Raw genomic sequence first — 122,981 nt, 5'->3', positions numbered from 1 at the left:
CGGACGGAGGCAGGTGAAAGAAAACAGAGCTTTGACGCTAAAAATACAAGAGTGGACGCAGAGGAGAGACACAGACAGACACACAGACAGACAGTAGTCCCTGGACGTGATATATGGAGGAATAGAAAGGCTTTTTTTAGCCAGGACAGCAGCAGAGTTCACATGTCACTGTGGAAACCACAGCAGTCGCTGGACACTTTAACTCACAGAGTTTCCCAAACTTTCTTTACACCAGCCGTCCCACAACCTTCTCCACCTGTAGAATATAAACCTGTAGAGTTTAATACATGATATAATTGTTAGGCAATGTTCGTGGCAAGAGCAAATGTGTGCATCATGTAATGTTCAGTTCAGTTCAGTTGACTTTATTTATACTGTGGGTACATTTTTGTTTGCAGTGAACATGGGCACCGACACTGCACAAGACATGGGGATGGAAAAGTGCTCACAAACGATTTAAAACAGAATAAAAGAAGACCATAAAGAAACCAGCAGAGTGCCTGTTTAGGACTTGGTCTTAAAAGGATTATTGCTGCGGGGATGAAGCTGTCCCTGTCACACTTTGTCTTTGACCTCAGGACTTTAAATCTCCGACCAGAGGGAAGGTGCTGAAATTCTCTAAATAAAGGGTGGGAGTCGACCGACTGCTGTAACTGTCTGGTAAACAGCGACTCTGGACACAGCTGTGTTCAGTGCGTTCTTGTCTCTTAAATGCAGGATATTTTTATCTTGAAATATTGTGATAATGTCGGTGCCATAAATGTCTTTATATGTTTGTTGTTATGTCTAAAATCATTAGAGTGAGTAAGTTACAGTCCCCACTTATGTTACTCACAAAACGTAACATAAAATAATCTCTTATTTGTCCCACAGTGGGGACATTTACTGGATTACAGGAGCAAAGACAGCAGTCAAAGTAAAGGTAATAAATAATAAACTTGAGTTTTTACATTAACAATTAATTGTGCAAAAAAGTAGAAATGCAGTAGGATATAACTACCTTATTTCAATTCTAACTTTATTGTATTTTTATACGTTTTTGTTCATTACAGTCACGTGAAAGAGTGTCAAATTAAATAAGATGATTCTTCATGTTCTTGTATTTGCTTTGTTTGAGGAATATAATAAAGATAAAATGCTCTGGATTACATGCACACAAACACACCCAGACTTAAAAACAAACCTCTCTCTACATTGAAACACTCAGTTACTGAACATAAAGCTGCAGTACCTGTTCCTGCTCATTCAAATCTGTATAATTGAGTCTTCTTAGTTTCATTGGATTGTGTGGTGATGTTGGTTTTTTAAAAAAAAAGCAGCCTATAGACATTTCCCAGGGAGCACTGCATTGTTTTGCAGGGATTAAAATTCACTGCAGATTATATCTGCCTCAGCACTGCAGAACAATGCTGCTGTGTGTGTGTATGTGAGTGTGTGTGTCTCCCTGTCAGTGTAAGACGGACGCCCACCCATTCTGATCACAGTCATGAGTCCAATTAGAGGCTGATCCATAAGAAAAACTCACAGAGGTTCATTTGTGAAAACATGTGAAAACATGAAACTGTGTTCACTCCGATATTCTTTAATCAGCTTCTTCTTCTTTAATCTGGATATTCTCAAGTTTTCTTGCTCCCTATGTCGCTAATTAAAGAAAATGGCTGACAAATTTAAGAATATTACTTAAATGACTTGGTAACCTAAATTAATTAAGTTCATTCTTTTCACTTCCGGTTGCTCTTTGTCTACCTCTTTATCTTCATTGAGCTAAGGCCATAGTCCGACTAAGACAGGCAATCAGATTTACAGAAAATCCATTTATTGGCCGTGTGCGTGTGACTCCGCCTCTGTAGGTGGCACTGTATCGCTCTATAAGCTAGTGCGTATTGAGTCAGTTTCCTGTTGACCTTTTCGTCACAGAAGTACAAACAGCACAGATCGCCCAGAAGTCCCATTTGAGTCTGACTAAGCGCATACAAAAAGTAATCGGACTATGAATCGCATTATCCAGGTATGTTAGTCCAACTAAGACAAGCTCGATTTTAGTCGGACTAACGTGTTTACGTGACATTAAGAAAACCAAACAACGGTATTGTCTCTTGACCATGTGTGTTTCAACAAAGCCAGGCGAACACAAGCCGTGGAGCCATCTCCATGCCGGTCAGCATTCACTTAGCATGATTCTGTGTTTTTCCAATCTCACCATTTGAAAAAAGCCGCTCTGATGTTTACTTGTGTGTGGCCCCTGCCATGATGAACGTCTAAAATAACTAGAGCTGGGCATAGATTAATTTTTTTAATCTAGATTAATCTCACTGCAATCTTGGAGTTAATCTAGATTAATCTAGATTAAAATGGCTCATTTGAATTCTTCTTCTGCTAAGTGGCGCTCCTCTGTTTTCATCACACCTAACATTAGGAGTAGGACAGAAAAAGTATATCAGAGTAAGATTGCTAGTAGTAGTAGGCAACTATCAGCAACTAATCAGCAAAACGTTGATAACGTTAGCTAAAGCTATACCACGTGAAGTTAGTTTCAGGTTGGATATTCATTCAGACAGTTGTCGGACGCGACGGTTGGATATCCAACCTGAAACCATTTTCACAGTGGTAAATTACATAGACCGTTATAAAACAAAAAATGACAATAAATTACATAACGTAACGTTACCTACATCCGCGCTCAGCCAGGTCAGAGCCTTCTGGGCCAGGTATACATCCGCGCTAACATATCAAAGTGAAATTCATAGCTTGCTCACTATGTGGACCCAGGTCCCAGACCCAACTTTGAGAATAGATTAACGGCGATAATTTTCTTATCGCGCGATAAGAGTCTCGCGTTAACGCAGCACGTTAACGCCGTTAACGGCCCAGCACTAAAAATAACAATATCACTGGCTCAATCTTATCACCGGTAAAGCAATTTGTGTTTCTTTCGAGACCTCCTGATCCTGAGGTCGGTGGCCCAGATCTTGCAAGGCTGGTTTTCCGCTAACAGACAGTAGGGAGCAGTGGAGATGGAGACAGCCCCCAATCTCCCCGCAACAAGACATTTAACCATCACAATGACTCTGAAGCTGTTAGATGAGGGTCAAAATCTTGCATAGTTCTGCTTTAAGGCTGAATAATTTCGGTTTGTTTGGACGAAACAAGACGTTGTTTTTCGCGGTTTGGGAAACACAATCAGTTTGAGATTCTGGGCATTTTAATCAAGAAAAAGATCAACAGATGAATAAAATATAAAAAAAAATGTGAACGGTGTATGTTACGGCAGAGATGGTGAGTGAGTCTGCCAGGAGGAGGAATGATCCTATCATGGGTGTTTTCTTACCATCCACTCTACCCAGTCTGTATGTTTATACCTTATTTATTAGGCCCCAGAGGAAACCACTCTATCATCCCAGTTTAATTTAATGTTGTGCAATAAGATATGCTGCTCTCAGTACTTTTCTTTAAACTGTCTCTGGAAAAAAAAAAAACTTTCTGAGTCAGCAGAGAGAGAAACGCAGCCTCGCAGCGCAGTGAGTGTTTCCATCGCAGACCTGGGAGCAGCACACAGGAGAGTCTGCTCTGAATGGACCTCAGTCACATCCACGCTAACAATGAGGCTCATTGATGAAATCCGTCATTGTCTGTCTGCGCTCACAGTCTCTTCGGGAATCGGCGCACAAAAGAGGGGTTTGTCACGGTGCCCGGCCTCAGTCTTTTGTCAGAAGTCAGTTTTTAAATCAGATTTACTGCTTTGAAGGTGAAACATGTTTCTAAATATGTGATGTTTCAATAAAAAAACTCCACTTTCTGAGATAAACACACAAGTACAAAGCACAAAGAGACTGTTTATATTAGCCCTGTCATGTCGGTAATTTATTGAATCATCCCCTTAATGTTCCACTCTACATCAAAATAATAAAAAAAAGTATAGTTTTAACTTGTAAACCATGAAGAGCAGAGTGAAACAGTAGAAAACTACAAAGAGGCTTTTTCAGCTTTAGGCAGCTTTTTTCAATATTTTATTTTATTTGGCTTTACTTTACTTTTTTGCACAGTCTGGCTGGTTTGTCCAAGAGAAACATGTTGGCACAATACGACGGCCTCCATAAAAGTACATGTAGAAGTTATTTAAAAACATCAAAACATTTTAGTGCAGGGGTGTCAAACTTAAATGAGTGTCTAATCTGGCCAAGAGGAGGCTGGTCCAGAGAAAAAAACAACTGTTGAGCAATATAATCTTAAAATTATAACACAATATTCCATCATGATACTGTAATTAACAAATGCATGATGATATCTTACAGACTTTCAAAGTAAAAGTGCTTGTTTTGATATGGCATGACAATAATAACATATTTATGATGCAAAAATCAATCCATCAATATCCAAAACAGAGAGATAAATCAAAAATACTGTAATTCAAACACCAAATAACATTATATATGTAATTTAATGTTGAGTGTAATACACTGAATTGTGTGTTTACAAGGTAAAACTAGTCAAATATTTTCATGATAACATGACCTCTGTTGCTTTTAACTGTGTATAAGTTGGTTGAAATGTCTCTTTCACAACAATAATATCAACAGAGTTGTTTTTCTTTGGGCTCAAAATCTTTTTGATGACTCATTTTGGACATGGGGGGGAGTTTATCAACTTCTATCCAATCAAGTGTTGTATAATTTGATTTGATGCTCCGCCCCCCAACCATGTGTCACACCATTACACTGATGTAATCAGAATCAGAAATACTTTATCGATCTCCAGAAAATAGCTGAGATTCACAGACTACACTAAGATTATGTACAATAAAATATTTACCTCTGTGTCAAATATACAAGAATAAATATGCACCAATATATAGTGTATAAACAGTATGTTTGCTAAATTTAAATTGCTACCAATTTCATAATCTGGATCCAATCCAGATGAAATTTAGTTTTATGGTAGAGTGTCTGATCCTGCATGAATTCACTAAATTACGTTCAAAACCGATGATTTTTGACAGAGATTTGTTTACATTTATTTACAGTTTTGCGCATTATAAGAGATGGGTATTCTTGAAACTGTGATATTTTTTTGTGGCGCCATCAGGAGGTCGATTCTTTCCATAATTTAGTTGTAATATACTTGGATGATGCCCATCACAAAAAACTGCAGACAGGAAGTTGTTCACAGATTAACCCACACTGATGAAAACATATTAAGCGTAATCACTATTTATCCACAACAAAATTGAATTTCTTTTGGCCTTTTTTTTCTCACACACTTCACACCAAAGACAGGAGCAGCGAGATGGCGCTTTTGTTCTAACACTCTCCTCCAAACTCTCCAAACTCCCTCAGACTCTGCAGCATTTCATTATTTCCAAACCCATGAACTCAAACAATTTGTGTGTTCAGCTTCAGCTCAGTCGGCTGAGCTCTTTGATGTCGGGCTCCCTGGTGCTGTGGTCGTCTTCATTAACGAAACAATCAGTGTTTCTGCAGAGGAGCGGAGGAGGAGAGTGGGAGCACTGAAGGGACAGGGACACCTCTGTTTCTCTCTTGTAAGCATATATATGATCAGAATCTGATCGTTCCTGACCGACTGACCAATGGATTTCTATAGTTAGTCTTGTTTGTCGCTGAAAAACAAGAAGTTTAAACAATATCGACGACAGAATTTTAATTTAAACGGTTACGTAGAGCTGCAGCGCGAAATTTCTTCTAAATTTTAAACTATCGCCTTCTACTGTATCGATCATTTACCACACCTACAATTAACCTCCGTCTCACTGGATCTACGTCATTGTTGTTGTTGTCGTCTGAGTGACCGAGAATCGCATTCTAAACCACCTCTGTATGTGGTTTGAATCATCTTTGGAAAAATCGAATCTTGTGTGTTTTTTAGCTGTTCAAACTGCCAAAAATTAAGCTTGATACTATCTGTGTATATATATATGCTTAAAAATGTGATTTGGGCTGCAGTCTAAATAAAGGCCTAGTTTGGATTAGCAGGATAAACAACAAAATAAAACTGCCATTATTATGTTTTCATGTATAATAAAGTCAAGCTACGGTTGTATCTGCTAGCTACTAGCTACACGCTAGCTCGAATTGGACGACTGTCTTTGTCCCAGTTTACAAACTATAGTTGGGAACTAATTTATTGATAAAAGTGCGTTAAACCTGCTACACTAGGTGGCGATATATACCCCTGTTTCAACTTCTTAGTACTAGGTGTTAAACAAGCCCAAATCAAGCTTTAGCTGGTACCTAGCATGTCAAGCGCTAAAACCGTACCTTTCTACCATCCATTAGCTTAAAAAATATTTAGTTCTCAAAGCTGAAAATGTACACGTCTGTTTTTCTTGCTGATTATTTTGTGGTCAAAGCCTGGAGGCAGAAAGTGTTTATGCCAGTTGACCGTATAGGCAACGGAAATAGTCTAAAGGTGGATTAACCATGAGGCAACTGGTCAGTTGTCTCTAAGGGTAAACCTGGAAATTTTTAAGGTAAGGTAAGTGATTAAGGGTGCAATATGAATCAAAAATATCAGTAGTTGTTTTAGTAGTTAGCCCTGAGGTATTTAAAGTGACTTTCAATGACAACTGTACAAAGTACAAAAAGTACAGAGACAAGGAGAAAAGTTTTGCAGATTTTCAGCACTTTGAAGTTTAAGTTTAAGGAGGAACCTGGATGACTCGGTCCCTTCTTTATACAATAACACAATAATTCACTTATTTCAAACATCTTGTAAACCTACAGAGAAAAATAAACAGGTATTTTTTTACGAGAATACTTTCCAAAGGTTAACGTCTGATCTGAATGTCAGCATCTTTGGGTGGGGCCTTTAAAGAATGCTGAAAAGAGCTACTGCTGTTTTTTTTACGAGGCAACAAAACTGAAACGCGTTTGCTGACAGATTCATTAAGTGTGAAAAAAAAAATGTACCCCTTGCAGCCATCTGCCCAAAACTTAACTTAAGAGAGGAGGAAGGAGAGGTAACCCAAGCCCACCAACACGGCGTTATTTACCCACAGCGCCTGCACAAACACGCAGATGGCAGCCGTGATGGATTAGGCCAAGGTGAGCCCTGGTCAGGCAGCAGCAGCACCAGCAGCGTGATAATAGAGTGAGTGCTTTTGGGCAGGGAGGACACGGATGCTGGAGTGATGAAAGTGACGTCCAGGACGGGAGATTTCTGTCCAACATACCTGAGAGGATTAAGTATCTGGTTTCTGCTCTTGCTCTTAATCTGGACCAGAGGGGACGACTGTCCCGGTGCAGAACAACAAATATTGATGGTGTTGGTGCCACCTCCAAAGCCAGGTTAACGCCGGGGGAATTAAAGAGCAGCACTTAAGAGTGGGAGGGTCTGGATTAACGGCGATCACCGCAAATATTTCTAGTGAATGTTCTTAGTTTGAGGAGAGAACAGGAGACACGTCTTACTCTCAGATTACAGACAGGTGACAGGATTGTGGGTGGTCAGTCAGACCGTCCATCTGACACAGGTGTGACACAGAAAAAAGAAAAAAAGTCTTCAGCTGTGTGAAGCGGTGATGAAGATGAAGAGGGTGCTGAGTTAGGACGGGACGCAGAGTCGTGTCACATGGGTCATTTAGTGACAATCACAGGTGTGGACAGTGGACGACACAGAAGGTGACGCAGATTAATGGTCACTGTCTGAAATCACCACAGTCACCACTTCACATCATCAGAGGAAAAATGTTTTGTTTTGTTTTGTTTCTATTTCCTTTCCCCCTTTCCTTTCGTTTCCTTTCCTTTCCCTACCTTTCCTTTTTTCCTTTCCTTCCAATGCATTTCCTATCTATCTACCTACCTACCTACCTATCCTGAAAACATCCTCACATTTTAGAGACATTTTAGTACATTTTCTCATAATTATTCAGTGCTAAACCTCATAACTTAGTGTGCAATGATTTTGTCATACCGACAGACAGGCAATTGTTTTCCCCACTTCACACACTGACGTTCTTTATAGATAAATAGATAAAAATAGATTATTCATCATCCATTAGATCAGAATATCCATTTTTGTTGCTTTATATCAATCATAATATTGTGAAACTGTCTTTTTTTTTGCTTGAATAAAAAGCAGTTTGTGATGTTTTTATCAGTGTCGGTGGAAGTTCACAGAATAAGTGATTTGATTTCTCAATAATCTTAAATTCCCCGTTGACTTTTTGGTGTGTGGCAAATCAATCTCAAATCTTTAAAGTAATCACAACATACATCATCTGGAGGGACGGAGAGATTGACATCTTGCAAAGATAATCTGTCGTCTTTCAAAAATGAGCGGTTACTTGATGACAGTGGAGAGAAAACGTCCACAGAAACAGATTTAAAGTCCATTTGTCTTTTGGTCATTTGGGGTACGAGGAGAAAAATGACCAGCTGTGTCGTTGTGTGACCGTTTCACTTAAGCAATATCACATTACTTATACATGTAGTAACAGTTTTAATGAACAACAGGCGCAGCTTTAATATTAAGTCTCCTTTCCACTGGTCAAAAACACATTAACATCCATTAACATCTCAACATAACCTAAGCAGTCAGCAACTGGTGGCCTGTGGACCAAAACTGGGCAGCCAGCATTAATATTTGACCCAAAGAGCAGTTTTAAGACATGAGTAACATGTGGCACATTCAATTTACTTTTCTTTTATTTTTCTTTAAACCAGCAACATACACAATACACAAGATTGAGTAGTTCAGATTAGAAGAAAAAACTGTTTTTTTCTGATAAAGATGTGATGTTTTGGTCGAAGACTAAATTGCTCTTAGGCTTTCTTCCCACCCCCCGGTCTACTAAATTAGATTTTTTTTTTTAAAAGATATTAAGTGTTTGAGATACGGATCAACACCTACTTCTGACGTCTTATAATGGATTCAAAGTGAATCTAAGCCTTAGCTGCGCCCTCTGCTGGACCACATGGTAATGACTTCAGATGATATCATGAGCTTCTAGGCTGTAGAACTTTTACGGTTCGGGTTTGATATTTTGCCCTCAAGTTGGAACATGTATCTTCATTTTTAATAAAAGGTTACAGCTCCGCTTGGTATAAGCACTTACGTAAAAAAAAGTTGTTAATTAGTTTAAGTTGAGATATTAGATCTAGATCCTGCAGCTCTGGGGTCACGTCACAGCTGCAGAATGAGGACAAAAAGAGAGGAAAAGCAGGAACTACGAGAGTGACAAGAGAGAAGAATGTTAATACAGTAATGTGATATGAAGAGAGAGAGGAGGAGAGAAAACGCTGAGACAGACAGACAGACAGAGAGAGATGCTCAAACACCCTCGTCTCTGAAAGCACAATCCCAGGACACACTTGAGTGCAATAATGATGCTCTTTTTATTGCAAACAAAGGAACAAAAATACAAGCTTCTGCACCGTCATCTCCGATTCCTGTGAGACATCAATCATTCAATGGAGAACAAAACCAAAACACAATCGGCCAGAAACTCTTCAGAACAAAATAGAAAACTGCAGAGAAAACAGCGTCGCTGCTCAAACTAATACTCTGTGAAAATGACAGACCTCATACAAAAAAATAATTATTCTCAATAATAATAATAATTATAATAACAATTAAAAAAAACAAAAAACAGCCAGCTTATTTACAGGACAATAATATTTTCTTTGAATCTGGCTTTCCTCAAATCCCAGTGAAACTATACTTTTGTTTTTCCTTTTTCTCGGTAACTAACTCGTGTTACACTCGTGTCCGTTCAAAGTGTTTAAGGCGCGACAATCAACCTCTTGTCTACTGCGACGTGTCGTTCGCGGCCACTCGTAAAATCCCGCGGTTGAAGACAATGTAATGATATTAAATTATGTGGAAACCTTTCAGTAATTGTCGTTTTTTTTTTTTGTTTTTTTTTTTAAAGTTTCTGTGCATTGCTCAGCCATTTCTAAGGCACCGACGCTTCAGTAGGGGAGACCAGAAAAACAAAACTGTACATGAACATAACATAAACTAAACCATGAGAGAAACAGCTAATCCTAAACTATCAGCATTATGTACATGTATACATGGGAAATTATGAGCGTGGTCGGCAACGAAATAACTTCCATGCAACCAAGACAAAAAGTAACAGATCCAAAAAAAGTTAAACATTCATCGCTTCAGTTCATTTTTAGGGCTGTAACGATTTTTACAGAAGTTTTCTGATTTTCCAGCTTCTTAAATGTGAATATTTTCTGGTTTCTTTGCTCCAGATCACAAAGAAATCATTAAAACTGGTTTTGGAAACATTTTCTGACATTTTTTAGAGAAAATGATTGACAAATTCATCAATTATGAAAGTAAAGACATTGCATACAAAAATGTGCAATTTCACTGAATCGACAGAATTTTGCCGTCACCAAATGCGATGAGAAACAAGAGTTAATTAAAAAGCTGAGAGGGTTTGAGGTGAGGCCCGCTCTTCTTTGAGTGTGGGCAGCAGCGGCAGATGTGCAGTGGCCGTGTGTGTGTGTGCGTGTGTGTGTGTGTGTGTGTGCGATGATGGGAGTGAGAGCGAGCTGAAAAAGATTAAAGCAGTTTATTCTCAGACATCTGAACCTTCAACCAAAGCCCTGACATGAAAAAACAAGGGTGGAGAAGGGATAAAAAAAGAGAAAGTGTGCACCCACACTATATAAAACCCCAATAAGTCAGAAAAAAAAAGGGAGACCTCAAAATATACCAATCCCCTCAGTTTTGATCTCACTCTGACACTCAAATATAGCTCCTCCTTCGAGAAACAAACACTCTGATTGATTAAACTGGGAAGTTTCCTAAAAAAAGACAAGGCTTTCGCTTTCATGTGAGGATTTAGAGCGGCCGCTTTGATCCTGAAACAGGGAAAAAAGAAGCACTAAGTGGAAAAGTGCGAGGTTCAAATCAAACGGTGAGAGATGAGATCAGTGATGAGGTCTTTTGTTTCGACTAAACGTCGCCGGGTTTGTTGTTTGTAGGAAAGAGAAAATAATATACACTGTATTTGTATAAATCCCTGGAGGGAGCCGTTACAGAGACAGCTCTAAACTGGATGGTTCTGCAACAAATTTCTTTTCTTTTCTTTTTTTTTTCTCTCCACTGGTGGATTAAGTTTCTAGTTTCCATGAACAGCGCTGCGTCTGCTCAAAGCCAAACCTCAACATTTGAGCCACTTGTGTGATCACTAATGATGTCAGACCCTCACAGTGTTTCCAAGGTATTTGAATAAAACTTCAAACACAAACAAAGTAAAGAAAAAAATCGTATTTTTATATATATATATATTTATATATAAAATAAGATTCAGTTTTTGCTTAGTTGCCATCATGAATCACGGCGGCTGTGGCGGCGGCGGCGGCTGCGTCGAGCAGAGAAACTGTTGGTGGTTTACGGAGCCACATAATGTCGGATGACGACAGCTGTTGTAGTCACATCTGGTAGTTATAACACGCCGCTTTGATCCTGCGCTTAAATAAAAAACTGTAATGACCAATTGGTGTTAGCTCTGCAGACAGAACGTGGAGGACGAGAGGGACGGAGGACGGAGGAGAAGACGGGCCTGTTGTCATGGACGAAGCCCAGGGAACGCTGACACACAAACACAGTCGTGCGTCTTCGCGGCCAGAGCTGCATTTAATACTGATATTTGTGTTCTAATCTATACGATTCTCATGCTGCAGCCCGACGTGTTTACATTGAGTGATTACGGGTTTTTGTGGTGACGGCAGGACGCCAATCCTGGGATTCACAGAAAACTGGACTCCTGAAATCAATGAAATCTGACGCAAATTCATCAGCTCCCGAGGCTGAAGTTACTGATCCCTCTGCTACTGCTGCTTCACAGTAAAGTGAATATGTGTCAGTTTAAGGCCGTTCACATGCAGCTTCTAACAAAACAAAACGCTTGAAAAACACGGGGAAATAAGTTAAACCAACTTGAGCCACAGCACCTGTGAGGCTGCACTTCTGGTTTGTTGATCGGCAACTCATTCGCTAATCGATTAAATGGTTGAAACTGAATCATTCTGGTTTGTGGACAAAACCGAGACATTTCGAGATTCATCGATTATAAAAAATAACTTTTTTTGTGAATAACTGTGTGGACAACACATCATGAGAACATCATGATTTTGAGGTTTGGGTAACGTTGATCAACATTTTCTGAAATCAAGAGAGAAAAAAACAACAAATGAAAACAAAGGAAATGCTTCCAGAGCTTCATCTGGATGATGGAGGTTTCTGAGCTTATTTTGGAGTTGACAAAGACCAGTTTGACCTTTGACATCTTTGGTCAAAGTATCAAAACACACACTCTTGAAAATAATGTGTTTGTGCCTAAAAGACAGTGCGTGTGAACGGCCTGACACGGGAGGCCACAGGTCGCGTCCGTCACATGATGTCTGCATTGTCGATCACATTATGACCAAAAAAAACGCACAACATTTGAGCTTCGACACATAAATATGATCTGACTGCCTGGTGCTCACGCTGCTGCTCAGACAGAAACATTTAAACATTAAACATTTCTCAGCTTTTCCCACACGCAGCAGCGCTCGCAAAGTGGAGCGACAGACCCACAGTGCAAAGTTCAGGCAAGACTTAATGCGGCTCCATTTAAAGTGAATGAGAAGTGTTTCAGTTTAATGCCTCCACCTGTGCTGAGGCTCTTATTTTGAAACAGCCATAGGAAACAATTGATTTAACTTTAACTACAGTACGACTGACTGCTTGAGCTCAGAAAAGAGGACCTACAAAATGATTCTTAACATTTTTTCTTTTCATAACCACATAGAGTTTGATTTTTGTAAAAGGGAAACGGAGCAACACCAATTAATTATTTGACTAAAAGTGCTCCAGCATCTAAACTTTTCTGTCCTGACTTTGTGTAACGAAATGCTCCCATGGTTTTGTTTTCAGAGTTCATCAAAGCAAAACCACATGATGACTTTGTTTGGTAAAGGCGAACTGAAGATTCATGAATAATTAACACAAGATACTTTTGCTCACAACCTCACAAACGTCCTTCTTTCCCCTCAGTGAAATGCCTTTGTATGTCTCCCTTTTAGTCATGTTACTTTCCCTTTACCTCGATGATATTTTCTTTTGCCGTGTAAAAAGAAAACCATGCAGTATAATTTGCTGTAAGTACTGTAAGTCTGCAGCCATGATAAAGGTATCACCTGTAAGAAAAAGCTGTCATCACTCAGTGGAGCAACTGTCAAAATTCCACAGCAGTCGTGAGGTTTTTATGGGAGTCGAGCTCAGTCAGACGTGGATATAAATACTTCAGCAACGAGGGCCTGAACACCTGACCAGTGGCCTGTTAAAGACAGGTGCAAATGCAAAACGAGCAGAAAACAAAACTCATTCACGTCACTTGAGACTTCTCTTTAAGCCGCGGCCTCGACGAGGCCGACACCGGCGCATCTGTGACTCGTCGAAAAGCTACGCGAGTGAAGTACAATCCAGAAAACGTGTCCTTAAGGTTAAGTGGTTACAATCAAGGTGGAGCAGTACTGTTCAAAGAGCTCACTGCGAAATGACACAACCTATAACGATATTTATATCTGCCACTCGTTAAATTATTCTCAGTCTTTTGTCCGTTTGATTTTCTCTTCCTCTCAAACATACCACTCTCTGCGTGAGATCACAGATCCGTCCATGTGCGAGACATAGTCGCTGTCCGTACCATTGTCATAGCAGTCCTCCGGTAGGTAGGGGGAGCCGTTGTTCCCTATGGGGCTGTGCACGGGAGGCCCACATGGATGCATATTTTGGGTGTAGTGATCAGGGTAGTAGTTTCCCTCCTTGAGACTCCTGTGGATGTCGCCCTTGTCGGCCCAGTCGTCTCTGTCCTTGCGTTCGGGGGTGTAGTCGGGATAAATTATGTCTCCGCCCAGTTTTGGTTTCAGCTCCTGGCTGCCTTTGCTCGTCTTGTCGCCGTAGACCTCCTGCAGCTCGTGCGGCTGCAGCACGTCCAGCTGGGACTCCTTCTGCATGTCGGAGGGTCCCAGGTACTGTTTGGTGTAGTAGTCGCCCCTGAAGGTCCTGCGCTGACGCATGAAACAAACCCCGCCCAGGATGAGCAGCAGGATCAGGAACAGAACTCCACCCACGGCCCCGCCGATGATGGTGCCCAGGCTGCTGTCGGTTAAAGAGGCCAGGGTCGGGGACGTGAACAGGGCTCTCTGCTGGTCCACGGCAGTGCCAGTTCTAGAAGTGTCGTGACGGAGGGGTGCAGTGGTGCTGGGGCCTGCGGTGGTGGGGGGAGGATCTACAGGGTGAACATGTGAAAAAGAGATTAAAACCAGAGAGGAAGGAAGGATGGAGTGACAAATTAAAGGGCTGTGGAGGAGAGAGACTGCACTTAATGCTCTGTAACAACCGACGAGGCAGGTACGAGTGTTTTTTAGATTAATTTAACCACACTGAGCCGCGTCGGAGTAGAGAGTGAGACATTGTCCTCCTGAGACCAAGGAATCTGTTGAAAGCTGTGCCGTAGAGCAAAAAAAGGGGGGAAATAAAGGGGAGCAGAAAGAGGCTAAAGTGCTAAATGTCATTGTGTGCGAGAATGAGAGAGACAGAGAGGGATATGAGGACATGCACTCATGAGCATTTGAGTGGAAGCAATTAGCCTCCCCTCCACCCTTGCTTTCTCTCTAAACCCTGCAATGGGGAAGTCATGTGAGAAGATCAAACACTGTGATCGATGTGAAGTTCCTGCATCTGATTTGTCCTCCTGTGACCTGCGTTTGTGACAGCAGCCAGAGACAGAGACAGAGGAGCTGTGAGGAGCTCAAGGTCAGGATAATCGTCTCCATTCTGCCCTCCAGCCTCTGAGGCTAAGAGCAGCCTGATACCAGTTGATCTCTACACTGGAACATCAAAAGCAAAACAAAGCTAACACAGGTCTGCTTCTGCAGGAGGTCCAGACGTTCATTTTCAAAACCAGAACCTGTGCTGATACTGAAATGTGTCTTAAATCGCAATATTTAACAGAGTAGTCTGGTGTATTTAGCGACAGCACTGCTCAAAGCCTGCGATCATGAGCTGAATCACAACCCCTGCCGCCTATTTTGGTCAGTTGGAGTCTGTACGACTGAACGATTCGGTGAACAAATCTGATTCTAATGATTCAGTACACTGAAAACAACTGCTTTGCCCGTAACTAGTTTGTGTGGTTGTGCGGTTGTGACATCACGGCAGTTTTGCGCAGCCGTTGAGGAGTTACTATGAATTACGAGTGTTTAATGGAAACTGTTTATCTTTGGTCAGTGCCGAAGTATCAATACGTGTCTAGAAAAACTTTGCCGCTTTCATTATGTACGTTACATTTATTACAACTTAGCTTTCAGATGCTTGGGAAGCTGAAAATGCTAGCAAACTGTGCTAACATTTTTTCCAGATATCATGGTTGACAATAGTTTGAACTGACTTTGCAAAATTGTATCATAAGTAGAAAAGTAATCGGGAGTAAAACCACTAACAAATACAACAGTGTATCAATGTGCTTTCGCAAAGCTAACAATTCTGCTGATGCTAACAGAACTGCAACCTTCCAGCTCTGACACAGATAGAAACACGACTGAAGCTAACACAACACTTATGGTGAAATGTGTAGCTACTTACTCAAGACTCTGTTGGCATCACTTTTAAGAACTTGTAATTTATGCACTAAATAATCCCAGAGATGTGAGTCAAACAGCAGCCACAGAAGTCAGTCCAAACGGGGGAACATGACTCGAGGGGGGGAGAAAAACGGCTGATGTCACATGGCTCTCGCTCAGTTTATTGTGAAAGACTTAGAACTCTTTTCTACACTGAAGTCCATTAATTTAAACCTGAAGTGCCTGGTCTCTCATGGTGATGTGAGAGGTACTCCCTCAGCATTAAATTACAGAGTAGTATCTATAGGAGTATTGATAACCAGTATCGGTATCGGATAAAATCCAAACAATTCTTATCCCTGACTGCGTGTGAGCTTGCAGGGTCAGGGCCTGAGAGCGAGGATGACAAAAAACAGATAAAGGTCAGTGAAGTGATGCACTGGCAATCATCTGCTTTTGTCAGTCACTATCACTCTTTTCCCTGCAGCAGGACATTTTAGACTTTATGAGCATCTGCAACCATGTAGCTGATCATCTGAGAGAAACGCAGCCAAAAACCACAAGACTGCAGAGACAACTGGGAATGTGAAACAGCTACACTACACCAGGCAGCCATGGAGGGGGGCAGGGAGGGAGGGAATAAAACTGAGCTCAACCTGGCTATCTCCACAGGGGGAGAGAGGCGGGAGGCAGCAGGCCGCATGGCCAAGTCTTAATATTTGACAAGAGAAGCAAGATAATTGCTCAGTGCAAGTCCGTCCTGGACAGGATGTCAGCTGTGCTTTCGTTTGGAGCAGGACTCCAAACCAGGCCTGAGCACAGATGGAGCCTGACAGTGTTTTTTTTGCTGGGGCTTTTCCAGCTCTTTCCTTCTTGACAGTGAGAAAGAAAAAAGGACCTCAAGTGTTAGCGGAGTACATGTCTCCAAAAGCAGCAGTTGCTTTGTTTGGAATAGGATTTAAAAAAAACCAAAAAAAAACCACACACAGCAGTGGAGAAGTGAAAATATAAAGAAAAAAGAGAGATGCAGGGTTCTCAGCATCCACACCCCAACTTTATAACAATGAACTCAAGTAGCAAACTATGACCAGACAGAGGAAACACTTTTAAGAGTCTCCTGACGATGATTTATATCAACAGAAATCCCAGCTGCTCACATCGTGATGCAGGGAAAGCCCTTTTGATGTTTTACAATTTCCCCCGTGTTACTATTTGTTTAGTGCAATTGTCAAAAGTTAAATTATTGTAAACTGAAACATTTTCAGGAGTAAAATGTATGGTTAAATGACATATTTTAAAAGCCCAATGTGTAAAATTAAGATAAATTTACTTGAATTTTTATAACATACATTATACATACTATTTTATAACTGTACGATCACGTCATTGTATGAAATTATCCCAGAATGAGTCATTTATATTTATATCAGGAGCCTTGTCAGACCACCATGTTTTTACAGTGGCCCACAAAGGACAAACTAAACACCTACCACCTGTCGTTTGGACTCAGAGAGTCTCTGTCCTGAATGTTTCCATCTGGAAAGAGACTCTAGGTTTTGATGCTAGCTGATCAAAAAGTGTGTTCTCCAACAGGGGGTGAAAATCACAGGTTACCTCACGATACGATACGCGATACATGGTCCACGATACCAATAATATCACAATACAACAAATCACAATATCTGTCTGAAGAAAACAAAATGTGAAAAGTGCAGGATTTCTCCATTTAGCATTGAACGTGGGTTTGGGGTAGCTTCCCCCACCATTATCCCGCCGTAAACTCCCTCTTCTTCAGCAAGGTAACATCTACTTAAGTTCCCCTCATCCATTTGAGCAGTGCTGCAGCTAGTGGATATGAAGTAGCGATGCCCGGTGAGTTAAACTGGCACTACATTAGAGCTTAATTTGTTAATTAAAACATCAATATTTGTATCGATCACCATATTGCATGCGGAAGGACGACAATATATCACCAAATCGATATTTTGACTCACACCTACTTGAAAGGTGAGGGTGAGGCGAGGGATATTCAGCTGCAACACGTATCTTAACCAATAAATGTTGCTAAGTTTTACACACTGTACCTTTAACGAGGTACAGAACCACACAGTATATCCGTGTATTACGAATCTGTGATCACACTCCAGCACCATTTCCCGCTGTGAAACCTGACCTTAAAACACAACAAAGCGCAAGGCTACATGGGCGCAAACTTTGCCAAAGCAGCGGGGGTAAACATCGTATCTTCAAAATCTAATGTTGTCGAAACCACAGCAAAACACGTTTGGAAGTGATACTCCTAATCTGCACTCTGTGCACTGCTGCTGCCAGGAATGTGTGAAAGTGGATCTGGGCACAGGCATCTATATGGACTGGCTTCGCTCTGCTTTAAGTGTTTAACTGAAGCTGTTTGTACCGGGAGGGTAATCTTACATCAAACAGGGCAAGACGAGTGTCAAAAGACACACTTATCTTAATTATTAATGGCAGTTTATCAAGTGAATGGATGGTTAGAGGTCAGGACTCACCGTGCACCCAGAGGTTAACATTCTGACTGCGGAGTCCGATGTCATTCATCACCTCACAGCGATAAACTCCGGAGTCATTCCGCTCCAGCGGGCGGGTGAAAGCAAAGGTGTTGTTTGAGACGTCGACACCTTCGGGCATTAATCCATCCAACCTGTGCAAAAGTGAAAACTTCATGAGTCAAGAGTCAAGTTTATTGCATCTATTAAAATGGAAATTGGAGGGGAGAAGATTTTTATTTGACTTAAGTTGGACTTGCAGCCAGCGAGAAAGCAATTACCAGGAAATGACTTCATGAAGACTCATCAAATAAAGACCAATGGCTTGATATTGTCAAGGAGATTTTTCTTTTTTTTTTAAATCATGGAAAAGTTTACTAGTTAAAGCCAAGAACTGGGAAAAGTTGGATATTTCTATGGCACCAACATAAAATTCCTGATCACAATGTAATGGTAAGCTAAAATACTGCCAGACAACTGTTCATATTGTTTAGTTTTTCCATTTGTTGCTGCTGCTTATTGTGACTTGTGTGGACATTTATATGCTGTATTTTTACATTTCTGTGGAAATTCATTTAAAGACATGCAGTGGTAATTTCCTCCTAACTGTGCAGTATATTACCATTTGGAAAATTGTCATAGCTGGGGCTGCAGCGATCAATTATTCTTTCGATTAATCAATTGATCAAAAACACAAAATGAGTGATTTCTTTGTTGAATGAAGAAAAGAAACTAGAAAATATTCACATTTAAGAGCAGAAAAATGTGAGAACTTGCTTTAACTTATAAATAAAAGGCAATCAAAAAATGAGGCATGCACGACATTATCAAGATCCCCTGATACAACTTATGACTGAAACAGTAGGCTGAATAGGCTCCTCCCTCCCTGACGTCTATGCGTGTGCACTCATCAACTGGTATATTTTTTATGTTTTCCTTCTTTTGCACATAGAGAACATGTATATCTATATCTGCTGTGACATGAGCATGAAAAATATTCTGTTCATTTCATTGTTAAGTGTATTGCACCAAACACCATATAAGATATTGGTAAAAAGTCCAATATCACACATTCCTTATTCGAAATAGTTAATTAATAATAATCAATGAATCATTGGAGCGATAGTCATATCCATCAACACTTAAATATGTTGCAATAACTTGAGGAGTGTGACTGAATGTCCCACAGATCACTGCTGTGTTGGTTCAGTTTGGCCTGTTGCAACTATTATACGATCACGTGACCGCGGTAACATGAGCCGGGTGCTCTTCCATCAGTGGAGGGGAAGAGATTTCTACATGAACAGAAGGCCGAGAGAAAAGAAAAGAAAATAAAGAGCTTGGCTGTCTAGACTTCACTTGTACTGTCAGCCCAAATGAGACCCATGTTTCTTGTTTTCAAAGCAAGATGATGACAAAGAGCTGCCAATAGACCAGTGTTGCTGTGATGCATGAACTGTTTGGAATCTTTTATTTATAGCACGCAGTCTTCCCGATGGGTGCAGCAGTGCATCCGACAGCTCCAGTGTCCACGCTCCAAAGTTAAGCTGGAGGTAATTTACAGACTGGAGCGTCTTCACTGCCTGATATAGGGTTTATCTGAACACAGTTTAAATCCATCTGTTGTTCTGACGGCTGCGACCAAAACGTTGCAGTGCACGTTGCAGCTTTTACTTGAACTTATTCATAGCTGTCGTCCTGACTGAGCCTTTCTCTCTTTCTCAGAGAGCTGCAGCCTACGTGTGTGTGTGTGTGTGAGAAAAACACTAACAGCACAGTCAGAGCAGAAGCCTGATTTTCTAATTTCCCCCCGATTCACTGCTCCGCTTTATGCATTCAGTGAAGTCACAGTCTCAGTTACAAATGTCAAAACAACCAAGTTCAATGGTGCCTCTGTGTTTCTGTGAAGACACGAGGAGGACTTTTTTGTCGTGAGGCTGAGGGAAGATTGAGATGAGCGTGTCCTACAGCTCTTCGTGTGTCTACGGAGAGAAGAGAGGAGCAGCTGATCGCAACACATGCCGGCGATTTCCCACTTTTTGGGTTCTGAGCCGTGATTTTTGACGGCAAATGTGAAATGTGGCTGTCTGCTCACGTCTGCACCCTCATTAGCAGGAACAAGGAAGTCAGTTTAGTGTTGTCACCTCCATGTTTTAACATCAGGGAGCTGCTAATTTTGGCCAATCTTTGGGCAAAAAAAGATGCAAAGTTGAGCAAATGTTGCAAGGACTGGTTGATTTTGTCTTAATTGTTGCGATCGCAAAATCCTGTAGGGATTGATCTGTGCAGTTTGTTGCAATTGTTGCCTTTTTGTTACCAAGAAAATGTGCACACAAGAAAATAAAAACTCATCACTCTACTTTCTACTTGTGTAATCGTGTGCTGTTGTGGCTACTAAGTGGTGAATACCTTCAGTAAATGATTACATTATTAAACACATGAGTCACTGACTGCTGCACAAGCAGAGGAGTCTGGCGTCCATTATTTACATTCTGTTCATATTATGTACAGCACAAGACTGTAAACCCTGCAACTGGTAAACCCCCGTGTATGTGGGACATAGATATGTTTCTGGCATATTTGCAATAAACAGTTTTGACATAATATATGACGGGTGCAGCTAAACTGTGTAACGAGCACATTTTCTCATGCACAATGCAGTTTTCTTTGCTTAATAAAAGCAAGGAAAAGGTCTTGAAAAAGGACTTGAGCTTGACAGCATTTTAAGTTTGTTTTCCAAGACAAATATCCCACAAGCCTTTCTACTGTATCTCAGAGTGAACTGCAGTTAGAGGTTTTCTGCTTCACTTCCACACAGTGACGTCTTTACTCACGCAGCACTGAGCCACCATGAGAGACTGAATTCCCAGGAACCTCTGCATTAGTTTCAGAGTTACACTCGGTTCACTCTCATCACACTACAAACGAGTGTCTCTCTAAATTTCGTTTGTGGTTTCGTACAAAGCACGTGCGGCGGCGATATGAGAGATAACGGAACATTTATGAAGTAGGACAGTTCCTTTTTCAGCTAACAATACACACACATGCACATCATAGGAGTTCTTCTAGAAAACAAAGAGTATGAGGGCAACACTGATAGCGAGAGAGCAGAGCAACTAAGTGGGATGACGGGGAGCTTTTGAAACTTTAAGTTGAAAGGGGGCATTCTAAAGCTCCCTCAGGGAGACTGTTCGATCTCACTTTTGGAACAGATTTTCTCATCTTTAAGACAGTAAAAACTTTTTATCTCCTTCTACTCCAGGCTCTTCTTCAGTTTCTTCCGCTGTGTGCCGTGGGACTACATTTTAAATGCCTTAACCACTCCATAAACAAGCATCAAAGTGCACCAAAGCTGTGTAACATAATGTTAAGTAGCATAATGAATAGCATCCAACCCTTAATTGTCCATTTTGGTGAGAGGTTTTCATTTCATTGTGATAAATATCAATATTGACTGATTTTAGTCAATAACTCATATTGTCTAGCCCTAGAAATATTATGGCTGCAGAATGTTTCGCCTCAGATTTGTAAAAAGTGTTTGTTTTCTGTCCATAAAGAATTCAAGACCATAACTAACTGATTTAATTCAGGAGCATGATTCAATCTTCAATAATCTTACTTTTTATAGCAACATTTATCATTATTGACTGTTTTTCTTTAAATTATGACAATGTTTTTGACAATAAAACCCCAACCTGACTGCCACAACTATGATGGCCTTTAAACTGACAATCTGAAGTGGACATTGTGGAGATACTGACCTGATCCATGTGAAGTGTCGGGCCGGTGGGTTGGCTTTGGCTCCACAGGTGAACTTCACATTCTCCTGACCCACATACCAGTTTTTGTCCAGTCCAGTTATTGATACCATCGGTGCAACTGAGAGACAAAACAAGAAAAGTGTCATGACGTTAAAGAGTAACACAAGACACGATGAAGGATAAATTACCTATCATTAAGGCCGTGTTATATTTTAACAAACAACAGGCTGCGGTCTGCCTTGATAACTTAAAATAGTGAGAACCACGCAGACAGAAGTGCTTTTTATTTCAGTGTAATAATCAGTCACTGTGACAACGAGCTTTTAGCGAAAGGAACAAAGTGTGCATTCAAAGCACAGAAACCCAGCCATGACAGAAACAAAGGACTGTAGCAGCCACGATACGAGACCTGCTGCTGAACCTCAGCCAAGAAAACAAACAAATGGCCCCAGGTTGGTGGAAAGTTAGAAAATGACAGACTCACTCAGACAGTGAATCTACTGCACCTCATAATAAACTCTGCTGCCAACTACCGACTATGACACAGGGAAAAAAACACAACAAAGCAGGGCCTAAGTGAAGCCTCGCACGTGTCACTGTAATAAAACATGGCAAACATGGACTTAGATATCCAATTGTTCATTTTGATTTCCCTGGAGGACAAATGAGGAACTCATTACAGCACACAGGAAGATGTCTCGGCTCATTGTGTCCACTGACCCTTTTCATGCAGTTCAACATTAAAATTGTGCTTCTTTTGCACTTAAAATCCCTTGCCTCTGCATTTGACATGATTTATTGAGCTGGGAAGCCTCTTTCTTCCTGTATTAACCTCGGTTTTTCTGCGTCTCCATCCGCAGTCTCCTGCTACTTGTGTTCCTGCTGAGGTCTGATCAATATTTCATAAAATACCTTCATTAGGCTGCACTCACACACACCAAACACAGTAACCCTTATTACTGCTTGCCAAGGAAGTATGCATCAATGATTATAACATTAAGATGACTCCTAAATGGCCTCTTTATGGGCAGAGAATAAAAGGTAGTAAGTAGAGTATTCATAAATCAAGCTATCGGCATTTGTTTATATCAATAAGATATACTGTCCCTTCAAAGGCCTCCACAGTTAGAGCTATAGTTACAGTCATTATTTTGTTATATAAAGTGATCAGTATTATTAACTTTTGTTATTTCAGGGAAATTTAACAGCAGCAGGTACTGTTTTTGAAATGAATTTGTCATAGCTGACTGCATGGAATTTACCTCATATCATATCTATGTCCAATCTTTGGAGGTGAAAGTAAAACCAAAACGCTTTAATTTGTTGTTTTTACAGGTGCTGCTGCCATTTTCAAGAAACCTCATAAAAAAAAAAAAAAACACACTAAAACTCCCTTTGTCTAATTCTCAGGACTTTCCAACTTCATGTACATTTTTGTGGCTGACCCGAGCCCCAGACCATAAAAAACAGCCCATCATGAATATACAGTCTACGATAAACTTTTTGATTGTGCATTAAATGTGATGGTGAATATTTACAGCAGCAGGATGTTGGATGTGAGACCGGCTCTAAATAAACTGCAAAATCCATTTTCATCACAGTGAAAGCATACTCTGTATTTCCCAGAGCAACAATGTGGCTCATTTTTTCTTTTAATTGCTTTTAAAAACACCAGCTTTTCTTGTCCAGTGAGAAAAACAAACTCTAATTCCAAAGTTAAAGACGCAGTGTGTAACTTTAATGCATTAATGAATGCCTGTAGCCTGGGTGAACCCACCTGCCAGTGCCAGTGATGCAGTGATATTTTCCGTCGCTCTACATACAATTGCATACAGAGGTATTTTCATCTACGTCCGTTGGTCACGCCTCTTGAAAGTGGGAGGTGACTACTACAAACTTTCCAGACTAGAACGTCTTTTACATTCAAGCCACTTCCAAATCAGCTCATACAATCCCAGTGAAGCCTATGAGCTCCACACAACGCTCCAGTGACATTCCCACACTGCACACAGGAAGTGATTCATTTCATATCGCATAGGCCGAAAGTGAGTAATGCAAGATGGCTGCAAAAGGATAGACGAGAGTATAGAAAAAGTACCTACAACAGGTGTAAAATCCACCTCTAAAGCCTGTGCAGCGGTCTGTTGGGATACAAGCTGATAGCATATGGGTAGTGCAGGGGTGTGTGTGGTTGTGTGCATCACCTACACATATATATGTCATGTTCTCATTTCAACTTCTTCACACGGGAATAAAGGATGTGTTTTAGTTTGACACTTACACTGAATGTTCAGCGTGTAGGGGATGCGGAAGTCTGTTTGCAAGGCCGGGTGGCGCACCACGCAGGTGAGCACCTTCCCCTGGGCGTAGCTCTGCGGCTTCCACAGGTACTGCACATGAACAGTGGTGGTGCTGTTGGGCTCCTCCTGATTCTGCCTCTCGCTTCGCCCGTACAGCTCTGTCTCCCAGAAGACCTCGGCGGCGGGACGTCCGCGCTCGGCTATGCAGGTGGCCACCAGCGACTCGTTCGTGCCGTCCAGCAGAGCTGTGGGGCCGGCGGACACGTAGACCTTAGGCTCCACTGAGAAGGAAAGGAGGAAAGGGGGAAGGAGGAGATGACAGAACGGAGAAATTATCACTATATGAATGTGGATCATTTGTATGAATAAATCATGTACATCCCTTCATATATGAAAGTAGCCTTGGTATACTTAACTGCTAAAGAGCACAGATTGACTTCTTCCATTTCACATATGCATTAAAAATTGATGGACCATGCTATTCAATCATATGGAGGCACTTCAATGGAAACATAGTGTGGTTGTTTTTATTGCCGTCTGTCAAGCACATAATGTGTTTGAGAGAGGAAATAACACAGCTTTTAGCATCTGATAGGAAATTGTACGGTTCCGAAACACACATCAGTGCTTGGTGTTTCCATTTGACTTTAAGGGAAAGAAAAACCCTAAATATTACACAATCTAGGGCTACTATGACTCAACACTGTAGTACAGGGATTCCCACAGATGGGTCCCAAGAGATATTTGGGGGTCTCCAGACTAATTTTCAGAATTTTCCCCAACCTTAAGTTAAATTTGCTCTTCTCACGACTGATATTGTGATTTGGGTCATGATCTTTAAAAAGTGGGTCCCGATATAGAACGTTTGGGAAACACTACTGTTGTGTTGTGTTTATATTTGACTCTGTTGTACTGGAAGATGAGGAGCAACAGTAATGCACACTTCTCAGTGCTTTTGAGCTGAGGTAACATTACACCGACTTCCTGGGAATGACTGGGGGGTATTAGATGCAACAAGGATTTTCTCAACAGTGAGTTAAATCTGATCCATACAAGAGGGACGTGACCAGAATAACACAACCTTTTACCTGCTTTCCAAAGCCACACTGGCCGAGAACAAACACACATGTTTATTACTCACAAAGTGTCAGAAAATGACACTCAGGGAAAGTTCAGCAAGACAAAGGACAGACCAAATACTCAAGTGTGCTAAAGGAGGCAGGAGGACGAAACCGAGAGGTAGTGAAGTAGCCACACAGGTTAAACGAGGTTAAACATGTTCCAAGATCGATAAAGAACTTCCCTCTTAGGTTAATTTCGTCTTCTTTGTCTGGCCGTGCACAGCCTCATCCGTCTCTGTCCCTCTTAAGACAGCAGTAACAGCTGTCCCACTAACTGCAATAGTGACAGTTTTAAAGGCGGCACGTGGGGGCACACAGCAGCCTAATCCACAAGACAAGGCCATAACCTTTATGACACCTGCCGCCGCCTCCACCTCCACTCCTCTACCCGGGCCGGACGGAAAGTCCAACAACGAATTCAATAACGTCTGACACCCCCCTTTTTCCAAAAATAACCCAGCGTGTCCTCCTGTGTCCAAGAGCAGGGGTGGGGACGCTGCTCTCAGTTATCCACCTCACATTTCTTCCCTCGCTTCTCTCGGCCCCACCTCGCAGGCCTCAGACTATAAACAGTAGTTGTTCTATGTTAGGAGGTGAGCGGGAGCTGGCTCAAGCTTCAGAATAACTAAATCAGAGAGACGTGTTAATATGGAGTGGCTGTCAGGAAGGGAGGGGACGCCGCAGTGGAGTGCAAATGCTTTAGGGGAAAACAGGGGAAAGACTTCCTTTCATTGGCTGCACTTTCTGTTGAACATATACACACTCGCAGCACTGACGTCAGAGATGGAAACTGAAGAGAATTAGCTGGATGTGCATTGGTCATGCATCAAGTCTGGCCATTTTTACAGTAGGATTTATCAGAATCACAATCTTTATTACTCTGTAGGGAGAAACTGGCAGCATACAAGTTTCTCCATCAAGCATTAAAGGTATAATAGGGAGCATTTCTGTATTAAACTATTTACAAATTTAAAAACATTTCCAACACTCTCTAAATTCACAGAAATGTGTTTTTCTATGGATTGGTTTAAACATCCAGGGAAAACCAGTTTGGGAAGAAATATTCAGTACTACTAGCTAAATAATTAGTTATTTTTATGTTTGTTTGTTTTTTACATTTTATTGTGTTTATTTCTCTTTATGTCATTGATCCTGACTGCTCATTGCCTTTTGCTGCTGAAGTGCAAATGCACAGAGGAACTGTCACTATCCAAACCTAAACCAGAAACCCAATTTGTTCCCTGAATGCGGCTACTTCCTGTCAAAACAGGCTACTTCCTGTCAGCACAATTCACGGCAGTTGAAGCGATTTTGAATAAAGCAGTGTAATATTTCGTTTTAGTGGTTATTCTTATTACATAAACACATGTTGGGGTTTGGTTTTTTGTGTCATATTGGCTTTTTGTCCACATGAAACCAGTGATTTGGGAAAAACTGGTGAATTTCCGTGGCAGCACATATAGGCGAATATACTTCATCTTGCTCTGGGGGGTTCCTGTAGAAAACGTTTTAAGAATAAAAAAGAAAAAGATCGTTCTGATAAAGTTCTGTTTCTGTGTGGATACAGCCTTTGTTTTGTATAAATAATATTATATATATATATATATATATATACATATATATATGTAGAGAGAGAGAGAGAGAGCAAATGAGAGAGAGAATGTATAGCAACATGCCAAAAAATAACAGCTTAATGACTCATACGAAACAGACACAGGGAAAAAACCCAACATTACTTGAATCGTGTGAAAGGAGAATTGAAAGTTTTTCATATAAAAGGAAACTATGACACCACAGCTGAAACCATCTCTGTGGGGTTATTTTCTTTTTTTTTGTTAAAAAGTCAAAAAAATGGAGAAGAAAAATAAGAGGCGGCATTACTGGTCACACGAAGGAACGGCCAAGTTTAAATCAAAAGAGACTGCAGTTTATAGTTTGCGGATGGAGCTTAAAATGCTTGTAGCTTACGTAGTTGAAGAATTGTGTGCAGTAGTTACTGCTTATCAATAACATCTTGCCATCTTAATGTGTGTGCATGTGTTGTTTTCATAAAAGTCAATTGTTGTTGGGTAGATTTCCCATTGACCTGTCAGCAGTTAAAAAACAAAGGGTCGCTCTAATTCATTCAATACGTGTTGTATTTGCTTCCTTTGCTTCCTTCCCACTGCTTGTGAGTGGGCCTTCAGTGCTTGATGAATTGTAGCGGAAACAAAGCTGAAAAACAAAAGCAAGTGACAGTTTTGAGCCAATACACACACTGTGTGTTTTATGATGCTGATCAAACGCGAAACATTGTTTCTGTAATGAGTGCAACTCCTGAAATTAAGTCAGTGTCCAAATATCTGCACCTGTTATACATCAGAACGCGTGGCGTGACTTCAGTCTATTATTCATGGATTTGAGCCTTATTCTTTTCTTTGCTTCACTTTTAGTTCATTTGAAAGGAATGGAAATGAAGTCACATTCTTCCTCGTGAACCTCAAAGTGTAAACATGAATGAAAAATATCCAAGTTGAGTCTGAACTGAAAAAGTGAAAACACGCAACCAACAAAACAAAAATCTGTATATTAGAACAATATGTTAAGCAGCTCTATTGTTCATGTGCTGACGTGAAAACCAGAAATGTGCAGTTATTGAGCTACAACCATCTGAAAACAGTCGACCATTCAACTGTTAACAAGGCAGAGATGAAGAGGCATCGGGGGAAACTGCTGACATTAGCGCTTGTAATTGTGATGCGCTTTCTCACAGAAACACCCCGTGGGATAAACTGATTCCCACGTAACATGAGTCAAATTGCAAAGAACATATATTTCCACCATAATCACACCCTAATTACATCTGAATTGTGAAGTGGGCCAGAGTGTGTGTTTATGTATGCATGTATGTGTTTGTGAGCAAAAACACGCCAGAGAAACTGCTCAGATGGGAGAGCAAAGTGTAAGTGGACTCTGTGAGGTCGCACACACTGGAGCTGTCACAGCATCACTTAATGTACCGCTCATTAGTCATCAGTCGCTCTCTCTCTCTAGAGGGAGAGAAGAAGAAGCTGCTGCTGCTGCTGCTGCCTACAGTGCAGTCTCCTACTGCCAGCTCTGCCTGACACCATTCCAACATCCCATTTAAGGTATGAAACATATGCTGACCACAGACAAACTTCAACATCAAGGCTCCAGAGGAAGGAGGCTCATGACTGAGTGGATCATGGCATGAAACATGGGCATGATACAGTATGGACAGTACATACATGATATGGACAAAAAGTATTTGGCCACACCTGTTAAGTATTGAACTAGGCCCCTTATCTCCAATGAAGGCTTCAGCATAGCACGGTATGACAAGTTTGGTGTGGAAGAACTTGACTGGTCCTCACAGAGACCTGACCTGACCTCAACCTCATCGAGCATCTTTTGGATGAACTGGAACAGAAGGTTGTGAGCCAGGCCTTCTCGTCCAACATCAGAGTGAATGGACACAAATTCACATACAAACATTTTAAAATCTTTGTCTAAAAAAGTGTGGAAACTGTTAGAGCTGCAAAAGGGGGGACCAACTCCATATTAAAGTACTGTTTATGTATTTAAATACGTCATTACAGTACCTGTTGGTGTAATGGTCAGGTGTCTGAATACTTATGTTCATATAGTGTAGTTTTGGTAAATTGTTGTATTATAGCCTTGAGTTTTTTGCTTCACTTCTACCTTTATGAGGTTGTAAAGGAAAATATGATTAACCTAACGCCAGGACTGTCATATTTCAAAACTACAGTGGTGCCATCTCATCATGTTCACAATAGAGTCAAATTCACATTCACGCGACCACAAAAACACATCAGACGGGCCTGTCCGATTTGGACTATTCTCTGTTACCACTATAATTTTATGGTGGCCACCCACCATAAAACAAAAGAAAGAAACAATTACCCCAACTCTAATCCCAAACATGTATTTATTTCATAAGATTTCTACCAAAAAAACAAAACATCACATTACTCCACTGGAAATCCCTGAAACAGCCATAAGTTGTTTTGACAGCAAGTGCCCGAATGCTGACAGCACTGTTGTTGCTCTATGCCTGTGCAAAGGTCAGTCCCCTGCAAAATGGTTCACCATGTGATTAATCACTGTAACTTCCTGCTTTTTTATTGATAAATGTGCGCTAATTTATTTTTTCCACATTATTTTCACAAACAGTGAGGTCATTTTCTCTGCACTGACTGCAATTTTTTAGCTTTACGGTTTGATTCTGCTCAGTTTCAACTGTTTAGTTTGTGCTTTATCACTTTAAAAAGCACATGAGGAACGTGTGGTCTGTGATTTTCTTTTTTGCATGAATCATATGTGTGTTGATCAGATTATGACACATTGGCTGCGCTGTTGATTTTGTACCTTTGTGTGTATTAACTGCCTGTAATTAGGGACAACAAGCAATGGTCATGCAACTAGAAATAAAAGAGATATGTGCAGTGAAAATAGATATATACCACAACAGCTTTCTATCAATTGCAACGCTGACTGCTGCGTCTCGGCCTGTGAAAGTTTCATACAAACTACTCTGACGTATGATTTTATTATTACGGTTAAAGAGGGCAGAACGGACAAAAATCCTCTCTGGGAAATGGCTGCATATTGTCGTTTTATGACCTGTTCTGTGTATAAAACTTTTTTTTCACGCAGCTTGTTTTCATGCAGAGAAATGTCACGAGAGTCACTCACATTCACACCCTGCAATTAACTTGTTGTCGCAGGCAACTAAGTTACAACAAGTGGAGGATTTTGAACTTTCTACATTCTGTTGATATGTTTGCTACATAAAATCTGACTCCTTGCATTCCAAGTGTGTCTTCTATATAATATGAAAGTGGCCTTGACAGCCTGGGAAGTGTATGAAATAAGTTGGATCAGGAGATTCCCGTTGGCTGTGACCTTAGTAAGAAGTTTAAACGGACACCCAAACTTTGCTCATTAAGAATCAACAACATTTATGCTTTGAAATGCCACTAAACACAATGAAAATACCAGTGAGGCAGCTTTACTTTACCTAATATGTTGACAACGGTTGACGCTTGAGTGTTGCCCAGAGGAAACGTCACCACTTTGCAGATATAGGAGCCGATATCTGCAAAGCCAACCTCTTTGAGGGTAATGGTAGCATCTTGTATTGAGGGGGACACAAATGAGATGCGCTGGGCGTAGTCATCAGAGTACGACGTTCCATACTTGGGGTTGAACACTGCCAGTGTAATGGTGCCTGAAGAAACGGGACGTTCCCAGGAGATCTGAGTGAGGCTGAGGTTGGAGCCCACCACGATTCTGCAGCCTAGCGTGATGTTCTTCCCCAGCACGGCATTCACTTTCTCAGGAACGATCACATGGTTACTGCTCACACCTGCGGAGAGAAAAACACATTAAAGATAAGACTTTGACAAACAGGAACACATCAGTGTGGCAGTTTTAATAAAATCGGGAGGATGGATTTAGATTAAATTAGGAGATTACAGTGATCGTTCTGTGGTGTCCAAAAGTGGAGGCAAATTATCTTAGAATTAAAACTATGTGGATTCAATTCGTCACACTGCAAGTTTCCTTTCACCCACTTCGACATCCCAGAGGATGTTCCAACTCCAGACAACATGAGCATTTCAAGGACAGTAGCTGAGATTTGCTAATGCAGGGAGTTGATGGGGAGCCATTTGCTGCTTTTTCTGGAGCACTGAAATGACATGATGCCTCTGCCTTCACTGACACACAACTCATACCACTAACGTGACTCACATGAGATTACGCACACACAAAAAAAGACTGCGGGACGTGTGTTCCATCAACACCCGAGTGTTCTGGTGTAACATTAAGTGGAGTTTATGGCAAAAATGTATTATACGACCAATATGTATGTTTATATGTAAGCTTTATAGTCACTTAAAGTAAAATATCTATTTTTGCAGGTTTAAATCATGTACGTTAGACAAAGGTCCTTGCTTTACAAAGGCTGCCATCTTGTACTGCCATGTTTCTACTGGAGCCTGAAAGGACAAACCAGCCAGAGTGTGCATTTTAAAGCAGAAGCTCACTATGAAGAACAGCTTCTAGCCATGCAAACCTATTGTGTAGACAAAACAAAAAAGGAGGAGGAAACAGCAGACAGATTCTGAGAACGGATGAGTTTCACAAGAGTGTTCACTTGGGAAGAGGAGGGATTTATACATTTGTGTACTTTTGATCAACTTTATTACCAGTTATGTCAAACTCATTGCACATTAACTCGTCTCTCACCTCAACAACACAACTTGTCGGACGACGGTCACATTAAGAGCCATCATTTGTCTCAGACGTAATTTTTTTCTGGGGTTGAAAAAGAACCCAGTGCTTTGTTTTCCCTCTTAATAAGCAACACACTTTCACCACAGGACACTCAGACTGTCACTCTTGCTAATTATCACTGCACCTTTTAGGCTGGAAAGAATGAAAACCCTCTGGAACGAGATGAAACAACACTAGCAATTTAACAGTTTTCTTCCCCTCTCTTTATAAGGCTGTTAATTTCACTTAAAGACCACCACAGGTTTAGTTTTTAATGAGTTATCTTAAACAAAATGAAGGTTCCAGCTTTGTTTTAAACATAAGACGCCATTTTGACTGCTATAATTCATTAATGTTTTGTAAATAAGTCAAGAGAAAAAGGACAAATAAAATAAAACACTGACGACTCAGTGTTGATTCAGTGTGGGCTGTACCTGCAATTGGGCTGTAAAGAAGAAAACAAAACAAAAACAACCAACTGAGGGATTGAATGTAGTATCTTGGAAAAGTAACCTGAAATAAATCCTAAATTAGAGGTCATGAAGACTGCTCTGAATGGGGGAAAAAAACAAAACAAAAAAAAAACAAATGCACCCTAGTCTCAGTTGTTTTCGGCATAATCACACAAATGAGTCATTGATAGAAACATGTACGCTTTGAGATTTTTAAAAGCCTTAACACAAAAATTTACAGCAGTGGTGGAAAGTGAATTGCAGGGTACGTCCACATAAAACCTTGTGAAAATGTTTTTTTTTCTTTTACAGATAAAATGTAAGAAGGTGATTTCATTCAAAATATTCAAAACAGAGTGCCCTAGTGTTTTAGACACAGTTGCAGGCAGAGTAAAGCTATATTTGTCAGCCATAAATTTCCACTTTGTACATAGGCTCGGATGTGTATGGAGTAAAGCTTATGAAAGTGGTCCACTGGCTGGTATTTTGAGTCTTTGGCATGAATGTGAGTGGTAAGCCGCAGCAATGCTATCTTGGTTTGGGAGGAATATAGCCAAGGAGGCTGAGGCTCCCTGTGCTCCATTACATCCCCTGTAATTTTAGTGATTACACACACACACACACACACAGAGAGAGGGAGAGAGTTTCTCCCTTCCAAAATAAGGAGTAAGTGTGTGACCATATGTGTAAGAGTCAGGCCTTTTTGTTTGAATGGCTGCTGAGTTTTAAATGCATGTTGCACTGTGTTGTGAAGTTTCATGCTGTGCTATAATACTCGGGCTATCCTGTTTGTTTGTTTTCACCCCCTGCTGACCCACATTTACAAAAATATTTTCCCTGTGATTCTTGCCTTGCATAGCTCTACACTGCATTTAAGCTTTTAACCTATTAACCTCAGGTATTTCACGCAGTCTGCCTGACTTGTCATCCATTTGGAAAATACACTGAGGAAAGTCTGTTTGGGTCATTATTACTCAGTATCTCCACAATAATTTAGAGATCTGTTTCCCACCTCTGAATCATAACTTGATCGAGACAAAAAAGAGGCTGAATTGCTTTACATTTGTTAGCCTGTGTTTGCATTGTGTCTGCCACAGTGAACGGGTGCGGGGGAGAATCAGGGTCAAAGCCATGTGGTTTTTTTTTACCCCCCTGTGTATGTCGTGTCATCTGAGCTGACACAACAGCTGTTTATGGTCACCTTACTACTACTTGCAGCTCAGAGGTTTCAATCTTCCTGCAGAGACTTGACAGCACAACGAATACTGATATTACTAAAGGGATTAAATGGTATCAGGGCCGTCAATTTTTCCAAAAATCAAGTTTAAACAAATTTTTTTGGTAATGCGCTATGTCTTTTGCGATATTCGGATATCACCGACCCATGCATGTGCTCACAAATGGAATGACATTATTTATTATTACACTTATTAGTCACATAAGGCTGTGGTGCCTTCACGTCACTTGGTGGGTGGAGCTATTAGCTAAGCCAGTGGTCAGCAACTGGTGGCCCATGGGCCAAAACTGACCGGCCAGCATTAATATCCGGCCCAGTAGATTGAATGAAGAAAGTCATGCAAAATATATAGTTTTTACTCTGGAAAAGAAAATGAACCGAGTCAAAGACACTAGTAACATTCTTTGGAAAAAAAAAAGTTACTTTTTTAAACCAACACCATCTTGTAAATGTTCAATTTTTCTACAATACTGAATACTTAAGATTAAAAGAAAAAAGGTTAGGTTTTGCTTGATGAAGATATGATGTTTTGGCCCAGTATTCAACTGCTTGTAAAAATATGTCAGCAGAAAGACACAAGACCATCGCCCCATGCATACCCATCATGCTTTGCACCCCCAGCTTGATCTGGTAAAGCTAATACAGTAGATTCGGGTATGAACAGTCGCTGTATGTGCTCACACTGAGCAAAGAAACACAGGCTTAGTGGAGAGTGCGTGAGGAAGCTGGACTACCTGCTAAGGTTTAAAAATATGTGTGTCACTTGATTCTGCCTGTTGGTCACACAGTTGTTGGTCGGTTGTAGTTATCTTTGGCATTAGCCCCTGGCGAGTAGTTGCCGGTTGCGTTGACTACTTGACTTACAGCACGTTACTTGAGTAAAACAAACGACCCAGGAACTCTAATCATCACTGCAGTTTGGACGATTCTCTGTAATCTACCAGATAAAACATAACAGTTTTATAATAAATAACTACACACAAAATTGCCTACATTAAATTAACATTTATTGAATAACATCAGCTTTATAATTTGCATTTTATGTCTTTCAAAAAGAAGTGGTGATTTTTGTTTTGTTTTTTTTGTTTTTGGCTGCTCCCTCTCTAGTGGTCGCCACAGTGGATGATCCGCTTGATTTGGCAAAGATTCTTACACCAGATGCCATTCCTGACGCAACCCACCCATTTATCCGGGCTTGCGACCGGCACGAGTTCACTAAATTTAGAGTGTCCAATTAACAATGAGCAATGGGGATTGGGTACCTTGTTCAGACCTATTATTTTTTTAAACTTAAAAGCATTGCGCTTCCTGAACAAAAATGTTTTTACTTGAATGAAAATGAATAATAAACAGCTGATTAATTAAATCATAATTAGTTATTAGTTGCCTGATTAATCGGCTGGGCAGCATGTTACATCTCTAATTCATACTACTGTATCTATAATGCGAGAGCATAGATGGCAGACTGATGCAAATCCTCCTGCAGCACTCGTTGTTTGAGTAGTAAACCAACATGCTCGGCATCCGTGACATTGTGTTGATGCATGGAGACACGTGTCTCGGAGCAGGCTTCTCCCCTGACGTGCTCCACATTCTGCAGCTATGTGACACGACACTCCAACTGCTGCTGCTGCAGCGTAGTTTATCTGTCTCGGTGTGTCAGTTTTCAGGCCTGTCAAAGCCCACAGAGAAACTAGACTCCATCCATGCTATGTTCTGTTTGTTTTACAGTAAGCATTTGGAAGTAAGCGGGAAAGGAGGGGCGGTTGAGTTTTAAGAGGACTCCACCCTTGCCATTAGGGGAGGAGAGACAGATGGCCTCTGCATGGGATACCTACAGCCAGGAGGAGAGAGGGGAAACTTGGCACTGGGAACTGTGACCATGAACAACGCAGCCAGGAGTCACAAACTAGTGCACCGTGAAATATCATCTATAACACTGCAGGCCAATGAAATGTAAGCATTGGTTTAAACAAAGTTGTCATGCTGTTTCATCTAGGAAACAGACACAGCACTGCGGAATGGAGGCACAGTTCAGGACTGTCACTCGCTTCATTACTGGTTATCCATCTTCTCTGGTAAACAAATGTGTTTCCGATTTTTAACACAGACCATAAGACTTTTTTGATGCACTCATTACCCAGCATCACAGTTTTTATGCTTTACAAACCACCGAGTTAACTCTAAATGTGACACCCTGCCCCAGAGAGCAGGAGGAACCCCGACCTACAAAACCTAATGTGACTGCAGAGAAGCATACTGCACTTTTAACCTCCCTTTTCCTTGAGAAACCCAAGGAAAGAATGAACTCATGGGAAGGAAATGCTTGTCCTTTGAAGAAATGCTTCATATTTGTTTCTTTCCCCTCCTGACATCACTAATTGCGACAAGCTGCACGAAAGACGCAAAAGCAAATCAAAACCTTCCTCTTTGCTTGGCAACCGGCTCAAACATTCCACATCAGCCACTTGAGGATCCAAAATCTCCACCTACCCAGACCTGACCGAACATCAGCTCTGACCTCCCCAAAGAAGGCTGTCTCATCGGCCAGAGGGCTCCTCGCAATGAAGCCTGCAGTGTCAGAGCAGCGTGAGACAACGATAATTCAGGCCACAAAACATTCTTAAACTGCAACAAACGAGACAATGTGTCATGTTCACGAAGTAGACAAACTCTCCACGCATATATTATCATGTCAAATGGCCCTCATGAGAAACTGATCTCAAGACCTCACAGGGGAAGAATGCAGACATGAGATTTGTGCAGAAGGGAGTGTGGTTTAGGACTAAAGCAGGAGGAAACTCTCAGTTGAGTTGAGCAGATGAACGGGGGATATAAAACAAGAAATATGGCAGTTATTGAGAAGAAGTGCAGGGATGAGTTCAATGAGAGTGCAAAGTGCATAAGCTTATAATAATGTAAGTGGATTTTTACTAACTCATATTCACACATCACAGTCTGACAGTGGTTCATACTGATGAGCTTCCTGTGGAACAAGGTCAACGATAAATGTGCTGATTTAAAAACAATCCATTCAGACTTTTTTATGATGGCCCATACACATGAGAATCTGCAGAAGTTTGGTATTGTCTAATCTTCTTATCCACATGCTATTTTTGGTCCCAGAATGAAAAAATCCAAGAGCACCACCCTTGTCTTTTTTGTAGGGCTGGAAATCTCCGGAGACACCATGATATTCACGATATGATATATCATGATATTATAGTCACAATACGATATTATCACGATAATTAAGTCACGATACGAAATTATCACAATAATTAGGTCACAATATGATATTATAACAAAATACTGAGTATTTGCGAAATCAGATATATTGACACAATGACTGTAGTGAGAGTGGGCACTTGGCACCTAGTGGACTGAAATGTCAATAGATATTTTTAGTTTTTTGTGGATACAACCAAATACGCAACTTTGAAAAAATAATCATGTCATTCTCTTGTACTCTTTTTTTTTTTTTTGGTGTATTTAATATATAGACTCCAACATTGACATTCATTTTGGGGTGTTTCATGGATTCATGGTTTCAAGGATGACAACATTGACCTGTTTCAGGATATATGACTCGTTTAAGGATAAACTTCGAAAAAGAAAAACATTTTATAGGGAAAGTTCTGTTTTTGTGTGGATAAGGCCCAACTTCGACTTCATTGTTCTTCAGATTTATATGTTGTAATGATGTGTTCCTTTTAAGAGTAATTCAATTTCTCTTTGAACATGACTCCTTTATTCCTTACGTTTGACCATTATGTATTTACAACTGTTTACATTACATGTCATTTAGCAGACGCTTTTATCCAAAGCGACTTACAATGGAATTGAGTACAATCAGCCAGGGGTGGAGTCGAACTTGCGACCACATGGTGTCTTTCACACACAGGGTACCCGTCTTAACCACTGAGACACTCTACCCACTTGAACATGACTCCCTTTGACCATTATGTATTTTGTTCCTCAGAACAGTATAAACTGTTTATATTCCGATCAAAGCAACTTCAGAGACCTGTGAACACAGCAAAATAACATTTAGTAATCCTCAACCTCTATCCTGCTTTGAAATATTTAAAGGCTGACGGGAAGCGTTTTGTGCAGTTTACAGAGCATAGGAGTAATTCATACTCATAACTGTACAACACTGACGTCGAGTAGAAGCTAATGATAAAATTAGCCGACTATTAAACTTCCATCTGATCATCAAGGTCACATTTAGAAAAAAAAAAAAGTTAATTAAAATGCATCAGAAACTATGTTGGCAAACTGTTTGCATAATATAAAACATGATGTGAATTAATATGTGGCTATGAGATACAGTCATAAAGATTTTCATAGCTAGCAATTAGGGCAGCAACTAAATTTGGAAGTCGACTATGTATTCGTTTTTGATTAGTCAATTACTCACGACAAACTCATGGCGATGCCCTTGATTAGTCGTAAAACGATAAAAACAAAACACTGGCTCTACTGCCGTGTTTCCATTGTGGTACAGTGCGGTGTGGAATGGTAAAGCCCTGGGTCAGGCTTGTGTTTTCCATTGAAAACAGTACCTTTAATTGGTAGGCAGGGTGTGGGCTGTGCCTGATAGCTGCGTAGAGTGTCGCCATACTGGTATAACGACAACAAACTTTGTCAAGGCAAGAAGTCAAGCTTACGATGAGGATGGATAGACGTTCAGTGTTGAGGAAACACCAGTTGCAAGGGAGTGACCTTTTTCTGTCGTCCAATCAGTTGACTGTCGTGGGTGGAGCCCTGACTGTACCGTACCATTTTACAAACAAAGGGTGTCAAAGAATGGAATGGAAGCACAAAAATATATAAAATACTGTACCAAACCAAACTAAACCGTCCCATTCGGTAGAAACACGGCTAATGTTAGCTTAGCTTTCTTACTACAGTTCGGAACCAGGGGTTGGAGATGTAATGGAAGATTTAATATTCAGAGTGAATGCTAGCATTCATGCGAGCATTTAACCGGTTTCATTGGTTTATTGCTGAAATGCCTTATTTTTTGGCCTAATATTCAGTTTCGCTTTTTCCTCTGAGCCGGCCTGTGAGTCATTAATCATACGAAAATTACAAAGAAAAGTACAAATTAACATTTATGTGATTTTATTTATTTGACTGTGGGGCACATGGCTAGAACTGTTGCCTCACAGCAAGAACATCACCCATTCACATCAAGGTTAATTGGACAGTCTAAATCGACTGCAGGTGAGAGTGAATGGTTGTTTTGGCGCCATGTCAACTGGTATTGGTTCTAGCAACCCCCCCCCAGCGGTGGATAGGATAAAGCGGTGGACTACAAATGAATAGTTCTTTTTTTTAATAATACAAAACTATTTTTGCGGCCTCCACTATCAATGCAACCATCCTCAGCCTAATCCAAACCCTTGGAGCAGACAAACTGAATACTGAGAAATAAATAGTTGAAACCTTGAGAAAAGCTATTTAAAGACTCATCCCTTGAATCCATTTGTGGCTGGGGGGACAAATCTGTCTTCCACTTGGGGATTTTGCCAATAAATCTTCCGCCTGGGATTGGTCCGTTCCTGAGAGTTGGCTGTGTCTTTTAACTACATACTCAATGAAGTCAATGGGCAGCAAAACAGCCATTTGTTTGGTATTGTTAATTTTAAGAGGAGACCAGTGAGGGGAAAACTAATCAAACAATGCCCCTGTGCCCAGCACAAGACCCCAGACCTTTCCTTTATTTTTGTAAAGCCTATAACTCTTAGGCAGGATAGGCCAAGCGGTGGATTGCCCGTTTAATAGCGTGTCTTTATCGTAAGACATATTTGTGCAGTGTGAAGAAAACATTAGTTCCTACACCAGCGCTAATCTACCCCCCTTCCTTCCTAGCATTGTATCCTGTGAGGGTGTGAGGCTTTTTTAGAGGGCTAATTCATGGTGGAGACAAACACAGGCTGACGGGTCTTTAAAAATGGGCAGGCTGGCCTCTTTTCACATGTCACTGTCCTCCTCGAAACCTTTTTCTTTTTGGCTCCCCCCATAGTGATGTGGATGTCTGTGCCCTTCTCATCCGAGTCACATTTGATTAAAGATCAGCGCTTAATAGAAAAGAAGAGATCAATACCGTTGACATACAGAGTGTCAGGATAGGTTGCAACCTCTAATCAGAGTCAACTATAGCTATGCTGCAGGACTTGTGAAGGACAATGTCTGCCGCTGTGTACCAAAGCAACTCAAACACTGCTACAGCATCCTGCCTTATTGTGTGGGATGTGTTTGTCATAGTGGGGGTTTTGTGGTGTTGTAGTATGTGTAAACAAGGTGATGGACACAGATGGGATAGATGGCAATTTCATATTCGCACGCAACAGTTTAAAATGACTATTTGTAAAGTTATAGGCAGTCTTAAAGGAAAACAATGAAAGATATTTTTCAGTGCAGTGTGAGTTGTTTTAGTTCATTTTGAAGGCATTCCTTAGAAGGGAGGACACAGAGGGAATGAGGCCCTCAATTAGAGCTGAAGTGTTGTGACATCCCTGACATGTAGACGCTAATAGAGACTCTACAATGCTCACCATCTTTCTTAATTAGAGATGGCTCAATAGCACTTTTTCATGTCCTAGACAAAACCAATATAACGACCTTGAGTATCAGCCAGATAGGGACGAGCTGATACGATACCTAGCATCGGTATCAGTGCAATACAGGTCAAAATCAGTGGGTCAGAAGCCAAATCAATCCAAAACCCTAAATATCATAACCAAGCACATACTATAGAACAGTGAATAAAAAGCATCAATGTCTTGTTAAGTCTGACTAAGCAGAAAACTTGTTAAACAAATGGGTGGTTATTGCTAGGTGGTAAATGCATTAGCATAAATGCTTGGTAGTAAAGACTTTATCGGACTGATCAGTATTGGTAGATACTTAAATTTGTCATGTCGATATCAAACACAAAAAACTGTATAAATAATAGTACTACCAATATTGACATCACTCTGATACTGTTGCTTTACATCTTTAAAACATTTAAATTGTTACCAGCACATTTGTGCTGATGCATTCACCACCATAACCAGCCAATTCAAAACCATAGTGCTCTAAATGTGTTACAAATATTCCGCTCCCTTTATGAAGAAATAAACAGCCCACAACATGACTCAGTTAAATTGCTATTGAAGCTTTTTCATTTATTTTTTTTACAGACAGTGCTTAGTGAAGTAGTTATGTGATTTTAGTGGTTTTGGATCTTACTGGATTTCACTTTTTTTTTTTTTTGATTTCTATGAAGTATCATATCGGCTCATCCCTACACCTAATAGTGTTGCACAGGAGTAGAAACATTGTTCATGTCAGGGTTTGTGGGCTCATCAAGTGCATCATTACTGCTGCAGTGCTTTTGTAGAAAGCTGAGTGAGCTTGAAAATCCTTTATCTTGTCTCAGTAGTTGAGAGCAATGTATTGTTCATCAGGCAAAGAGAATTGACATGTCCGTACTTTCAGAACAAGTGGTGTTTTATGGTAAGCCTGGTATCCGTTTAATTGATTTCAGTAAATTATTCACAGTATCCTCTAAAGCCAAACAAAGACAGCATAGACGGACTATACCTAGAGTTTACTGGAAGTCCAACCCTCCACATCAGCCAGTGCGATAATAAAAGATTAATTGCGCGTTGGACTCGTACATTCAAAACTGGCATTTGTCTCACTGCTGCTGCATCTGTGGGCTCAATTAAATAAAACAACAAAAAGCCAACATGTCCAACACAGCTGTGCTCCCCAACAGTTGAATGGAAAAAAAAAGAAAGATGATTATATCATTTTCTTGTCTCTCTAACAACGCTCTGGTGTACAACAAGCAACAGAACATTGTTTCATGCATTGTTTTGGACACATGCCTTTTCCACGGCCACGTTTACATGTCATTGTGCTTTGAAAAATACCCTAATTTCCTGATTTTGTGGTTTTGTCCTAAAAACCAGGCTCATTTTTCAGTCATTAAAGACAGAAATAGATCCGGCTCTTGTTGGGAAGTGGTGGAGGTTTGGTCGAGAATGGTTTCTACACTAATCACGGACTCCACTGCCCTTGCCTGGGACTAAATGGGCTACTGTACTTTCATTAGGCCAATCCAACATAATGGAAACATAGTTTCCCACATGCCACAAAGAGCCCAGAGGGAATTAGATTGTTTTTCTTTGAAATGATTCCCATAATTGTCCAGATTTCTTGTCTGCCAACAACAGGCAATGACATGGTTATTTAAGGCACCTACATGTTGTTAGTGAGTGTCACGTGTAGTATACAGATGCTAGGCTTCCTATTCTGTGTCAGTGTAGCAGAGAGAGGAAAAACTTCCACTGCTACTTTTTATATAAAAACAACACTCTCTTCCTGTTAGATGAATGAAACATCGACTACAGCACCATTAAGAAATATATCACTGGAACTAGAAAAGTAAGGATGTTGATGGGAGAAGCTGCTTTGGACATTTTTGAGCATTGGCATCACCGAACATGGTCAAACAAAAACCAGCCTGTGTACTTTACAGTGTGTATCCATGGGTCAATAAAAAGAGTGAGTAGTTTGGTCACTGTGGCATTTCCCCAGCTTTATCATGGTCAGAGAGAGGTCATTTTTTTCCCAACACACCCACTTTTCCCGGCACATACTCTCAACCCTTTTCTGCAGCAGATTTAAGTAGTACTGATTTAGTCGTGCCACCCACTTTTAATGTCAAGAACCAAGACGTTTTGGAGCCAAGGTCTGTTCGGAGACACAGTAAAAAGAAAATCACAGCTGAGCTGACTAAGCAGATCAACAGTGACCTCACAGAGTAAATACATATACATTTGACGACATGAACCACCTATGATGCCATTGTACTGACCTACTTCCCATACACTGGTCTCAAAACAAAATGTCCGTAAGATTAAGAGGTCCACCTACATACCACAAATGTTACATATATCATATTACATTTTCTAAAAGACTAAAAACGTTAGTGAGACAAATTAAAGCTGATTTTTTTTCTGGGACTTCCACATCTGTCCCCATACTGTACAGCTCACCAGGACGTATAGGACAAATATTTCAGCAATCATACCATAAATCGGTCATATCTTGGTTGGTGTGTAACTGTGCCTTTCAAATGTCATGCAACCTGTGCATTTATATTGTTTTTAAACCCTAAATAGAACTGCCGGCCTGTATTGTGTTGTGATCCCTTTCGCAACGCAAGTAGAGGCAAAAATAGCAACCACATTGAACAATAATGTTTGTCAGACTCTTCCATTGTGAGACAAAGCAGCTCAGCTCAGTGGGGGATAAAAGACAGCAAATGCAATCCTCCTTTCTTCATCAATACCTAACAGTAAAAAAAAACAACAGTATTGTAAAAAGTCTATCTATGAAGTATGGTAAGTTATGTATAAGGCAAAGGTTGGATGTAAGCAGTATGGGAGGGATGGCAGGAGAATACAGAATCATTTGGCTGCTTACCAGCAGCTATTCAGTTATGCAAAAACCCATTCAAGCCATTACTGCAACATCACTGCATCAGAGACCAGGGCTGATGGGCGAGATGTTATCTGAGATATGACTGAGTGCAGGGGATGGGTCCGGAAATCAAGGAAACATCAACCCAAGTTCTGATACAATAGTATGAACGTGTTATTTCTGGATGAATCTCTCCTTAAAACAATGCGAGTATTGTTGGATGAAATCTCAAGAATTTTGGACTGTCACACATGACAAGTCCATTATTGTAAATAATGCATGCTGTGAATATTTCCTACTTTTTCCTACTCATGTATGGATTTACTTTGTGTTTTGATTGTTTGATTAGCTTGTATGTCAGCTGATTGCAATCTATTAGCCATGCTCCAATCACAGCCACTCTCACTCCAAGGTGTTCAATTTAAATGAGATTCCTCTCCAACTCATTTCTTGCTACGTCAATGCAGCCTCACACTGCTACCACTGGCAAAGCTGTGCCACCACCACCCCAGCCTCAAAAGTTTAAAATGTTCAGTGTCTTGCTTCCACTCACTTTTGTACGAGGGTTTCCTCCTGTTTGGCTTAGCATGCTACTTGGCCAATCCTTGGAGCATTTCAAGAGCGAAACCATCGGTATCAAGTCCAACTGCCTTTCCATTTGCTGCATAAATGGTTTAATTATGACGCAAGTGTTCCTGACTAAACTGTCCTAAACATGAACCAGAACTGTGGATGAGTGACCTCACTGAAATTCTCTCGATATCTTGAGCCAAATGTCTATTTCCACTCTCGGGGATATGTATCGGGATGGTGTGTGGATTTCACTGCTTGGAAACTCCAATTGAACTACAAAGGAAGAACACATTACTACCAGGTGCTAGTACAACATGTGGTGCTGTGAGATTAGATCCTGTACAAACAAGAGAAACATGCAATGTCCACGACTACGACAGCTGTCAAAAGTCGTGTGGAAAAGCCTCAAAAACAATACAAAAGGATTACAGTGGAGCGCAACACCATTTTGACTTAAATACACATGAATTCTGCTCCAGATACACATTCGGCCCCACACTAATCTGGTGTTTTGGGCCCAAAAAAAAAAGGAAATGTCAAACTGCTGGCTCCATTTTCATTAGAATACCCGGGGCAGCAAGGTGTGAGCAAAAAGCTCCATTAACACTTCTCCTTTTTGGTCTCATAACAAAAAATCCCTGCTCTTACTTTTCACCATTGTTGTTAAGGAAAGTTGTTCTTTCTGAAACTAAGCAAACTGATGCAGGGGAGATAGCCAGCTTCCTGTCTACACCAGGAAACCCCAGTGTACCTGACTGGTCATGGGATATATCCTTTGATGTGCAAGTATGAAGTATGCAGATGACTTCTATGCAGAATGCTGTTTCCAAATGAGAACAGGGCAGCATGAATGTAGCCCAAGTCTGAATGGGTCAGTCTCTTTCTCTCTCTTTTGTGTGTGCAGAGGTGGGTGGTATTTGAATAATGGTTGAGTAGTATTATTGTTTGAAATGCCCTTCCCTTCATATCAGAGGTTTGGACACTAAATAAACATTGTGATAGAGTGCTTACAACCGGGATGTATGTGGGTGGTAACACAGACTTTACAGAGGGAAGACAACGGATCTAAGAAATGCTGCTAGAAAAACAAGAAATCCTTTTCATCTGCTACAGTATATTTGTACGTCACGAATCTTTGCGCACTACCAAATGACAACACTACAGATAGTTTACTCTACAGATAGTTTACAGTCAGCACGGCCAGTATTTGACTCGTGGGTGTTAATAATCTCCCACCTGGGTGGTAGGGGGGTGTGACAGTGCATACATCTGACTGTGTGCTCATCCCAAACACCATAACCACCCAACAGCTGAATGACCACAACAAATAGGAGTGAGCGGTGAAAAAGCAGCCACACCTGTTTCCCATAACCCCAGCACTCCTCTCCTGGGGGATTCAAGTGCTGACTGTGCAACATCCTGCATGTATACACGTCTTTAATATGGACTGTGAAGCCGCAGTGTATCCAAGTCTGACCCCAATCTCAGTCACACACAGAGATCTGCTCTTTTAGGGGGAAAAACCCCCCAACTCTAAAAACAGCAGGCAAAAAACGGTTAAAAATGTTTCTCTCTGTTCATTCACAGTAGGTAATTAACCATGGAAATATCTGGAAGCCATTTATACAGAGCAGTTTCCTATGACTCAGTGATTGAAGCAGGCAATTTGTGTCTGTGCGAGATTCATTCAGTAGACAAGGCATTTTAGTTAATACAAGGTGAAAATAGCACCGCTAATATTAACATTTTCTATGTATTTTTCTGCATTTTCCCCTTATCCTCAGGATTTCGAAAAGCTAATTACCCGTGTACTGCTTTCCTAATGATAGGTAACTCCCTGTGTTAGTCTGAAGAGGAAGTGGACATACAATCTCAGGCTACCAAAAGCACTGTAATTGGCTGAAGAAACCAGACGGTTGGGTTAAAGGTTGAGACTGGCACGATTCTATATTTGTGCCCATGGAAACTTCAACAAAATAATAGTACGTCTCTTTATGCTCTCCGACTTTCCGACCCTCTCAGTGGCACTTTGCCCCAGACCCACTCAACCCAACAGCAGTTATAGTCACTAATACCATTTAATTGTTTTAAAAGGTTGCATCTCTCAGTTGGGCTCTATAGTTTTTAGCTTTTTGTTACTGAAAGAGAAGGAAATGAATCCAACTAAAAGGTACGTAAAGCAGAGGGAACATGGTAGTTCCAAACATGAGAAGGACTCTGACCTGCAATGAAAAAATAAGGAGCTTATGCAGTACCTAAATAAGGAATTACATTGGTCACGTGGATGTAGATTTGGTGTGAAAAGTCTTGCATGGACCAAATAACTGTAATTTGCAAATTATGCAGCAGACCTGGTGACCATCGCTTCAGACTGAAGAAGCACTCAACACTTTTACCATCTATGTATGTCAAATTATATTAAACAATTTGAACATCTACAGTGTTTTTGGTAGCAGGGATGAGGCGATACAGGTAAAAAATCACTGGATCAGACATCGGAAAAATAATAACCTAAAATCCATACAATCCTTTGGAAGCAGAGCAATTGTTGCACTGATAATGGCAGCAATGGCTAGGTGGTAGCTCAATTAGCTTTAGTAATTCCATTTGGTAAGCATCAGTAATCTTATAAGATGAATAAATAATGTATTGCACTGATATCAGTTTCGGAATATTCTCCAGATTAAGATATTGATACCATTTCAGCCACATGGTATAAATGCCTAATTTGAAATTGTGACTTAAAGACCAAGTAAACAACTGGCACATTATGGCAATGGAATTTATGTTCATGTTACATATTAATGCTAAGTACTTCTCATGAATTCACACAGTCCTGATGTTTTCCTCTGCTGCTATTTTTGTCTCTTCAAAAGTGTCAAATAGTTTGGTGTCACTTTAGTTTTTATACACATTATTTTAAAACAGGTGGATGGAAACCACCAACAGTATCTTTAGTCAGGGTATTTCAGGGTAATGCTGAATGCTTTTAAAGCAGTTGGCTTAACGTAATCATCACTCCCTGCAGTAGCAAACACACTGTTGTCTTTTTGTTTACCCTGGTAGCAGACAAGTGCAGGGTTAAACTAAAACTGAAGGTCACCACTCTGAATTTGCTAATGGACCACCAGGGAGCAACTTGCCATTCAGAGCCTCTGACAGTCAGTCACATCTGTCGGGGGAAGAGGAAGCAAAGGGTGGAGTCAACAGAAGCTGGTGACCACAGCCTGCTCCCTGAACCCCACACACACAGCCTCCATGTGCCACAATAAAGCTGCACACTCATCTCCTGATGGCCTTCCTTCATAAAAAAAGCTAACACTGCATGCATTTAATGTGATCAGGATTTTTCGGTCTGCTGCTTCACGGCTGAGATTAAGCATAAACTGAGCTGTTCAGATGGATGCAGCAGCTGTGACCCACAGATGTTCATCCAAACGCTGAAATCTTACTTCTCACAACAGCACACGACTGGTGTGAATCATTAACAGCTGCCAACATTGAAAGTGGCATCTGTGAATATCTCTTTAGTTAGTATATCACAAGTCTGTCTTCTTAACTTAGTCACATTAAAGCAAAACCAATCATTTGGAAAAAAAAGGGACAGAGGAAATGGTAAAAACATTAAGCTAATCAAGTAAATTTTTACTACAACTGCAGATTTCGTAGCTGATAAAACATAATGGGTTGGCTTGTAACTTTGTCGATATAATTATAACCTGAATTTCCATTTAGCATCAACTTATCCAATCACCATCCCCAGACAGAAGGTCCCAAAAACGATGACGCGACCTGACCTGACCCTTTGCCATATGGTGACAGAGGCGTCGCCGTTTTAACGACATTTTCAGCGACAGACAAACTTTCTTGGCCGCATGTAACTGTCATTTATTAACCAATGAAGCACATTAACAGGCAAAAGAAAAAAATCTGCTCAGTCAGTGAACTGCTTTTTTTTCAACTCTATTTCTGTTTTGAGTCTGTAATTTCGGTGGCTCCATTACTACATTATTTATTTAGATTGTGAATCATGCGGCTCCAAGAGAAGAAACCACAAAACTACGGTCTTCAATTACAGACCTCACAGTCTGTGGCCACGCCTCGAACGAATCCCCTCCTCACAACACCGTCAACACTACAGGGATACTGATAATGACACAGTCAAGGAAACTACTGACATCAACACGCTTTGTGTCACGTGAAGTGCTCCTGCACACACTACGATATGCCTCAGCCACATGGGCTCCAGCCATATGATATGCAGCCACATTAACCTGCACGTCTCTGTTCCAAACACGACAACAACAACAACACAAACACTGAGATAATTTCAGTGTCAAGGTGTCGATTTGGACTGAAAACCTGCACACATTTAGCAGTGAGCGGCACATGTTTGGAAGGATAACCAGCTTAGTTTGCAGCAGTGTTGAGTGTTGTTTATCAGTTGCCTGTGTTGATTTATGAACCAGTGTTTTGTGGGTGCAGACAGAAAAAGTATGGTATGAAGAAGACGACTCTGTAAGAGAATGAGGTCCAAGTGTGTGTGTGTGTGTCTGTGTGTGAGAGAGAGAAGGAGATGACACTAGTGGCAGCTGTGGAGATACAACACACAAGAGCTTGACTGGTGCATATTCCAAGCCAAAAAATACATTTATTTCTGCCTATACTAGATTGTCACAAATGTATCGGGACTGCAAATTTGTCATTAAAATACATAAATAGCTAGGAAAACTTTATGGTCACTTGTAAAAAGTGTCATGCGTGAACTCTGGTCCTTAAAATGCTTTTACTGGGGTTTATCAAACATTATTTAATGTTCTATCAAGTTAAAAAGGTGAATATTTGAATATAAAGTCAGATTTCAGAAATTAAACATAGGGCTGTATCGATTAAGTAATCAATAATCGAAGATAATCTGGTTTATTTGCTCCATATAACAAAGGAATCAATAAAACTTTTTTTTCACAAAAGTCAGTGTATGGACAGACAGACACACATCACCATCATCGTTTCAAGGTTTGGGAGACAATGATCAACATTTTATGGACTTAACAACAACTTAATTAATAGAGAAACTAATCGACAGACGAATCAATTAAGAAAATAATAATTAGTTGCAGCCCTAATCAACAGTACAATAATCTGCAAATCACATCATCCTTTGGAACCATTTTCCTTTACTGACTTTGCTTCCCAATAACATGTGCATGTCTATGTTATTTGGCCTGCTGGCTGAATACTTTGCTCAGGAAGAAAGGAGGAGTAAATATTTTGATAGATTTTGATAGATTTGGGGGGATTCTTAGAAAAGGCATTAAGTGATAAATTCAGAGAATCTGCATAAAAATAATCCTTTTTTTGGAGCCCTTCACAAAGGATAATGTGCGATGACAGCTGTATTGGGAGCCTGTCACATATTACAATTAGCCATGCAGGATTACATTAAATATGCTTTTCTTGCAGAGCTTTTATTGCCCCTGCATTCAGGGGGAGAAAAAAAACAAATGGTGCATTCCTGGGCAGTATTTACTTAGGCATCCATCTGTGTTTGTCCCCCTCTTTGTCTTTGCAGGACATGTGTTGTAATCCCAGCTCAGGACTGGGATAAAGACGAGCCCTCCTCCAGCCTCACGACTCGGGACAGTGTGAGACTGGAGGGTGCTCTGGTTGGCATGCAGCCCAACTGCAGGTCAATACTTCTAGAGACTGTACGACTGCAGTGCCTCCCTTAAAATATGTCTTCATTTCCCCTGCCACCTCTCACGCCCACAGCGGAGGAGTCTGCACTGCCTCTCCTCCTCCTCCTGTATCGCATAACGTTTATCCCACCACATCTGTGTCCAACCACTTGGCAAACTTTTACAAAGGAGCTCCTCTTTGCTCTCAATGAGTGACACCCATAATATTTCATTTCATTTCTATTTTGGGACACCTCTAACAACTGCTGCCTCTCAATGACTTTCTGGTCATTTGAGTGGAAGAGAAGTCAGATGGTACCCCCCCCTTCACATACACACACACACACAGTAATGTAAGCTAAGTCATGATGTGATACATTGGAATTTTTTTGAGTTTCCTTTTAAAAAGTACCGACTAAGAATTTGACTAAGAAATTGTGGACCTGAAACAGAATGGTTTTCATTCTGTTTCAGGTCCACAATAGGTCTTTACAAGCAAAATTGTGGTTTTGTTTCAGCCACAGTGGAGCTGAATGGAGGGAAATGAGAACTAGAGAGTCCCATCATCATGCGAATACCCATCATCCTTTGCGCTCCGCACACTATATTTAGTATTGCAAAAATGCCAGACACTGGTGTTAGTGGTAAAAGAAGAGAGAACATGGATGGAGGCGCGAAGAGAGACAAAGTGCTACGATTATTTTGGTCATGAAATTTTCATATTGTCCCCTGAATAATTACTGCCACCGAATCACAACTAACATGGGACCATGGAGACTATCACAAGGTGAAAAAGAAAGTGCAACTTGCTTACGTAAGGAAGAGTGCCAGGAACTGTTACATGGTTGTGTTTGATTGCTGCTTCCCATCTATTGTTGCAGTAATGAAGAATGTTGTAGTTTCCTGACCAGTCCTAATCAGCTAAAGCAACATTTCACTTTGCGACTGCCCATCAATTATTTTCATATTTTCATAATCTGCTGATGACCTTCTTGATTAGTCGATAAGTCGTTTGGTCCACAAAAATGTCTGGAATTTGTTTTTGAACATCTCGTTTTGTCCACAAACCGAAATCATTCACTTTGATTGATGTATTTATTAATCATTAAAACAAAATCAAATAATCGATTCTCAAATATACCACACGATTTATTAATAGCATCTTTTATTTCGCTCAATCTGTTTCCACTTCACTCGTTTACCCTTTAGCTCCTTTATTTTTGTGTCTTTTTGTTTCCATTTAAGTTTCAGTTAAGCAAAAATCAAAAGTGCAAATAAAAAATAAAGCGGTTTATCCTTTGAGTGGAAATTAATAAATGTTGGGGCTGCAACGATTATTTCATTAACCAATTATTAAATTAATCATCAACTATTTTGATAATCAATTATTCAGTTTTAGAGTTTTTTTTCTTTCAGCTTTTTCAGCTTCTTAAATGTGAGTATCTTCTGGTTTCATTGCTCCATTGGACTAAGCAATCATTATAACAGAAAATTTGTGGACAAAACAAGACATCGTTATTTCAGGTTTGGGAATCACTGACGCAACATTTTTCAACATTTTATGGAACAAATAAAATCTAATAATAATCGATGTATTCGTTGGTTATTATATTGATTATCAAAATAATCATTAGTTGCAGTAAAAATCAACTGATGACTGACAATTTGGAACAAAAATACTGTTAAGTTCACTGCATTTATTATACTGAACATTAAAGTGAGAGCTTGCAGTTATAAATAAGGTAATAGAACAGGAAATAATGTGATAGACATGCAACTTATATTTTAAATATTACAATAATATCGGATTATCGAGAAAATATCGTATCATGAAACCTATACCGATTCCCAACCTCAGAGCCGGTGTTTCTCCCACACACACACACACACACACTCCTTCAGTCCTGTTAGCCAAGTCATGATGTGACACATTTTAGTTCTATTCAAAAAAATAACACTAGCTACAGAATTTGCGCACAATTACAACCAGAAACACTGCAAAAAGTTGCGTCGTGGTCCCAGTGACGACTCTGAATGTGACTTTGATTAACGCTGGTGTGAGTTCACATGAACTATTGTTCAAACGCAGAAGGGTTAGTTTAGATAGTTGGTAAGTTAGTAAGTTAGCAAACGCCAGGAGCAGCTTCTTTCCAAGCGACGTAATGTTAGGAACAACTCTGCTCCACACACACATACACAGGAACCGTTAGCTAAAATAAAGCTAACAGGCAGATTTTTGTGAGCCTCGGTATCGTTTGAATCGATGACTGTGACGGCGAACACTGCAGCTCCTCTGCTGCTAACTTCTCTCCCTGATGCTCCTGAAATGTCACAGCGAGAAAGCAAAAGAAGCCGTAAAACTCACGTGTAAGTCCGCAAAAGATGAGGAGTGATGTGAAAAGTCTCAGTCCGTGTCGTGGCTGAGTTCTCTCCATGGTTCCCCCTCTCTCTGTCTCTCTAATTCCGTGGATGAATCTGTCTTCTTCTCTTTCTCTTTCTTTCTCTCCGTGGCTGTGGCTTCTTCTCTCAGGATCTGCCTCTGCGGCTGCTTCACTCCATAGCGACGGCTCCGCGTGGACTGAACCACTTCTCTGCTGCGTGACGAATACCATGCGCAGACACGCACGCAGTGCTCTAGTCCACAGTGAGTGTGTGTGTGTGAGAAACACTATGATCTCTCCATCATACATCATCAAAGCTGTCATATTAACATAAAGGTGCAGTACACAGTTACCTTTTATCCTGGGATTCACTACTGACACTTTGTGTCCTTATAATTTTTTTTAATCTCATGTTCCTTCTCCTTTTTCTTCACACCAGGGCCGTTTCTAGCTTTGTGGGGGCCCTAAGCAACATGCTGTTTGGGGGGGGGGCCACGAGTTTGCCAAATTACCAGGAAGCAATTCCTAACGCTTTGGATGTTTCACGATCATCTAAATCTATAATTATAGCAACATTTCCAGGAACGTTTATCACCAGGAACATATTTACCTGTGTAGAAGAATTCCCAGTAATCTGTGTGGTTTGTGTCAGTTGTGTTTTGTGGGTGCAGACAGAAAAAGCCTGACATGAAGAAGAGCTGGGGAAATACAACACACAAGAGGTTGACCGGTGCATATGGCAGGCCAAAAAATAAAATTATTTCTGCCTATATTAGTTTGTCACAAATGTATCTGGACTGCAAATGTGTCATTAAAAGACATAAATGCCAAATAAAACTTTACGGTCACTTGTAAAAAGTGTCACGCATGCACACTCACATTTAATCAGTCAGAACGAGTGTCGTCGATGACGTACACCAAATGTTTTTAACACAACAGCGGATTGAACGGCTTGATTGCGCCCCCTGGTGGCTTGGGGGTCCCTATGCATTCATATAGTCTGCATTTAGCAAGACACAGCTGTGCTTCAAACCAGAAAGGACTATTTAACAGTGAAATAAATATTCTTAAGTTATTGTTGCCAATTTTTGCTCAGTGGGCTTTTTGTTAAGTGGCTAAAATCTTGTTTCCCATTCTTTTCAGTGAAAAAAATTTAGCTGGGTCATTTTGTGGTTTTCGTGACTCTTTGCAATTGTTTGTTTCATTCTTTTTCTCTCTCTTTATAATACATTTATGTCACTTTGTGGTTGTTTCCCTGTTGTTATTTGGCATCTCATTTTAAGTAATTTGTAACAATTTGTGTTTGTTTTGCAGCTCTTTGTGGTTGTTGTGTCTGGTCACAGTTGTTTTGTGGCAGTTTCTTGTCACTTCGAGAGTTGACGTAGCTGTTTAGTGTCACTAAATGTGGTCATTTGTGTCTTATTGTTGCCATTATTACTTTCTCTATTATCATTTGTTTTATTTCAGTGGCTGTGTCTTTTGTCCTTTTCTGGTAGAAAGTAACAAATTGTTTTCAATTAATCTGTCAATCATTTTCTCGATTAATCAAGTATACGTTTGGTCCATAAAAGGTCAGGTGTCTTGTTTTGTCCACAAACCACAATTTTTCAGTTTTAATGATTTCATTGTCAAATAGAGCAATGCAAGTAGAACATATTCACATTTAAGAAGCAGGAAAATCTAAATACTATACTTCCTCATCCATGAGGTATTTTAAAAGCATTGACTTTTGCCGTAGGAAGAGATCAAGGTTGGATTACCAGCTGGGTAAAACGAGCAGCTGCCCTGAGGCCGCAATAATCTCTGGGGACCATAACGCTCCCGGTTCGCCACGTGGCAATTAGTTTTGTAGAAACCTGATTAATTGAACATTTGTTTGGAAATCCAGTTTCAAAACACCAAAGTGCAAGATAAACTGAAATGATTAGGGCTTTGAACTGACACCTACATTGTTATTTTAATCGTGATTCCAGGTCGTTCTTGTACACGCGTCTTAAATCCTGCTTCATATACTATTGTCATATGGGTTCAAGTTACCACAAAATGATTTGGAGAAATTGGGTGAGTAATGAGGGCCCTGGAGGATTAATCTGACCCTGGATAATGCTGAATATACGTAGATTACAGACTAACTGTTTAACAACACATAAGTGGATAACTGTTTAACTATTACAGTGGGGGTTGTCACAGTGAAGTTTTTGTTTGTGTGGACCTTCCTCCACAGCAATTATTTAGACGTGAAATAAAAACAAATCAAATTAGAGTCAATATATGTAAAATATGCACAAATACGACCAATTTGCTGCCAAATTTTCCATAACACGGAGACACAGATATTCACTGAAACCCAGTGTTACGCTGTTCTGCTCGGTTAAAGCTCAGGACCTATGAAATAGAGCAGAGCCCTATTAACATCACTTTTGTATAATCAAGTCAAAATGGTTGCTGTGCAGAGAAACTGTTTTCATTCCAAGACATGCCCGTAAACAGTAAACTGGCACTATTTAACACCAAGCTGCTACTGCTGAATCTAGTAATGGACTTTCAAACAGTAACAGTACTATTTTTTCAATGATGTGACAGAACAGGTCAATTTTATGTTTTCTTGCTGGAGGGAACATGAGTTAACTCTTCGAATGGTACACCACCATCCGAATCACAATCTTGTTTTCACATTTTCAGAAGAGTTTTTGGATTTTAAAACTCAAATTAAGCTGATAAAAAAGGTAATTTTTTTTGTCCTGTTGTGTTTTGCAAAAATGTGGCAAATTTCTGTTACCACTTTTGAGAGCAGAAACCCTAATACATATTTATTCTATACAAACAACTACTAAAATGAAATTCCCCCAAACTTCCCTACATTATTTTGACAGGAAGTAACCACTTAGCAACACAAGCACACACAGTGATAATGTTACAGTGGCTAATATTTTGCATATTTTACTTTAGTCTCTTTTTAAATAAATAGTTTCGATTATTAGATAGATTAAAAAACTGATATTGAGTGCTGGGCCAAAGTTTTAAAAAGTAAGGAGCACTACAAACATGAAAGCTAACAGCTATGCTAACTGGCTAAGAATTGACTAACATTGTACTAGAAATGGTGCATCTTGGCAAAAATAATGCAGAGAAAGAAGAAATCAGTGTGTTTACCTGGGTCTTAAGTTCCTACTAACACTGAATGTGCCAATTATACACATTACTGTGGTTAAATGGGTTTAAAAAGGTATTTTAACTAGTGGGAACGAAGTATTTCTTTAAACATTCAGTCAAAAAATATGGACAATTCATTCAGTCCACCAGTGTGTGAAGTGGGAAAAATCCATGACATGTGTGTATGAATGTATTACTAAATCATTAAACACTAAATTATTACATGTTTCAGTAAATCAAAGATAACAAAAGACAGTCTGTCAGTGATATTCACAACACCCATTAAGTTAAATATGTAGTCCAACTTACAACTGGGCTTATGTTTCACATTTTGTATAGATTACGCTTAAGATTTCAGTCTGAAAACAATTGCAGCCTGGAAAATGAATTTTGTTTCTGGGCCATAATCATGAATTGGACAGATAACCTAAACAGAATATGCAAATAGATAGATAGATACTCATAATAGTAAAATGGAGAAGCTGTGTACAGGATAGTACTGACCCCCCTCAAGCCCAGCTGTATACTGTACACTTTAAAGGTCACAACTGCATTCACACTGTCTTTCAAAATTTGAACCAACAAGACTCTCACTCTCACTCAACAGTCTGTGTAGAAAAGACTAACTTTGCCATTTTGACATGAAATAAATACAAATTAGATGAGGTAGCGGGTTTTTAAGAGTAGAAACTGGAATATTTAGTGATAAGTTGTCATATTATCTGTGTAGATTCACATTTATCCACTTCAATCAGTGAGTGGACTTGCAGATTTCCTGAAGAAGTTTCACCTCTCTTTCAAGAGGCTTCTCCTTCAGTTCTCACAGACTTTAGTGTATTATTGTTGGAGGCTGCTGAGGCACATGTGCAGTAGAAAATGTGTAACCAAAGTCATGAAGCTCCTCTAAAACTCCAGGGAGGAGAAGAGGAAGTGAATGTGAAAGTTAATATAAAGCCCAGGAGATTGTCTGCTGAAGGACAAAACAGTCACACGCAGCTAAACCACTTGGCTGATTTCTGTCTGAAAAAAAAAGAGAAACTGCATTTCCGTGCAGCTTCGACTGAAACTGCTCTGCCCTGAAACAAAGTGGTAATGAAATACCGCCTCGCATTGTTCTCCTCTTTGGGATAATTACAGCTTTTACACATTCTGTAATCCGACGTCGTGTGCAGCGGCACGGTGTTATTATCGTGCACTGTAGCTTGAAGTGATAAACTTGCTCCCTCAGCACTTTCAGGGGAACATCATATTTATTCACGAGAGATAAGCAGAAATGCTGGTTTCAATGTGGCTCCCTCATGTCGAGCTTCACTCCGCAGTGAGTGGCATCACCGCGGCCTGCTTTAACTCTGCGGGGAACCACCAGCGCTCTCTCCCAGTGCTACACGCTCAGCTTCAGTGTGATTAAGGCATGACCCATGATGTGTCACGACACCATACCCCCTGCTTTTATACCCTCTGGTGGTTTATTTATATCCTCATAGAGCAATAAATCCCCAGGTGAAAGTGCTGCCCTTTTCACCGATCAATCTCCCCCGCAGGGTCAGTGCTACGAGGAGAGACTCGTGTCTTTATGAGATGATAAATCACGTCTAATTTTCCTCTTTTCCTCCACAAAACAATTAAAAGGCACAGTGTGTAATTTTATCCACTAGGGGTCTCTCAATCAAAACCAAGTGGCAACTGGTATTTTGCGATTTGGCTGACGCCATGTCAACTGTTGTGAATGGGTAGTGTTCAAAATGTGGTAAATCAAAGAACATTGAAATTGCAGCTCTTGCGAGCGTGGTTTTCAAATTGCGATTTCAATATGAACACTTTTCATTGTTCAGCTCAATTTAAAGCTGTACTGTGTAACTTCTATATTAGCAAATGTCCGTTACAGTCAAACCATAATCAAATGACTCCTGTTTTAAAACCTCAAGATTCGAGATTTGCTTCACGCCGCGTTTAAGTTTCACAAATGGATGTTCAGAGGCGTCTATAGAGCTCTGGTCAGCTGACGTCACACAACCAAGGTAACGCCCCCCTCTGGCAGGAAATGGCGCTATTCATCTCTATAGACGTGACGACTCTATAGGCGAGACAACACATGAACAAGGCAAAATGTCAGATTACCTGTCTCTTTAAAGGCTGTTTTCATCATAAACGTGAAGATGGTCGATAGATGTTGTGCTAAAGCAGAATAACGAAAGAACACTTAACCGGATCCCGACAGATCCAGATCCAGAGTGACGGACGGGAACCCTCAAGGATTTCTTGGTAAATCATGGACCCAGACTAGATTTACCTAGTCTGCACAGCAATGTTAACAAACCAGTTATTTACATTATACCGCCCTTTGCCAATGCTAATATTATGCTATGTTCTGCTAATGCGACACTATTTTACCCAGTAGACTCCAGAGGTGAATGTTTGTCACAAAGCCAGATTTGTATCCCTCCAGGCTCTTGTAAGCGTTCAGTGACTCTCTGGAGTAAGATGAAGGGAAGTTATTAATCAGGAAGTTGAAGATGTCAGGACACTGCATGTCTGGAATAATGTCCTCTCCGGCTGTTTCTAAACTCATAACAAGCACACCGGGGGCATTATAAGGATCAGATGTACTCTGTCTGTCAAGTTCTGCAGGTTGAATCCAGCACTCGTTTCCGTTCATTGCTGCAGCATCTTACACTGCCAACATGGCTGTTCGTAAAAACAGAGTCACCCGACGTCTGGAGCTTTTGATTGACAGAGGCCATTTCCATATTAGATCTTAGATTTGAACCAAGACAAACCAGCCCAATCTGAACCCGTGCACAATCTGTCAGAGTCTGGCCCGATTCACTGTAATTATGAGCCTGAGCCTGATTTAATTTGATTTTTTGCAAGTGGGCCGTTATAGGTTAGGTTTCGCGTATGGACGGTGGGGACATGCCAGTGAGCGAGCGGATTTTACGAGCATCAATGAACGCATCACAGCCAAGCAGAAAGGTCGCAGAGGAGACAAGACAGATCGTGCTGGTGATGTGCTGCTGTGACAACACAGCGGTGACTTTTTAGGGCTAGTGATAATAAAAATAAACAGACTAAACAACAACAAAACAAAATCAACAAAGATTACGTACTGCAGCTTTAATTCACTAATAATCTGACGTGTTTGGTTGAAATCGTTTATGTGTTAACTGCTGCTCGAAGCCCCTCAGTAGCACTAAATAGTTTATGAGCATTTATGGCCCCGTGACCTTTGTAATTGTGGCACCTCATTTAGGTTTTTTTAAACACTGACTGCTGTCTGAATAAGCACAACTAATACATTCCCTTTCTTCCTTGCAGGCAGAAAAGTCTGCAGTGACCACCACCACCACCCCCATCTCCTCCTCCTGTGACCAGTGGGTGTGCATCGTCCACTCACACTGTCTGGCACATTTGGTTTTACAGTCTGTGAAAACAGCCTTTGTTCAACACAACATTCCTCACCAGTCACATTGGTGAGCTGGTCCTCACACACCTCAGGACCTCCCTCCCTCCTCCACAGCCACACACTCCTGTTCTGATCCACTGCCAAAGCTTGACCATCTACAGAGGGAAGAGGTCACCTCACTGCTGATGCTCGCAGCTCCACGTACTGTACACTAGGTCTTCCCCCGTAATGAGCTCCCTCTGAAATGACCCTCTGCGGTACACGCCAACCTTTAGTTTGAGGACAATTATTATAAGAGAGTGTGTGTGTGTGTATATACCTGTTACAGAGCATATTTACATGAGACTTGGACACTGACTATTACATCTAGCAGCAAAACACAAAGGTTATATGAATATTTGAACAGTGCAATTACACTAATTTATCCCCAGTGTTTAATATCCCGCTCGTAGAGTAAATGTGATGGAACTAAATTAAGCGTTTGAAGCTCAAAATGATAATGCATAATTACAGTATATACAGTATATGTATTGGTTTAAATGGGGGATGTAGGTGTACAGTTAAAATTACAGTTACAGTTAAAATTTGAATGTGTCAGGGGATGTAGAACATTTTCATCAGGGGGGCCCACATAAACGCCATAGACATAAAAGAAAACAGTTTAAGTTTTATCCTTTGCAATTAAAAAGGTGATCTAACGCAACGCAGTGAAGTGAATGTAAACATGTATGCTATAGTTGTTTTAGAGCGCCATCTGCTGGTAATGAAAGATTGTGTCACTGGATTCCTTTTTAGTCCCCGTTCCAAAAGTTTTAAGTTTGATCCGCTGCATATCAACTTTGTTAGTAATATATAACGCACTTTAGGGTGTGTCTTTCCACAAATGTGTCGCCAAATTGTGTCATTTTCTGTTTAAAAACAAGTTAAAAAACTGAAATTCTTTAAATTTTAATTATCTGACGTTTATTGCAAAAATCACATTTTATGTGCAATACATTTGAAAATGTATTACTGCAATGATACTGATATTTATTCCCAGTACGAACAGTTGGCTTACTAAGTAAAGATATTTAACTAAGTGTTTTAATATTAAATCATGTGTTTTCATGAGTTCTACCATATTTAAGAAAATAATTCTACATCTAGTATGTCGGAAAGAAAACTTTCAAGTTTTTCATTTTAAAAAACAAATTACTTTTTCCCACTGTTGACCAGAAACAGGTTGGCTTGTTGTTTTCTCTGTGACAGTGTAGAAAGAGACAACGCCGTCGATGAAGTGATGACAGTGGAGAAGGTAAGAGACGACCTAAAAGCTCCACAGGTGAAAGTCACGACACGGGTAATTTACTCTGAAGGCAGAGCCGACGAGTGAAACAAATAACAAGTGAAGAAGAAGAAGAAAACACTCCCTTTATAGGAAAAATAAAACGTTCTCAGGAGGAACAGGTGAGTGAGAATTTAAAGAGGGGAATTTAAATGCGCACATTTGTTACTGTGGCTCCAACAACAATGTTGAGATGAACATAAAAGTAAATCCTCTTCAAATACTCGGCAAAAACAATTCACATGTAACAGTAACACAGCAACACAATACTGAAATAAACCCATGAGCCATTTATTCATAACATACTAAAATATTCATAAATAAATACATTTTTTTTCTTTTTCTGCCTCAAGTGGAAATCAATAATAAACAGTTTTGAGTTGTTGTTTTTTTAAAGCTGTGTCTTGTCTTTATTACAATGAATCCTGAGAATATGACAATAACAATCTGACGCAGAAGAGCAAAGAGGAAAAGAACGAGCATCTATGAATGACATAGTTTATAATCATTAAACAAAGAAGTCGTTAATGACCAAATGTGGAAATGCTTGTTCCCATTGTATGTGATTCCCTATTACAATTAAATTTTGTGACGGTAAAGTGACACAAAAAAATTAATTTTAACACCAGTTTCAATGAAGATACAAATATACCCTGGAACAGTATTACATTTAAGTATAACACTTAAACACTTATTATCCTATTAAAGTAATAAAATACAAGTGAAAAAGTTAAATCTATCACTATTCCAGAGTGTATTCAAATAATTCAATGTTGAATACAATTTGCAATTAAATTTAACTTTTACACTATTCCAGAGTGTATTCAACTATTAAAGTGTCTTTTAATACTATTGCAGTATTGCAGAGTATTTTAAGCCCTTTAAAGTGTTAAATACGACTTTAAGAGTTTTCAACTATATAAGTGCTTAAATACAAGGGTGATTAGTTTGTCCATTGTGGGCTACTGTAAAAACACAGTGGCTCAAAATGACCATCTCTTGAGAACTGACCGAGCTCCTAATATAAATATGAAAGGCTCATTCTACACTACTCTTCACCTACAGTTAATGTTACATTTTGGACCTTAAAGTGTCAAAATACAATCAATGTAACTGTATTTCAGGGCATATTTTCAACTATTTAAACATATTAAAACTAATTCTTCTCACTTTAGGGGGCACCACAGCAACTCATCTGCCTCCATCTTGTCCTCTCCCTTGTGTCCTATAGTGACTGTCCTCATGTCCTTCTTCACAACATCACCTTCTTTTCCTCCTGCCTCGGGCAGCTCCATCTTCAACATCCTTTGTCCAATATATTCAGGGTTCCCACACCTTAGTAGACATCAAATTCAAGGACTTTCCAGGACTAATTCCCTCAAATTCAAGGTCCAGATAACAAGGTTCAAATTCAAGGTTGACAGGCTTAATAAGATGGGAGGGCAACTTGTAAGAGCTTGTCTTCGCCCATGATGGTGTCTACTTTTATTGATTTGCAGCACACTCTGCTTCCAGACAAGTGATTGTCCTTGGGATCTTGGTCAAAGTCAGTCTTTGTAAATTTTCTTTGGTGAGACAGAGCTCTTGGAATTTTCATTCTTCATTTTCATTTTCAGGCATCACGTGAAATTTGCTTGTTGTTCTGCACCGAATCCGATGTTGACAGCAGAGAGAGAGAGAGATAGTGTCCCCAACACCGCTAGTAATTATGACCCCACGTTTGTTCTGCGTAGGCCTAAAGCAATGCAACGCATGAAACAGTAGGTGGCGTCGTAAAAAAAGGGAGAAATTTACATAAATATCAACTTCCAGGCACTTTCAATTACACATTTAGGACGAAATTCACAAACTTTCAAGGATTTCAAGGACCTGTGGGAACCCTGAATATAATCTTTATCCTTCCTCTGCATGTGACCAAACCATTTCAAACTATATTAAGGCTACTAAAAGTGTTAAATTTAATTTTATTGCAAAGTGTATTTTGGCCTAATTGAAACTGGTGTTTTATCGACTCTTCTAGTTTGACTTGAACACTCCACATTGTACTGTGACTGAGACACAGTGACTGACAAGAGACAAAAAGGGCCACACAGTGAAAGAAGACAGTGTTTGCTGTTGTCTGATAAGCTCTTAGTCTTCTCTCAGATAAGCTTCAGGCACTTCTTCCTCGTCATCATTACTCTGTAAAGAAGCGGCATGCCGCGCCATCATTTCAACCTCCATCACTTTACTCTCAGCTAACTTCTTATCTGCGTCCGCCGACAGTTTCTGCACGTCCTCCACCTGCGACTGAGCCAAATGAACGTTCGTCCTCACGGTGACGGACGCATGCTCGGCTCCTGGAAACACAGACGCAGAAAAACAAAGTTGAGATGTCGTAACACCGCCGCCGCCTCAGGTTCACAGGTTTTGCCGCGGTCGTTAGGAAAGCGCTGCTGTCCGTCGTCTCCATTTAGCTCCGCACAAAGACGTGTCGAGCGACGGCAAATGACCCAAAGTGTAAAACAGACAAACGCTGAAAAGAAAGCGGGCACGGACCTCGGCGTAAAGAAGATTTAAGAGGATGAGTCACGGCCTCGCACTTGTTGTGGTTTAAAAGAGTCCTGAGAAAACCCGCGACCATAACATCTGCACCAATCAGTTACACATCTCTCTGGCTACACTCGTGTCACCTTCTTACACACCTGATGTGTACGCCGCCTCAGCTGCCGTTTCACACAGCTTCACCGCAGTGACCCACGTCGACTCCAAACGCCGGCATTCATCTTGTCTCTCATTAACCTGTCGGGACAGAGAGAATTATGAAACCTGAGACGGACTCAAAACACAACTCTACACCACTCTGTGTGGTTTTTCAGAGTCCTGATGGTCTCCTTTAATATTTACTACGTGAATGTCTATAGATTAACAGGAATTATTAACAGTGGATTAACTGACCTGTGCTCGCTGGCTAATGATAACCTGCCAGATTGAGTCCTCCTCTGCCGGACTCAGTTTTCCCAGCGCATCCAGATATCGGCTTTGAAGAGCGACGAGCGTGTGCACAGCCTGTTGGCAAACAACAAACTGTTACATCCATACACTGTTTACATTTAAAAAACAGAAGGGTTACCCTAACCCGAAAAAAAAATGAAAAAACTGGCATTAGAGGTCAACCTCTAGACCCGACCAACTAACGTAAACCATATCATAACACTGTTCAAACAAGCTTGTACAGAAGAATCAATATTTTTCACACTGGAGAACAACCACAGGATGTGAAGAGTCTTACTTTAGAATATTCGGTGATGGCGTCTATGAGAGCCAAAGTGGTTTGTGAGAGGAAAGTGCTTGAGCTGTCTGTGACCAGAGAGGCTGCTCGTTTGATCAGAGCATCATGAGAGAGGTTTTCAACCTGCAATAAAGACATGGAGAAGAGTAGAAACGAGAGAGTTAGGAAAGAGCAACACCATGTGATTACTTCAATAAAATCATAAACACACTGTCAAAATAACATCTTATGTACCATAAAGTGTATGTGTCACTGTTTTATAACACAAAACTGGACTTAAAATTATCCTGACTTTTCAGCGTCTTAAATGTGAATATTTTCTGCTTTCTTTGCTCAATATAAAAAAATAAATCATTAGTCATTTTCTGACATTACACGGACCAAACAAGTATTTGATCAATCAAGAAAATAATCAACAGATTCATCGATTATGAAAATAATCATTAATTGCAGCCCTAAATGTTACATTTTGCTGTAAATAACTTTTCATTTGTTGTATGTTTGACATGTATCTGTGTGGTCAGTGTCAGACTCACCTGTTTGAATGGTATAGCACAGAGTGCAGCTCCCAGTGTTAAAGATGTTACACTTGCATAAAGAACATTTGTCCATTTTCCCAGTTTGTGAACAGCAGGATTTTTACAGGTGAACAGGACACGAGCAGAACTCCTGAATAAAACAAATCAACAGCTTCAATTTAAACCATTCATGTCCTGTAGAATCCAGTTATCTTACATTTAACTCCTGAGTAAAATGTAAGTAAAGTTAATAATAAATTGAAATGGTGGGGGGAAAAACATACTTATTGTGATCAAGATGGCTTTAAGAAATATTGCACCTCCTGCGATTATAAAATTGCAGTAGGCAATGTTCAGCCCAAGTAAACACTGGCCATTTTAGTGACAAGCAGAACTTAATTCTCAACATGAGAAAACATTTCTTTACATTTACATTTATATAGCTCTTTTTTCACACAAAATAAGTCACTTCACCCTTCATGTGTTAATGGATGTCATTTTTTTTTATTACATTGTACCAAAAGTAGTGTTTACTTCTACTTTCCCTACATTCCCTAAACAGCCTTTTATTGGCATTTAACTGAGGAAATCACACTGTTAACAACATTAAAGTTGTGTTACAACAATCTTAAATATTTTCTTTGTATATTTATTTAACAGCGATGTAATTTACTCGTTATTGTTGAGTCATTCTTCTGTATATGACTTTATAAACTACAAAAACACAACCGTGTCAGCGACACAGCTACGTCGTTAGCGCTGTTAGCAAACAAAAACACTGTGCTTTTCTCACATTTAAAACAACAACAGAGTTTCATTTCATTAACACTGTTCTTTTAGCGTGTTTAGTGTTTTAAATTACGGTCATTATCTGTTTGAAATGTGACATTTTTACCTGAGGAGACGGAGGTAGGTTACTCCCCTCCCGAACACGGCCATGTTTGGTGCGCCACCATCAAACGTTCGACCCACTGAGCAAAGGTTCCGCGGCTGTGACGCTGAATGTAAACACGGGACTCTGGCGCCCTCTCCTGGTCTAACATTGCGTGTTTTATGTACTCTCCGCATTGACAAATTGACCTGTGCCTTAAAATACATTTAATTGATTAAAAAAGAGAGCAATTGTATGAACTCCTTCTTTATTGTTTTTCCAATCACTTCATGATTTCAGTTTCCTTAAAAAGTGCTGATTCAACAATTGAAGCCACTTTGAGTTGAGCATTATGGTGTAAATTAATTTAATTTAAGTTAATCTTTCATTTTTTAATTAACGAGCATAACATCTGTTGTAATTAATTTATTAAAACATCTCTTGGAAATTATTAATTTACCAACTAAACATGATACAGCTACGCCTGTACATTAATCACTACATTATGCATAAATTGACCTCTGTCATGATGTATATTGTGATTTGGGTCACAATAGTTTTTACACTGAGTTAAAATATCTAAAAGTGGGTCACAGAAAGGCTTATGTCAACATTTACAGTCTCACAAATAATAACAAAACCAATCCAAACATTTTGTGCAACTATTTAATGTTAATATACAGAGTAGTTTTAGAGATTATTTGGTACACAAAAAGGAAAAAAAGCACAACATCCCATTAGTGTTTTCCTTTGTATTTCTTATACTGTGTTGACAAGATGCAAGGAAACAACAGTCAATGCTGTTACATTTCAAGATAAAAAGGCAAAACAAAAACGCTCGCCGGTTGTACAAAGGGATTATTGAAAAAAACAAACAAACAAAAGTATAAAAGCAAAAGTGCCAAAATGTTCTCCAAGTCTGTACAACTAAAGACAACAAAAATGCTACAATAACAAATAATAAGTGTGCAGTATACGGCATTGTGCAATACAGTACATGACAGTTATGGCAAAAAATATATAAGTTAGACGCTACAAATTGGCAAAAACATGCAGGGCAATCAAATTTCACAATAAAAGAGTAAATACAACAAGCCGTACAAAAACTACTTGAACAAACGGTTAAAAAAAAACTAAGCAGAAATATTAACGTAAAAGGGTAAAAGTTTACAGCTGATGGTCAAAACTAATTTTTTTATCAAGTTATTAAACTGTTCAAAGATCCTCTTGCTTCATACTAAATCAGCTGACTAACTGTAATAGTACACAAAAATAATAACAGCTTCAGTGTAGTAGTGATTATAAGCATGTGTGTTTCAGTTAACGTTATTTGACATTAAAAGATATCTTAGCAGCAAGAAAAACAATCTACTGGGAACAAATATTTCACAGTCTGTAAATGCGAGGTGCAAAGAACTACACAAACAAAAATATCAGATTATGAAAAGGTTAATTAACATTTTATGCAATTCTCAGAGCAAAAAAAAACAACAACAACAGAGAAACTTGTTGGAAATGAATGATTAAGCACGGAAGCGTATTGTTGTAACACCAGCACAATAACAACAGAGCATCCGTGACCGTTTATCATTAGAACAACATAGGTTCTGCGTTTTTAACGTGATCGTTTATTGTTAGGACACTATATGGTTCACGTTTTTTTACATGACTGTTTATCGCGCTTTTACGTGACAATTTATAGCTAGAACAATATGCGTGTCACATTATTATGTGATAGTTTCCGACATCAAAGTTGGTCAAAGAGGCCTAATCTTAGGGACTTTGTCTGTAGATTACTCAGAAAGTACACAATAAATATAGTACTTGTGCCAGTAGTCTATCATGTACTTAGTCCAGCAGTATGTTTAATGAACTACATATTGAAGGAAGAGGTTTTTATCCCACATCAAATCTAGGGGAAAATACTTTTACATGTATTTGCGGTAACACCTTATTTTGAAAACCGGATGTAGTCATATGTGTACCCACCTACATATGTGTATATGTGTATGTATATGTATATGTATATACCTTAAGGTATATAATGTGCTCATGTTCAGATTTCATCGTATCTCATCTGGTATGAATTTCATAACTTGTCCTTAGAAGATATAGAAGATAGGTTCTTCTGTATGTTGTTTTACAATAAACTTATCACGTTATAACATGATACTGATCTGTTTTTGTTTAGCTGGTGTGGCAGAAATAAGCTTCTGTAATTAATTGTGCAACTGATCCCACAGAAAAAGCCTGAAAAGCTTTTTGTTTTTTGCAACTCGATCAGACTTACACGCATATGTGTATAAACATTAACCGAAAACCTCCAGTCATGGCAGCTTTGTTGAATCTGTAACAAAACACCTGGTTAAGCTTTTCACTCATATAATAATACTGCTGGTGGTGAAAACACTGATGCTGAATGAATGAAATGAAACTGCAAACAGGAATAAAATTCTGCTATTTCAGCATGAAGTGGACAAAATTGAGAGCCCTACTGAAGATTCCTGGACACGCCAGGCAGACAAACGTAACTTTATATCCTGTTGCACTGAGGATAATGTTCTCCGGAATGGCGGTGTCTTAAAATAGCGCCTGGAAAGCTGAACTAAAGCGGACTAACTCCCTTGTAACAGCTTTTTTAAAAAAGGTAATGGACTCGAAATGAAATAACTGAGAGGCTGGATGCCATCTTAGAGGGACAGAGGCATCGGGGGCTCTCCAGTCACGTGAGTCTCTCTAGTTGAGACTGCAGCAGCTCAAGTAATTGATGGTTTTACCCTCGCCGGGCATCGGGGCAGTGTCATTGTTGTCCAGCTTGTTCTGCTTGGCCTCTCGGATGAGCTCGCAGGCCAGGTCCAGGAACAGTTTCTCCACGTTGTCGGACTCTTTGGCCGAGGTCTCCAGATAGAGCATGCTCTGAGCCTCTGCGAAGTCTTCAGCCCTCTGTCGGAGAACCTCCCGCTTCTCTGCCAGATCTATTTTATTACCTGGAAGACATGGACAGAGACAGACGAGGGCTGAGCCTGGCTTTGGTCAACTGAGCTGAATCAACAAAACTTTAATCTTCAGTCAGAGGGAATAAGTATCAAGATGGTGGTTAAAAACTGAGCATTTATTTACATGTGATATTGCAATAAAGCTGAAAGCATTTGTATATGTTTAATTGTATTGTATTTTATATTTAGGGTATATAGGGCATATTTTTCACTACCTTTTATATTTTTTCACTAAGAAGGAATTCACTCAATGAGAAAAAAACATAACATAAAACTCCCAAAAAATAAATTTCTGCACCTAAATTTTGGATTTCATAAGGATCTTGAAACCCTGTCCAATTAATTCAAATGCTGAATGTTTTTTTTGTGCCGATTTCCCTAAACAGAACCTGGTCTGGACCAGGGTCATTCTGTATTTTAGACTCGCTAAACTGGCCTCTATTCTCGCTCGGTAGCACAGCTCCAAGGTGGCTTTGCAAATAAAGACACAGATGGTCTTTCTGAACAGTGGTGGGTGGAGAAAAAGAAGAAAAAGGAATGTGGTGGGCGTGTGTGATAGATGTGAGCGCGGACACTGCGAGAGATTTTTGATTCCTGATCAGAATTATTTCTGTTAAAAGAAAAATCCACCAAGAACACACTTTAAAATGTACATCATGAAAAAACCTACTCAGAAACTGCTGCTTAGAGACAGAATTAGACTTTATCTACCAAATAACATCATCACTGGATTAAAAATGTAGACTTTGAAGAGCTTTAAGATGTTTGTGGGTCAAATACCTGACAGAATTATTTGACTTCAGTTATTTTCCTGTTTGAAAAAAAACCTTCAGCGGTGAAATATGTGGAATCCGTTTCTCGATCTGACCTTTTGAGAAACGATGTACAGTAAAAGTCTGGACACAGTATGTTTTAACGGTTTCACTTACAACTCTGTCTGTTTTCATTTTGACTTTATTGCACCAAGACGGTGATGTCTTTGGCCTCGTTTGTCTGAGAGCAGCATAACTCAAAACTATCAAACTAAGTGTCAAAATGTATATTAGCACGGACTGGGATGAAATTGTGTTTTAGGGTGATGTAAAATATGACCCAAGGGAAAAAGAAATATTCAGTTTTGGTGGTGATGTGGATACAGATGCAGAGACAGGATTTTCTGAAAACAATTGTTAACCCTGTGAGACAGAATAGTTTTCAACATTTTCCTTAGTAACTCTTGATAAAAATGTATTTATTATTTGAAAAGAATCCTGTAATAAGTGTTTTACGACAAGTTCTCTGATGCTGCCACTTCAACCAAAAAATATACATTTTACTAATTTCCAGAGATAAATGTCAAAGTCACTTCCTTCAAAGAAAATAAAAGCCCTACGCTGCTCTTTACTGTGTTTCTGTCAAGTTTTTTGAGTAAAAGATCTGAAAAAAAATCTAACAAATAAAATAAAAACTGGTCAAATTTATTCTGACTCTTCTTCATTTGACCAAGGGGGAAAAAAATGGTTGAAAAAGCCCTTTAAATGTGAATATTTTCTAGTTGCTTGGCCCAAAACAATAAAAGAAAAGCATTAGAACTCAATCATTTTGGTTTGTGGACTAAACAAGACATTTGAAAACAACATCATTTGTGTTTTTTGGGAAACAGCCATCAGTAACTCTGATAAAAAATGTCTTTATTATTTGAAAAGAATCATGTAATGAGTATTTTACGGAAAGTTCTCTGATTATTCCCCTGTTTGAATGTGCATATTTTCTAGTTTGTTTGCCGCAAAATAATAAAAGGAAAGCATTAAAACACAATAACTTTGGTTTGTGGACCAAACAAGACATTTGAAACCAACATACTGTCATTTCTGTTTTTTTGGGAAACAGCCATTAACAATATTCAACATTTTATGGACCTAACAACTAATCAGATTACAGATGAAAAGAATCTACTGCAGCCATAAGAAGCTCATAGTCTGAAATCTTGATCTGCACTGACACTGTGGGAAACTGAGCGGCCTTGGCAGAGTTTTGCGCTCTTTAAAAGCGTTCCCTAGTTGTAAATTTAACTTTTTTTCCTCCTTGGGTTGAACAGTGATGAATATGTACTTGGATTTAAGTTGAACATTATGAAACTAATAAAAGAAAAGTTCAAAAAAATAGAAACTGTGGCTGATCCCAGTTCAGGAATTTATACCGACTCAAGAAAACCCCCCCAGGTCAAGTTCAAGTAAAATACATCACGTTATTTGGTTTCCAAAGAAGAAGGTTAAGTTCACTTACCGACTAATATAGTCACCACCTGGTTGTTGGCGTACTGCTCAATCTCCCTCAGCCACTCTGGAAGGCACCTGAAGGAATCCTCACAGGTTATGTCATACGTAAGAATGAGGGCGTTGGCACTGCGGTAATAACTCTGAGTAATGGAGCGAAATCTCTCCTGTCCAGCTGTGTCCCATATCTGCAGCTGGGAAACAGACATTTGAAGCAGAGTGAGCATCTGTCCATCCTAACTATGACAAATCATCAACGTATTTGGGGGGAAAAAAGGGAAAAAATCATATACCTGACAAAATCACTTCCAAACAAATTTGAATGGATCGCAAATGTTCCATATTGTATCCAGAGAAGCGTAATTCTAGTTTTTATAGCGATTATTGCAGCATTCCCAAACCACGTATTAAATGTTAGGGCTGAATGACTTTAAATAAATATCTAATTGTGATTATTTTGACAGGAATTGCAGTTGTGATATCAAGAAGGAATGGGAATGTTTTTTTACATCATCACTCTCATTTTTTAAATTATACCCGTGTGATATTTGTGCAGATCTATGAGAAACAAAGGTGTTCTCTTCAGTCTGTAGATAAAGATGTGTATGCATCAAGACAGTAATTAATCTAAAATGATAGTTTGGCTTTAACAAATATTGCGCCTTCCTGTTTTAGGTCCGTTAGGATTATCAAAATTATTCCTATTTACTAAATGCCATAATAATGAGAAGGATCATTTTAGACAATTTTATTATTATTACCTTCTTCAAAGTCAGAAGCTTCTTCAAAGTCAGAAGTTTACATACATTTCATTAGTATTTGGTACCATTGCCTTTAAACTGTATTACTTGGGTCAAACGTTTTGGATATCCTTCCACAACTTCTCACAATAGTTGGCAGGAATTTTGGCCCATTCCTCCTGACAGAACTGGTGTAACTATAGGCCGCCTTGCTCGCACATGTCTTTTCAGCTCTGCCCGTACATTTTCAATAGGATTGAGATCAGGGCTTTGTGATGGCCACTGATGAACGTGGCACCTTCAGGCATCTGGAAATTGCACCCAAGGATGAACCAGACTTGTGCAAGTCCACAATTCTCTTCCTGATATCTTGGCTGCTTTCTTTTGACTTTCCCATGATGTTACACAAAGAAGCAGTGTGTTTCAGGTGTGCCTTAAAATACATCCACAGGTGTGTCTCTAATTAACTCAAATGTTAGAAGCTTCCAAAGACATGACATCTTCATTTGGGCTTTCCCAAATTGTTTAAAGGCATAGTAATCTTAGTGTATGTAAACTTCTGACTTTGAAGAAAGTAATAAAAAATTGTCTTCTCTCATTATTCTGGCATTTAGCAAATAGAAATAATTTTGGTAATCCTAACGGACCTATAACAGGAAAAGTGATTGTCTGATTTCATGTCACAGTGAGAAAATAAGGCATATGTGTCTATTTATATAGTGTATGTAAACTTCTGGTTTCAACTGTATTATGTTAAAGATGTGGAATTGTCAGACGGTCATGAGGGGGAATAACTTTTGTGATTAATGCAGTTTGTCAAGTCAAGTCAAGTATAGCATGGATATTCATTCATCTCCAGGTTATATAGATTATTACAGATATGTGTAAACAGCTATATCTTAGGAAAAGTTTAATTAAAAAAGATCATATACCTTGACCTTCTCCCCTTTGATTTCCACAGTTTTAATCATGAAATCTACTCCGATAGTAGCCCCTTGTCCAGGTGGGAAAAGGCCCTGAAAACGAAAAAATTTTTATTTCACTGAACAATATTTGAAATATATTTTTTTTTAAATCTGCATGACCTCCTGTCAATAATGATGAACACAAACCTGAGTAAAGCGCCGCACGAGACACGTCTTCCCCACTCCAGCATTTCCTATCAGAACTATCTTGAACAGGTAGTCATAATCTTCCATGCTCATCCTAAACTGAGGGGCGAGGACGAGGATAAAACACAAAAAGGGGAGAGATGACTGAACGCACTCTGAATAAATTACAGGCCATTAAAAACTGTTCAGAACAAAGCGTACAGATCAACAGACATCAAAGTTTAAACATCCCCTTCATCTGTGTGTCACAACAACACTGAGAAATGTTTGAATGTGCAAAATAAAACTGTCCTCGTCTCTGATTATCAATTATTTACATTAATCAGACAAATTCTGATTAAATGCCATATTTGATGCTGATGCTGCATCACAAGGAAGATCTTGAAATTTTAAGAAACAACAACACAAGACATGTTTTTACATAACTTACATTTGTCTTACAACACGTGTAATCTTGCAAAAACACTGCTGGACTGAATCATCTACAAAAAAGCACAAAAATAGTGCTTTGTATTCTAATAAAATTATGGCATTTTATTTTGAAATCAACATAATATGTACTTGTGAAAATGAAATAACCAAAATTTTTAAACACACATTGTGTGGAACTGTTCCTCCTCCAGGATTACAAATAAATAAATATAATATATAATAACACTCTAATTTACATGATTCCTGTTTTGAATCATAATTGGTCAATTTAACATTGATTGGGCAAGATTGTCCAAGTCCTGGTCAAACTTAAATAATTTAACTGAATTTAATTTCTATATTGAGACTCTTTGATAAGGAATAAAACAATACACTTAATTGTCTTGGACCCAAGTGCTGCACAAGTAAATACCTCCCCAGTTAAAGTAAAACAAACACAAAACTGCACATAATCCATTTTGCACACAAAACATTCATAGATTGTACACAGTCGGTAAAATCACGCTTCACCAAAAACAGAACCTGAGCACACAACGAGAAAACACTGCTTTATTGTGAATAAATATTCTCTGTGACCTTAATATAAAGTATAAAACTACTGTATTTAATTTGACCATTTATTGAGGAGAAAATGTGATTATTTCATGTTTTTATTTAATAACAGGGTTTAATTGAGCTGCCCGGTGTTGCATTTCCTTCGTCTCTATTTTCTCATTTCGGTTGTTTTACACCGTAACATGTAAACACCGTGCAAATGCTGCCAAATTATAGTAAATCATGAAATTAAGAAGATTTATTTATGAAGTTATTATCTACTTTAAGCATGAAAAGCATGATTTTACTCTGAATGTGTGTCACAAGTATTACTCTCCCCTTTGAAGAAGAAATTAACAGCCCAAAACATGATTCAGCTAAAATGCTGTTACAGATTTTTATTTACATATTTCTATGGGACTTTACATTTTTATCTGTCTGCATCCAATCTAGTAATTTTGGAACAGTATCCACACTGATACCGATTATCATATCAGCTCATCTTTAATTGAAACTGAGTTTGTGGAAAAAACAAGACGTTTGAGAACACAATCATTTCCAGGTTTAGGAAACACTGATCAACATTTTACGGACCAAACAAGTACTTGTTTAACTGGGACAATAATTGACAGATTCATTGATTATAGGCTGCAACAATTATGCAATTAAGTAATTATTAATCAACTACTTTGATAATCAATTCATCGGTTTATGTGGGGTTTTTTGTTCAATAATTAAAACATGTTTTCTAATTTTTATTCTTCTTAAATGTGAAGATGTTCTGGTTTCTATGTTCCATATAACAAAACAATTATAAAAATATAAAACAAAAATAAATTTTGGTTTGAGGACAAAACAAAACATTTGAGAACACCATCAATTCCAGGTTTGGTAAACAACTATCAACATTTTTCAACGTAGCAAACAAGAACTCAATAATGCACATAAATAAACAGTTTCAGTCTTCTCTCTCTGTCTCTGCAGTACATTCTCTGCATCTGCTCCGTTATTTTACATTAAAAAAACTCAAGCCTGTATGTAAAATAAACACAGCATTTCTCTTGTAGAAGAGTAAACAGTAAAGTCAACAGTTGTTTACAGAACAGTATACATGTTTAAAGGTCAGTTAAAAGATACAGCTGCTCATTATTTGTCGCTGTGATTCTGCTGAATGTAAATGACAGTTTTCCCGGTGTCGCATTTCCTTCCTTCCTTCCCGTTTCCACTTGTTGTTTTTATTGTTAATGTAAAATGTAAACAATGCGCACAGTCTGACCAAACATTACGTGTTTCTTTGTTTGGTTTTGTTTAAAAGTAACATTGCCTTATACTGCTGTGGGTTGAGGGCCATTTAAGGCGAGGCTAAGCTAGCAACAACAGTAGCTACAGCAGCTAGCGTGAGACTGTGGAGCCATTTTGGCTCAATCTGCAGCACCTGAGAGGAATAAAAAAACACATAAAACTGTTCCCACTTACCACAAACACGGGGAGATCCCCGCTCTGATAACTACTTGGTTTGCATAGGTTTGTTCATCAAACTGGGGAAACCACAGATGGAAAGAAGAGCATAATTCCTGCGGCTGTGGAAGCAGCAGAGGCAGAAGCAGGAGCAGCCTCTGTGATGATGATGAGGAGGAGGAGGAGGTGGAAGAGGACTGCACTCTATGATGTCATCTGCTCACATTCAGAGTAACTCAGTAAATAATTACTAGAAAACAGAAAACAAAACTTACATTATAATGTGTAAACATCTACAATTATGGAAGAGGATTATGGCCACATGTGATTATTTTTTTTTTTACAACATTTAAAAAAATAAAAAAAATAGAATTCCAAGGAAAAAGTCAGAATTCTGAGGAAAAAAAATATTTTTTTAAGAAAGTGAAACAATATTAAAAAAAAGTAGGGGAAAAAAGTCAGAATTCTGACTAATGTAAGATAACTGAGAGAAAAAAAATCAGAATCTCAGATTTCCGAGATTAAAGTCATTTTGTCCGAACGTTCTGGGAACCAAAAGAGAACGTTCTATAAAGGTTCTATAGAGGATAAACCTACAGGGAACGTTCCCAGATAGTTCTGGGAACCAGACATTATTAGCTGGGGTGTCACTAGCTAGACGTACATAGTACTAAAGGTTGCTTCTCGTGTAAGTATTCCCTTCTAACACGTGGAGTATTTAATCTATAGTATTATTATTGTCATTATTATTTATGTTTCAGTAGGTTGTGACAAACTAATCTTTTATCCTGTTTTTACTTTATTTTTGGTTGCTAGGAAACAGTCTTGGCGGAACTGAGTTGTTTGAAATGTTTTAGCCCGGACGTGTTTTCACGATTGCACGTCGTGCCCTTGACTTCCTCCTCTGTGAGGTGATAGTAGCATCTGAGTCTGAACCGCAGGGACGAGGCAATTCTTAAAGTCTGATAGTGGGAACATTTTTCTCGCCATGGGATTTATTCCAGACGAGGCGAAGTCTCTTCCTCCCCCGGGGATCCTGAACAGGACCTCGCTGTGGTTGGGCGGTATTGGCTGGTGCACCGCGATGCTACACAATGCTATCAACCTCAGGCCGCCGCTAAAGTCAGGTTAGCATGTTTGCTAATTCGCTGTCAGACTCAAAGTTTTTAACACTTAATCCTGAAATTTTAAGTAATTGATATTTAGAATGTATGGAAACGGGAAAATAACCTGACACGACGCATTTAGAAAATAGTCCAACGTAGTTAAAGTGACAGGAAGGGCTGCATTGATTATTAACCGCTTACTAAATCGCTTACATCAGCTATTTTGATAATTGATTAATTTTGAATAATTAAATCAAGTTTTCTTGGTGTTTCATCTTCTTGAATGTGAATGTTTCCTGGCATAATCGCAGGATTACTCGTTAAATTACCAATAACAGATTAGTATTTGTCAAAGCATCGTCATGATGTGTGCTATTAATGTATTTTTTTCTGTTTAGGTGTCCATCGACAAGTCCTGCTGGCAACTATCGGCTGGTTCATCGGTTACCACGTAACAAAGCTGGAAAACTACAAATACGCCAATCATGACCGGGAGATGATCAAGTACATGAAATTTCACCCTGAGGAGTTTGTACCAAAGGGTAAGGTTTTATACATAAACATCTTAAGTCAAGTGCACTTTTCTTTCTCACAGTAATATGATTTATTTTATTGCACCTGGTGTGAACTTTCACTCTTGGTAGTTCCTGTGTTTGGTTTTTATTGATGTTCTTTTTGATATTGTTGTTATGTTGTTCATTTGAAACATTCCTTCACCTCAAATTCCCTCCATAACATCCATATACACTATGCCACTTTACATTAAGATACTTTACTATTATATTTTACTAGTTTTATAAGACTAGTAAGGCAATTCAGGTTTGCTTTGTAGCATATTCCATACATAGGGATGACTAGATGTGCTTAAAGATACATACAAAGGAAATCATTTAAATGGATATACATGACGATTTTATTTCACGACAGACAAAGTTATTCTGATTTTGGTTTATTAAATGAATTGATTGTTCAGGGAAGCTGGTACAGTTTTTGCTTAATTGTCTGCATATCAAATAATAGCCATTAAACATGTACTGAATTCAGACTGTAATGTATGTTAGGTAGGAGATAATTTCTCTTGTTTTTCATTTAATTTTAATAGTGCTATGCATTTAAAAAAATGCTTTGCTGTGTAGTTTGTGCCATAATTTCTGAAGCTTTATGTGCATTTAAGTAAATGAATTGTTTCTCTTTTGTTTACCCTTTTTTTTTTTACCCTGTTTGCCTCCTGCATCAACAGAAGTGAAGACCTTTGCAGAGATTAATGAGCCTTTCCATCCGATCCGTTAAGCTTTTGGCAGCTGGTGAGAAGGAAGAAAGAAGATTTGCAGGCTGCCATTTGTCTGCTGTGGTCTTTTTGTCATTATTGTGTGAAATATACCTATGTAAATAAAATAAACACCAAAAGATTGATCATTTCCTCACAAAATTTTATTTTTTATTGTTTGGATTGAATTTGAGCAGAGAACATTTCTGATGTGTGTAAAATTTAGCATTTGTCAGGAACAGGATCAGCTCTAGGGTGGAACTATCTAAAGATAGTTTCCAAGGCGTTATTGCTGTTAACAAACAAAGATAAACAAAGTATTAGTTCTGATAGTGCATGTTTATTCCACATTTGTTGGGGGCCACTGGATCCAACCAGTGTAGACATTTGATATATTCTTGTTCCTTCATGTCCACATGTGTTCTCTACTTTGTGACTCCAATGAGGTCCATATATTTCTCAGTCAGGCTCTGAGACTTCTTGGTGAGGCTGTTCATCACAGAAAATAGTCCCCTCAGGTGGAAGCAAAACAGAACTTGAGGGTCTGTGTCCAAAAGTGGCTCCAGGGTTTGGTGGAGCACCACGCTGTCCTCGATCTTGCGGTCGCCCAGATGCAGCAGGCCACTCTCCACTGTGTTTCTTATGTTTTTTAGCATCATGTAGTTTGTGTACAGGTCTTCACACGTCTCCTCTGCCTCTTCGCCGTCCCACACATCGTCAGAGGGCACGTCTCGCAGCAGGCTGGGCAGCAGAATGGTTTGCTCCATGTCACTCACCGCTGAGCTGTATCGCCTCACAGCCAGGAGAAGGCTGCTCTTGCTGAAATTGGCGTCGGCAAACTGCATGGTTTAAGTTGGATGGTTTCAGCTGTTCCTCTGCTGTGGTGGCAGGTGGTAGGAAGCGGATTGCAGTGCAGAGATGTGTAGCAGGTAGTGGTGAACTTATATGATAAGCACAGGTGGGTTGATCAACGTTGTTATGCAACCGCATCGTCCGATGCTTTTAGGAACAGGTTTGGGTGCTATTTGGAGTCAAACCGTTATCTCTATTTGATTTGCACAACCTTCGATTTCTCAGAGTTTCTATTGTTTTTGGCCATAAAAAGATCATTAACCACACGCACGTGGTTGAAGCTACAAGGTGAGCTGAGGCATGTCAAATTTTGATCCAAAGTAGAGGAAAAACTGGCCTTAAGCCAAGGTCAACTGTGTTTACATTTGTTGGTCATCTCATACAGTTAAACCTCAGATTCTTTGAATGTCTAAAGATAAAATGTCAAAGGCAGAACTTGGATGTTTGGTCACAAAAAAGAAAAGATCGAGCCGTTTTGGTTTTTTTTTTCACTCAAATAGAAATGCTGATGTCGATCATTCAATTTCCAGGTTTTCACTTCTAAATACCAAATTCATAGATTGAGTCAAAGAAGAAATCTCTTCATGAAGTACCCAAATGTTTAAATGCACTTTTGTAAGTCGCTTTGGATAAAAGCGTCTGCTAAATGACATGTAATGTAATGTAAAGTGATATTCAGTATTTCTATAGTTATGGTTATGTTTGACAACAGGCAGCGGTTTCTATTTTCTATTCAAGACCAGTTTTCACATGGAAACGTGATAATAACAACAAGCACATGGCAACCTATATCATCAGTCCTGACAAGTTTCTTTTGCATTTCTTAAACTACAATACTTCCAAATCATTTATCCTGTTGACAGTGTTCTAAAGAAACTTGACTTTTCACCATACGTGAATTAAGTGATGAAATATGTGCAATGAAATCTAAGGTGAAAGAACGACAGGCGAGGAAATGTAAGAGTTAAAAAGACAAAAACATGTGTCATTTGTTTGTAGTCAACTCAAATTTGTTACCAGTGTGTCTTTTAAATTCTTGCTCACAAGATGGCGTCATTGAGCTCTTTCACCATCTTATCAGTGACTATATCAGTAAATGAGTATGACATACAAATGGCAAAACTTTCCCATTCCATGTGTGATATTGTTGCACTTCACTCCAGTTTTGAATCAAAGACAGTAAATTGTGTCAGTGTGAGCACTGAAAAATAAACAAAAGGGAAATTTTTAAGGAAAAACATTGTATTGATGTTTTTAAGGCAACAATGTGACCTTAATTGCAGCAAAAATATTTAGAAAAATTACATTTCATGTACACAAAGATGAATATTATTCACTATCCAGTTTTTGAACACAAGCCAACAAACAAAATGAAGAACAAACAATGCCACTACGTGTTTTGCGTGGTAACAACATAGTGTTAACATCTGAACATCCAAATACAGTAAAGTGAGTTTTGCACTTGTCTTCAACAGAATTTTCTCAGAATTAAAATGTGAATTCAATATGTTCTAATATCGTTGCAGACATACAAATGACTTTTTGGACTGACCGCACTTGGCTTTGTGGTATTTAACAAACCAAGAAGAAAATCAAACAGCATTTTCCAGCTCAGTTCGCTACTGAAAATTACATAAATTCAAGTGATTTGCTCTTTGCCATTCATGAGAAGCACGATGGGAACCTGGCAAGGCAGGCGAGTCAGTCCTCACTGAGACTCTCCAAACACAATCTGATTTTAAACCTCAACAAAACCAAAGGGCCACCATCGTGTGTGTGAGAACACAAGCAGGAGGAAGAGGATTAAGTCCTTTCACCACATGTGGAGCGTTCAGGGAAGGTCATATTTGCTGTGGGACTCGTCACTCAACTCTCTTCAACAGAGGTGGATTTATTTCACTCTGTCACTCTTTTCATCAACACTGTAGCTTTCTGTCAGCCCACAGTCCACACACTCAAGCTGGATAAAGCTCATTTCAGAGATTTCTGAGGTTGACCTCTGATAATGATTTCCAGGACGTTGGTGAGATCCATCATCTTGCTGAGCATGTCCATGATGTCAGGATGATTCCTTGCTCCACTGATGAATTCCTCGAGTGTCAGCTCACCTGAAGACACAACACAGCAGGGACTTATTACATATTAGCTTGTAGTTTCTTCAGAATGCTTAATAATAATAATAATAATAATAATTATTATTATTATTATTATTATTATAGTTGTTAGCTTCATGTGCTGATGTTTTCTGACCGGGTCTCTAGTTTCAAGCAGATTGGTCAATGTACAGCAAAGTTACAGACAAAATTTGCCCAAATTCCGAGGGTTGCTGTGGCCACGCCCTTTTGAATCTGCAAGACCTTGGGATAACTTTTCAAATTGACATTTTTGGATGTTGGTATATTTAATGTGTTCAGACGGGTTTGTTAATTTAAGAAATAAGCACATCACGATGGTGACGGCAAATTCAAAAAAGTTAGACTTCCTGTTGTTCTGAGACCATGGTTGCAATAGACTTTTTTATTTGTCTTGGGCTGTGACATGTTTCAGCCAAATGTCTTAAAATTTGGTTCAACTTAGTTTCAGCTTTGTCCTATCAGGTTTCATCTTGGGGGGGCACTATAGAGCCATTTTACAACACTTTTGCGTATTCCCCTAATTTTCTAAACATTTTCGCCCATTTGAACCAAAGTTTAGTAGCTCAAATATAAGATTCTTTTAGGAGAAATTTTTGTTTTCCAGGAATTCCAATAGGCCCTTGTACTACTGTGTGAGTGCTTTGGCCAAAATAAGTCAACACAAAACCAAATGTATGTTTAATAAACACAACCATCTGTGTAGCATCTTATATTATTTTTAATAAATTAACCACAACTTAATTTTATACATGTGTTAGCATTGCTGAGGTCTAGTGTGTAACATTTAGGGTTTATTGGCAGAAATTGAATACACTACACATGTTTCTGTTAATGAACAGTGGCTTAAAATACAAATTATTTGTTTTTGGTTTTTCACAACCTCACATTTAAAGTGCATTCCATTTAGATGAAGTCACAACAACCGCTTCCAGTTGAGAAGTTTGAATATCTTGGGCTAGCAAGCCAGTATTAGCCATTGTTAGCCTACCAGTCGTTAACAACAACATGTTCTACACAGTATTTTACTCACACAAACAGCTTAGCAACATGTCTACTGATAAAAACTGATTAATACTATGTGTTTGACTGACTTAATGTGAAACAAATGAGACAAAAGTGCAATTAAGTGTTTTGTTGTTTTTTTGCAGACTCAGGTGGCAGCCACCTTAGAATCCTCTATCAGTTGAGTGTTTTAGTTGCAACGTTTGACTAGAAACTGAAACTGAATAATTGTCTTCCAACTAAAACTAGAACACACCATAAGCCTTTCATATGTACTTTAGGCAAGGTGACGACTATCTTGTGCCTCCATGTTTCTACAGCTAAAAATATGCTTAAACTGAGGAGGCTAAATAGAACTCAGCCATCATTAGTTTGATTATTTACACCTGTGATGGCTGCTGTGCAAATGGCCCATTAGCAGTTTGTGGAATGGTATTATGAGGGTTATGAGTTTAATTTAAGGCCCCCCCCAGGTCTGTTTTCCCCACACGCCCCCTCAAAATATCTGTTACCTTCTCCGTTGACGTCGATTTTCTCGTAGATTAGCGTCACAATCTCCTCAGGAGGGATGTCGTAACTCCTGGTGATATCCTGAATTGCCTAAAAGACGAGTAAACACAGTTAAATGTTAATTCTAATCCTGTCTATTCACAAGCATTTACTGAATCTTCTACAGCAACTACAACTGTGGTGTGAGGCCGTCTGAGTTGAACTGCAGGTTAAATCATATTTACGAGAATAATTAGGTGACGACATCCTTGAACAGTGAAGTGCGTAATAGACAAGGACATGTTTAGATTTGGGGTCAGATGAGAAACTCCTCAGATTAGATGTCTCTTCTAGCTCACGGCCAGTTAACCCAGTTTCCACTCTTTAGCTTTAGAGCAGCTAAGCTTCACGATTCAAGGAATCATAAGCTGCCAAACTGAATTCCTTTCAAACTGAGCATGAAAAAGAAAAGTTTTTAAAGAGAATATATACTTTAAATACCTTAAATATGGTTTCCAGCTCCTCCTTGTCTATTTTCCCGTTTCCATCTTGATCGAAGAGCTTAAAGTACCACTTTAGTTTCTGGTTTATTTCTCCTTTCAGTAATAAACTTATTGCCGCAATATATTCCACAAAGTCTATGTAGCCGTCCTGCAAAAGATTCATAAAGGAAAAAACAAGTGAAATATTCAGTCAGTGAAAGAAATATTACAATATATTCACAATAAGATATTGTACATTATTCTTTTGCTACAAATTACAAATTATTTGCAGTATCATTATTTATTTTTATTTGCACATGCATTTTTCTTTCATTCCTGCTGACCTCTGGTTTAAGTGATTCATAAACTATGTAAATGTATTTGACTATTGACATTCAAATCATGCTGATGAATAACCAGAAGTGCAAATAACTCAAATAACTATGGTTTTCTGCCAGAAACATGGTGATATATATTTAATACATTCTTGAATAATTACAGATGTAGAATGAATTTAGTTACAATTCTTTGTGAAGGTGCCCCAGACTCAGTGTCAGTAATCTTAAAATAATCTTATAATTTTTTACATTTTCCCCTTATTTTCCACTGGTACTGTCCCCCATCATGTGTGATACTAGGGCAACTGTCTCCTTTTTCTCTCAGAAATAAGTGGTTTTGTGAAAATTGGTAAATAAAATCACATTATTCCACATAAAGTAGGAGTGTTTTCCTCACCCCGTCCATGTCAAAGGTGTAGAAGACCTGGTCGACATAGCTGCTGGCCTCCTCTGTCATCCCCTTCATTTCCAGCATCGTCTTCAGCTCAAAGAGCGTGATGAGACCTGAGGGAGACTCTCTCATGAACTTGGTGTACCAGTGGTGCATGTCCTCCTCCAGGATATCGTCCAGGTTTGAGCAGTTTCCTCCCATTATTCCCAGAGAACTGTGACGGTTATTATTATTATTTTGTTGTCGTTTTTCTGTCCAGAGTGCTGCAGAGCGCTGGAGGAGAGGACAGTGTTCATACAGAGCACTGACCGCACTGACATCCACCTGAACCTTCGTGCAACTGCGAGTGACGGAAGCTTAAAGTCTAAAGCAGATATTGTCTTTAATGAGATAAGTGCAGACTCTTCCAAGAACCTGAGGACATTGCATGATCTCTGGCTGAGGTGAGGCTGGATGCCAGTTTCCGCAGATTTGAGACTCAGATATGCAACATAGGGCTGTAAATAACTTGATTTTTCCTAATCGATTAATCTATTGTTTATTTTCTCAATTCATTATTTTGTTGTTTGGTCAATAATGTTGAAAAAAAAAATATGTTAATCTGCATTTCCTAAACCTCAAAATAATGATGTCCACAAGCCAATATGATTCAGTTTTAATGATTGCTTTATCCCCCAAGACCCTCATTTGAAGTATAAAGTGGTAGAAGATGAATGAATATATGCTTTCTTAATTGAAATGAGCAAGTTAAGCATTTAAGAACATTTGAATAATTTGTTTTAAATACAAAAAAAAAAACAATTAATCTTTTTTCAAAATAGTTTGAGATTTTTTGTAATTAAGATTACTACTTTGTTGTAATTTATTAAGTTATTCTACATGTATATATAAATGGTAGGATTGTTGTAAAAATCAATAGCTGGCGATTAAATGAATGACAGATTATTTGATCCATGGTTACAGATGTTTCCATCAGGTTGAAACTCTTATGTGTTAGATGGTAAATGGTCTGTCAATCAATTAATCAATCAAACTTTATTTATAAGACACGTGTCATACAGATAACATGTGACACACATTTCACACATGTGGGTGTCTTCCCTCTCACAAATGTCACAGGGGGATTCTCCAGGAAATTAAATGACTGAGGGAATTCCTCTGTACAGACTTGATCCTCTTAACAGGATATTTAGGAACGACTGCACGCACACTGAGACGCTTATGAAATATCACACAACTTTAAATAACTACATGCACAAAATTCAATTCATTCGCTGTCTATTGTTTTTCTGAGCCTTTTGGAACACATATATTTATTAAAAATAGGGCTATATTCAATTTAACAGGATTTATTTTATCTGGATAAAATATACATATACATACAATACAGTGTTATCTGGATTTGATTGTATTTGTCAGACGCAAGGGATCAAGTCACACATGTACAAGTCTCAAGCAAGTCCCAAGTGATTTTGTCTTGGGCAAGTCAAGTCACCTTATTATCGCAGTCTTACCTGCAGTATCCTGTTTATAATACCTATAAAATAACGGCATAGTTGTATTAAATAATGTACGGTTTAATATATTTACTTCTTTTACCGTTTTACTTACTTAAATTTACTCCATTTAAAAATTATATTTAATTTGCTCCATCTTAAAACCATTTACTCAATTGCTAACTGATATTTACTTCATTTACTGTTTGTAATTACTCAATTTCAAGCCACATTTACTAAATGTTAAAGCCATATTGACTTAATTGAGACGACGCCGAAGTTAGCCTCCGATTCATGTACTCAAGTTACTTCAATACTGTTTCATGTCTGACAGTTTCCTCTTTTCGCGCCGCCAAGTGAACTTTTTTAGCAATGTCTTTGTTTTTCACTGCATGAGAAAATGGACTTGTCGCTTAAGAGCTTGGGAAAAGTCTCACAGTCAATGCCTGAACTTTAGCAGCTCTGAATTTTGTATCATATCAAGCTAACGTTAGCTAACTGCCGAGTTGGAGAACAGGCTAACGTTAGCTAATTTACAAACACTTACTTATCAGAATGCATCTTCAAATGACGAACAAAGTTCGATGTTGTCGCCTGGCTGTCAGATATCTTCGTGGAGCAGGTCCTGCATTCAGCAACTTGGCATTTTCCATCAAATGTGACATTTCTGAAGCCGAACGTGATCACCCTCGGCACCTGTCCACTCTTGACTGATTGACAGGGTAGTCATCCATTAATGACCGTGCCAGTCCCAGCGTGATCTCGCATAGCGGGTAATATGGATATTTTATATTATAATTTTTTTTTATCTTTAAACTGAAAACATAGAAAGAACAACAATAAAGTCATTCAAGTCATCATGTCTCAAGTCAAGTCAAGTCCCGAGTCTTTAACTTCCAAGTCAAGTCTTTTATTTTTTGTCAGTTCAAGTCATCTTATCTTATTTATATGCACATTGTTGTGCCCAGTGCAGCTTTATGTGGGCTACTGTAAAAACATGGTATGACCCAAAATGGACGCTTCTGTCCATCGAGAGCCTGCTGACCAATGGCATCTCCGTCTGGTCTGGGAGCTTCAAGGCCTCAGACTGGAAGTCTCTGCAGAGTGTGTTGAGGAAAGTGGAGAAAATCACTGGGACTCCACTCAAACCCATCCAGGACATTGCTAACAGGCGCTGCCTAACCAGAGCTCACCAGATCCTCACTGACCATACCCACCCCTACCATGGACTGTTCTCCCTGCTGGAGTCTGGCAGGAGGTTCTGCACTACCTTTATATATATTTATATACATATACACTTATTTATTTTTTCTTGAGCCATAGTTTACAGTAACTACCTCACAATTCAATGCTGTGTTGTTGTTTTTTCCGGTTGCCAAGCAACGAAATTTTGTTGCCAGTTTCACTGCTGTGTTTTCTGTGCAATGACAATAAAAGGAAGTCTAAGTCAAAGTCTTCTGTCGCGCTGACCCAGCTCCTGATATAAATACAGTATAAAAGCCTCATTCTGGTGTCATGAAAACAACAATGTATTCAATTTCATGATGGCACACTTCAATTTTGTATTTTTTGCAAAATTAAAAATAATCTCAGTTACATTTTACACACTGTACCTTTAAATCTCCTCACACTGCTGACTGACCTTTGACCCGAGAGCAGCTCAGCGTGAACGATCTCAGAGGATCACGGGTGAAGCACGGGCTTCAGAGTAGTGTCAGTTATTTATGTCAACCAGGTTATCAAAGCTCAGAGCGCTTGTTTAGCCCGTAAATCTGGATTAAGATGATTATCAGTTCTAAGAATAGATCTGAGATGAAGGATCAGCCACACAGATTCTACACACAAGCATTTGGACACTAGGTGGTCTGATGGACACGCCATCACTGAACCGTGACCACTGATTAGATAAGAGTTTATTTTGAAAAAAGGAAATCAATTTCATGTGGCCCTCCAATTGATATTAAGTTATTTCTGTATCTTTTTTATGAACATATTTATTTTTATTGTGAATTATATATTGATCCACATCAAAAGAAATGCTTTTATTTTGAAATTCTCTGAAATATCATCACATTTTTTCACTTGACCCACCGCTTCCTGACCAGACAAGATGCTCAGTGGCCCCAAGGTCATCTAAGGGCATGACCTCTGCTTTAAAATTTTATGATTTAGTTGAATTAAACACAGTGATAATTATGTATAAATTGAAGAATTAAAAATGTAGCTCATTTACAAAAGTTTGCTGTATTATCTCTGTTTGACTAAATTAACTTCAAGATCTAATACAAACAAATCTTAATTCTTGTTTTTCGGTGATAAATTACAGTTGGAATAAGCTCAGTTTTCAGTCTGCACCTTTTTGGTCAATAAAATTGTGTTTTTTAAAAAAAAAAATGTATTTCACCATCAGAACATCAGAAATATCTCTCAATATTGTGCAAACATAACATAATTAAAACAGAATAGAATATGGAATAAAAGTCACTAGACTTTTACTCAATGACAATGAAATATATGACAATCTTGTACATTAAATCTAAAATTCTGTACATTCTGTGACACTACAGGTATCCGTGTAAACAAACTGTCTGTATTTGTATTTCATGATTAGTGACATGTAAAGTGTGTTAAACATGAATAAGCTTTTTGCAGAGTTTGCAGGTTTTTCAAAGATTTGCAGGTGGAGTGATGTGGTTTTATGTTCAATAATGAGCTGATGAAACCGACTGCACATGCACTTTAAACTTTGAACCAGCACGTGACTCTCATGCTGCACGGACACGGTCAGCAACTGCATGTGAAATAAAAAAAAAGAACAAAAAAGAAGATCAGGAGACACAAAAAGTTTCATCATTTCCTTTTTTGTTGATTTCATGATATTATTTTATGGTGCATTTTGGTTTATTTTGAGTTTATTTCAGTTTCACACCACAAAACCCACATTTAAGTATAATTTTATTGTGAACTTCACACATGTTTATACCATATCCTCATATTATATCATATAGATGAAATAATGATGTAGTTAGTATAGTTGTTTATATTAATGTTAGCTATAAATTGAGCTAATTATTTATATTTATATTGCATTGGGTTGTATATAGTATTAATATTAGTCGGATTAAGGGGTTAGTCCTGGATTTGTGTGACTTTATGTATTGTCTTTGTGTCATTATTTTTGTCCATTATGTGTATACATGTTTTTTTACTTTACAAACATTCTTAATTATGATTATTATGTCAATTAAATTACAGGTGATAATAAACTACAAGGTTACAGTGGAACCAAATGAAATTACATTTTATGAACAGCACAGTTTGAAACATATATAAATAAAAAAAAACTCCAGTATCTGAAAAAATAATATTTATTAAACAGATTTAAATATTTGATCACACATGATTATATTAATAAAGACCATAACCATCAATCTTGATCAGATTCAACACCATGGAAAAATACTGTAGCTTATAAACAAGGATTGTACTTGGCATTCAGTGTGTGCAGTAAGGAATAATGGAGCACCAACTAGTGGAAGGACACTGCTGTGTCACTGTTTGTGAGCAGGTGAATTTGGCACAAACATTAATCCTGAGATTAGAGATCAGACATGTTGACGTGATCGGAGCCAGGTAAACAGACGGCCATCTGACAAACAACAAAAACAACAAGTTCCTCACAGTGTTTCCCTCAAGAGGAAGATATCAACGTGAAAAATGTCAAAATATTAACGAAGCAGCTAATAGAAAAATATAATAAGAGTGAAAAATATGTGGTGACAGCAGCAGGGGGCACATTCACTTCCTCTGCTGTTCAGACACCAAAGAATGAAACATAATCCAGCTCTTTATGTCAAATTAAACTTTGAAAAACTGCATAAAATATGACATGTTTAGGTGAAATATTGCACATATTGATTTTCTTTTACATAAAGATCAGCCCTTAACATTAAAACTGGTAACTGGTTTTACTGTAGAGGAACACATCTTTATTTTTCACACTTTTCAGCCATAGATATACAGAAAATATCTATAGTCTTATTCCCATTTTTTTAACCCTGTAAATTAACATTTAAAGTAATGTCATTTTAACTTTTTTTTTTACTCATTCTATTCACATTCTATTCATTGTTTTCACTATGTTTTAAAAGCTTATTCTGTGTCTTTGTGCATCTTGAAATGCCTTTAAAATCATCATTTAATAAAATGTTCTTTCCAAAGCAAGATATTTACCAACATGACACTGAAATCCCATTATATATATATATATATAACTATATAATATGTTTGAGGCAGTTTTTTTCACAGTGTTCCACAGTTTCAGGACACACAGTAAAAGTCAAAGATATGCAAATATAAACACTTGTATTTCCTTTAAAAAAACACTTTTTGTTTCCTACTGTACACAAACAATTAAACGTGAAATTACAGCCAGAGTCGAGGAGTGACTATAAATAATTACAGTGCGGGTATTTACAGCAATACTCGGATAGAATTTACAGTAAAATACTATTTTTGCTTTCCTTTTCTTCTTCTGCTGTCTCACATAACGTCAAACACTGTGTGACTGTGGCTTTGCATCTGCAGCTTCCTGTGGTGAAGATGCATGACACGTACACAGTGTTTCCACCCACTCTTGGGAGATTAAAAATATCCCACAAAGGTCTGACTTGTCATATGTAAACACAAAAAAAGTAGGACGTGAACGAGCGCGTGACGAGCGAGTTCCTCGTTTCAAACTCAGGACAAAAATCAGGACGCTCCGGTTTTCCAGGAGTCAAACATGTCAAAACATGAACAGGGACCGGGGATAAATGTACATGGGCGAGGTCTGCTCTATTTCCTGGTCGTAGAGGAACTGCCTGAAGACGTTGTAGACCATCTCCCTGCTCAGGGTGAAGTTTCTCAGCTCCTCCTGCTGCTCTTCAGGCAGAAGGAACGTCAGCTGGTAGTCAGCGATGACCGAGCCGTTTCTGCACAGGGGCGAAAACTAACATCAACAAAGAAGATCCTAAAATCCAGTCGTGTAATGGAGTTATGAGTTATGTAATGTGTGTGAGCTTGTATTTGTTGCCTCTTTAGGACATTTTTCAGGGCCAGTCATCTTCATTTCTGAGGAACTGGTTAAGTTAAGGGTTAGAGTTTGGCCTTTAGTTGTGATGGATAAAGTTTGGATAAAGAGTGAGTCTCACTAGAGTCCTCACTAACTTCTCACTGTTCTTGTATTTGTTGCCTTTTTAGGACATTTTTCTGCCATAAACACTGACCTTGTCAGGACCAGTAGTCCTCATGGAGACCAAAACCTGGTTCTAATGAGGCAGAACCTAATTTTTGAGGAAGTTTAGGGCTACGATTTGAATTGTGGTTATTGTTTAAGTTGAGGTTGGGCATTAACTAGTTATGGTTAAGTTTAAGGCCTTATGCTTTGGTTAGGGAGTCCTTACAAGTATAGTTGCATTAACCTGTGTGTGTGATTGTGCTTGTACATATATAGTTATGAGACCCAGAAAATGTATAAACCACAGGAAGTGAGGACATATTGGCTCTTTAAGGGTTAAGAATTGTTTTATGGGTTTTGGTTAGAATTAGGTTAAGGTTAAGTTAAGGGTTTGTCTCTGGGAGTCCTCACTAAGAATGCTGTACAAGTGTGTATGCTTGTATTTGTTATCTCTTTATGACCTCTTTCTGTCATAAACACCATCAGGACCACTAGTCTTCAAGGAGACCAAAACCGGGTCCTCATGAGGCAGAACCTCATTTCTGAGAAAGTGGTTACTGTTAGGGCTAAGGTTGTGTTTGGATTAGACATGAAGTGGTTATGGTTAAAGTTAGGGATAAGGCCTTTTTTCATGCTGTTAAAATAAATGGAAGCCAATGCAGAAGAAGAAGACTTAAGAAGACTAGCGGCATGTATGTCTCTAGTAGGCTGTGAGGACCAATTTTCATGCAAACCTATCTTTGTGAGGACTTTTTCACTGATCCTGAGGGTTAAGGCCTGGTTTTAGGCATTTCGCTGTGATGTTTAAGGTTGAGGGGTCCACACAAAGAATGCAGCACATGTGTGAGTGTTTCATGTATTACTCATGTGGTGGGGACCTAAATCTGTTTACACAGTCACATTATAGGGACTTTTCTTCCTTATAGGGACACAAATCAAGTCTCCATAATATAATAATGACATTTTAAGGTGAAGACATGTTTTAAGGGTTATGAGGTTTATGCCAGTAAGACTCCAGGAAAGTCATTGCAATGTCCTCTGATGTCGTGGAAACAAGACTGTGCATGTGTGTGTGTTCTTATATGTGTATCTTTGTGAGGCCCAAGAAACGTATAAACCATAGCAAGTGAAGACATTTTGGCTGGTTCTCACGTCTTTAAAGGGCAATTCAGGAGTTAAGACCTGGTTTAGGGTTGGGGTTAGAATTGAGTTTAGGGGTAAGGAGCTAAGGAATGTGTGTGTGTGTGTGTATACCGTAGAGCATATATCTCAGCCGTGGAAAAGTATCGTCCCAGAGCAGGAGAGGCTCTGTAAAGGTCAGAGAGCTGGGTGCGGCAGGTTGGAACATGCAAACAGAGAGAGTGGAACAGTTTGGCAGACGCTAAATTACTTTCAGTTCTCACAGTGATCTGTTCAGGCACAAAGAGAATGAAAAACATTCTTGCGAAACAGTGGAACTGGTTTTACTATCGAGTTTTATTTTCACAAGAGATGAAATCACCACTGCTGAGTGGGGAGAAACCCCATAAACAATGCAACTCTCACTGAATAAAACAAAAATCAAAGACTATGATGCCTTTCCACTGTGGATTGTGACTTTACAACAATCCTAAAATCTGATAAACATGCAGAATAACTTAATAAATTTAGAGTAGAGTAGAAATAATGTAGAAATCTTAACTGTTAAATTAGTTTCTAAATATTGAGATCCTAGAAGAATCAGGTTGAGAGGTATTTTAATGATTAAAACAAGTTTAAAACACATTTTTCAGGTTCTTAAGTGTGAAGTTGATTCATATAACAAATAAATCATTAAAACTGAATCATATTGGTTTGTGGACAAAATGACATTTTATGGACCACAATTTGAGATAATAATTGACAGATTCATCAATTATGAATACAATCATTAGTTGCAGCTAACTACTAACTATACTATTTAACTGCCTCACTGTACAGTTTATTTACAGTTTAGTAAGTCACTTTACTGTATTCGGTATCGGTATAATTAGGTACAACATTATTTAAAAATAGAGGTCAAACCTTTTCTTGGAGGTCAGCAGAGAGGGTCTGGCTCTCGTTGGATGAAAAGATGAAAAGTTCCTCGGTGAAGACCTGGTTTGGCAGCTGGAAGCTCCCGTTGAAATTCAGAGGGACGATAAACAGTGACGGGTCAAACATGTCGTCCACGTCCTCGTGGAGCGCTGCACGGAGGGACAACATCAATGCGTCAAAATGTGATTGATAGCTGGCATTGTCCAATACGGACACTTTAAATCGAGACTTTGTCCACTTTTTATTTTCGGTCTATGAACAAAATGTGTTGCTTCTCAATGTACAAATGACTCGTCACAGAACTGTACCTGCACACACCGCCAGTGAAATGAGAACCACGGCAACGATGACGACAGCAATGAGGAATAAGGCAATACATAGTTTGACTCTTTGGAAACCCTCAGAGTTCAGTTCCCTCAGAATCCTGCTGATGGTGCTCGACTGCAGAGACATTCAGATTAGGAACAAAGGATTAGAGAAATGTCTGACGTGACTTCAGAAAAGTGTTTCCCAAACCGTTTGGTAAACAAATAATGTCCAAGAGAAGTTTACTGACTTAATTCTATCTAATCTAAATGATTGACTAAAAGGTTGGGAAAATTCACCAAATTGTTTCTTGTGGGACCTAAAAAACATCTCCTGCGACCACCTGTGGGTCCCGACCCAGTCTTTGGGAATCACTGCTTCAGAACACTTCTTAAAGAAGAAAACTCTTTAAAGCTCCAGTGTGTAATATCTGTTGTCAAAACCCTGCTAGCTTTGCAACCCCCCGCCCCCCTTTGTCTCATTGTGGTTTTGAAAGTGATTCAGATTTTTACAGATTTCAATCTGAACGTCTTGGTCGCTTAGATAAGATTTCAAAGTGTCTTCTGACGTAGATCAGAGGAGACAGAAGTGAATTGGAGACACTTAGTGGAAGGTTTAGAAGCATGGAAGACAACAACAGACCATAGGCGTACAAGGACATTAGTGCCTGGTAGTTGTCTGTGGGGACACAGAATTCTCTCGTCTATTTTGTTTCGACTACTTGTTTTTCCAGGTTGTGGCCTGTAACTATAAAAATCCATGTGGAAGACCAGACTAGACAATGTCAATATGGACACATGCAGCCGGGTCTCATAACTTGCGTGATATAATGTGAACATTCTGATAAGCTACATTTATAAACCCTCAGTGTAAACAAGGTCATAGAGCAATCGCCTCTGTTTGATTGACTTAATTGACTTTGAATTATGTCCAAAACACACCTGTGAATAATAATCCACACAAACTGAACACAAACCTCTTTGTGCCTCCCTGTGTGTCGAGATCGCACGCTGTGTAACAAGCAAATAGGGAGTTTGGGACACACCCTCGTGTACTTGGACCACACACTTTAGACCGAGCACTAGTTATTGTTTAAATAGGGTCGTTTTGCAGATAGTTTCCCTGTGGTTATGAGCCAACGCTCAGAAACAAGCTGCGGCAAGTAAAGACAGACCTGAAGTGAGCGACACAAACCCTGAGTCCCTCACTGAGTCAGCCGTGACATAAAAACACAAAACACTGTTCCTCTGAGGAACACCTCAATGCGCGTGAAAAAAGTGCACAGTTGGAAATACAGGTGCGTCACATTTAAAAGTTTTGCTTGGCTCGTTTTTATGAACAAAAATAGAAGAGAAATTGTCTATTTTGAGACTTCTGCACACAAATAACTACTCCCATTTGTTGTTAACACAGAATTGACCTCAACTTTGACCCAACAACATATAAGAACACCACATTTTGTAAAGCCTGAAGATGTGACCTATGAACACACACACACACACACAGAATGTCCATATAAGGAGTTATGTATTATTCCCACAGCAATTCAGCAAGGGTGCACCTGTGTTACTAAGGGTCTAAAGTGTCTCTCTATTTGTTTCTGGTGGAACCACAGGCTGAGCCACTATGAAGTTGGCTATGGGCCACATGTGGCCCACAGGCCACCATTTGAATAGTGTTTCACGTGTTTGATGACAAGCGTCAACACACCAGAAGACAAATCCTGAAACCTACATCACAACAGGGTCGTCCTGTCTCTCGTCCAGAGGATGTATGTGAGAATAACGGTGTGAGTTTCCACACAATAACAGAGAAGTTACACTTCCTTTTATTATTAAGTGTTGAAGTTTCTTTCTATTTCAAAACGTAAAGTCTTCATACCTCTTTAGTGTTGTATCCCACAGTTGGTTGGGCTTCCATTTCATGGCTGGAGGTAATCGCATCCCCGTTGTGATCAGCAGCCTGATGAAACAGAAACCTTTAACTTGTAGAAACTTAACAAAGGGAATTATTCACTGAGGGGAAAAGGAGCTTTGACTGAAGTCGTCTGTCCAGAACTCCTTGTTTGTCTTTCACATGCAAAATGCTAATTTTGACAACAGCAGCAGCAGCAGCAGAAAAACAGGAGGAACACAAGTGTGTTGAGAGCTCACCTGTCTGGAAAGTAAAACGTCTCTTTCTGTTGCAGGAGAGGATTTGTCCGTGCTGTCTCCATTTACCGCCGTCACCTGAGAGACGGCAAATTAAGAATGTAAGAAAGTTGTACGGATCACAAGCAAAGAAATGATTAATTACTCTGATTTTAAGAATTTATACCATATATTAAAATTATTTATACCCAAAGCGATGTTTTTCTACGACTGATTAGCGACCTTGGATTTCGAGAAAAGGCACTGTCGATACTGAAGTATACTAATTACCTTAGTATTTCTTCATATTTGCACACACACCAATCTTTGATAGTGAATTTTACTGTATTTAACATGCACTGTACGTGTAGCAGTTGGGATTTTCACGCAAAACCATTGTCCTAACTTTTTACTGGTCTTGGTGCCATATCCGAAGACATGGACAATGTCTCTCTGACCATAGCCATCTCAACCAGTTTCATTTTCAGATGTTTTACACCTCCCTCATTTAGACAAGTCGTCCACATCATCTCTGCTCCTTTTCCCTTCAAACTCTCCAGTGAAGGCCAGGTTTTTCATTAAGCCATTCTTTCTTGACACAAATCTTAGCTTCCTGTTTGTTCCAGCTATATCTTCATTGCTCAACAATCTTCAACATTCCCCTTAAGAGCCTTCCCTTTTTTTTATGACTAAAACTCACTTTCGTACATCAACACAGGATAAACATCTGTACACAAACATCCTGGTATTTATAGTCAGTGTCCAATTCCTGAGATTGTCTCCAGTTTCGAATTGGCTCATGCATTCCTTCTCTTGATCTCATTTCCACATCTAGAGTAGACTAAAAGAAGAAACCCGTTGGATGATCCCATCTTTCACATTCGAGTTTAAAGTGAACTGTTATTGAGACAAAGAAAGATATTTCTTCTTAAACTGAGATTATATTTCTTATGCAACACTTGCTTGCCAAAATCTTTGCTTTTAAAAAATAACAACAATTTCCCACAAAAAGGCTCATTTTACTTTCTTTAAAATCAGTGTTTGCAGTGTAAACAGTGCCTGATAGATAAATGATGCTGTCAGCTTGAGATTTGAGCAGTGAACAGGTTCTAAAAATTCACATCATCATCAAAAACACATAACAATGATGGTGTCTGTTACAGACTCCAGATGATTTTAAATTTTAATACCATCTCCTTATTATTTTCTCCGTTTCACCGTTTTTTGCATTAGAATTTAATAATGATAGGATCCACATTTAATGCTATTAATATTATTATTATTATGCAATATCAGTATAATTGTTGTTATTATTATGTACAGGTCTTGCTAGTATTTCTCTTGTTGTGGAGAATCTAATGTTTACACTGTAAATATTAAGCTCATGCTGTATAATATTCCAGTCATTCATACATATATGTATGCATATACGAGTCTATTTTCATCATTTTAATATTTAATATTTTAAAATGCGTATGTATCATTTATTACCTTTACTTTTCACTGTCTTTGCTGCTGTAACACTGAAATGGTCATGCCAAAGGTCACAAAGGTCTCAAACTCAAGATATAATGAGTTATTTCAGTAAGTTATTATTTATTTATTTATTTAATGTTGCATCATTAACACATGAACTATTTATCATTCCATATCATGACAAACACTTTTATTTTACAGTGAAAAATGACCACCCTCAGTGACCCCCAGGTCATCTGAGTTTTGAGACTCTTGCTTTATTGTCTCCTCCCAGCAGAATAAAAATAACCATTTAAAACAATTCACACCTTTTTTAATGTCATTAGATTTTAGTAGTTTTATAGTGTGCTTCCTCTCTTTACGTTTACATTTTTAGATGTGCCTCTATATTTAAATGCATATATTGAGTTTGCATGGTGTTATATTTAAAAGCAGATTTTGGTTTGACTTATTTATTTACTCATTTGATGTCTTTATTTACATTCACCTTGGGCGTATTGTTTCTACCAATCCCTATTTTTGTTTAATGACTTACTTTGAATTCAGCATATTTATCATTGACTTAATTGAGGAATCTTGTTTTTATTTCAATATTTATTTAGTTATTTATTAGCACATTTCTTTGATACTTGATCTATGCTGTCTATGAATGTGTGAATTTAATGTGTTAACTGTATTTTTCTCTGTGTGGGTGTGTGGGAGTGAGGGTGTGTGTGTGAAAAGTGCTATACAAATAAAGTTTGACTGTTCAATAATCAATCAATAAATAAAAAATAAAAACATATTTCATTGACTCACCCGTTCATTTAAATGGGCAGCTCCATCATTCCCGTTCGTATGAAGCGGTTTCATCTCCATGTTGTTCATGTCGCTCTGTTTTCTGACACAAGTCTGAACCAAGTCTGAACCCGGAAGTGTCAAACACTTTAATGTGAACTTATCAGAGTGAAACCAGTCTTTTCCGCGGGACCGTGAACGTCACACTCAGCTGCGGTTTCAAAAATAAAAGACCGAATGAGTCGTAAATTAATTTAAAAACACACACAAACAACAGGTGACTCAGCAACTTCTTCAGTTTCAGTGTAAAAAAGAGACACAGTGGAGTCTTCACCTCCTTCTTCTCTCAGCCAGGTGAGACTCCTTCACGCTGTGACGTCAGCAGGTTGAGAAATCATCACGATGATGACGCAACTCACACATTATTATTATTATTATTTCAGCGTAAAGGCGGGATCCTTAGTCAGCTTTACGGTTAACAAAAAAAAGCGTGGGAAGAACAGAATTTTTTTTACAGTTTGTATTTGAGCAATAATTCATGGTATCCAGCGCCCCCTCTCTTTTCCTCCGGGTCAACGCCTCCAGATATTTTTGAGATTAAATATTTACACAGGACAAGTACGGAAGAGGATTAGGGCCATATGTGATTTTATTTTGGGAAACAATATAAAAAATAGAATTCTGAGAAAAATTTCAGAATGCTCTCTTTAATCTCAGAATTCTAAGTGGAAAATCAGAATACTGACTTTAATCTCTGCTTTAATTTTTTTTTTGTTTTACTTTTGGCCCTTATCCTCTTCCGTAGACAAGGCTATGCAGGAAAAGTCATAAAAAAGGCTTATTTTTTGTGAGGGTTGCTTGATATACTAAAATACTACTATTACTACTACTACAACTACTAATAAGGGGAGTAATAAAAGTGCAGAAACAGAAAAATCATTGTTATAGTAATAATAATAATTAGAACTTTTGCATGTTATGAAACATACTTCCCATAATCAATTCCTGATGCATTCAGTGACTTATATATGTAGTAATAAAAAGTAGCAGATTCTTGTGAATTCACAGCCATTCTCGACAGAAACAGCACGTTTTGAATTGTTAAATTGCATTTACAGGGGACTGAGATGTACCACACATGTGGAGGACAGTAAATATATGTTAATAATGCCCACAGGAATAGATAGATAAGATAGATAAATAGATAAAAAATTGCATATTGTACTCATACTGTAAATGTTTTAATGTAAAGTACTTCTGATTTAAAAGTTGTAAATGAAGCACAAAATTAGAAAATATCTCATGGTAACTTTTATTGGCCTCCAGCACATTCATGATTGTCCTCCGAAAAATAATTTACTTTGAATATGCTGCACAAAGTGACACACGTACACGAAGAAATTTGGATGCACAATGACTCAACAAGCCCCGGACATCATAACGGGCACATGTAGCATGAAGGTTTTCCTTTAAACACAAAGCTGTTTATTATCTGAGTGACTTAAAAATGATAATGCAGATAATGTCCACCAATGTACAGCAAAATAAAATAAAATAAAGCAAAGTATATATCGTTTTCAAACTAAGTGATTTAGTAAGATGTCTGTCATTTATATATCTGCTAATATTTATATATATATGTGTGTGTGTGTGATATCAAAGTTTTGTGAATGTGACATTCAGTGCACTGTTTGAAATAGTCTTTGACTATTTGTCGTAAATGCTGTAAAAAATAGATTTTTCTCCTCTGATTCGTAGATACAGCGTGAAAAAAAGCCCCAGCTGCTTTTCATAATTCTCCAGAACTGTTCCACAAACAGCCTGAAGAGGGCAATATAGAGACTTAGAACAGGTATTGTGACATTGAAAAGGGACAACTCAAGTTTTTTGTTGTTTTTAAGTCTGGCTGCATGAGGTAATGACATATTATCCACACCGACTTTGCAGAGCATGCCACTGCTGAGTGCCGGTGTTTCTGTGAACATGAAAGCCTTCAGACACTTTCAGTCACTTAACTAAAGGTTCACCCAATAAAAACAACACCTTTGTTGCTTTATCTCACCATTAAAGGCCTTCTCTGGCTGAAAACAAGCTTGTAAAACTCTCACACCAAACTCCATTGAGAAAATCAGCAATTTCATATCACAGCACACAGGAGTCGTGAATACACTGCTGCCTCCATGAGTGAGATTAAATATGTTATCTTGTGACGTTGGTGTTTAAACTGCTTTGTTCTCATTTACCCAAGTGACAGAAATTCACCAAATGAGGCAACATGAAACCAGCAGCTGCTGTATTCCCATGAGCTAAAAACAATGATTTTCTCTATGGGGTTCAGTGCTGGTTTACAAACTTTAGTTTTCAGTCAGAAAAGGCCGTCTAACGGTGAAAGGAAATTACCCAAATATATTCAGGGATAGATTTTATCGAGTAAACCCTTTATTAAGTGGCTAATCTCTGTTGTTTGTTATGTCAAAGCTTGATTGTGGATCCATGGGAACAAACCACAATCCGTAACCTGAACTATAAAACAAGAGCGCCTCTGTTTAAGGAGTACTTCTCTGAGTCAAAGCACTGAATAACTTATATATTGTGTTGTTATTTTCATTCACATTCTTTCTTCACATTCCTCCTGACTCATCTCCTCCTCCATGTCTTCTGTCTCTGTGTTGTTGACCTCCGTCTGTTGAGCAGGACAAGGCTCTAAAGGTCGTCGATCCTCCTCCAAAGCCTCTGAGCTCCGGGCTCGTCGTGCCTCCTGCTCCTCCTCTCCTCGTCTTCCTCCTCCTCTGTTTGCTACCTTGTCCTTTGTCTTTTCACAGTCTCTGTCCCTGTCTCCAGCTCCTTCCATTCCGCCCGGCTGCTGCCCACACTCGTCCTCCTCCTCTGCCGGGCTGCTGAAAACCGGTTCCTTATCTCCATTTGCTACGGGGCAGTTCAGTTCACACGGGGACAGACCGCTGCCAAAAGCTCCCGCCTCCTCTCCAGCTGACCTTCTGTGCAGCCTCGTGGGTGGACGTCTCTTGAATGAAAGTCGTGCTCGAGTCTGAGTGGGGAAAGAAATGAGTATGATCAGTTTCAAGGGAGAGTGCATAACATTTTGATGGCAGTAATTGAATACAATACCCATGCGTACGCTTGTATAAGGGTGAAATATCTTTAATATTAATTTTTGTATGTACTTTAGGGCAAGGGTATTGCTTTACGGAGGCAACAGAAGCTTAGAAGACAGAACAAGAAAGAACTGATATTTCAGGGCCACCATATTTTCCCGAGAAGCTTGTGAAAAGGAGGGATGTGTCTGATCTGTACCGGACACATTTGCACATGTTCTATAGACAGGACAGACTCTGGCCATTCTCTGCTACACTGGCTTCCATATTATCATACGTATGTAAGAGAGGATAGTACGCAAAAAATTGAATTAAATAAACGCATACATAATTATTTAATAAAGAAATTAATTCAAAAGTCAAACAAGCAGGCAAACAAATGGACAGTCATTTACTACAGTTGTGGTTTCACCTGCCATAAAACAAAAGAAGAAACCCCATATTTATTTTATAGAGTAAAAACTAAATAGAACATTTTATTTTAAATCCCCCAAACAGGAAGTAGCCGCACTTTGCAGCTGCGTGGAAAATAATCAGGTTTCAGTGGCTTTTTGGGATTAGACTTCTTCCACAGCAAAAACAGATCGAGAAATTCGCTTTTTCTTTACAGTTTTTATCACAAAAACAGTACTTCCTGTGCCTATTCCAAAGTAAAAGCACTTCCCTGATTACATTCCAATCAATTTATTATATGAAATATTTGCAGAACCGACAGATGTGTGTTTTCATACTGAAGTGTCCTGGTAATCAGTTGAGTATAGTAAAGTATTTAAATGTATATTGTATGATTTTTATATCGGCAAAACCTATATAAAACATAGCTGATGCAGCCACTATTAAACATACTGGACCTTTAAAGCTGCAGTGTGTAACTCTTAGTGATTTATTTGTTTACTTTTTTGATTGTGTGAACTCATTTGACTCAATGGTTTTTAATGTAACTTACATTTGTTTACATTCAAAACACTCAAACACTACATTTTTAAATATTAATTTCCATTACTTTCGCAAAGTTTCTCTTTGAAATTCACTTAAATGTAATATAATGACTGTATTTCTGGTCTGAGTGTGATTACCGGTGCCTAAGAGCGCTGCACAAACCAGTGGTAACCAGGGGCTCTTAACTAGGCTAATGGGATTAAATCCTCAATCCTCCCTTTGCAGCAGCGTTCACACGCGACAGCAGCATCTTGCAGCAGCTTATCTAAGGCCTGCTTAAACTGAAGATGCTGAACACCCGCAGAGAAACACGTCACTGGGTTCAAGGACCATGTGTCCTGTGATGTCACGGGCGAAATAGTGCGAGAAAAATCCACATGAACATGTGAAATAAAGTGAAAACCTTGTTGATGCTGGACAGTGTGCTGCCCTCAGCCGGGCTGTCGAAGCAGACGGGATCCTCGTCCTCGCTGGACTGACGCGAGGGTCGCAGGTTGGGGCTCAGCGGGCTGTGGGGTGTTGTTGGCGTTGTTGTCGCCGGGGACAACGGCGACGGCTGCAGCTTCACCTCAGGGCTTTTGGGCGAAGGCAGCAGAGAAGTGGGCGACAGGGCGAGGTTGGCCTGCAGAGAGGAAACAAGGATACACCCTGAAGCTCAGACACTAATCAGTCATATCTCAGTTCAATGTCTGTTTAGAATTGAGTTTTTCAATTTTGAGGGACCTTTCTGTTGGAATTATTTACATTTTCATATCAGACATATCCACTAGTCTAAAGCCTTTTAAGAAGTTAGCAATACAACATGATTTTTGGCTTAATTAAGTATACATTTTAGTATCATTCCCACCTTTACTGTTATAACATATTTTACTTTTCTTTATTTATTATGTGTTATTTTGCTGTCTCAAGACTTTTTATGTACATTTTGCTTTAATTTACTTTTGTCTTTTATGAATTATTGTATTAGGACGAACATAAAACAAGCCCTCATGCTTTTTGGATCAACTGTTTAATTATACATAATATACATAACAGTGGACATACTGTTTACACTGTGTTTTTATCACACACCTTTTATTAGAATCTTACTGTAAGACTAACTTGTACAGTATACATATTCTTCTTAGTCTTCATATGTTAGATTATATCTTGTGTATTTAGATTAGATTTTTAATTACCAATACCTTGTCTCTGCTACTGTGACACTGCAATGTCCCACTTGGTGATGAATAAAGACATCTTTATCTTTCTGCCTTGTATTCCTTACCCTTAAATATTTCTTTTTTTATATCCACTGTATGCACACATGTTCACATTTCTTCAATAACATGGAAGGATTTAATTTATTAGGAGACATCAGAAGGAAAATGTTGTTATATTTGATTAGAGATATTATACAGGAGAGAAATTCCTTTCTGTTTGTCTTCTAAATCACCCAGAGTTTCCAGAGTTTCCTGTTGTCAGACAGACAGATTGTGTCTTACCTGCACAGGAGAGAAGAAGAAGAGGGAGAAGCGACAGCCTTTCTGTCCCATGTCTGCTCACACTCTGTGTGAAACTGCTAACTACAGCAGTGACGCTGAGTTCGAGCCTCAGCAGAGGCTGAGTGGCACATAATCCCATCATCTCATTAATCTGAGCAGATTGTGTGGGCAAGCCCTTCCCTCTCAGCTCACGCACCAGTGCAGACTGAACAGCAGGTGGCAGTATTGTTTTAAATATCTCCTCCTGTGGATTTTATTCCCCTGACTTCACCGTCTCTCTCTCATAAAATCCTCATGTGGTCGTTTTCCTCTCACAGGTTATTATTACTGACCTGCAGTTTCTCGATGATGGACGAGTTCTTCATCTTGAGTCTGAAGGGATTTGGGGAGACTATGGTTTTCTGTCAAAGAGGAGATGACAGTGCATGTGTTACTTAAACAAGTTGTTATATTTCTTGCTAACTATAGTTTGAAGTAACTTCTTTAACCCCAACCCCTCTACTTAACCATTATTTGTGTTAAATTGTATGAAGTTCATAGGACAATAAGAAAATGGTGCAAATATAAAAGTATACTCATTTAAATCAAAATGACTGAGTTGTGTTTCCCAGAAAAACAACAACTGCAGACACAGTTCACAGTCATGTGACGTAAATCCAGGCAAATCCAGGTTTTGTGCGTATCAAGGATGTGTGAGCAGAAGCATCTTGTGACATGACTCACATCTGATTCTTCGTTATCTTCCCTTTGGTTGTGTAACTTCAGGGAACACGGAGGTCTTCCTCGAAACGGAAACTGCAAACAAAGTTGTTAAAATAAAGCCTGTAAACACACACAGTCCACTTACATGTGGTTCCATGTGAGATTTAGAGAAGTATAATAAAGTGCGTTACCTCGTCATTTGTGGCGGGCATCGGCAGAATGTGACCTTTGAGTTTTCCAGCCAGGTCGGCCACAGATGGTTTGGATGGAGAATCCTTGTGGAAAAAGGGAAAAAGATCAATAAATCAACAGAAAATTAACTATATATATTATTCACTCTCTGCTGCGAGTTGAGAATATTTCACTACATGTACACAGAGAGGAAAAGAAAAAAGTCTTTACTTTAATCTCTGCACATCAAAGGGAAAACTTAAAGGCTCACTCTCCTGCACCAAAGCCCAGACAAAATCAGCATTTTTAGCTCTAGATAGTCCTTTATTAGTCCTGCAGTGGAGAGATTTATATCGTCACAGCAACAAAGACAGTAAAGATAAAGATAATAAATATTTCATAATATAATATGTGAAAGTACAATATAGACATTTATTAACAATACGACTATGAAACGTTAAAATAGTACATTATAGACAGTTACCAGAAAATATACAGCTTGGGCTTGATATTTATTTGAACATAACATATTGTTATTATTATTATTATTATTATTGTATGTGTATATTGCACTTATGTAAAGTATATTATATTTACATACGTACACATATACATATATATGTATATATATATATATAAATGTGTCAAATACTGTACGTTATTAAATTGGCTCAAAGTATTAATATCATAGAGGGCATGTTCGTGTCGATGGTGAGAGATGTCAATGTTCACAAACTGTGACCACAGCGCAGAAACACGGCAAAGTGAAACAGGGCAAAAGCAGAAAATGTCATAAATGATTTCCTTTTCACACCTTTTTTTTACAAAACAGGAAAAGACTCAAGTTGTTTTTTGATTGCAGCTCAAATCTCTTTAACTCTGTAGCTCAAAGTTCTTCATCACTGCTCCCAGAATCATTTACTTATCACTGCTGTTTGTTTGTTACTACTTGGAGTTCAGCTTTGATCAATCAACATTAAAGTTACAGCTGTTTGGGGCATTAATGATGGTAAAGAAGTTGATCTGTCATTAAGAACTTCAACCTGTGGGAGGCAGCGTTGCATCTCTCGGTGCACCGTCTGTCAGACGTCTTTAGAAGAAAGAAAGAAGAAAAATAATTCCACAATAACATTCCAGCGAACTGTAAATGAAATGATCAGAGAAAGAACTGGACCTTTGCAACCTTTGTGGAGTCTGCACCTTCACAGGAGACTTTAACCAATCACAGAGCTGTTCTCACAGAGAGCGGACGCTCCTATTGGCTGTTCTACTACACCTAATCTATGGCCATTTCTCAATACTCAAGTAAGCAAGTATTGGGAAGAATATACTTGTGAAGTACGCTGGGAGTATATACTTACACAAGTATGTGGTTGTTTCTCAATACTCAAGTATGCAAGTATGTATGTATTGTTCTGCTGTTTGAATGGTGGCTGGCGCCAAGTGCTGCAGCCTCATTAGCGCCACCTACGGTGTTGATAAATGAACATATGAAATACTTTTAATAAATGCATATATATGTTGTTATTATTTATACATTTTAAATATTTAACTTCATTTATTCGTTCATTTCTATTAAAATATACAATACAAATAATACAATGCGTCAAGCTTTGTATGAGAATAGATTTACGGAGTTACGTTTTCCTGTCACCCAACCGTACCATTCTAATCTGGTAACAGTTGGGGGGGGGGTTTTAACTGTAGTTTTAACTTATTTACAATTCGGCACGACAGCACAAGATGGAGGTGTCTGTAAATCCAGGCCCTTGTGTAAAAAGGACATATTCTAAAGCTATAAAAAACTTCAAAAATAGTCTTATTTTAAAGGGATTATACACTTTTACAATCATACTTGCAGGTAGTATGTTCAATTTCTGTGGATAAACCCTCCTGTGTGTTTCACACTGGAGCTTTAACTGACCGCATTCATCTAATGCTAATGTTGAGGAGAATGACTCTTTTTTAAAGACATGAACAAAAAAAAAACACCAAAAAACAAAGCATGTACGTGTGAATTCAGAAATAAAGGGCACGTTTCACTTCCCTGTTCCCTCAGACGGATTGAGAAACACTGGACCTGCAAACAACAGCAGGGTTCACTTCTTGGAGGAACTCATCTTTTTGGCCTACTTTCACGAGTTAGGACACAGGAAGTGAACCCCTCTCTCGCTCTCTCTCACACACTTTCTCTCCACAGCTGTTCAGCATCAGCACTGCAGCCTGTGACAGGAGGGACCTGTGTCCTTGCAGCCTTGCACTCTTATCACTCCTTGGCTCCTTCACTTTCTGTCTCTCCCACTATTTCCCAGGCTGATTGTTAAGACTTCCCTCCTCTGCTCTGCCCTTTGATGACCACTGACTCACTCCACGTATCTGCGGACCTAAGTGATAAGTTGGCTCGCGGGCTCACGGCTGGAATGTGCACCAGCATCAGCCTCGAAAACAAACAACACTCACTCCAGTGTGCAGAGGATCTGGACTGTGAGACTGTGAGTCGAGCGACTTGTTTCCAGCCTGAAGCAACGTCCAGACAAATACACGTAACAAATGCAAACAAATGTATTCTCTTAACCAGGTGGTTTTCTCTTAACCAGAGGAGGAAAATGCATAATATGCTGCTTTTTTTTACTATCAAGGCCTTGTTTGTTAGGTAAACTACCAGGTTTCTTCTTTAAAACACATTCAAAGGTGTTTTATGGACCGTCATGAAAGAAACATGTTGATCTTGTTGGTATGGCCTGTGCACTTCTGCACAGTTTTATATCTGAAATTGTTTTGTCTCCATAACTATTTGTACTATTCTTGTTGCTATCTTGACCAGGACTCCCTGGAAGAAGAGATCTTGCATCTTCCTGGCTAAATAAAGGATAAATAACAAACGTTTTAAACTGTGCTAACTAATGACTCACTTTGAATGGAGCGTCTTCAAACATTGTCCAACTGCATTGTGGGTCCATTTCTTAGCTTTGATGTGATTCTGTGCATCAGAAGGTGAGAAATATTCAACTTTCCAATCGGCAACACCTTTAGAAACACATCATATTTATACGTTTAGCTCAGACACAACACGACGCAAAAAGGTGAAAAGGTGAACGCCAACAGCAAACACAGAGAATGTGCTGATGTGAATGATTAGCTGCTCTCAAACCACAAACAAGGTTTGTGATGCAGTCAGAGTTATTATATACCTCGGGATAATGTGGCAGGCGTATCCACAGCAGAATATATATGTGCTTTTAAATGAAAGAGGAGTAATGTGGACGTAGCCTGAGCTGTGCAGGCTCCCATACATCATGTCTGCACTCACAGATCTGTGTTGCACAAGTCCCTCTGGCTTTCATGCTACATCTAATTTCCATCCTCCTTTTTTTATTGACCACAAAAGAGCTCGCGCTTCTTCTCACAGCTGCCAATTCTGTCACATTTCCTGGGTGTGTGCGTTCCCAGCTCCCTCCCTCCGCACAGTCCCAGCTTCACATCACAGATATCCACATTTTAATCACTTGCTTTATTTTTCTTCTTCTCCACATGACCTCACCTCCTTCTGCAGCCTCCGCCCAAAGTCATTACAGCATCAGCTGGCTCTGCACTCGTCTTAATCCACATCCCAGTCCCTTTTTTCCTGCGCTCTCTTATCACGTCCTTGATAAATACTACAGAGGGCCACTCACCGTCCACGCCGCTAATTTTGTGTGTGTGTGTGTGTGTGTGACCTCTAATTGTTTAACTCTTTCCTGTCTTTGGAAAACAAAAAGGCCTCCATCAGAGCACGAGCTCCAGTCACAACAGTGCAGGCGAAGGAAGTGCGGCTTTGTTTGGCTAAAATGTGTTTGGTTTTGAAATTTCTTCTATTGTTAAACTTTATTTAAACAATAGCAACACAAACGTACCTTTAATTCATGTACATGCACAACAAAAGAATCAGAGTGGAACAGTAAAAGTGACATTTTCTAAAGTCAGTAACATGTTAATGTGATTTTAATTCAATTAAAAGCTTCATTATCAGGATTAAATATTAAACTAAGTTAATTAATGTCAATATGTCTCCTCTGAGTGAGTCCTTATCTTTAAAGGAAGTTCTTCAAGCAGAATAAAAATAACTCAACAGACAATACTGTACTTCCCTGACTCCTAACCCACCATGGATGGATTAAAATCTGTGCATTATATACTATTGTATTAACAATTTTAATACTGTTATGTTACCGCTTGTTTTATTTTGAATAAAGCGACTTATTTGAAGACATATCCAAGAGCTTTATGTTTGATAAATGAGTCCTAAACTTCATTTTATGAATGTGATTTCAAACATAAACACAGAAATGGTTGTATATAAATCTCCTGAGACCAAACTATGGGTCGTGACCCAGTCTGTGGCAATGAGTTATGGAATAAAATATAATTTTGCTCCTGTTTGGTGAATATAAATGATAGTATTGTATGTAATATAATGTAAAAAAAAAGAAACTTTCTGTTTAGCTTTAAATAAGTATATGTTTCAGCAATCTTAACCAAAATATCCCATATGACGTGAAAAATGTGCTTTAATTTAACAACTTGATTGTCTTTCATTATAAAAGAAAAGGTTTTTTTTTCAAATGATTTCACCACATGTCTCAGTGCGATGATAAAGGAGACACATTTCAGTGAGCCATACAAGGGCTTGCGGTTGGATATCAGTAACTCAGCTGGGACCCCGAGCTGTGTGAAAGAGTGGGAAACTGTGGTTCACTGCAGGGAAGAGCAGCGTAAACGCTATTTCTGTGGCTCTGAAGCCTGGGAAAAAAAAGAAGCTGCAGAGATTTTTAGGCAGGGGAGATCACAGTTCAGCTCGCTCTGTAACCCCCTCTGCTCCTCAGAGAAAGCGTCTCTGGATATACGCTCGACCACATCTGAAAACAAACTGTACTCTAACATATGGACGATTCGAGTGTGTCTAAACAAGGAAACCTTTGGGGGGAGAAAAAGTAAAACCTCACCCTTGTGATTGAGGTTATTTTAGAAGCGGGCCTGGGTCGAAGCTAACTGACTTTCCTCTAATCAGTTCCTTTAAGTTGTAGGTTCTTTTTTACAGCTCTTCATTAACATCCTCATACCCCAAAATATCTTTTTTCACTTTGAAAAATAAGGTAATTCTGTTATTTTTGTTGCAAAACTGGCATAAAAATAAAGTGGGAGGCTATAGAACTAAATAATTGTTAAAAAAAAACAAACACTTAATTAATATTAATAAAGGGCTTTTGACCAGTTAATGATGCTACAGTTTTGCCATGGTCAGCCAAAAAGAAAGCCATGTCAACAAACCTACTATTTATGCAACTAAACATACTGAAATGTAAAGATTTAAAAGATTAAAATACAATACAAATGATGTATAAAGCTAAAGAAAAAGAAGCTTAATTCCCGCAAAAGCTTTTAAAACTTTAATCTTGCATCAATTATTTCTCTTCATTTAAAGGGTTTGTTAGTTTTAATCCCCAGGGCAGTTGAGAAAACATGGTTTCTCAAACTCACCTGAGAAAACTCAAGTAGCACCATTATGACCGATGTTATAAAGAGGTACAGCAGTGTGAAGAGGCCAATAAAATTTCCCAGGAGGCAGATTTATTTCCAATAAGATCATTATATTTTTTAACAGTTTTCAGCCACACAGTGAGCTATAGCACTAGAAGTGGTTCTTTAAATTCTTCCGCACGATCCTCAGACACAGTAAGGTGTTAAGTTGCTGCTCTAACATACACAGGAAGATAAATAACTCAGATACACAGAAGACAAAAGAGCCAAAAATCCAAAATCCAAACACTAGGGAAACACTCTAGGAAACACGAGGAAAACAAACACAATCTGTCAGGGACAGGAAGTGGGCGTGGTTGGGTAAATGGAGGGAAAACTAAACAAAAGACCAGGAACAGGAAGTGGGGAACAGGTGTGTTACTAAGAAAAGCACAAACTGCAAAGAACCACACGTGATGTAAACGGACGAGAATAAAACACTAGAAAACCTTTGTTTTCATTTTCAAGTGCTACGGGTACAACGATAATGCAGAAGCCTCTTACAATGTGTTTGCAAACATAATTAAGTACCACAGAATGAAAAAAAACATGAAATATCTAATATATAAATGAAAAAACAAAGCGTATCCTTACATTTGTATAGTGCAAAACGCTAACTAACTCATGTGTATTTACAAGAAGTAGATAATGTTTTTGAGCAACTGTGACAAGATATGTCTGCTGCTAATGTGTTTGTGTCTGTGCTCTAACATGAAATAAGATTTTAACCATAAGAAAAATGAAACGTGACAATCCATGCACCGGTCAAAATCCTTGAAATGTATATAGCAACTATCTGGTATCCCTAAAACTACATTACCTACTAAGCAAATCTTGATAAATACTTAAAAGTATGAACTTCCAATTGAATCCATTATAACATCATGTCAAGTAAAGTGTCAAGATGCCATCGTCTGTTTGTGACACATCAAGATCAAGACAACGAGAAACACGTAGTTGTAGGGATGATGAGTGGTACACGTAAAATATTATTATTTTTATTAGTCCTGTCTCTGGGATTTTGTACCAGTAGGTGAGTTAGAGGAACCCACCCGTAAAAGTCCTTTGCTTCCTCTTTCATGATTGTCTGGCACTGATTTTCCACTAGAGGACAATCACATTAAGTAATACTTAACTTAATTTACAGAGCAGCACATGAACACAACTGTGTTGGGGGCGTCTAATAACTTTAACAAATCTCATTCAGGGTCGTGTTTCCTCCTCCAGAAGCTCACGCAGGTACCATGTGGTCGACGGTGCACATGAAAAACCTCAGAAACATTTGAATTTCCAGTGTGTGGATTGAAACACGAGGTTCTTCTGAATGACGAGGAGATGGATCACGCACACACGCACACGCACACAAAGCCTGCTCTTGTCTTATTTCCTGTGATTCTCATTTCCAGAGGCAGAGGAGGAAGAAGCACATGATATTATAGACTCAGTAAAACCCTAACATTCAGTATCTGCCTGATATAACGGCGGCAGCACGTGGAATCTACCACGGAGCCGCTAAAGATGACGACGCTTTCGTCTCAATTCTCATGCACTCTTCGCTGGAGAAAAGTGAAGATAAATGGAGCAAACCAAAGCACAGCTGTTCACCGGGTTCTTCAATAAGCTCGCTGCGTGTAATGGCTTCAGTGTGAGCGCAGACTTGTTTTGTTTTCATAAGTCAGCATGTTCTGCCAGGGGGGGAAAACCCACCACGGTGAGCAGCTCCCTTCTGTCTGCACTTGTTAAGTGGTACGAGAGTCGACAGGAACCTTCCCACCTTCCCTTTCCAGGAAAACATGATGCGTCTTTGGACCAAACCTCTTCTGAATAGCTCACTTTTCCACTACCCTCACTGGCACTGGAGGTGGATGCTGTGTTTTCATGTGTGTGCGTGTGTATGTAAGAACCGGCCCCGGGTGGAGAGGGCCTCAATCAGAGGGATGAGGTAAATGGGATGCACTCATGTAAGAGCCATTCGCTGCCGTTGCATCATGGGAAATGGGTGGTGCTGCAGAGACTTAAGACTTAAGCTCGTATTGTAGGGTGGAGGACAATAAAAAGAACATCCACATATAGGCAGGGATGGATTACTGAACAACCGGGCCCTGAAGTCCAAGCCTCTGCACTTCCATACTGCTGTCTCCACTACTACATTATTCGTCCCAATATTTTCATGGGGCCCTGAAGCCAAATAATAGTGAAAATGTGTTGTTTTTATAGGGCTCTTTAAGTTATTATCCATCCCCAATGTCTTAAAGGGGCCCTCAGTCATTATTAGCCAGGTGTTGCCTGACAAAAAGCACATTTAACTAGAGGTAGGTCTTAACTAGGATAATCTGTTCTTGCAATTTTCCACCATACAGTTGTAGCATGGCTTGTCACGGTTTGGTTCGTTTTCCATCACTAGTACCTCCCCATGTGGGCGGAGTCATCATACCACGACAAAGCAGTTGATTAAAAAGATTTGTTCACAGAATCGTTGAGTCACTGAACTGAAATACAACTGAACGGGTTGTGATTCGGCTCACGGTCGCCGGCATTCAGCAGTGCTGTCGCTAAATACACAAGACTCCTCTGTTAAATAGTGAGATTTTAGACATTTCCTTTGCTAAATGTTGGACATTAACACAAGTTTTCAGGATTTTTGAAGTCATTTTTGTAAATCATCTTTGGCATAATTGATCAAGAAATCCATAATGTGTTCATTTGTAAATTGTTGTTAAGTTGAAGAAACACGTTTTTTTGGTCACCCAATCAGCTGACTGTCATGAGTGGAGTTGGTCTAGCTCCACCCAAACCAGACTGTACCATTACTCCAAGGGAAGCGTGCCAAAAATGGAACAGTTGGGTCCTGTTATTTTGGTACTATTCCTAATGGAAATACAAAAAAAATAACAATGTACCAAACTGTGGACCATAAGCCCATTGTACCCATTGTAAGTCGCTTTGGATAAAAGCGTCTGCTAAATGACATGTAATGTAATAAGCAGAGTCCACTTCTGAAACTCAGTCATCGCAGTAATTCTGCCTAATGCAACTTTAAATGTGATCCAAAAGACTCACGATGTGCTGCTGATCACTGACTTACAAACAAGAGAGAATTGTGACTTAACATGTTTGAACCAACACAGCAAAAGAGAAGCATCTGTTGTGGATTCTTCATGGTGTTCTGCTACTCTCATCCCATCTGCTCCAGGAAAAACAAAACACCTGGACATCAGCTCAGATGGTTTTATGTGGAGGCAGAGAGACACAGACATCATGAGCTAATCGTCCTCTGAAACCTTGCACCTTCAATACTGCAAGGCTGTGATGCCACAGGGTTTGGCATTCATCCATTCATCTGAGGGAGACTTTGTTTACTTTACTTTCAACTATTCTGCTGCATTGTGGGAATGTGGAGGAGCACTGGCTGAATCCAAAATCACTCACAATTCACTGAAGACCAAATTCCATCTTGTACTAGTGTCCAAATTGTCCACAGCCAATCCGACTTGGTGGACTGTCTTTATCTCACAATGTAAATTAGTTTGTTTATTGAGATGATGTAATATAATTTGATTTATATTTACCACAAGTACATAATGTCAGCAAAGGTTGTACAAGTCATAATTACTGTATTATACAGTTAAGTGTTGCATTAGGGCCATAAAATATGACAACACTCTAAAACTCTTATCAGTGTTTGTGTAGATTTTAATTCACCCAGGTCATAACTATATAAAAGTCATTAAATTACTTCTTACTTATCTTTTTCTTCTTCAGAGCTGAAGAAGCCGAGAGGTGCAACATCTACACGTCCATGTGCGTGTCATTCAATGACTTTTGCGTAAAACTAATAACTCCCCAATGTCATTTTACCTCAGCTTAGATGTTGTGTATTTTACATCATTGTAATGTTATTCTCAACTGAGTAAAGCGTATGAAAACCTCTTACAAAACAATAGGTTTAAAGAAAAGGTCACGGGTCATAGTCCTGTTTCCTGCCTCCCTGCATCGTAAACATGTTTCTACAATAATCTGATTCTCAGCTGCCTTTGTTTAACGAAGCAGTCAAAGCTAATTAGATTTTTGTCCATTATCAGACCAGGTTCACCCAGAAGATTAATAAAACATGCTCAAACTTGTAGCCAACCTCTAAGTGTAAAAGTACACACACACACACACAAAATGAAAAAGCACACATGATGAAATCAAAAAATACTTATCAACTCAATTAAGGGAGTGACAACTCCTGGCAAAAAAAAAGAAGTAAAACCTGACTGTGAGAAAATGGCACTTGCACAGAACAAGCAGCTTGCAGCACTTATTGTGTTTGCACTTTTTTCTGCCAAAAAAGGAAACAAAGAGCGTGGATCAACGCCAAATTTAGATGAGGGTGGTTTGCAGAGGTTCAAGCTGCATGACTTAACTGTTCTGCAAGGAGATTTGGCTGCACGTTATAAAGTTATGATGCTGTTGTTGTTGTTTTTGTTGTCGTTTCCACTGGTTCACTTGTTCTCAAGCTCCATTTACACGTTTCTCACACAACAATAACATGTTCTGCGTCTCGTCCCATTCTAACATGATTATTGACTTTTGTCTCCTTTGACGTGACACGATGTGGGGAAAAAGAAACTACAAAATTCTACATTACAACATACATCACAACCCAAAGTCCTCTCGTCCATGTCGTTCATAACTCAAGTTATTCAAACTATGAGTAATAGGTTAAATAAGCCAGTTTGAAAACTCAAGCGTTAGTTTTTGTTTCTAATATATTGAAACATATGACATTTTTATGACAGTTGTAACAAATAATACCGTTTAACTGAGAGTAAATCCAACATAGTGTGCTTTAATATTGGACGTGTTCAGCTCATATATTATCTTACATACTTCAAGGAGTCCCTCATTGCTCGTATTAGGGATTCAACTTCCTTGAAAGCAAACAGAAAGCGTGTTTTCTTTTCACAGTGTCCTCCTCACCATCTGCTCTGTGGTTCCCACCCCTGCTATCTCTCTGGGCCACACACACACACACACACACAGTGGACTGCAACTCAGAGGTGGCAAACACAACCTATAGCAGGACTCACAAATACTCTGAGGACGTGTGATGTCACAATGGATTAGTAACAACTATTGCTGCGCATTTAATCGCAAAATAATACAAAATCCCAATACGACGAAGTGTAATGTCAAAATTGCAGCATTATAAGGACGCTTGCACAAAAGTCTTACTGTAGAGATGACAAAAATGTCAAGTGACTATGATTTTTGATATTTTGTTGCATGTAAATGACAGTTAAAAGTCAAAAAATCACAATATATGACTACACTGCACAACTTTAGTAACCATTTCTAAATGAATTACCATGAACAGTACAGTATTCCATTGGTTTAAGGTCAAACACATTTGAAGCTGTCATCATAAACAGTGGCTGCCATTTTTCACCATTTTCTGACATTTTATGGACCACAATAATCAATAAAATAACCGATAAGGAGAATAATTGTTAACTGCAGATGTAAATGGCAGCAACAATCACTACTCTGCAGTAAAAAAAAATGAGGCAAAGCAGTTAAGGAATTAGGAGGCTTTATGAAGCATTTGATTGAGTCGTAAAGGTGCAAATATCCTCCAACCAGCCAAAACGACCTCAGGTAGTGAAATACAGCACAGGTAATAAACCTGTATTAGTTTCTCACATGAGTTTAGTATGAGTTTAGATTAAACCGATGATTTGAACACTGTACGTTGGAAAGCCGTCCAAGTAAAACTGGGCGATAAAAATAAATCCGATTTGATTTCAAATGCTTTAGTCAGCAACTCTTTGCACAGTGTTAACTTTAATGAAAAGTGATCCTTTGTTTGTTGGAGTCTGGTGAAAATGTTCTGGCTGATTAAGTCCAGCCTTTCCGACAGTTTTCTTTACGTCCATCATTTGTCATCACACGTGTTTGTCGTTGTGTGTCTCCTTCACGCCTAAAAAAAACACATGTCAAATGTGTTTCCTGCCTTTTAAAATGTCTGGCAGGAGGTTTTCTACTTTTCATCATTGCAGTGCACTTTAACGCTGCTAACAGCTGACATGTGTCACCTCACTGTTTAACGTGTCTTCATCTTTTATAATGAGTGCAGCCTGGCTAACAGCCTGAGGCTAGTTCCACTTTGACCTCTTCTACTATTATCACCAGGGAAACTAAATATGTTGTGAAATTGGGACAACAGAAATTCTCAAAACCACAGTGAAAATATGAAGCAAGCTCTGCAGAAAGTAACCCCCCAAAACACTTTCCTCCACCTAAAATGATTTCTGCAGCGATAACATGTTTGGCAGCACAAAGGAACGGTACGTTTGAGGACATTAGCGGTCACTGTAGCCAATTCTGTAGCATCAGTCTTTGGCATTAGCTACTGTCATTAGCAACTACTATAGTATGATGCTGTGCCATCTGTGCTTGACGTTAGCAGCTAACAAGATGCACTAGCAGTGTACTGTAGCCAAATGTCATGGCATTGGTGTTTGACTTTAGCAGATATATAACAAAATGCCATGTCATCTGTGCACCATGTTAGCAGCTATTGTTAGCAGCTATTTTCATTAGCAACTACTGTACTGTAGCCAGGTGCCCTGTGATCAGATGTTGTGGCACTGGTGTTTGACTTGAGCATCAACCGCAACAAGATGCATTGGCATCGGTGGTTTGGTGCTAGCAGCTGCTGTAGCTAGACACTGTGGCGTCTGTGTTTGGCGTTAGCAGCTATTGTAGCCACTACTCAAGCCATAGTCTATAACACTGCTGTGTGACATTGGCAGCAACTGTAGCATCTGTTGTTTTGACAATTACACCAAGCATTTAGCATTTGGCATTAGCAGCAAACATCAGGCACCAAGGCTGTAGCTAGGCAAACTAGCATTGGTGTTTGACATTAGCAATTGCTGTAGTCAGGTGTGAGGCACTGTTTTAGATGATAGTAGCAACTGTGACTAGACAGTGTGGCATTGGCGTTAGCAGCTACTATAGCCAGGTGACGTAGCATTAGTGTTTGTTTGACATTAGCAGCCTGCAACCAGATGCCACAGCATCAATGTTTGACTTTAGCAGCTGCATTGATGATTGTGTTAAATGTTGCCTAAGATAAAATATTAAAATAAAACGTTGTGCTTTCTTTGGGCAGACGGTACAACATTGAAAGAGGGAAAGTCAGAGGAAATTACATTACATGTCATTTAGTGGACACTTTTATCCAAAGCGACTTACAATGGAATTGAGTACAATCAGCCAGGGGTGGAGTCGAACTTGCGACCATCGCGATCATGACGTCTTTCACGCACAGGGTACCGGTCTTAACCACTGCGCCACTCCACCCCATGTAGTTTGATGTGGTTTGCAGAAACATGCACAAACAGGAAGCACAAGTGAAATCTTGAGTCACATGAGATTCTGGTGATTTGTCAGTACAACAGAAGCCTTTTAATAACTGGAAAGTATAAGCTGTAAACAACGGTTTTCTGTGCACATTGTAAACAGAGATTGAACCATGGCAACGGAAAAGAGCAACTATAACACTGAACTTCATGGTCAGTTATAAGTGTCATTTACTCTACAGCAAACACCTCAGCAATCACTGATGAAGTGTAACTCTCTGACAAGCTCTGGATGTAAGATGATTTCATCCTGTGTCACAGGATGGTAATAATACTGTTCCAGAGGATTAGATTAATCATAAATGAATTATCTGATATATCTATTTATAAAAATCACATTTAAATGGGTTGCAAATCATCAAATAATATAATGGCTGAGTTCCATTTAGCTTCTTCAGTGTCTCGGTACATGCTGGGTCACTTGTTTCCACTGACACGTGCTTTTCCTGCTAAAAGACTTCATATTGTCTGCTGTGAAAAATGACTTTTTTTCCCCAGCCCTTTAGTCTCACAAGATCTCACTACATGAAGAATAATGAATCTGAAAACAAACCATGGAGCACTTGTGCGTATGCAAGTTTTATAAATGAGGCCCCAGGTCATGTGACGTCTCTTTACAGCATTTTGAAGCATTTACGTGACATAATGGGTTTTTCCCGATATCTGGTTTTTACCACTACGGGACCGATACTGATGCTGAGGATCGGACACATCATTTGTCTGTGTGATGCCGAGAGTTACTACTTCTACAATCATTACTACTAATAATAACAGTGTGATACTTTACATTCATAAAGCAAAAAAACTCTTCAGTAAAAGTCTGGCTGCTACACTCTGGTCTCTTAACTTTACTGTGGATTACATAATAAATGTGCACACCATATGGTTGGCAAGAAAATCCCAAATACTCACTCCGCTTTTCTGTGGTGTTGTTTTTCCATTAAAAAGCCAAAAACCACCACCCAAAAACACATGGAGAGTCCAAGTCCTCAGGTGCACACACACACACACACAAAAACACACACAAATGCAAAGTTTCCAGTTTGTCACCACAACAGCTCATTGCGAGATGCAAAATGTAAAAAACATTTCCACGCGTTAATCTCATTTTAAAAGACTTTACTTGAGGCAGTGAACGTGACCGTCATTTTTCCTGAAGTGAGAAGCACAAAGAGTCGCTGGTGTGTGTGTGCGTGTGTGTGTGTGTGATGTCACCGCAGCTCAAATGACGGCGAGTAACAGTAACTCCACTTTGACACGAATGCAGACACTTAAACATTGTTTAAGTGTTGAATCAGTGGATTCAAGTCAAAATAACCTCCCAGGTAACAACTGAGATATCAAACACCTGAATCTGACTGTCAGCATTTTATATCCACATCAAAGTTTTCAACACGAGGGGAGAAACTGTTCTTTTAAGAAGGGAATATCAGATATTTAAGATGTTTCTACTGTGTCACCAAACTCTAAATCATTTGTCAGACTAATATCTCGCAGTGAAACCTGAACTTGTGAGATCTAGGTTACTTCTTTTTTTTTTCCTTCAACCAGAAAATGTGAAACACAACAACAGCTGAACCTGTTTTCACCCTTTTATAAAGTACCTTAAAGGGATACTTGAGTAAAAGTATCTCTAAGTATTTGTACTTTGTTACATTACAATACTGGAAACACTTTTCCTTCTGATCTAAATCAGTAAATATTCCCCTCTTTCATCTCCACCATCTCACAGGTTTTCGTGTGTCAACAATGGAGAGAAGAGTAATTTAAGAGGACGTGGAGCGAGAGAGAGAGAGACTCGTGCTGTAGGGGGAAACATAAATGTGGGCGTTCTGTTTCCCATTCATAACATGACATTAAATACTGGAGAATGATGCTGAAAAGTCTGGAGGGAACAGGGAGGAGGTCACAGAGGAAAAACACATGTGTGTGGAAGGACCAGAGCAGAACAGGAGGTTTAGATAAAAAAAAAATAAGAATTTTAAAGCACTGTAGTTTTCCATTAGGTCACATGACCAAACCCATTATATGTACGTATTTATGTACACTGTGTATGTTCTTGTGTATATTATATGGTGTCCATATAGTTTATTTTATAGTAGTATATTTGATTTATTTCCCTTTTTCTGCTCTGTTCACCTCTATAATTAGTAGTTAATTGTGATGTAAATAAAAAAAATAAAAGTTTTTTTGCACTTTTGCATACTTGTTCGTCCCTGTATTTCTGCATTTGTATGTTTCATAGTTTGATAACTGATTAATCAGTTTGATTGTTTGAAGTTTTCCATGATTTTTTAGCTTCTTAAATGTGAATATTTTCTGGCGTCTTTGCTCCATGTGACAAATAAATCATTAAAAACTGAGTTATTTTGGATTGTGGACAAAGACACTTTAGGACCAAAGAAGTACTGGATTAATTGAGATAGTTGCAGCCCTTATTATGTGCTCCTGACCCAGATTCAATTTGCCAAATGTAATCTAATCTGAGTAGTAGGTGATTGTAGGTGAGCAGAGTGTAATTTTTGTACATGATGACAATAAAGCGACTGAATCATTGGATATATTTAAATTAAAGAGACAAATCGACACAACACTGACTTCTGATGTTGTTCTCTCAGCTCTGCTTCCTTTCTCTCGCTCTGTGTGTGCGGTTACTCGTTATGAAGCTTTCACCATAAACTGCAAACATCAGTCAGTCTGACATATTCATATCACACGCAGCTTGTCTCAACATAATAAGCTCTAATTATACAACTCAATAATATCACAATGAATTCAGCATCAAAAAGCAGATTATGTGTGACGTTTATATGGAGTAGGAGTCCACATGTTTGTATAATAATCTTAATTTCACTTGTAAAATTCCTATCCAGTTCCTCTATAAATGTGACACCAACATAAACAGTATTAAAAACACTCACTGAGCTCCAGTGATGTCATGTGTTTTCAAACCACACCGCGGCCGCGCCAAAACCACATTAAATGTCAAAAACAGCAGCTCCAGTGGATTAAAAGCAGAGGCTACAACAGCAGGAAGAGTCATAAAGCAGTTACCTCCATCCTGCAGAGCGAGCCACAGATCCTGCTTCTCTCTGTCTGTGTCTGTGTCTGTGTCTGCTGGAGCAAACTGTCTGCTGCTGCTGCTGCAAAGACTGGGGAAAGACTGTTTATATCTGGAGCCAAAGCAGCCTCATGTACTGAGGAGGAGGAGGAGGAGGAGGAGGAGGGGACAACTTTCACATGCAGTCAGCGCCTGCAACACTGTCAAGCCAGTAAAGAATGTACGACTTCTGCTGAAGGTTTTCAAAATAAAACCCAGATTTAAGACAGTTTTTTGCACTGGAAAAACATGAAATCACTTTTATACACAGTTCATACAAAAATATTATGGATCATTCAGTCAACGACAACTTTGTTTATTTGGTTTTGGAAAAGCTTATAATTTTATCAAGACATTTACAAGTTATAAAGTGTGCATTTTCTAATACAGAACGATTTGAAACAAAACAAAGCAAATTGACCTGTTGCATCACATACAGCAAAATGCAGCAAAAACTAATGTAGTTTTAATAAAAGTAGAAGTAATAAAACAGTTAAGCTCTGAACTCCCATTAAACACCTAAGAGATTTTCTCCTAAAGTTTGATTATCTAAATAATCAAAGTTTAGTGAGTTGTGTCTTTTCTCCAGCAGTTCAACAAATGATGTGACAGTAAAATCAAATAAGTTTGATTTTTGTTTATTTTTCGCAGTGAACACTGAAATGTAATTAACGGTGATTTGGACAAACTAACAAACTTAGGCGTAACAGTTTACCGGTCAGATCGCAAAATAACAAAACCACAGCAGTGACATCATCATTGTGTTTAATGTTTTCCAGCTGATGGAAAAAAAAAAAACACCTGCAGTGACTTCAGTGTTTGTTTGTCATGAGGTAACGGAGCAATTTTCTGCCCAATTTGGTTTTTGCACAAACAAAAAACTGCACATGGAAAATACCTGCACTGTGTGAATATCTAACATTTTCAGATCTTTTGACTTTTATTTTGAAGGCTTTGTTCACCAGTGTAATTCACTTCTGTATTAGAAACATGTAGTGGCCGTTTTAGCTACAAAACATAATCATATTGTGTATAATGGTGTGTCTCCTCCCTTTCTGCTGTTGATACACCAGTGTTGCTTCCTTATTGTGGTGGCTGACGTCATGTAATCCCACCATGCAACACTCAAACTCAAAACACCACCATTTGGGCAGGAATCTGCACTGATCTGTAATCTGTATATGCACCAGACAGTATGTCAGGAGACTCTTCAACGACTGTTTTCATACAAAAAAAAATGTAGATGTTGGACAGCTAATGTGTCCCAGGATAACGAGCTTTAATATCTTGTTTCATTCACATGCTTTTATTGTGACATCTAAGCATATCCTGAAGCAGCATGAGGGAAAGTTTATCAGAAAATTGGAGATATATGTTCAGTTTGTCAGGTTCTGCTGTTTATTGCATCAATCTCCATGGATTTAAAGTGTGTGGTGATCTTTTTTGGCGGCTTGGTGAAGTTCATTTTTGTAAAGGTTTTTTCCTGCCAACATGGCCGAGTAAATAAACTGAGTCACATGACATTAGAAGCTCTAGTTGTTCCTTTTTCGAAATGTCCTGCATTTTGCCTGCTGTCACACGGCTTTCCTGTGACGCATGTCCAGCAAGAAAACATGAAAATACCCCGCTGAGCTGCTAAGTATTGTCTCATGGTGAGTCTTTAAATATGTGAGTGACAGGAGGAAAAGAAATCCAGCCACTCACATGGTTTGTGGTGTGGAAATGAAGATGGACCATGTAATGCAGTGGCTTCTTCAGTTTCTCCTTCATGATGGAGAAATAACAACATTATTGGTCTATCTGTTTATTTTAGTGGCTGAATTTCAAAATAAAACGTGATATTTATTCATTTTACGCCACTTTTAAACAGCCATTTTCTTTTATTTCTTATTCTATTCTCATATATTTTTATTTTCTATCACTATATGCTCTAGCTCCTCCACGCTGCTTCTGTAAAGTTGACTCAACACTGAGCACAAATCATTTTCTTTGTACTTCTCACCAGTTTCACAGCTTTGATATTGAGCAGAAATGGAGTTAACGTCTAACACCGAGAGACTGGGCCCTGATTGTTCTGTGTGTAACGTGGTTCATTAAACCACAGGAAGTGTTTACTGCAGGCTGTAAAAGCCTTTTAAATGAAGCCCATTATCATCATCATCATCATCATCATCATTACTGCCATTAAAAATAATTTTTTAAAGAGCCGTGGGAGGGTTTGTTGTCATCTTACTGTCAATAAAAAAAATCCCCAGGCTTTTCATGAAAAGCATTGTCCATCAATATTCAATTATCATAATAGACTGAACCAGACTCCACCATTTAAAACAACATTTTCTAAATCCAATAAGCAAAATTCAGATTAAGACAGAGAAAGTGGACAGTGTGTAAAATGTTGCAACACTTATTATCACCCTTCTCTTCCAAGTGTGTTGAGAACATACTGTATGTGGCCTTCAGTTGGCATCAAAACCGTCCCATTCTCATTCATATGGCTGACGTCCTGCAATCCCATCATGCAACACAAAACGCCATTTTGGCAGGAAGCTGCACTGATCTGTAATCTGCAGATGCACCAGGCGGTGTGTCAGGAAACTCGTCTCACCAGCTGTTATGTCCCGGAATAACTTTAATATCGTACCCATTTTACATGCTTTTATTGTGACATCTAAGCGTTTCCTGAAGCAGGATGAGGGCAAGTTTATCAGAAAGTGATAAACTTGGAGATATATATTCAATTTGTCAGGTTGTGGTGACGTTCATTTTTGTAAAACGGTCTTAGTGGAGTAAATAAACTGAGTCACGTGACATCAGGAGCTATGTTACCAGTTTGTTGTTGCATTGTGCTTATATTCACATGGTTTTCTTGTGATGCATGTGCTCTGTTATTTATCACTTTTGATAATTGGTCATAAAATAAAAGTCTGTCAAGTGTGAGCCAACAGGAAGGGCACCGTCAGGCCTCAGAGCAGTCATATGACACTCTTGGATCTTGATGTTTTAGTTTGTCCATTGTAAAAACTAACTAAAACAACTGATGGAAAACAAAAATTCATACAATCAGGTGATTGTCTGCTTATAAAAAGTATAAGCATCTTCAATTTCTGCCAAATGAAACAAATTCCATCTACAATTTTACAAACTGAACCTTTAAAAGTGTAGTATTTTGATTTTCTACTGTGAAATATTTGTGAAAATGGTTTGAAATAAAGGACACTGATAAAGTTGTATTTCCTTCCTGTTTTACTCTATTGTACATGTACTAACTCTCCTGATAGAGTATACATCTCTGTCTCCCCCCTGTGGAGGAAAGGATCATTACATCAGTGTTGGTCTGAGCTGCTCTGTCAGAAAAAAAACTGCTGAAAGTTTCTCTATCACAAAAACCCAGAAAACAAAAAAGTCAAGAACATTTCAATAACAAGTATTTGTCTAGAGTTAAAGGTACAGTTTGTAATTGTTGTTATTGTTATTCTGGAAATGATGTAACATTCTATCAGACCTGACTGAGGGAGCATTTGTGCATATACAGCAGCAGTGCAGGGGCGGGTGGAGACGAGAAGTATTTATCCAATCAAACTACTACATGACTGGGATTTTTAAGCAGAAGAATTCACTTTTTTGCATGAGCTTCATTCATCTAGCACAATATTGCTTCTGCCTCTGTCTGTCTTGACATGAAACAAACCACTTCCTGTGTGCAGCGAGGATACGTCACCAACCGACACATGATTTATACTGAGAAACACTTGTGGAGCTGATAATAAGTTTAATCAGCATTGTTTTCATTTAAAAAATCACACACTACGGCTTTAAAAGCGTATACATTAACATTGTTAGAGCATTTATGATTTAAAAAGGTTGTTGTATTGGAGCCATGTTGAAAACATTCACTGCCTAAACTCAGTTTAAGTGATTTGAATTCACAGGCAGAGGATGAATGCTTCTTGGAACTTGGAGTTGAGTGTTAACTCGTGTTAACTCGTACGTTAGTTTGTTAAGGTGAGAGCGACATAAACTGTAACGAAGGCCCAGCAGAGAAAAACAACCCCGACAAGTACAGAAAGAAAAGCATAAAAGTAAACATAAGACACACATGCAAAACCCCATGACTGGCCACAGATCACCTCATGGTGAACTGACAAAGCAAAGACTCAGCGCTCGTGCTGGGTTAATATGCTGCGGGGTTTGATTGTGAATGGGTCTCAGGTGTGTGGGCCACGCCCCCACGGCACACCATGTGCTTCTGATTCTGTGGTTTCCGGATATTTTCTTGTCATTAATTAATAAAGAAGTTGAAGCATCATTGAGCAATCTCCACAGATTATAACAATACAACTAGAAAGTTTGTTGTATTTGTTTTTAGATTACTGCTGCCAAAAGAGGTTCAACCAGTTATGAAATCAAAGGGTTTGTTTGAATGTTCAAACAACACCTACTTAACGTGTAAGTCGCTTCATAATGTTGCCGTAGCAGATATGAAATTATAATAAGTGTGGTTGTACATGTTGTTAATATAACACTGCAAACATAGTAAATATGTAATTACTATGTATATAATATCTATATAACAAAACAAGATTGTACCCACCTTTAACATAGATAAAATGGGACTGTTTTGGAGTGTATGAGTGTGTGTGTGTTTTTATATCATTTATATTTCTATTAGGTATTATACATATATATATATATATAGTAAATCAGATGCACTTTATGTCAATGATATCTCATTAACTGTATATAGTTAATAATTCAGATAAACCAAATGTTTTTTTTCCTGTGCTTCAAAAAATAATCAACAGATTAATTTTGAAAATAACCATTATTGTGTGAACAACACAGATGCAGGCAAAATCAGTGTAGTCAGTTTACTTGGATACAGTCGAAGTAGACAAAATTAACACAATTTCAAAGTAAAAGTGTTTGTTATGATATGGAACATTACAGAGTTCACAATAAAAAACACATTTATGATGCAAATTGAAATCAAAAATGAAATAACTGTAAAAAAAAAAACCACTAAACAGGCTCATGTATATATAATTTGACATTAAATAGAGTTTAAAGTGTGACCTTAGGCGTTTTATATCCTGTCTATAATCTAGTTGCAGGTCGTGGTCCAGTCCTTATTATATCTTGATATTAACGGGTTAGTTGGAAACGTCTGCACTGAAAAATCCAGCAGAGAGAGCAGGATTCTGTTCTGCTGTCTAATCAGTGAGAATGAGCCACAGGTGAGTCAGGTCCGTCAGCTGAGGTGATTGCTGTTCAGAGGAGCTGAAAAGCAACGTTAAAACCCAGGAGAACTCGAGAAAAACTCCTTTTACTTCTCCTTCAGCTTTTTAAATCACTGCCTTCAGTTTACAGGCAGAGGGGTTAGAGCAGGGGCTGTTCAGTCATTTTGAAACTGAAATTATATCTTGATAATCCATCACGATGTTGCAAACTAAAAGTATTCAGGATGATATTGGACACCATTTTGAGGTAAAAGTGTTTGTTCTATCACATGATGAC

At 38.9% G+C, this 122,981-nt stretch overlaps 8 protein-coding genes and 1 long non-coding RNA gene across 12 annotated transcripts in view; 2 read left to right on the top strand and 7 right to left on the bottom strand.

Annotated features, from left to right (window-relative positions):
* Positions 1–640, top strand: part of LOC122773666 — a 758-nt gene extending 118 nt beyond the window's left edge. Inside the window, exons 1-2 of the long non-coding RNA XR_006360909.1 lie at positions 1–13; positions 399–640. The exon at positions 1–13 is cut by the window's left edge and continues 118 nt beyond it. This is a non-coding gene — a long non-coding RNA (uncharacterized LOC122773666). The remainder of the gene's footprint in view (positions 14–398) is intronic.
* An 8,691-nt stretch (positions 641–9,331) lies between these two features.
* Positions 9,332–51,704, bottom strand: nectin3a (nectin cell adhesion molecule 3a). Its single transcript, XM_044032493.1, has 6 exons — positions 51,389–51,704; positions 30,336–30,683; positions 24,155–24,454; positions 21,874–21,991; positions 18,116–18,267; positions 9,332–14,254 (listed from the first exon to the last, which is right to left on the bottom strand). The coding sequence occupies exons 1-6, from the start codon at positions 51,633–51,635 to the stop codon at positions 13,602–13,604; spliced, it is 1,818 nt and encodes a 605-aa protein (XP_043888428.1). The 5' UTR covers positions 51,636–51,704; the 3' UTR covers positions 9,332–13,601.
* A 7,850-nt stretch (positions 51,705–59,554) lies between these two features.
* Positions 59,555–64,048, bottom strand: LOC122772939 (diablo homolog, mitochondrial-like). Its single transcript, XM_044031251.1, has 6 exons — positions 63,969–64,048; positions 63,092–63,224; positions 62,556–62,678; positions 62,222–62,332; positions 61,969–62,065; positions 59,555–61,623 (listed from the first exon to the last, which is right to left on the bottom strand). Exons 1-6 carry the CDS (start codon positions 64,010–64,012, stop codon positions 61,415–61,417), a joined length of 717 nt encoding a protein of 238 aa, XP_043887186.1. The 5' UTR covers positions 64,013–64,048; the 3' UTR covers positions 59,555–61,414.
* Positions 64,049–64,596: 548 nt separating this feature from the next.
* On the bottom strand, positions 64,597–73,649 carry rab30 (RAB30, member RAS oncogene family). The gene is made up of 5 exons (XM_044032817.1): positions 73,490–73,649; positions 71,048–71,146; positions 70,868–70,951; positions 69,206–69,389; positions 64,597–66,931 (listed from the first exon to the last, which is right to left on the bottom strand). Exons 2-5 carry the CDS (start codon positions 71,138–71,140, stop codon positions 66,681–66,683), a joined length of 612 nt encoding a protein of 203 aa, XP_043888752.1. The 5' UTR covers positions 71,141–71,146; positions 73,490–73,649; the 3' UTR covers positions 64,597–66,680.
* Positions 73,650–74,336: 687 nt separating this feature from the next.
* Positions 74,337–76,006, top strand: ndufc2 (NADH:ubiquinone oxidoreductase subunit C2). Its single transcript, XM_044032712.1, has 3 exons — positions 74,337–74,598; positions 74,976–75,119; positions 75,818–76,006. The coding sequence occupies exons 1-3, from the start codon at positions 74,460–74,462 to the stop codon at positions 75,865–75,867; spliced, it is 333 nt and encodes a 110-aa protein (XP_043888647.1). The 5' UTR covers positions 74,337–74,459; the 3' UTR covers positions 75,868–76,006.
* Positions 75,987–77,285, bottom strand: LOC122773791 (thyroid hormone responsive). Its single transcript, XM_044032711.1, has one exon. It carries the CDS (start codon positions 76,687–76,689, stop codon positions 76,270–76,272), a length of 420 nt encoding a protein of 139 aa, XP_043888646.1. The 5' UTR covers positions 76,690–77,285; the 3' UTR covers positions 75,987–76,269.
* An 82-nt stretch (positions 77,286–77,367) lies between these two features.
* guca1c (guanylate cyclase activator 1C) lies at positions 77,368–83,795 on the bottom strand. 3 transcript variants are annotated; one of them, XM_044032709.1, is made up of 5 exons: positions 83,577–83,795; positions 81,540–81,806; positions 80,824–80,973; positions 80,346–80,433; positions 77,368–78,804 (listed from the first exon to the last, which is right to left on the bottom strand). In XM_044032709.1, exons 2-5 carry the CDS (start codon positions 81,732–81,734, stop codon positions 78,668–78,670), a joined length of 570 nt encoding a protein of 189 aa, XP_043888644.1. In that variant the 5' UTR covers positions 81,735–81,806; positions 83,577–83,795; the 3' UTR covers positions 77,368–78,667. The 3 variants fall into 3 exon arrangements, with proteins under 3 accessions (XP_043888644.1, XP_043888645.1, XP_043888643.1); XM_044032710.1 differs by lacking the exon at positions 83,577–83,795 and having other exon boundaries at positions 77,368–78,590; positions 78,633–78,804; positions 81,540–82,087; XM_044032708.1 differs by lacking the exon at positions 83,577–83,795 and having other exon boundaries at positions 81,540–82,086.
* Positions 83,796–87,166: 3,371 nt separating this feature from the next.
* Positions 87,167–95,395, bottom strand: LOC122772966 (TPA-induced transmembrane protein-like). Of its 2 annotated transcripts, XM_044031302.1 has the most exons (8): positions 95,325–95,388; positions 95,012–95,201; positions 92,762–92,836; positions 92,490–92,570; positions 90,611–90,743; positions 90,291–90,451; positions 89,502–89,572; positions 87,167–88,002 (listed from the first exon to the last, which is right to left on the bottom strand). In XM_044031302.1, the coding sequence occupies exons 2-8, from the start codon at positions 95,078–95,080 to the stop codon at positions 87,816–87,818; spliced, it is 777 nt and encodes a 258-aa protein (XP_043887237.1). In that variant the 5' UTR covers positions 95,081–95,201; positions 95,325–95,388; the 3' UTR covers positions 87,167–87,815. The 2 variants fall into 2 exon arrangements, with proteins under 2 accessions (XP_043887237.1, XP_043887236.1); XM_044031301.1 differs by having other exon boundaries at positions 95,012–95,395.
* Positions 95,396–96,288: 893 nt separating this feature from the next.
* Positions 96,289–117,503, bottom strand: zgc:153184 (uncharacterized protein LOC751652 homolog). Its single transcript, XM_044032331.1, has 6 exons — positions 117,422–117,503; positions 101,420–101,503; positions 101,250–101,321; positions 100,859–100,927; positions 99,446–99,664; positions 96,289–98,036 (listed from the first exon to the last, which is right to left on the bottom strand). Exons 1-6 carry the CDS (start codon positions 117,425–117,427, stop codon positions 97,599–97,601), a joined length of 888 nt encoding a protein of 295 aa, XP_043888266.1. The 5' UTR covers positions 117,428–117,503; the 3' UTR covers positions 96,289–97,598.
* Positions 117,504–122,981: the final 5,478 nt, after the last annotated feature.

The sequence above is a fragment of the Solea senegalensis genome, linkage group LG8 (assembly GCF_019176455.1).
Source record: "Solea senegalensis isolate Sse05_10M linkage group LG8, IFAPA_SoseM_1, whole genome shotgun sequence".
Taxonomy (NCBI): domain Eukaryota; kingdom Metazoa; phylum Chordata; class Actinopteri; order Pleuronectiformes; family Soleidae; genus Solea; species Solea senegalensis.
Note: the sequence above shows the minus strand (reverse complement) of the source record. Positions and strands in the feature narration are given on the sequence as shown.

Bases quoted from the DNA above. Each gene is read 5' to 3' on its own strand.
- rab30 (XM_044032817.1), bottom strand. From the start codon at position 71,140: ATGAGCATGGAAGATTATGACTACCTGTTCAAGATAGTTCTGATAGGA. The intron at 70,952-71,047 runs GTTTGTGTTCAT...TTTCGTTTTCAG, and splicing joins TCGTGCGGCGCTTTACTCAG to GGCCTTTTCCCACCTGGACA. The intron at 66,932-69,205 runs GTAAGTGAACTT...CATGTCTTCCAG, and splicing joins GGTGGTGACTATATTAGTCG to GTAATAAAATAGATCTGGCA.
- LOC122772939 (XM_044031251.1), bottom strand. From the start codon at position 64,012: ATGGCCGTGTTCGGGAGGGGAGTAACCTACCTCCGTCTCCTCAG. The intron at 63,225-63,968 runs GTAAAAATGTCA...TGTTTTATTCAG, and splicing joins ACCTACCTCCGTCTCCTCAG to GAGTTCTGCTCGTGTCCTGT. The intron at 62,333-62,555 runs GTAAGACTCTTC...GTTTGCCAACAG, and splicing joins CCATCACCGAATATTCTAAA to GCTGTGCACACGCTCGTCGC.
- zgc:153184 (XM_044032331.1), bottom strand. The intron at 99,665-100,858 runs GTCAGTAATAAT...TCCTCTCTGCAG, and splicing joins CCATCATCGAGAAACTGCAG to GCCAACCTCGCCCTGTCGCC. The intron at 98,037-99,445 runs GTTTTCACTTTA...TTCCCCACTCAG, and splicing joins CACTGTCCAGCATCAACAAG to ACTCGAGCACGACTTTCATT.
- guca1c (XM_044032709.1), bottom strand. From the start codon at position 81,734: ATGGGAGGAAACTGCTCAAACCTGGACGATATCCTGGAGGAGGACATG. The intron at 80,974-81,539 runs GTGAGGAAAACA...AATCTTTTGCAG, and splicing joins ACACCTTTGACATGGACGGG to GACGGCTACATAGACTTTGT. The intron at 80,434-80,823 runs GTATTTAAAGTA...CTCGTCTTTTAG, and splicing joins AGCTGGAAACCATATTTAAG to GCAATTCAGGATATCACCAG.
- LOC122773791 (XM_044032711.1), bottom strand. From the start codon at position 76,689: ATGCAGTTTGCCGACGCCAATTTCAGCAAGAGCAGCCTTCTCCTGGCT.
- LOC122772966 (XM_044031301.1), bottom strand. From the start codon at position 95,080: ATGAACAACATGGAGATGAAACCGCTTCATACGAACGGGAATGATGGA. The intron at 92,571-92,761 runs GTGAGCTCTCAA...CTGTTTCATCAG, and splicing joins ACGTTTTACTTTCCAGACAG to GCTGCTGATCACAACGGGGA. The intron at 88,003-89,501 runs GTATACACACAC...GCCCCTGTGCAG, and splicing joins GCTGAGATATATGCTCTACG to AAACGGCTCGGTCATCGCTG.
- ndufc2 (XM_044032712.1), top strand. From the start codon at position 74,460: ATGGGATTTATTCCAGACGAGGCGAAGTCTCTTCCTCCCCCGGGGATC. The intron at 74,599-74,975 runs GTTAGCATGTTT...TTTTCTGTTTAG, and splicing joins CAGGCCGCCGCTAAAGTCAG to GTGTCCATCGACAAGTCCTG. The intron at 75,120-75,817 runs GTAAGGTTTTAT...CTGCATCAACAG, and splicing joins TGAGGAGTTTGTACCAAAGG to AAGTGAAGACCTTTGCAGAG.
- nectin3a (XM_044032493.1), bottom strand. From the start codon at position 51,635: ATGGTATTCGTCACGCAGCAGAGAAGTGGTTCAGTCCACGCGGAGCCG. The intron at 24,455-30,335 runs GTAAAGTAAAGC...TTTCCTTCTCAG, and splicing joins AACCGTTGTCAACATATTAG to TGGAGCCTAAGGTCTACGTG. The intron at 14,255-18,115 runs GTGAGTCCTGAC...TTCACCCTGTAG, and splicing joins TGTTAACCTCTGGGTGCACG to ATCCTCCCCCCACCACCGCA.